Source organism: Mytilus californianus, unplaced genomic scaffold, assembly GCF_021869535.1.
Source record: "Mytilus californianus isolate M0D057914Y unplaced genomic scaffold, xbMytCali1.0.p SCAF_6, whole genome shotgun sequence".
Lineage (NCBI taxonomy): Eukaryota > Metazoa > Mollusca > Bivalvia > Mytilida > Mytilidae > Mytilus > Mytilus californianus.
The window spans coordinates 108,377,212-108,503,988 of NW_026262712.1; the positions used below are offsets into that span (position 1 = coordinate 108,377,212).

The 126,777-nt window shown below is 31.6% G+C and overlaps 3 protein-coding genes and 1 long non-coding RNA gene across 6 annotated transcripts; 3 read left to right on the top strand and 1 right to left on the bottom strand.

Annotated features, from left to right (window-relative positions):
• The first annotated feature begins 984 nt into the window (after positions 1-984).
• Positions 985-30,177, top strand: LOC127704284 (battenin-like). Of its 2 annotated transcripts, none has more exons than XM_052208293.1 (15): positions 985-1,054; positions 8,405-8,451; positions 9,701-9,780; positions 10,449-10,516; positions 10,997-11,071; positions 13,484-13,536; positions 13,901-13,935; positions 17,293-17,399; positions 17,659-17,713; positions 18,677-18,849; positions 22,299-22,378; positions 23,374-23,493; positions 24,027-24,137; positions 27,028-27,193; positions 28,679-30,177. In XM_052208293.1, exons 2-15 carry the CDS (start codon positions 8,428-8,430, stop codon positions 28,738-28,740), a joined length of 1,209 nt encoding a protein of 402 aa, XP_052064253.1. In that variant the 5' UTR covers positions 985-1,054; positions 8,405-8,427; the 3' UTR covers positions 28,741-30,177. The 2 variants fall into 2 exon arrangements, with proteins under 2 accessions (XP_052064253.1, XP_052064252.1); XM_052208292.1 differs by lacking the exon at positions 985-1,054 and adding an exon at positions 1,474-1,597.
• An 8,907-nt stretch (positions 30,178-39,084) lies between these two features.
• LOC127704302 (transcription initiation factor TFIID subunit 11-like) lies at positions 39,085-49,132 on the bottom strand. The gene is made up of 4 exons (XM_052208311.1): positions 48,655-49,132; positions 44,817-44,904; positions 42,047-42,143; positions 39,085-39,409 (listed from the first exon to the last, which is right to left on the bottom strand). Exons 1-4 carry the CDS (start codon positions 48,897-48,899, stop codon positions 39,276-39,278), a joined length of 564 nt encoding a protein of 187 aa, XP_052064271.1. The 5' UTR covers positions 48,900-49,132; the 3' UTR covers positions 39,085-39,275.
• Positions 49,133-49,297: 165 nt separating this feature from the next.
• On the top strand, positions 49,298-114,328 carry LOC127704275 (serine/threonine-protein kinase 38-like). Of its 2 annotated transcripts, none has more exons than XM_052208270.1 (13): positions 49,298-49,500; positions 64,553-64,695; positions 86,427-86,478; positions 88,260-88,382; positions 95,175-95,258; positions 98,979-99,257; positions 100,170-100,272; positions 101,065-101,126; positions 102,210-102,327; positions 104,992-105,115; positions 106,269-106,364; positions 106,997-107,085; positions 109,212-114,328. In XM_052208270.1, exons 2-13 carry the CDS (start codon positions 64,568-64,570, stop codon positions 109,355-109,357), a joined length of 1,404 nt encoding a protein of 467 aa, XP_052064230.1. In that variant the 5' UTR covers positions 49,298-49,500; positions 64,553-64,567; the 3' UTR covers positions 109,358-114,328. The 2 variants fall into 2 exon arrangements, with proteins under 2 accessions (XP_052064230.1, XP_052064229.1); XM_052208269.1 differs by lacking the exon at positions 49,298-49,500 and adding an exon at positions 59,677-59,764.
• LOC127704310 (uncharacterized) lies at positions 92,564-94,860 on the top strand. Its single transcript, XR_007983212.1, has 3 exons — positions 92,564-93,528; positions 93,572-93,614; positions 93,744-94,860. It is a non-coding gene; the product is annotated as an uncharacterized LOC127704310 (long non-coding RNA).
• Positions 114,329-126,777: the final 12,449 nt, after the last annotated feature.

Consider the following 126,777-nt stretch of genomic DNA (forward strand, 5'->3'; position numbering starts at 1 on the left):
TCCTTAAAACGCATATCTTTTTCAAATGTATATATATATATTAATGAAAGTTTATAATGTTCACTGCATTACTTTGTTACTTTGTTATTTTGTTATATTATGAATACTTATATAGTATTTGTGTTATTGTTCACATACCCCTGTTGGGGTCTTTGAGAAAATAAAAACTTGAAACTTTTAACTTTTGTTACCTTGTATTTCTAAAATTTATGAAAGAGCTATACATGATCAATTAATGGAATTTTTAAATAAACATTTCCATCCTCTACTTCCGGCATTTAGGTCAAGTTTTGGTTGCCAAACAGCACTTATTAAGATAATAGAAGACTGGAAAAAGCCCTGGACGACAACAAATTTATTGCTGCAATTCTGATGGATCTATCTAAAGCATTTGATTGTTTACCGCACGATTTACTTTTAGTAAAATTGGAAGCATGTTGTCTGTCAAAATGTTCTCTAAAATTATTACAAAGTTATTTAGAAAACAGAAAAAAAGTATCAAAATTGGAAGTTCTTACAGTGAATGGGATCGTATTTTTAAAGGTGTACCACAAGAGTCAATTCTTGGACCAGTTCTTTTCAATGTCTTCATAAATGACATATTTCATTTTGTACAAAATAGCACCATTTATAATTATGCTGATGATAACACTGTATCGTATAGTGATTATGATATAGACAAAGTTGTTATAAGTTTAGAACTTGACTGATAGTTTAAATCTAATAAGCCATTGGAAAAAAAAACCAAACACACATAATTTGACATTCAATTTAAATGGAAACAAAACGTCTTGTGAAGAAAATGTTAAACTTGGAATAACTACAGATTTGGACCTAAAGATTATATTAGTTCATACGAAAAACTGCTAGAAAAGTCAAAATTCGGTGACCTTCTTTACTGAAAAATAAGAATATAAAATATTGCAACAGAAACATTTAGAATAATTCATAGAAAAAGTCCAAGTTATCTTCATGATTTAATTGATATTAAAATTCAGAAGTATAATTTTAGATCACAGGAAACAGCAGTACTCCCGAGAGTCAGAACTACCAGGTATGGTTTGAGATCGTTTCGTCAATATAATATGCTGCACAAATCTGAAATGAGCTGCCTAACCATTGTCGAATGGAATCATCTTTTGATCAATTAAAAAAATTGGTACAAATATGGGATCCAAATATCAGCTGATCATGCCAGTGCAGTGCATGCATGTAGTGCTTTTATGCTTGCGCTTTTTAATTTTTAATTTCGTTTGACTGTTTGATTTGTTTAGCTTTTTTAGTTCCTATTATCTGCTTACTTACCATTCGACTTTGAATAAAACTTTGATTCTGTGCTTATCATTCGACTTTAAATAAAACTTGCATGCGCCGGAAAGTAATCTGCGAAAAGTCGATGGTTCTCCGTACAATTTTTAAATCACATTTCAAATACCGCGGGAAATTTAGGAACTCTTTTGCGTAAAGGAAATATTGGTGTTTGGGGCAATTTCTGGCACATGACAGCAGAAGTACACCTTTATTTCCTTCTGTAGTGCTGCAAAAGCAAATACATTTACTTTCACATAACGTCAGCATGTTTCTATATAACTTTACGGTAAAATACACACTATTGAAAATTTCGATTATTAAGAAAATTGATAATTGAGGGGCCTGATGGGTTATTTTCGTTCTTCGTGATCGGCGCATTTTAGCTATCGTGATCCGTATCCACTCTATTCAAACTCTCTCTCAAGATGCAATAAATTTATCAGCCCATGTACCAGTCAAGGCTCTTTTAACACTTCAAGCTGACAAGCAAAAACTAAAAAAATCATCAAATTTCAGCAACGAGGTACTGCATAAAACAGAATGGGAAAAATGTGTACCAACAATTTACAGTGAAGCAGTGAAAAAATCTTTAGACCAAAATAAAAATCGAAAAGTAACAACGGAAGACCAAACAACTAATCTGATAGATGCAATTAAACAAGCTGCAAGGAAAACAATTCCGACAAAAACTCTGAAAATCCGCGGCCCAAGACTAAAAGTTTCGCAACATGCAAAAAAGTTGCTAACGATTAGTAAGCAGAAACACAGGATATGGGACCTACATGGAAGAAAGAGAGGTGAAGACACTTGTTTTTTGGAACTGAAGGAAGCAAAAAGAAATGTTAGAAAAAGATTACGGCAAGAGAGAGCAGCTGAATGTAAAGAATTTTATAAAAAACTGGAAAGTGAACCCAACTCTAAAAATTTCTACAGATTAATACGCAGAAATACAAACAGCACTAAAGAACTTGCCACAACCATACTATATGATGATCATGAACTCACCGATCCAGAAGAACAAAGGGAGGCAATGGCAAAATATTTTCAAAATTTAGCAACACCTAAGGACGATCCTGACTTTGATGAAAATTTCCTAAATAACTGCCAATTCCGCTGTGAAATTATAAAAGAAATCTGTAGCTTATCTGATTTCAGTTCAGACAAATTCAACCCCGCCGAAATTTCAGAGGCAATATCAAATCTGAACAATGGAAAGGCATGCGATGAATATGGGCTTTCTGCTGAACACTTCAAATCTGCTGAAGAGGTTGTTGTTCCGTATCTTGTTTCTCTATTTAACCAAATTTTGGCTGAGAAAAAAGTACCAATCCAATTCAAAACCGGTATTCTTAATGCAGTATGCAAGAAAAATAAAGATGACAAAATACTTGATAACTACAGAGGCATCACCGTCTCGTCAATTATTGGAAAAATTTTTGAACATGTTATCCTTAATAGAATACTTCCGAAATTAGATAAACAATCAGAATTACAATTTGGCTTCAAAAGTGGCCTCTCACCGGCAATGGCAGCACTACTAGTCTCTGAATCGGAACTTATATCAAAAAATCAAAAATCTAAATTAATTTTTGGACTTCTGGACTCACAAAAGGCATTTGATGTTGTTCATCATGATATTCTTCTCGACAAGTTATTTGACCAAAATATTGATCCAGATATTTGGGAAATCATTTTTGATATGTACAACAACCTTACCTCTAAAGTTAAATGGAAAAACGGATTTAGTAACAGCTTCCCTGTACGGCAAGGAGTCCGCCAAGGAGGAATTCTATCCACCCATTTGTACAAACTGTACATTAACGACCTACTTACAGAACTTGAAGAGAATGGTATGGGCCAGTACATCGGCACAAACTTTACGGGATGTCCAACCTGTGCAGATGATATTATACTTTTGTCATCAACTGAAGAAGAAATGCAATCTATGCTAGATACATCTAAAAGATACTCAGACAAACATAGATACAAGATCCATCCAACCAAAAGCGTTATAATTAACAAATATAGTAACTCAAAAACAACGAAGAGTGAAGTTCAATTCAAACTCGATGATAAAAACATGCCATCAGCTAATCAAGGTACACATCTGGGTATCATAAGAGCAATTAAAGACCAAAATAAAACAAACATCCAGGACAGAATTAGCTTAGCCAGAAGGACAGCCTATTCTCTTATGAACGTTGGAGTACATGGTACAAACGGATTAAACCCTAAAACTTCTTATATGATATACAGAGTATACGTTCTACCAAGGCTACTTTACAGCCTGGAAGTTCTGCCACTAAATAATGGGGACATTAAGTTGCTAAGAGATTTCCACGTGAATTTTTTGAGACAAATACAAGCTCTTCCCTCACGGACAGCAATTTCAGCAGTATACTTACTCTTGGGTGCGCTCCCCATAGAGGCAGAAATTCACAAAAGAGTTCTTAGCCTGTTCCACTCCATCTTTTCATCTAATAACGAGAATCTAAAAAAGGCTCTAGAGAGGCAATATGTCCTGCAAACACATGAACTAACTTTCCTTAACAGAGTAGCAGATCTTTTATACATGTATAATCTTCCTCCATGGACTTATCTGAGAGATCAATTGCCATCAAAGTTATCATGGAAATGCAAGGCAAGAGAAGCAATAAACAACTACTGGAAAGTGAATCTTCAAAGGGACGCCAATAGCAAAACAACACTAAAATTTCTCTGTATCCCCAATTTAGACATTGGAAAACCTCATACTATCTGGAATAGTCTACCACCAAATATTGGCGAACTCAGGAAAGCAACAATAAAAGCAAGGCTATGCACAGGGACATATATATTTCAATCACAGAAAGCTCGTTTCTCAAATATTAACCTTGATGCAACTTGCCCAATTTGTCAACTGGAAGAAGAAGATATCATCCATTTTCTCACTCGCTGTCCCGTTCTGGAAGGCATACGCAGAGAATCTCTAAGTGTTATCAAAAGAATTACCATCAGCAAAATTGGGCTAGGAAACTGGAATTCCAACTTTCACGAGAGAACTTGTATTGCCCAACTAATTTTGGATTGTCAGCAACTGGCTCTAAACAATATTCTCCCTCATGATAACCTTTTTCTTAATTCAATAGAAGAATTAAGCAGGAACTTATGTTATAGACTCCATCTAAAAAGAGTGTCTTCTCTTAATGTCTAGTTGTCATAAGGTCAGTGTGGTTGTACCGCGCTATACCTTAAACAACTATCTTCAACTTCATAAAATAAAATAAGGCTTTTTTCTCCAATCTAAGGAATAATCATTTATGCTTCTTCGACAGTACAACTAGGTCAGTGTGGGTGTTCCGCGCTAAACCTAACATCAATCTTTTACACAGAATTAAATGCTACGAAAATCTAAATGTTTAAATCTTCATTTAATTTAGGTTAATATGGCTGTTCCGCGCTATACCTTTAACTCCGTAAAATTAAACAACTGAAACAACGTTTATCTTTAATCTAAAGTCATCATAAAGGTTTTTGGACAGAGCAACTAGGTCAGTGTGGGTGTTCCGCGCTAAACATATCAATCCTTTACGTAAAATTAAATGCTGAGAAAATCCATGAAATTTTAGAATAACTGGTCAGTGTGGTTGTGCCGCGCTATACCTATAGTTGGAATAAATGTACATGTTTACCGTTAGCTTTAATACCCAGTAGCTTCACATATATATATATATAACAGATAGATAATGGCTATGCATAATTAGATCGCTTAGGACATATAAGCTTATATGCATGATTTTATTGATTTTATATCGCCTAGTAATGCTCATAGACAGATGTAGTAACTCCAGCATGTAGCAGGCAGGAAGCTGAAAACTCGTTATTTTTTACCTTTAAGTAACATTGTTTAGTAAATGTAAAGATTTTTTACTATAATGCATGCCCTGTAAATAATATTCAAAACTTTTTTATTTTTAAAAATTTTATTAATAACTTTTAAACTGTGACCCATTTTTAATGTACATAGAAGTTATTATTAGTATCTTTTCAGGGATTTAACTGTACATAATGTTATTTTTAAATAGTTAGGTATTCACTTAATAATTTTTATAAGGATTAACCAACCTTAATTCAGTAAGGTTGGTGTACTCCAACTATTGGAGGAAGATATAGAGGAAAGAAGAAGATCCGTTTTTCTACAGATTTTTTTTTTATATTTTCGTGATCCGTGATGATGGAAATTTATTTTCTGTGAATCGTGATTGACAAAAAAATCAACTCGTGAATCGTGATGAGACCCCATCAGGCCCCTCATAATTAATTTTAAAAAATGACAGATTTAGGTCTACCTATATAATATGGGTTATTAGCTACATCGTATATTCTAAAAAGGGGGTACCATCAAAATGGACAAATAATTTTAGTTTCTACCATTGATGTCATATTGGTTAGGGTATATATTTACTCTGACAATATATTATGTCCCAGATTTACCTCACTAAAGGCCACCTATGGACCCTTCACTTTTTTTAAATGCACAGGTGCAAGATGATATCTGAAACCAACCTGTTACCTATTCCATGTATTCTGTACATTCCATCTTTATCAGATGAACCATTTCTTGAAGTATAGATTTCCTAACTTATTGAATGGTTAAAATCTAATCCACTTTATCATGTTTATACACATATATATATATACACACCCCGCCACCACACTTATTTACATCAAGTACAAAAGTTATTCACTTGATATGAATCTTCTCTATCTCTGTATTTTACCATTTCTTATCTTTAAAAAAATATGTGTATATACTGAATACACAAACCAAATGTCATCTTAAAAAAGAAGGGTTCTAACTTATGATTAAAATGCATCATTTCCCTAATATTTACAGTTTGATGTTGTGAAAAATGATATTTATGTTAGCAACATTATTGCCTCCCGTATAACGATTATATGCCCTTAACATTGAATTGAAATTATAAATGTGTGTATAGTAAAGTACAAATGTCATTTTATAATATCCATTTCTTCAACCAGAAATTTAAATTGCAAGTAGTTAATGCACTTGGAGTAATACTACCAAATTTTATTATTTGATATCATTCTTCCTTGAATTAAGAATTGTGAATTAATTTACAGTTTGTCTTTACTTCAAAATGAAATCATTAGGCATATCAATATATAAGGAGATATAGATGGAAGTGAGAAGGCAACCTCAAATACACAAAAAAAAAAAATAGAAAAGACATTTAGAGGTCAACATGTGTATACTATATGACAAGTATATTTTTTGAATATATCCCTGTAACATATTATCTAGTTCTATATATAAGAAAATAAGATTCCTTAGAAAAGACAACATTTTATACGAACAGTTTCTTGACAAATAATTTTACAATTTCTTTGATGTTGATGATGATGGATTTGTGATTAATTTCCTTTGGCAAATATTTTATTAAGATGAGAACATGTTAATGGAATCCTGCTTTGTACTTTAAATTCAGAAATTATTGAGTGCATTTATTATTGTGATTTTTAAAGAATGGACAAAAATGCAAGAGAAATTTATGTATTACTGAAAAATAATTACACCAGGGTTTTTCGATTTCATAAACTAGTCAAAACATTTACTAAATTTTATCATCGGTATAAGGACATCATTCGTAAAAATAACTCAACATGCAGTCATCTTATACATTCGGGTATTTCACATCCAATCTTTTATGGTAATATTCTTTACAAAGCACAAAAATGTCAGTATTCACCTCAAAAGCTAACAAAACCTTTAAACAGATTTACCGGTATTAAGAAAGGATATAGTTACGATACTGTTGTCAGGTCATTAAAGATTGCATATTTTGGCTTTAATATTGATTCACTTATAGGGTTTTTGCATCGGAATTAAACATATTCATTCTAAAACCAGTTGTTGGCATGACACGGGTTATGTTCTTCTCATATATTTTATGATGGTATAATACTAAACCCCTAACAGGAGGGATTGTGCCTGATATTCATATGATGAAGACATAATCTTTCACTCAGTTTTATTGAGGTCTGGAGCTGGCATGTCAGTAACTGCTAGTAGTCTGTTGTTATTTATGTATTATTGTCATTTTGTTTATTTTCTTTTGTTTCCTATTCTGACATCGGACTCTGACTTCTCTTAAACTGAGTTTTACTGTGCGTACTGTTGTACGTTTGTTTTTTCTACATTGGCTAGAGGTATAGGGGGAGGGTTGAGATCTCAAAAAACATATTTAACCCTGCCGCATTTTTGCGCCTGTCCCAAGTCAGGAGCCTCTAGTCTTTGTTAGTCTTGTATCATTTTTAATTTTAGTTTCTTGTGTATAATTTGGAGTTTAGTATGACGTCCATTATCACTGAACTAGTATACATATTTGTTTAGGGGCCAGCTGAAGGACGCCTCCGGGTGTGGGAGTTTCTCGCTCATTGAAGACCCATTGGTTGCATTCGGCTGTTGTCTGCTCTATGGTTGGGTTGTTGTCTCTTTGACACATTCCCCATTTCCATTCTCAATTTTAAGATTAATTATTGCAATTTCCGGAAAAGCTGCATACAGATATATGTATCAGATATCAGAATGTGAGTTCTCATTATTGCGATAATCAACTAGTCGCATTATTTCCATTAATAAAAATCTTGCAATAATATCTGAATTTACAGTATTAGACCAACATACTGAGCCAAAGAAGGTAACAAACAGTCTGCAGGAAGATATGTCACCTTAGTGACCTTACCAATGATGCTGTTTTTTTCATTTTTAAATGCCTTCATACTGTATTGATTTAAGTGGCACTGATCAGTCCAACGTAGATGAAACACACATCTGTCATACCAAATTATAAACCTGGTATCTTTGATGAGTTTTTTTTAACCCTGAAATAAATCAGTCTTTCACAAAGAAATTTTGTAATGAAATGTAGGGATTCTTCTTTGCCGAGTTATGACTGTACAGAATAGGTGTCATCAGACAAGTACTTATTTGATTCCTCTGTCATTCTAGAGATTAAGATATTTATTTTATGGCAAGGGATAAAATTGAAATCCAGTTTTGTATGATTTATCAGTTCTTTTTTTCTTACAGGTTTGACATAATGAGAAATTAAAATGGGCTCAGACTTAAGAAATTGGGTGAGTTGTCTTAAGTTATACAGTAAATTGATATTGTGTGTGAATCATAATCGGTACATTTATGTTATTGAATTAAATATAATCAAAAGACTTTGTTAGGTAATCATGATCTGGAAACAAAGGTTTGGAAAATAAACATCTGTGAATTTTTTAAAGAACAATCACTAATAATAGAAAAGGATATTGATAACAGGAATAATGATACATAATACACAGTAAATAACATGTAGTATATCAGACAATACGTGTGTTGTTTTCTATTTTACAACATCAAATTTGATGTAATGCAATATGAATCGTTTCTCGTTTTTTATATAGATTAGACTGTTGGTTTTCCTGTTTGAATTGTTTTACAATAGTCATTTTGGGGCTCTTTATAGCTTGCTGTTCCATGTGAGCCAAGGATCTGTGTTGAAGGCCGTACTTTGACCTATAATTGTTAACTTTTTATACATTGTGACTTGGATGGAGAGTTGTCTCATTGGCACTCATACCACATCTTCTTATTCACAGTGATTAGGGTTGGTCTTTAATATCCATGGTTATGGTTTACTGACAAGTTAAGGTTTGAAGCTGGCTAAGTCTACCTGAAGAAATCCAAACATGTGACAATCAAGTGAACTACACTAACAGTTCATTCAACAACAATTCCAGTCTTATGAAAAAACTGCAAAAACGATTGCTGGATTGTCAATTTCAAAAGAAAAGTATGTTTTTAATACTAAACATACTTTATGTGCCTGTCCCAATCAAGGAGCCTGTATTCCAGTGGTTGTTATATTTGTTTTTTGTTTGTTGTAGTAAAATGAGTAAAACAGACCATTGGCTTTCTCTTTTGGATTATTTCACATTTTGTAACATCAGGACCATTTTTGCTGACTATACAGTATTTGTTTTGCTCATTGTTGAAGGCTGCATGGTGACCTGTAATTGTTCAAATCTTTGTCCTTTGATCATATATGTGTATACTGTATTTGAATACACTGATAAGCAGTAAGGCACAAAGTAGATAAAGAATTTGAATTTGAATTTGATCTTTTTTACAGTTGTTTGATTGGTAATCATACCACATTTCCTTATTTTTTTCAAAGCTAGAGTTAGCGTTTTGATAGTAAAACACAAATCAAATTTTTGAATGGAATATCAAGAACTGAAGAAATTGAAATTATTTCATTACTCTTGAAAATTGAATGTTTGATACCTTTAAATATATATTGTTTTTAGGTTTAAAATTGTTGTTTATTTTCAGATTGGATTTTTCTTACTAGGATCAATTAATAATTTACCATATGTGATAGTTACATCAGCAGCCAATACTATCGCAGATAGGTAAGCTATCATTAATATTTTCCAAATCAGACTGATATTGCAGAATGATCACATTTTGAAATTTTTGTGTCGTTACAAAATAATGCAGTATTAAGGTAAATACACAAATCATCATAGATCTGTATAAATCAATCCAACAACAGGTCCTTTTGTCTTCAAGTGATAACCAATTTTTATCTGGTTTAAAGTTGGTACTTTAGCAAGTTCAGTAAGTATAGATATAAATGTTGAAAATTATATTATAATTACATTACATAAATGTTTCTTGACTTAAGGATTCCAACATTTTGATTGGCAAGTGACAATCACCTGGTGTTTTAAAGTGACAATTCATGTCCTAATAAGACACCAAAATCAAAATTTGCCTCTGTGGCAACATTACAACAATACATAGAAATATTTATGACCAAACATACGAAAATCTTGATTTGAATTTGTTATTTCCAATTTTTAGCATAAAAATGTTGTTATAAGAATTAAATGTTTTTTTGGTCTTTTTACAGGGCTGTAAAAACATTGATAATTTGCACATATTTGGTATCTTAGGCTTCCACGTCTCATACAAAATGAGCGTTATTTAATGCTTTACCCCAATAACACTACAAAGGAGCATTCAATTCTTAATCTATTTCCAAAACTCTAAAATTTTGTTATGTTTTATTTTGCAGTTTTGATCAAAGAAATAATGTTGGTGTTGTATTCTTTGCCAATGTGGCCTTGTCTGTCATAGTCAAAAGTAAGTCCTGAGTCATTAGGCCTAAATAAAATAACTACATTTAATATCAGAATTTAATTCATTAGAATATATACATACATGTGCTAGTTTCAGACTTTTTTCACTAAAAAGGAAATTCATGTTAGTTTTATATACAATGTTATATACCAATAAAATGCACACTGATTATGTATCAACGTCTTGGTGAGTTAGATATGCCTCTTGAAACTCTTAGTTGCATTTATGCAAGTTTCCCGTATTACAGAATATGTGAACATATCGGTATATATACTATTAAAAGGTGTGTGCTTAACTGTCACATACATTGATTTTTTTGTTATGGTAAAGGTTTTTTTTCAAATACAGTGAGTAATCAAAGATGAAAATTTCAGAGTAAGGTCTCTATTTGACCAGGAACTAAAAACAGCCAATATATTTATATAAACATAAAAAGTTAGCATAAAGATATTTCTTTGTGTCCACATAAATTTTGTTTTCCAGGTGTAAATGGATTTCTTCTACTGAAAGTATCCTATGGTATTAGGATTGTAGCCAATGCCATAATAATGTTGATAGGTAAGAATGAAACGGACTACACCTGCATAAAGTATGTATATCATTCAAGGTTTTCTGTGTTAAGATATAGCAAACTATAAGCCATAATAAAGCTATGTTGAACAAGCAAACAAGCTCAAATTTCTCTTATGGTTTCTTATTTTTCCATCTTTGTAAAATCTTTCAAGTGATTGTTTTATTATCATTGTTGAAGCTGTTGTTATAGTAGGGAGTTTTCTGTATTGGTTAAGTTGACATGTTTCTGGTAATATTAAGGTGAGGTCACATCTAAAAAAAAAACAGAGCTCACTGTATTTTAAAATTTTTATTTAATGTGAAAAGGAATGTAACAACAAATACAAAAAGAAATTTAAAAACTTTTTTTAAATTCCATCAGCTAATTCATTCATAATGTTAAGTGATATGACAGGGGTTCAAATAAGCGGTGGTCCGAGGTCCGCGACCTTCCACTGTTGCAATCAGACTTTTGTTTTGGTTACTAGCTATGCCCAACAGACCTTCGATTTGAAAGAAAATAAAAATTAACTTTGCCAAACTTTTTAACCATCAGTATCGTCATTTCAAAGCCATATTATTATTGAAATTGAGATAATAAAATGTTTCATCCCTGACCTTGCCGACGAGTGATAAAAGTTATTTTTAACCTTGTATTTCTTGGAAACACAAGGTTATAAATAGATGCGATAAGTCACGTGACAAATCTTTTAAACATTTTTGAACAAAGTGAATCTGTTTCAAAGAAATGAAGATCTCACAAAAGACCAAAAGACGATCGTGAAAAACAGGAACGCAAATTTAAGCCCCTTGGGAAAATCGATCGACCGTGGCTATATTTTGATGAATTGACTGGTCTAATGTAGTGTACATACTGCCAGAAGTTCCCCACCCGTTCAGAAAAAGAAAGTGCACTTGTAAGGGGAACACAAAATCTTAAAATAGACCCAATAAAAATACACAAAGTGACACCCCAGCATTTATCTTGTTTAAAGCAGTGGATCCATGAAAGTGACCCAAATTTTAAGTCTAAAGATTTATTGTCAGACACTTAACTTGGACAATGTATTCTCAGGCAGCAATGTAGGCATGATCATTTAAATAGATATAAGGTTCTCTTCAACACTGCATACAGTGTTGCAAAAAAAGGGAAACCCTTCAGTGACTATGAATTTATTCTTGAAATCCATAGAAAAATGGTGTTGATATTGGTAAGCAGTACTTCAATATTGGAGGTTGTAAACTGTTTATACACTGGATAGTCCATTATATGAGAAACGAGATGAGTTTATGAGTTATGAAGTATTTCATATAAAAGTAGGACCTGGGATTTAGGTTGTGGACCTTTCAGTTTGGAGTGTCAAAGGTCCTGGACCTTCCAGTACTTAATGTTAATTTGAACCCCTGATATGAATTTATAATTTGATAATTTGATGAAGTTGCTGATCTAATTTCTGGATAGTTTGGTTAAATTTTTTTATTTATTATACACTAACATTAGTACCTCCACCCAAATATTTTCCCTGTCAAAATTGTCTATATACTAATAAACTTTTCCCATTTTTTTTTTGGCAATTCTTTTTTACCCCCTTTTGGTCATATAGCTCTCAATGGTTCTACATATTAAATGTTATACATCAATGGTTCTACATATTAAATATTATACATCAATGGTTCTACATATTAAATATTATACATCAATGGTTCTACATATTAAATATTATACATCAATGGTTCTACATATTAAATATTATACATCAATGGTTCTACATATTAAATATTATACATCACAGATGCACAGAATTTCTAAAGTGTTATTTTTTATTTAGATTGAAAATTCTGACACTGTGTATATAATGCATATTGTGACTGTTACTGTTCCTACTAAAAACAATTGCTTGTTTAATCTACATGAAAATTTATAAAGTATTAAGATCATGAAATCCTAATGTGTATGTGATGAAGATAATTTCTGTTCTTTTCGTATAACCCATACATCACCAATTCTAGTTAGAAGTACAAAACGTACATCAGACCTGCCAACTATTCCGATTTATGGGGGATATTCCCCATGAGAGGTGTTGACCTGAATTTTAAAATTCTTTATTTTATAAACTGAACACCTCAAAACAGGCATTCAAATGAGTTAAAAGGATATTTAAGCACATACATACTCATTGACACAATATAGTAGTAGATTAAAAACACTTATGACAATAAAAGAGAAGCATAAGTTCCTCATGTACTTAAAATCTCCCATGGAGATTTTGAAAAGTTGGCAGGTATGCGTACATTATTTGTCATTACACATTCTTTTTTTTCTTTTCACATTAGATTTTGGGTAACCATAAACTGTGGTTGTATAAAGGGTACCTAAACTTGTTTTTATTGATGAATTCGGTTTTATATCTTTAACAGGATTATTTGGTGTGGCCTTTGCCTTTGATTTCTGGTTTGCAATTGTATGCATAGTAAGTATAGATACAACAAGTAAAGTGATAGAAATATAGATAAGTAATGGAATACATTTCATAGATAGTGGCAAACCATGAATTTCTGTACTCGTAGAATTCTTTTCTGTTGGGTGATCAATCACTGACAATGTTTAATTATATGTAGAAGGTAAATTGTGAAAATGTCCAGTAAATGTGAATTTCAACCCTGTTTAGAAGAATAAAGGACACACTTGTATAAAATTACAGAAAAATACAAACAATTAAAATTCAAACCATTATCTAAGTTTTTATGATAAGCCATTATGTTTTTCCTTAGCTTCAATATCAATATACATGTACATGTACTATTTTTGTACTTTGATTTTCTATACCATTGCAGGTTTTTGTTGGTGCAAGTGCTGCCTTTGGAGAAAAGTAAGTTATCTCATCAGGCCACAGACAACAATTAATTTCTCTATTTTTTCTTTATAACCTTTTGTCACTTTAAAAAAAAACATTTTGTTCAATCTTTTGTGTGTAATTTACAGTACAAGTCCAAAAATATATCCAACATTCTGAAAATTGCACTTTTACAGCTCACAAATTTGGCCAATACACATCCATACCCCTATGGACAAGTCAAGAGATGTTCCGAAAACTGTATATATCATCTTTTTGCACCTAGTCTGATCACTCTTTTCATATAAAAATCTGGAAGCACAAAAAACATTATAAATTAAGACAGGAAACTCCATGGGAATTTGAATGAAATATTAAGACTTTTTCATCATACAACCAAGGAGGTTATATGAGAAGGAGAGAGGACGAAAGACGATAATTACTCATAAAATGTTACCGCCTTTTCTGCAAGTGGGTGTTGATTAGTTGAGATCGATTTGGTCGCAGAGTGAGACTCTGTCCTAATTACACATCCGAGTAAGAACAGAAACACCCGAAGTGTTATAAACCTATTTATAAGCGATGCCCACGTGTTGGAGCTCGAAAAAGAATTTGATCTAGAAATATTCTGGATCTTCAAGACGAACGACTTGACCGACATGAATTGCTTCGTAAATGGTGTATATATATGGAATTAAAATTTAAAACAAAATATTTATAAAATGTGCAGGAAAAATGTCCGTAAATAAAAGAATAGACACTCTTTCCTGTGAGTGTCGTGGTATTTTTTTTTACAAATTGACGTATTTTCCATTTTTGTTGAGCCTGCGCAGAAAGCTCGACATAGGAATAGTGATCCAGCAGTGGCAGCGTTAGCTAACTTCTTAAAAGCTTTATATTTTAGAAGGTGGAAGATCTGGATGCTTCATACTTTATATATGGATGCCTCATGTTACGAAGTTTCCGTCAGTCACATGTCCAATGTCCTTGACCTCATTTTCATGGTTCAGTGACTACTTGAAAAAAAAGTTAAGATTTTTTGTAATGTTAAATTCTCTCTTATTATAAGTAATAGGATAACTATATTTGGTATGTGCGTACCTTGCAAGGTCCTCATGCCCGTCAGACAGATTTCACTTGACCTCGACCTCATTTCATGGATCAGTGAACAAGATTAAGTTTTGGTGGTCAAGTCCATATCTCAGATACTATAAGCAATAGGTCTAGACCGTCTAGTATATTCGGTGTATGGAAGGACTGTAAGGTGTACATGTCCAACTGGCAGGTGTCATCTGACCTTGACCTCATTTTCATGGTTCAGTGGTTAGAGTTAAGTTTTTGTGTTTTGGACTGTTTTTCTTATACTGTATACAATAGGTCTACTATTTTTGGTGTATGGAATGATTGTAAGGTGTACATGTCTAGCTGGCAGGTGTCATCTGACCTTGACCTCATTTTCATGGTTCAGTGGTCAAAATTAAGTTTTTGAGTTTTGGTCTTTTTTTCTAATACTATATGCAATTGTTCAACTATATTTGGTGTATGGAAATATTTTATGATCTATATGTCAGTCACGCAGGTTTTATTTGACCTTGACCTCATTTTCAAGGTTCATTGCTCAGTGTTAGGTTTTCGTGTTTTAGTCTGTTTTTCGTAAACTATAAGCAATAGGTCAACTATATTTGTTGTATGGAAGAATTGTTAGCTGTACATGCCTGCCTATCATATGGTTCATCTGACCTTGACCTCATTTTCATGGTTCATTGGTCAATGTTTAGTATACTTGGTTAATGTTAAGTTTATGTGACAGTTGTAATAAAGCTTGATATTTAGGACTATCAACATAATATCAATGATTAGTAAACAAGGCAAGACATTTCAGCGTGTGCACTCTTGTTTTTTATAAATATTACAACTGTGCCTGGCCTGAAAAGAGTATTGATTAAAAAGAAATCTACACATACCATGTGTATTGTCACATTTAGAGAGGTACTAATCTACATTCCAGGCAATCCTAGTATTAATGTACAAAATGCATGTGTTAATTTTCCGACATTTTACGTTTTATCAAGACAATGAAGTACTGTTTTCAACAAAATCTTAATTAAACTCAGTTTATAACAAATATTGATTTGGCGTGGTCACATTGAGAATTTTCAAAAATAAAAATTGTTATCATATTTCTTTATTTTTCCTATTATTTGTTTTTGTTCCTTTGCTTTCGGTGAGAGCCCGTCAATTTCAAGGGAACCAACATTAAAATATTGAAAAATAAGATGAACCGATGCAAAAACATATAATTTTGCACAGAAACAATTTAAAGAAAAAAAAACCTGCCATGTCAAGATGTCTACAGCATTCCACCCGGTGAAAGACTGTAACTTTTTGGTGGTTCTCGGACAGATTCCTCAGTTTCAATAAAAAAGATCGCTCCCAGAACGGTGACTTTAACAAATGTACCTCACATATTCCTATCGAGGATATAACCTACAATTTCCGATTTCTAGGAGCCAACATGGAAAGTAAAAATCTAAGTGCCTATGCCTATAGCTACAGCCTAACGCGACGAGAAACAAACTTTTTGCTGGCTCTCGATAAATTTCTCTCCGTTTCATTACAAATATTCGCTCCGGTCGCAACCGGTCACCGTAACGAAAGTATCTCACATATTCCTCTATCTTCTATGTTATTACCTACCAATTATCATGGGCAGCGTCATACAGGTGAAGCGAAAATTTTTGTTTAAAGCAAGGTGGAGTTCAATAGAAATTGTATTCTTAAATTTCTTTAAACCCACGTAACTTTGTCATTTTTTGGTCGTCTTTTGCGGTAGTTAGACGATATATTATCAAATTTTGCATCAAATGTTATTGCATAATATAAATACATTCAAACTAATTTGTTACGATAATTACACCTGTATTTTAATGACCCAGTCACCGATTACAATCATGTGACATTTGCGATTCTCCTAATCACAAGGACTTCGCGGTAACAGCCTGGTACATCAGAGGACCATATCAAGTGGGTGATAAACATGTCGGTTTCTTTATATTTTTATCATTTTCCTCTGATCGAATTGCTATCCTGGGGATGCTAATTTTATATCAAGCAGAGTGTTCACTCTCCTTCTCATATAACCTCCTTGATACAACCAAGCTCTGATTATTTAAATACTAAACAGATATACTATAGACATTTCTAATTGCCACTGGCATTAATCAATCAACAATAGAAAAATTAAAAACATTACTGGCAATTAAGATTTAAGTGAGAATATTGAAAAGGTCAAAGTCTATTTTAAAAGAAGTGTATACCAATACTAAATACTCTACTAAAAAAGAATGTTCCTTTGAATTGTTTATATTCAAATTCTGTTTGTTGTATTTTCAGTGTAGCTTTAGGATATCTGAGATTATTTCCTAGTAAATTTGTAAATGCTTGGTCTAGTGGTACTGGTATGGCAGGGGTGCTTGGATCAACTATATACATTATATTTGGTAAGTTTCTTAACGTTTTTGGACTACAACTTCATCATTTCAAAAGAGTATATATATTTTGTATTATAAACTCCTACAGATTTTTGTTCATATCCTTGAAACTTCAGAATAATTGTGCTTCTTGACAGGGTAAGCATCTCTTGCCCTGCTTCCATCACTTGTCAAACAATTCCAAAATTTGTATTGTGGTTTAAAAACAGTTCTGTGCAACCAAGCAATTGTAGTATATCCTCCATTTATTAAATTATAATTTGTACAGGTTGTGTAGTTGGTGCAGGAGGAGACAATACAGCCAAGTTAAAACATTTAACAAAGTAAGTCTCGTAAATCCTATGTATTTCTACATCATGTCAAAACAATATATTTTATATACTGTTACATATTTAAAATGTCTTTATACATTTTGTCATATCTTGGAAGAAAGATTATTGTAGTATATAAACCATTTTTTAAGACGTTCTGGCCACTAGCCTTCTTCAGTTTCTTTATTATTCTTCTTAAATACATGGAAGCCATTTACTTTCACAATCATTAAGATTATTGCCATTTTTCATATATTCTATTTTCTTAAAGTTGTCTTCTCAGGCCAATTCACACCAAATTTATTTTGAACTATATTGGCCTTCTTTAAAAATAACTTTAAAAAATCTTCCCCTTTGAAAATGTTTATTGGTCTTAATTTAACTTGATTAGAATGATCCCCTTGTTACTGAAGGTAGAAAATTTCTCTGATTGTCAGGCAAGCAAGTGAGGCTGCTAGGATCCTCTTGTTTAGCAGGAATATTTTAAGAATCAATCAGTCCCCATGGTTATAATGCATATTTAAATTCATAAAAAGAAATATTAAGCCTTTCTAGTTTGTACATTTCCACAAATTACAGGACAACACTAACAGGTAAATATGATTTCTGCTTAGTCCAACAAAGTAAAATAGCATAGTTCATAGTTCATACAGGTAAGGTTGATGTGTCATCCATTTTATGAGATATGGGAATTTATTTAATCATTAAATGACTATATATTTATTTTTAGTGTGTTTTTTTTTTAATTTAAAGTATATGAATTTCTATAATAAAAAGCAAAAGTACAAGTACTTATGTCAAGTGATAGATTCAGGATTTTCAAAAAGGTTGACTCAGAACACATATTATGTTATTTCCCCCTTAATCACATTAAAAGCAAAATGATTGAAGTCATTATTATATTGTCAAAGTAGAAGGAGAGATGATCTCTATCACCATCTGATTAAAAGATGTTTTTTTTTTGTTCTTTGACAGGTATGCCTTTTTATTGACTTCCCCTGTTGTGGTTGTATACTTGCTAGCCTATTTCTGGATAATACAGAGACCTCCAGAAAGTGAATATCTTACCAAAGACGACAGTGATATACAGAAGGAAAAACAACGGCTGTTAGATGATAGTGAAGAAGGGGAATTAGATGAAATATCAGGTACTGGTTATCTAAACATTGCTATTTTTACCTTATCTCTGCCCAATATGAGGTTTAAGGTTTTCATATGAATAAAAAGAGAGAATCGAACTGTTATCAAATAAAACGTCAATGCCATTGCAACCAAAATCAACATTTAATTCATTAATAGACAATAATGAGAGATTGCTAATGAACAGAGAGTTGCTAGTTTTTAAGAAAATTAAGGCTGAAGGTTTTAAATTTTGTCAAAAGAAATGTTTGTAGGTAAGTAAAAGCAAATTATGTCAGTATTATGATTTGACTTCAAAAGTTAAATTTAATTTTCAAAGAAAATAAGAAAGAAAAAAAAAAAACAAAAAGGGAAAAATTATTGACCACTATTGAACAGTTTTTCAAGGTAATGGTATTGCTATTTTTCTGATATTTTTGGATGAGATCGTTTTCAATGTGCATTTTTGAATAAAAACATTAAAAGTATGTAAAAACCATTATAGAAATGCTTTTAAAAATGTAGTCGCCTTCTTGTTGCTTCATATTGTTTAGGAATATGACTTAACAATATTTTTAAAATATGAATGAATTCTCCTACCAAATCACACTTTCAACGCAACGTAGACAAAAACTTAGACTAAATAATTTAATTCTGATACAATGACTTAAGAACCATTTGACTAGTGCTTTTCAAATTTTAACATGTTGTCACTGATGACAAAATGGAGATAAAATTTGATTTTGATGATTTCCACTTTTGCTGTTTTGGATGATTGATTGATTGATTGTTGGTTGCTTAACGTCCATGCTGTTTTGGAGTAAAGGTCATTGATTGGTTGCAAAATTACACTTTATTCATGCAAAAACTGCTTTTTCAAGTTCCATATTGACGATTTTAACTTTTGCCCTTCTGGAGTAATTGTCCTTGATTGGTTGTGAAATCACACTTTTTCCATGCAAAAGCTTAAGAACCATTTAAACAATGCTTTTTCAAGTTCCATATTGACTATTTTCACTTTTGCCATTCAGGAGTTATGGTCCTTGATTGGTTGGAAAACTGCGCTTTATGTAATAAACCTGAGAACTCTTGATCAAGGATCCGGAAATTTTTCCAGACAATTTCGGTCATTTTGAGATGTTTGAAAAGTTGGTGCCCCTTTTCAAATTGTCGATATCAACTTGACTATATTCATAGCATCAACGAACATGACGAACTTGTATTGCTGTTTCATCGCATTTACTAAGTAAATGTCTTACCATTACCATGAAGGACAGTTTAGGGAAGGCAACAGTCTAAAATTGAAACGATTTTAATGACTCAAAATGGTTAATTTCTCAGACATTGCTTACGTTTCTTTCGATTTGACAAAAGTTAAAAACGGAAGTTTGCGATATTTTAACGTACGAATAATTCCGGATTCATTTCCGGGATTTGTTTTGTTTATCAAATTGACAGGAAATCACCGGCTTTTTATGGCTTTTTTATTTTATTACCTTTAAAAATGTTTGAATATAACAAATAATAGTTGCACTTTTAGCATGAAATCAATTTGCATTTAAATGATTTTACGATTAAATATTAAATTTGCTGAAGACAATTTCACGCATGCGTATTACAAAGTAAATAAGGCACATGTGTTACTCATGAAAAAATACTTTTTTCTTCGTAAATTTAGATTTAATATTTAAATCAGAATTGATGACTGTCTTTGATGAAAAGTAAATAAATAATGAATACACTTGTCAGGGAACTTTAATGTTTTAAAGATATTATTCTGAGCTTGTGATCACTGTCAGGTGTGAATTCAAACCACAGGTAAAAAGTGATTACCGATCATTAGCCAATGTTTCCCGGAGGCATTGATATGGATATTAGGAGGGCCCTCAGGATTATCAAACAACTGTAGTGGCAGTTTTATTACAGGAAAGGGATTATAAACAAAAACAAGTGATCACAAGTGCAAAATGGTGATTAAGAAATCCTATTTCAAACATTGAGTCAATGAAATGACCGAAATTACTTCTGTAAAAAAATAAAATTTGTCCTAAATCCCAATTACTCGTTTAGGACAAATAGTTTCATCTTAGGACATGACTGGCAAATATGACCGTTTCCGGACCCTTGCTCTTGATCCTATTGGTGATTCATTTCAAATTCAAATTGCAATATATGTTGTTTCTCATGACAGGATGGAGGTCAATATTAGTTTTGATGATCTTTATTTTTACTGTTCAGGAGTTATGGCCCTTAATTGCTTTAAGAATGTCACTAATCTATATAAGAAAAACCAGGTTTATTATCATTTGACAACTTCTTGTAAGGTTGGAAATTTTATGGTACATTTTGATTTTCAAAACTTTTACTGTCTGTTTTGAACTGTTACTGTATAGATTGGATGCCATTACTATAACATCATATTAACACAACTTACTGGTAACAACTTTACAATGATACTTTATTATTGAACCAACAGTTAACTCTAAGAAACTTTATTGACATATTTTTGGAAACTGGTGCAACCACTAATTTGATACAGGCATATAAACAGGTGTTTGATTTAAAATGTTTAAGGAATGACTGTAATATTTTTTCTGTCTATGAAGAAATAACATCAAAAATGTGGTGCACACTGAATAACCCGCGTAGCAGGTTATTTTAAAGTGTGCACCACATTTTTTATGTTATTTCGAATGGACAGAAAAAATATTACAGTCATTTCTTATAATTTAATTCTTAATTCCATTTTGAACCGGAGTAAATCATGAAAAAACGTTGATGACGTCAAGGTCACATGACGAAATTATGTCTATGCGCTGATAAACAAAACAACGTCAGCCAATCGGAAGGCGCGTTACATCCAAAATTAAATTATTCGTTATTGTAGAACCTTGCTTCTGTTTTGATGATTAGAGATGTAACAAAAGATGCAGAGAAAAATATGCAATAAGAAAATTAGTGCAAGTTCAAGATTAATATTTTATAATCAATCAAATACACCCGTTACAGGCAGAATAATCAAATTAAAATTTGATACTTACAAGTGATTACAATGATTGCAATGATTTTTGTTACATGAATAAAATGAAGAAAGAAAAATCAGTGATTTTAAGCACTTAGCTTTATAATATCAGGATTACACTTGATAGAAAACACAGCTATATAAATAACAATATGTAACAATTTATTATTCCAGTTACTGAATACCAGCTAGAAATACTGCATCTCTTGATATTGAAACAATACCTTTTTATACAAAGATATGAAAGAGCATGCTGATATCAGCTTAACTATGAATATGTAAATACTTGGGCATTTTATGTGTTCTCTGTGTATTCACAGTTAGTAACACTTACATTATTCTGACAATACTCTAAATTGGTTTAAAAAGTGTAGGAAATATGTAAGTGTACAAGTATTAAAACAGGTTTGTAATAGCAGGAATTCATATATTCCGAGACCATTTATTCCATTTCAGAAACAGTAGAACCTGTAGAAGAATCAGCTCTAAAAAGAATATGGAGATGTTTTAAACTGGTGTCATGGGTATCTTTTAATGTGAGTCAAAGTTCCATCAGAAGACTACAAGGAATACATTTTTCAGATTTTACAGTATTTTGATTAACAGCATTGCTTTGATAAAGCAGAAACATCCACTGTCCTTCACACTTTCTTGTTTGAAGATTTTTGAAATAAAACCTGGTAGTGATGGCATTAACATGTTTTATGACTTTTATCATCAATGAAATCAAACATCACTTCTCATCTTGGCTTTGCTTGTTTTGTATTTTGAAGCCATTGACAAAATTCTGTGGTCACATTTAGAAAACTCAGTTTCCATTCATTTTGTTGAAGTCCAGATATAAATGAATCCTAGTTACATATTATGAGAAGAAATTGATTAATTTTTTAAGCTCATTTTGTATGTTGGATTTAAAGTCATATGCATTGACTGGATGCCATTTAATATAGTGCACTTATCTGTTTCTGTTGTCCACTTTTTATTATGTTTCTCTGGCATTTAAAGAAAAAATAACAGCTAGGTTATTGTAGGCATGCCATTGAAGTTTGATTATTTACTTAATCACTATTTTCTAAAACTATGCATTGATCTGTTTGTGTGATAATTTCCCATCTCAAGCTACTTGACTGAGAATGTTTTTTCTCAGTTCAATAGAGGGAATACCCTTACTTCATACCCCAACAGCATTGACGATGCCTAAGAAAATAGTGATATACAGATTATCTTTGGTCTTTCAACATGAGCATTTTCCGGGCTACATCTCATCTCAGGACTGTCTCACTTTGATGAGATTGTAGCCGAGAAATTCCCTTTGGTTCTCAAAACCATAGATAATCTATAATTCTTACTACTACTGATTTTGTCATTGGCATTTAGCACACCTACAGAGTTGGTTAGTTAGTGGTAGCATAATTATATCCAGAAAGGAGATATATGATAATCTTTATGGCTGTTACAGTATCACAGTATCATTATGTAGATTTCTGTAGGAAACATTTATAAATTGTTTAAATATTGTTTATGTTTACAGTTAGCTGCAGTTTACATGTTTGAGTATGTTGCTCAAGGAAGTGCAGCTAAAGTGAGGCCAAAGACTGAATACAATAAAGGATGCCCTGAATTATATGCTGGGCTGTCATTGTGTTATCAGGTAATGTGTAATAACTTTACTTCTATGATCAATGATAATACATTTAAGAGCAAGCATATTTTGTCAGGCACAATTAGTTAAGTTGATTCAACCATATGACAGAGAGGGCTTTAATATGATTATAAATCTATGTTAGAGTTGCATTTTTATCCAGAAAACTTGTTAATTTTCTATTTTTTGGTACTTTCTGGGTTTTTTGTTATAATTCATGAAGATTGGATTTTCACTTTCACTTTCAGCATAGAGCTTACTTTTGAATATTTATTAATCAGATGAGAGTGCATAACACAGTTTTTACTCTATTGCTGATTTACAAATTTGAATGTTACATGTATAACACTTTATCAGTCAATGAACATGCATGAAATATTTGCCACTAGACGTTAAGCAACCAACAATCAATCTTACCAATCAGTAATGTCCTGAACCAAGTTATGTTTTTAGGAAATTCTCCTTATTTTTAATTTTTATTGTTTCCCTTAGAATAGCTTATGTTATACCCTTAAATTTGACATGTTTATCTTTTATTGTAGGCAGGTGTATTCGTATCCAGATCGTCTGTACAGTTATTTAGAATCAAAAGAATAGAAATTCTGTCTGTATTACAACTTGTGAACATGATAGTATGGCTGATAGATGTCCATGTAAGTTGTGGGTTCTACTAGAGGTTATGTGACCACGTTAAGAGAAATTTGGAAAAAAAATATGTAATAATAATGCTTTTTGGTATGGATTACTTTAAAACCACACATCCCAAAGGATTTGCAGCAAATCTCTCCTCAGGTAATTTATTCCATGTGGTGATATTAAGATTTAAACTCAAATACTCTGAAAGTACTCATACTTTTAGAGTCCTTATTTTCATGGATTTGGTGGAAAAAACAAAACAACAAACTTTATTACTCAATTAAAAGGATATGCTCATTAATTTGGAATAATTGTGGGAAGCCTAAAAGCATGAATTGCAACATACATAATTGATCTATTTCTTCATCAAATTAAGAAATTTAAAATAAATGAATGAAAGTACTGTGGGAACTGTTTACCCTTGAAGAGCACTATAGTTCACCTCCAGTTTTTGGTGAGGTTGTTGTTGACCACTCTATAGTGTTTTTTGTGTTTTAGTATTTTCCATTTCTAACTAGAAAATATTGGCCAATCAGAGTACAATTCAGTTGTTGACGCATTCTTTGATGAACTTATCTATTTTAGTTATAATATCCGAGACATAAAAATTAATGATAAAATTCTAAATCTCCTTAATATCGTCAATTTTTAAAACTTTATTTTTTTAAATTTACCTGTGATATTTATTTATGAGCTTTCTCAGCGTTCAGCAGTATTCAATTTAAGGAAAGGGTTTCAATGGTTAAAAAATATACAACTGTATCGATCCGAGATTTAGCACAGGGCCCAATGTAAATTGTTTTATTCTCCCAGTGTTTTCATTGGATAGAGAGCAAATAACATTCTAAAAATAACACACCCGAATCCCTGTGATTTAAAATGGCAAGACATCTATATCTGAAGGTGTTTTTTTGGCGAAAAAACAGAAAGCTGACAATGATGAAACCAAAAAAATAAAAATGTTAAAAGAGGAATATGAGATTTATTGAATCCTGGAAATGCAATTTGATGGGAAAAGGTGATGGTGTATATTGATATTAAACTTGTATATAGATACTGTATAGGGCTGACAAATGAGTCCTAGAAAAATTAGACAACAAAAAATAAAAACAGAAAACTACAAAACTATATGTTATGACTTAAGCCATAAAAATTTTGCTTTGAGTTTTCTCTAAGATCTCTGGTGAACTTGTGTGGTTCAATAAGCTTGGTACAGCACTTTCGGTAATCCACTACATTTCATTCCTTTTTTAGTTGCATTTACTTGATTTTATGTCCATAAATGGCAGTTTAAAATTTCTAATAAAAGTACAAAATTTGGGCAAGTGGTTATCTCTTTCAGACAGGTAATATATGAGTATAGGAATGCCCTTTATGGTCGGCGTCAAATGTCTGTTTTTTCACTACTGTTAGCGTCAAATGATCCTTAATTGTTTATCGTCATTCGTCAACTCTCATTTTGTAGCTATCGTTAGCACCAAATGGAGTAAACTGTTTATCGTTAACGTTATTTTAACAAATATTTTATCGTCATTCATCATGTGGGGTACCCCATTTCTACCCTCATATATCATGCTGACTTGCCCAAAGAGCAAGCTGTTAAAAAATTTAATGTCAAACCCTGGCAAAATATTATACAATTTTTTAACAAATGACAATGATTGAAAAAAAAAAAATTAAGATTGTTAAAACAGACATTTTTATACCCCACGGAACTTTCCCCACGGAACAAAGTTTTTGACCCATCCGTCCGTCCTTTAGTCCTGTTCTTGTCATCGCAACTCCTCTTAAACCACACTACAGAATTTCATGAAACTTTGTAGATAATAAGGACATACTATGTAGATGTGCATATCAACAGGAAATTTTGTTTCAACTTGTTTTCTAGGAGTTATGCCTCTTTGAACTTAAAATTTTGACCAAAATATAATACTTCAACAGTTTGTCATCGCAATTCCTCAGAATCCGCACACCAGAATTTCATGAAACTTTGTAGTTAATTAGGACATACTATGTAAATGTGCATATCCACAGGAAATTATGATTCAATTTTTGTTTTATAGGAGTGCTTGTATGTTCAATGGTGTTAATATGTCCTTTGATTGAGTTAAGCTATTTCAGTTGATATTTTATAGTGTGTCTTTCTATGTTGTGATGTTACACTATTGTTTCAGGAAAAGGGTGAAGGTTTGGTACCATTAAAACATTTAAACCCGCTGCATTTGTTTGCACCTGTCCTAAGTCAGGAATCTGATGTTCAGTAGTTGTCGTTTGTTGATGTGGTTCATAAGTGTTTCTCGTTTCTCGTTTTTTATATAGATTAGACCGTTGGTTTTCCCGTTTGAATGGTTTTACACTAGTAATTTTTTGGGGCCCTTTATAGCTTACTGTTCGGTGTGAGCCAAGGCTCCGTGTTGAAGACCGTACTGTGACCTATAATGGTTTACTTTTATAAATTTTGACTTGGATGGAGAGTTGTCTCATTGGCACTCATACCACATCTTCTTATATCTATTAACTTATAATTTTGGCCTAAATATACTACTGCAATAGTTTATCATTGCAACACCTCTGAAACCGCACAACAGAATTTTATGAAACTTTGTAGATAATATGGAAATAAAATGTAGATGTGCACATCCACAAGACATTTTTATCAGTTGACTTTTGTAGGACTTATGAGTCTTTTAACTAGGAATCTGGTGAAATTTTGTTTGCCCAGTGGCAATGTGGGGGTGTATGGTATGTGAGCGTGCTCACAAAGGTTCCTTAATAAAAGAAAACAACTTATGACAAGTAATTATAAAAAAAAAGAAGAAAAATTGATGTCAAAATTGAAGAATACTATGCATTAAAATGTTTTCATTATCAAATTTAAACACTACTATTTTTTTTTTTAATTTTCAGACAAAGTTTATACCAGTTTACATATTACCTGCCTATATGATATATGTAGGTTTGTTAGGTGGAGCTTCCTATGTCAATATTTTCTATCTTCTACTCAATGAAGACAAATATCCAAACAATGACAGAGAGTTATGTATTAACATTGCTGCTTTATTTATAACAGTTGGTAAGTATGAATGCCAGCAAGAAATTATACTTTATGTAGTGCCACCAACATCAATATTTTGAACACTTCAAGATAATAAATTTTGTTAAGCGTTCTAGGGAAACATGTATTTCACCTGGGATTGCTGCTGTCAGTGTAAAAATGCAATAAAATAATGTAGGATCACTATGTCTTGCTTCTAATAACTTGGGGGGAAAAAAGGGTAAAGACAAAGTAAAATTTTAGCTTATTTTGTTTTTACTTGAAAAGTATAAAGATCAGAAAAATCATCCCACTTTGAGAGATAAGTTGCTGTTACTATGATAAACACCCCAAACCAATCGAGGTAAAAAGAAAATAGCCTGTTGAGGTTGTGCCTCCTTTTCATACATTTCTTTTTTTCATCGTGATATTGGTAAATACAAGGGATGCACAAGGAATTATGATTCACATTGTTGCATTTCTTACTAGTATTATAGATTGTAATAGGTCAATCACATCAGTAATTTGTTATAATAAATTGAATTATATAAGAACTGCCAACAAAGAATTCAATCTAATCCCTACATATTGAAGTCAATAGGGGAAAAGTATAAGATTTTAAATCCTATAAAACTGTGTAAAGAAGAAGTATTTGAGGCCAGACAATATACCATAAGAATCAAAGTATAAATTGCTGTTAAGACATCTTTTTTTCATATCTCTCATTATTTAAAGATATTAGTTCTTTATAAAAAAAAATGAATCCTTTTCTGTTGGCATGAAATATTTTTTAGTTCAATTTATGCAGGTAGCACAATTAGTCCTTAATTTTTTGCCTTTGAAGTATTGCTGTAATCCAATAAACTGGTATAGAGTTAAGTTTTGAGCAATTATAGGATGAAAACAAGCATATTTAGATACTAGATGTTAGTCTAAATAAACTTGCCAAAAATAAGAATTTTATGCACACTTCCAATATTACTTTGACTTGACCTGAAAGTTAACAGCTGTAAATACTAAGCTACTGATAAATACATCAAAATTAACAACAGGAAATTGGAATTACCAAACATATGAGCCAGTACCAACAACCAACTCCAACAACTGACTCCTCTGAGAAAATAGACATAAGCAACAACAAAAAACACATGATTTAGATAGCTAAACTTGGTACAGGGATGAAATGTAGTGGGGGTTAAAGAAGTTAACATGCATACAAATCTTGACCTTTGCCTATAAAGACCATATGTTGTAAAAGAAAAACACACAATAAAACACCTGCACAGTCAGCTACTAAAAGGATGACCACTAACACGAACAAGGAAATAAAAGATGTTGTGTAATTGAAAGTATGTCCATTATAATGAACTACTAGTGTTTTAAGTCTGCATTATCCAAATATGTGCATTACCTTGACATAAGAAGTCAACAGCAGACTTTGAGTGTGAACAATATACACTCAAAATATGTCAGTGTATTTTTTTTGCTTATTACAATCTATCTATTTGATATCATTTTTTACAGGAATAGTGTCAGGAACAGCTGTAGAAACCTTGTTATTCCAGACAGCATTGAAAAATGATTGATTTGAGCAGAAGTCATGAGTAAAACATTCCATTTGTGTCAAATTCAGGGTTGTCAAATACTACATTTGATTTGAACCATGAGATTAATTATTATGTACATGACAAATTATTTTTATATTTGTAATTTTTTACATTTTCTAGAAAAGTTGTGCAATATTGTTAATTTATTAAATACATGATGCAAAAAGTGAACCTTTATTCTGAGTTAACTACATGTACATATTTTTTTATTATCATTTATTTTTGTATGTGCTGGTTGGTTTGGATATGACACATTTTGAGTTTGAGTTATTTCTCTTGGCAGCTATGTGTTGATTTTCTTATTTGACTAAACAAATTTGAATAAAGTCTTATAGATCTTTACTATCTTGTAGTGATGAAAAAAACAAGGCTTAAAGAAATTAAAATTGTTCAGAAAACAACTTTTTATAAATTCTAGCTGTAAGTGTAACATATTGAATTTGACTGATTTATAAAGAAATTTGTGTATGTTGACCTCCAATATGGCAACAAAGAGACAAGAACTCTTGCTCAAATTGTGTCAATAGAAAACTTTTTATTATTTATTTACAGTATTTGTATTAGGATATTTAACTCTGTAGATTTATAAAATATTTTGATGAGGGCAGGTTAACCACAACCTTAAAAGAGAAACAGAAAAACTATATAATATAACAGAATATCATTTTATTTGCAAAGGATCAAAGTAATTATAGAACCCTTTATGTAATTTGGTCTTAGTCTAAGACAAGAGAAATTTACCACTTGTGTGACACAAGATATGCCTCTCCAAATGTTTTACTAGGAGTAAAATAGCACATTACCTTAAGCTAATAGAGCAGGACCTGCTGACCATTCCTGTGTTATCCTGTCGTTTTTGGTACTAAGTTGCTCTATCTTCAGTTCCTGTGCTATATTTCGTTATATTTGTCAACATTTTAAACCTCCCTAAAGCTTAGTACAATGTATAAAGAAAGTGACAAATATAATTCCTACCCATGTTAATTGAGCATAGTTCATGAATCCTAGAAACGCAATTTAAAGGTATCAGTGATTGTGTAGATAGATACTATATAGGGCAGACAAATCAGTCCCCAAAAAATAAAAACAGAAAACTACAAAATTATATGTTATGACTTAAATCATAAATAATTTGCTTTGAGTTTTCTCTAAGATCACTGGTGAACTTGTGTGGTTCAATAAGCTTGGTACAGCACTTTCGGTAATCCACAACATTTCATTCCTTTTTTAGTTGCATTTACCTGATTTGTTAAATGAGCATGGAGCATGACCTGAAAGAATTATTCCTTTATTTTGATACAATCTCCACTTATAAATTGCACCTGTTACATTATTGTATATGTAGTAGAGTATTTGAAAATGTTAGTTCTGGTTCTTAATTATCTAACTTTGACTCAAAAACAATGTTAAATACTATGTTTTTTATTTCTGTTTGCCTTGTTTTGTATGTAAGACAGGTTTATTTTCCATGAAAAGTTAAAATTTTGTCACTCCACTATAGCATGCTGACACGAAGCCTGCTAACAAATTTCAGGAAGCTATTATTTGTAGATTCCTAAAAATATGCAATGAAAATTTCGTACATGCTCGTTCCATTTAGAATATATAAGTATTTGGTCACCAGGAAGTTGATGAGCGATGAATCAGAAACCCTGTCACCCTGTATAGCATGCTGACATGAAGCCTGATAATAAATTTCAGGCAGCTATTGTTTAAAGTTCCTGAAAAATATGCAACAGACGGTTATACAGATCAGTAAAACAAAATACCCTGGTGCCATCAGAGTGGGGATAGAGTTGACCCTAACTTAAAAAATCATTTCTGCAAAAATACTGAAATAGGTGCACAATTAATAATTACAAAAGGTTAGGTGGAAGTTTTATTGAAATGCGTTCTGTGATTTATGAGGAGGTGCCAACTTTGTAAGTATGGAAGATATCCTTGTTTTTATATGACCGCAAAAAATTTTTGCGGTCGTATATTGGTATGACGTTGTCGTCGTCGTCTGGCGTCTTCCGCATACACATTGGTTTTCGCACTCTAACTTTAGTTTAAGTGAATGGATCTCAATGAAATTTTACCATAAGGTTCAATACCACAAAAGGAAGGTTGGGATTGATTTTGGGGGTTATGGTACCAACAGTTAAGGAATTAGGGGCCAAAAAGGGGCCAAAAATAAGCATTTTTGTAACTTCCAGACATAACTTGTGTGTTAGTGTATGGATCTCTCTGACATTGTACCACAAGGTTCTTTATCACACAGGGAATGCTGGGATTGATTTTGGGGGTAATTACCTCAAAATATTAGGAATTAGGGGCCAAAAAAGGGGCAAAAAACAAGCATTGTTCTAGTTTCATGACAATAACTTGTGTGTAAGTGTATGGATCTTTCTGAAATTGTACTACAAGGTTCCATATCACAAAGGGAAAGCTGGAATTGAGTTGTGGGGTAATTGCCCGTAACGTTTAGGAATAAGGGGCCAAAAAGGGGCCAAAAATAAGCATTTTTCTAGTTTCCAGACAATAACTTGTGTTCAAGTGTATGGATCTCTCTGAAATTGTACCACAAGGTTCCATATCACACAGGGAATGCTGGGGTTGATTTTGGGGGTAATTGCTTCAAAATATTAGGAATTAGGGGCCAAAAAAGGGGCAAAAAACAAGCATTTTTCTAGTTTCATGATAATAACTTGTGTGTAAGTGTATGGATCTTTCTGAAATTGTACTACAAGGTTCCATATCACAAAGGGAAAGCTGGAATTGAGTTTGGGGGTAATTGCCCAAAACGTTTAGGAATAAGGGGCCAAAAAGGGGCCAAAAATAAGCATTTTTCTAGTTTCCAGACAATAACTTGCATTCAAGTGTATGGATCTCTCTGAAATTGTACTGCAAGGTACCATACCACAAAGGGAAGGCTGGGATTCAGTTTGGGGGTGATGAATCATAAGGGGGTTCAAAAAATTTGGGGGGGGATTTTTTTTTTTTCCTTTTTTTTTTCTTTAAAAATTTTCCATTTTAAGTTGGTTATTTCTGTTTTATATTTGAAAGCAAATAATAATGATATGGTAGGAGATACACACCAAACAGGATGACTTTTTTTGTGTAAATTATTATATAATAAGTATTGTGCAATAGCAAGAAATTTTCAATTGCACAGTATTGCACAATAGCAAGAAATCTTCAATTGCACAGTATTGTGCAATAGCAAGAAATATCCAATAGCACAATAATGCGCAATAGCAAGAAATATTCAATTGCACAGTATTGTGCAAAAGAAGATACTTCGTATAAATTGCTTATTTCTTGACCAATTTCAATGGGGTTTTATTCTTGAATTCTTAGGGTTCTTTAATATGCTGATTCTAACCGTGTGTTGAGTTTTTGGATTTTGGGCTCCGTTTTTAAATTAGTCCACATTGAGGTCCAAAGGGTCCAAAATTAAACTTTGTTTGATTTCATCAAAAATTGAATTATTGGGGTTCTTTGATATGCCGAATCTAACCGTGTATTTAGATTCTTAATTTTTGGTTCCATTTTCAAATTGGTCTACATTAAGGTCCAAAGGGTCCAAAATTAAACTTAGTTTGATTTTAACAAAAATTGAATTCTTAGGGTTCTTTGATATGCTGAATCTAAACATGTATTTAGATTTTTGATTATGGGCCCAGTTTTCAAGTTGGTCCAAATCGGGGTCCAAAATTAAACTTTGTTTGATTTCAACAAAAATTGAATATATGGGGTTCTTTGATATGCTGAATCTAACCATGTATTTAGATTTTTGATTTTTGGGCCCCATTATCAACTTTGTCCACATTGAGGTCAAAAGGGTCCAAAATTAAACTTTGTTTGATTTCATCAAAAATTGAATTCTTGGGGTTCTTTGATATGCTGAATCTAACCATGTATTTAGATTTTGGATATTGGACCATAATAGGTGAATGTCCAATTTAAAATTTTTAAGTTCTTAGACCACATTCATTCTGTGTCAGAAACCTATGCTGTGTCAAATATTTAATCACAATCCAAATTCAGAGCTGTATCAAGCTTGAATGTTGTGTCCAGACTTATTGCCCTAAATGTTTAGGAATTTGGGGCCAAAAAGGGGCCAAAAAACAAGCATTTTTCTAGTTTCCAGACAATAACTTGTGTTCAAGTGTATGGATCTCTCTAAAATTGTACTGCAAGGTACCATACCACAAAGGGAAGGCTGGGATTGAGTTTGGGGGTGATGAATCATAAGGGGGTTCAAAATATTTGGGGTGAGGGATTTTTTTTTCCTTTTTTTTTCTTTAAAATTTTCCATTTCAAATTGGTTATTTCTGATTTATATATAAAAGCAAATAATAATGATATGGTTTGAATAGGTAAATTAAAAATTTATAAGTTCTTAGACCACATTCATTCTGTGTCAGAAACCTATGCTGTGTCAAATATTTAATCACAATCCAAAGTCAGTGTGTATCAAGCTTGAATGTTGTGTCCATACTTGCCCCAACTCTTCAGGGTTCGACCTCTGCGGTCGTATCAAGCTGCGCCCAGCGGAGCATTTTATTTCAATATGTAACCCCAAAAATCATTTGAATAAAAAAATCTAATTTGAAAATTTTATTACAGAATTAAATATTTTTATGAAACTTCGGCAGGAACTTTCTTTAGTTTCCAACTATCAAACATTGGATAAGAGCAAAAAATGATGTAAAATAACAAAGAAAGTGAATCTTGCTTAACACTTTGGCTAGTGCAGTCAAAATATTGGGTTCTCATAATATTTTTGACAAATTTATGAAATATTCACAAATTTTAGTTAAATTTTGGCCGAACTTGAATATTCATTAAGGTAAACGTTTTTTCTCTCCCTTGTGATTAAATTCACAGAATGCAAGACATAGAGATAATAATCCGGCGGTGACAGGGATGGCATAAACTATTTGTATAAAGCTTTATATTTAGGAAGGTATAGTACCTGGATGCTTCATACACCTTTTGTTATGAAGTTTTTGTCAGTCATATGTCCATTGTCCTTGACCTCATTTTCATGGTTCAGTCACTGCTTGAAAAGCTAGATGGAACCACACGAATGGCCCCGCTTGCAAAAAAATCTTGAAGCCATTTTTAGGAGTGGAAATTTTCAAAGTCTGTAATTGTAGCAAAAATCAGCAGAGCGTAACCAAAGGTAAACTCAATGATCTGTAACTCATCATAGTAGACTCGCATAAAATCAGTGGAGGAGAACCAAACTTAAACTTGATCTGTAACATGTCATTGTAGATTCACATAATAAAAATCAGCTCAATGTGAAGGCGTTTAGAAAAAAAGTCTGTATAACTTACTTTCATAACATTTTCAAGTCCAAAGCCCGTAATTTCAGCAAAAATCAGCAGAGCGGTACCAAATGTAAACTCGATCTGTAACTCATCATAGTAGACTCACATACTAAAAATCAGCTCAATATGTGAGGAGCTTTAGAAAATAAATGTGGATTGTGTCCACATGTGGACACAGATGATGCCCCCGCTTGCATATCATATAGTTATAAAGGGACATAACTGAAGAACGGTAAAAGTGAGGCTACCCAAATTTGAACTTGATCTGAGTTTTGTGGTAATAAGCATTGTGTGTAAGTCTCATAACATTTAGTTGAGGCTAACATAAGTAGAGAACAGAACCTAAAAATTCAGCAATTTTTATACGACCGCAAAATTAAAAATTTTTTGGTCGTATATTGGTATGACGTTGGCGTCGTCGTCGTTTTTACCATAAGGTTCAATACCACGAAAGGAAGGTTGGGATTGATTTTGGGGGTTATGGTACCAACAGTTAAGGAATTAGGGGCCAAAAAGGGGCCAAAAATAAGCATTTTTGTAACTTCCAGACAATAACTTGTGTGTAAGTGTATGGATCTCTCTGACATTGTACCACAAGGTTCCATATCACAAAGGGAAGGCTGTAATTTATTTTGGGGGTAATTGCCTCAAAATTTTAGGAATTAGGGGCCAAAAAAGGGGCAAAAAACAAGCATTTTTCTAGTTTCATGACAATAACTTGTGTGTAAGTGTTTGGATATTTCTGAAATTGTACTACAAGGTTCCATATCACAAAGGGAAAGCTGGAATTGAGTTTGGGGGTAATTGCCCGAAACGTTTAGGAATTGGGGGCCAAAAAGGGGCCAAAAATAAGCATTTTTCTAGTTTCCAGACAATAACTTGTGTTCAAGTGTATGGATCTCTCTGAAATTGTACTGCAAGGTACCATACCACAAAGGGAAGGCTGGTATTGAGTTTGGGGGTGATGAATCATAAGGGGGTTCAAAAAATTTGGGAGGGGGGATTTTTTGTTTTTCTTTTTTTTTGTTTTTTTCCTTTTTTTTTCTTTTAAAATTTTCCATTTTAAGTTGGTTATTTCTGATTAATATTTAAAAGCAAATAATAATATTATGGTAGGAGATACACACCAAACAGGATGTGTAAATTATTATATAATAAGTATTGTGCAATAGCAAGAAATTTTCAATTGCACAGTATTGCACAATAGCAAGAAATCTTCAATTGCACAGTATTGCGCAATAGCAAGAAATCTTCAATTGCACAGTATTGCGCAATAGCAAGAAATATCCAATAGCACAATATTGCGCAATAGCAAGAAATTGTCAATTGTACAGTATTGCGCAATAGCAAGAAATATTCAATTGCACAGTATTGTGCAAAAGAAGATACTTCGTATAAATTGCTTATTTCTTGATCAATTTCAATGGGGTTTTATTCTTGAATTCTTGGGGTTCTTTAATATGCTGAATCTAACCGTGTATTAAGTTTTTGGATTTTGGGCCCCATTTTTAAATTGGTCCACATTGAGGTCCAAAGGGTCCAAAATTTAACTTTGTTTGATTTCATCAAAAATTGAATTATTGGGGTTCTTTGATATGCCGAATCTAACCGTGTATTTAGATTCTTAATTTTTGGTTCCGTTTTCAAATTGGTCTACATTAAGGTCCAAAGGGTCCAAAATTAAACTTAGTTTGATTTTAACAAAAATTGAATTTTTAGGGTTCTTTGATATGCTGAATCTAAACATGTATTTAGATTTTTGATTATGGGCCCAGTTTTCAAGTTGGTCCAAATCGGGGTCCAAAATTAAACTTTGTTTGATTTCAACAAAAATTGAATATATGGGGTTCTTTGATATGCTGAATCTAACCATGTATTTAGATTTTTGATTTTTGGGCCCCGTTATCAACTTTGTCCACATTGAGGTCAAAAGGGTCCAAAATTAAACTTTGTTTGATTTCATCAAAAATTGAATTCTTGGGGTTCTTTGATATGCTGAATCTAACCATGTATTTAGATTTTGGATATTGGACCATAATAGGTGAATGTCAAATTTAAAATTTTTAAGTTCTTAGACCACATTCATTCTGTCTCAGAAACCTATGCTGTGTCAAATATTTAATCACAATCCAAATTCAGAGCTGTATCAAGCTTGAATGTTGTGTCCATACTTGCCCCAACTGTTCAGGGTTCGACCTCTGCGGTCGTATCAAGCTGCGCCCTGCGGAGCATTTTATTCTATTTGTAAACACGCATAACTCTAAAACGGTTGTGTATAAGTTTTAGAACATTTGGTTGAGTCAAACTAAAGTAAGGGAACCAAAACGAAAATTCAGCAATTTTTATGTTCATAAAGGGACGCCCCCCAATTTCCTACTTAATCTGTATTATGTAGTAATAAGCATTGTGTATAAGTTTCATAAAATTTGGTTGAGGCAAACTAAAGTTAGAGAACGGAAACAAAAAAATTGTACATTATCCTAGTTTTGAGGTAATGAATATTGTGTATAGGTTTCATAATGTTTGGTTGGGGCAAACTTAAGTTACAGAATGGAAACTAACAATTTTGCAATCTTTCGATATATAAAGGGGCATAACTCAATAATGGTTGAGTGACACTACCCAAATTCAACTTGATCTGTGTTTTATCAGTGGAAGGCAAAATTAAACATTGCATTGTATAAAGCATTGATTGTAGTTGATTCAACTATAATCATAGACAAAGGAAGATAATCCCATTTTAAATAATTACTAGAATAATGACATTGATATTTTTAGAAATTACATTTAGTTAAGAACAGTAAAAGTGACGGCAACAAAATTCAAACTTGATCTGTATATTGTGGTAATAAGCATTGTGTATAAGTTTCATAACATTTGGTTGAGGCAAACTTAAGTTAGAGAACAGAAACGAAAAATTTAGCAATTTTTCCATTTGTAAAGGAGCATAACTCTAGAACAGTAAAAGTGACACCACCAAAATTCAAACTTGATCTGTATTTAGTGGTTATTAGCATTGTGTATAAATTTCATAACATTTGGTTGAGGCAAACTAAAGTTAGAGAACGGAAATCAACTTTGGGACGTACGGACGGACGTACAGACGGACAAGGGTAAAACTTAATGCCCCCTCCGCTACGGCGGGGGCATAAAAAGTCTGTATAACTGTTCTTTGTGGAATGACGGATAAGGGTAAAACTATAATGGCCCTGGCCGAAGTCAGTCGGTCCATAAAAAAATAGTTTATTTGTTATGTGAATTTCTCACTTATTTTTTTATATATTTGGTATATGGGTTCCTTGCAAGATCTGCATGTCCATCAGACAGGGTTCATCTGACCTTGACCTCATTTTATGGATCAGTTATAAAGATTAAGTTTACATGGTCATGTCATTATCTCAGATACAATAAGCAACAGATCAACTATATTTGGTGTATGGAATGATTGCAACGTGTACCCGTCTGTCTGGCAGCTTTTATCTGACATTGACCTCATTTTCATGGTTCATTGTTATTTTTTCTGATTTGTTCTATTTGTTAGATACCATAAGCAATAGGTAAACTATAGTTTGTGTGTAGAATTATTGTAACATGATATGTCCATCTGGCAGGATTCATCTGACCTTGACCACATTTTCATGGTTCATTAGTCATATGTAAAGTTTTCATGGTTTTGTTTGTTATTCAAATACTGTTAGAAATAGGTCAACTACAGTTGGTGTATGCAATGATTGCATGGTGTACATGTTGTCTAGCATGGTTCAGTGTTCTATTTTATTTTTTTCTGATTTGTTCGATACCATAAGCAATAGGTAAACTAAAGTTGGTGTATAGAATGATTGTAACAGATATGTCCATCTGGCAAGATTTATCTGACCATGACCTCATTTTTATGGTTCATTAGTCATATGTAAAGTTTTCATAGTTTTGTTTGTTATTTAAATACTGTTAGCAATAGGTCAACTACAATTGGTGTATGCAATGATTGCATGGTGTATATGTTGTCTGGCAAGGTTCATTGGTCAATGTTCAATTTTTCTAATTATATTTGGTATATGGGTTCCATGCACAGTCTATATGTCTGTCAAACAGGGATCACCTGGCCTCAACCTATTTTCCTTGATCAATGTTAAGTTGACTTGATCAAGTCCATATCTCAGAGTAAATCACCTCTGATTTGCCATAACTTAGAACCATCCTTCATCAGGAAGATATTTTATAGAATTTAAGTGTACCTTTATACTACAAAGGAAGGTCGTCCTGAATATGAATGTAATATTTACCACTGGGCATCAAGCAAATAACAAACAATCTATCAACATTGTAAGAATACAAGCAAGAAAATTTCTAAACTCTGCAAATCTCAAGGATTCCCCATAAAAAAATTACAATTAGACACTAGTCCGATGCCCCAGACTAGTAAAACTTTTCTCAGACTACCGGTAGTAAGTATTGCAAATTTTGTTTAGACAAATCAGAAAAATATCTGAATATTGGTCTTCGGACTAGTATGTAGTTGGAAAAGATTTTGGTGCAGACTAAAATTAGGGCATTTAAATTCAACACAAGATCTAGAAGTCATACCAATAAGGGACACATCAAAATATGAGAACTAAGTCCTCAATAACAGTAAAAGAGAGGCGAAAGATACCAGAGGGACATTCAAACTCATAAGTTGAAAATAAACTGACAACGCCATGGCTAAAAAAAAGACAAACAGTAGAACACAAAACACAACATAGAAAACTAAAGACTGAGCAACAGTAAGAAAATCATTAAAATTTTAATAAAAACATTTATCCTTGTGAATCCAAAATCTCTTTATTTTTTTTTTACCTTTTAAAATGATAATGACTATGCCATGATTTAAAGCATACAATTTCCAGCAAATTGTATAGCTGATTATCAAAAAGTATCAAGAAAATAATATGCACTATGTGTCCTCTTTCACTGCAGGTTAAACTGGTTTTTGTAAAAAAACAAGCATCTGACAAAAAAATCATACAACACTGTTTTAATTTAAAAGAGCATTTTCATAACAACTATTCCATTCATTCTTTTGGACCTGAAATTAATTTACAGCAATGTTAATACATATACATGTACTATTTTCTGATGGTGATGGTATATCATATGCTCTTTGCCCAAAGAGCCCATTCTTTTGTCCATTCTGATACATTTTTCAATTCTTCACGTGTTGAAAAGAACTTTCTTTGTTTTAGAGTTTGGTAAATGATTTCTATGTTTCAGTCGTCTAACTGACTCTCGTAAATGTTTGGGATGAATTGGTCCTGATTCTCCCCACTGTTCCATGATATCAAGAGCTGAAATTCAAATAACAACAAAAATAAATTTTCTTGGATGTATAATGAGGTAATTATACTATATAAACAGTAAATAAGTATTTAAAACAATGCACTGAAATTTTCACGACCAGTTACCTCTACTTATACTATACGCTGCATTAAACTCCATCTCATTTGAGAAACAATGGTTTTTACATTAAAAATAAGTTTCTACCAAAGAAATATGGTAATTTAAATTAAATACTTAATAAAGTGCTCCGCTGGGGCGCAGCTTGATAGGACCGCAGAGGTTGAACCCTGAACAGTTGGGGCAAGTATGGACACAACATTCAAGCTTGATACAGCACTGAATTTGGATTGTAATTAAATATTTGACACAGCATAGGTTTCTGACACAGAATGAATGTGGTCTAAGAACTTAAATTTTTTTAATTTACCTATCCAGACCATATCATTATTATTTGCTTTTATATATAAATCAGAAATAACCAATTTAAAATGGAAAATTTTAAAGAAAAAAAAGGAAAAACAAATCCCCCCCAAATTTTTTGAACCCCCTTATGATTCATCACCCCCAAACTTAATCCCAGCTTTCCCTTTGTGGTATGGTACCTTGCAGTACAATTTCAGAGAGATCCATACACTTGAACACAAGTTATTGTCTGGAAACTAGAAAAAATGCTTCTTTTTGGCCCCAAATTCCTAAACGTTTAGGGCAATTACCCCCAAAATCAATCCTAGTATTCCCTTTATGATATGGAACCTTGTGGTACAATGTCAGAGAGATCCATACACTTACACACAAGTTATTGTCATGAAACTAGAAAAATGCTTGTTTTTTGCCCTTTTTTGGCCCCTTATTCCTAAAATTTGGAGGCAATTACCCCCAAAATCAATCCCAGCTTTCCCTTTGTGATATGGAACCTTGTGGTACAATGTCAGAGAGATCCATACACTAACACACAAGTTATGTCTGGAAGTTACAAAAATGCTTATTTTGGCCCCTAATTCCTTAACTGTTGGTACCATAACCTCCAAAATCAATCCCCACCTTCCTTTTGTGGTATTGAACCTTATGGTAAAATTTCATAGAGATCCATTTTCTTAAACTAAAGTTAGAGTGCGAAAACCAATGTGTCTTCGGATGACGACGACGACGACGCCAACATCATACCAATATACGACCGCAAAATTGTTTTGCGGTCGTATAAAAACCAATACAATTTTACTTCTATCTGTTTCAATTGTAAAATAGTAAAATATGGTAAAGTTGAAATCACTTGAATATTATTACAACTGCAATCATTACTTGGCTGCAGACCATAACAAAGAATAGTAAACTCTCTTTGTCTTACGCTCACTTGACAGGAAACTACATATGAGTTGAAATCTAGCTATGATCCAGAATTTTGCTAGATAAAAATATTAGACAATTTTGAAAATTTCAGTTGTCACCAATCCTAATGGTAATAAAAGTATTTAATTTCCAAATAATGTTTGCTTTCTCAAAATATTAAATACCTATATATAGCTGATAAAGATTGAAATCAGAAATAAGATGGTTTTAACACATAACAATCAGTCATTGACTGATGTATTGATTTATGACACTTTTCTCAGAGATTATTTTTATTAATCAATTTATGGTCACCATAATCAATTAGTAACACATTATTCTATGTCCTTTAATTAGCTTTATATTGATGAAAAATGGGGATTAAGTTAGTAACTCAAAATTATTTCATCGGCATCATAACAGAATCTTTAAAGTGTTCCCTGTCAGAAAAAGGTTGAAAAAATACAAACGCACAAAGAGAAAATTTAAAAAGTAATATACAAGATGTATATATACAATTTTACACTGCAAAATTATATCTGCTTGTACACCATTTAACTGTAAGATAAGCTGTAAAAGTTTACATCCCTATCTATTTAATCACCAGGAGAGATAGGTGCCAGAGGAAGCTTTGTCTAGCCAAATAATGCATGAATATATATCTAAAATATAAAAAACTATTTGACAACACTTATAAGTGTGTTTCAGTGACCTTTTAAGGCATTTATATACATGCAGCTCCCTTAAAAAAACATTGACTTTTAATTTCTAACAAGGATTAAAAAACAATAAAAACGTGGAGTGAAAAGAATAAAACATGACACACAAATTCTAGCAAGTGAAATATTTGTATATATATGTCAATATGACCTTTGACGAAACTTAACCTTGCAATGAAATTAAAATAAACCATTTATGTGCTACATGTGTATGTTTATGACAATACCCAATTTAGTTGTTCAAATTGCTTCATTGTAAAAACAAATAAACTGTCAAGATAAAGAACAGCAATAAAATTGTCTTTGCTTTGATATTGATTATTTATTAGTATTTGATATTAAATTTTTATCTCATAATTGTTCAACCAAAATGTTTTCTTTCATTATGTTTAATTCTCTTGCATACATATTTTTTCATTGAAGATTAATAAAACTATTAACAAAATTTGCTGCCAAAAAAAACAAACCTAATTCTCCATTGTTACATTAAAGTTTAAAAAAAATCCAACCTCATAACCGTAAAATATATCTCCAAAGGGTCTAAAAATCATTATGAATAAATTATAAAAGAAGATGATAAACCGTCAATATAAGTATTACCTTCCTCCACAACCTCACCAACAAATACCTTGGCTATACCAGACATCGCAATCACAACATTCTGTGATACACTGGATTTGGTGATGGATTGCATCAGCTACAAAATTATATGCATCATCATCATAAACAGGCAGAAAAAGAACTAATAAAAATGGTTTTACATTTGTCATTTTGGGGAGTTTTGTAGCTTGCTATGCAGTATGGAATTCCCTCATTGTTGAAGGTCGTACAGTGACGTATAGTTGCTAACTTCTCTGTCATTTGTTCTGTGGTAGAGAGTTGTCTCATGGTCATATATTTTTGTACCATGTCTAAGAAATGTTTTCTTATTTTTAAAATGACAGTTTAAACCAAAACACAATGGACTGAAATAAAACTTATCAATCACCTAAACTCATCACAGGGCTGTGCAATGTTCTCCCCAGGTCTTTTAGCAAGATTATGGCCTGGGTAATGTATTGCTATATTGCTTGAATATGATGCTATTGGAAATTATTTTCTAACAGCTATCAAGATTCTATTTTCGATGTGATTCTTTTTCTTCAAATTATCAGGAGGCCATATGACAATTTAATTGAGAACCCTGCATGTTTATGTATACAGGTACATGTTATCCAATATCCCTTACAGATATATAATTCATTTTTTAACAACTTTAAATGGTAAATAAATAAATAAATGTGGATAGTGTCCACATGTGGACCCACAGATGATGCCCCCGCTTGCATATCATATAGTTATAAAGGGACATAACTGAAGAACGGTAAAAGTGAGGCTACCCAAATTTGAACTTGATCTGAGTTTTGTGGTAATAAGCATTGTGTGTAAGTCTCATAACATTTGGTTGAGGCTAACTAAAGTAGAGAACAGAAACTAAAAATTCAGCAATTTTTCTATTTGTAAACACACATAACTCTAGAACGGTTGTGTATAAGTTTTATAACATTTGGTTGAGACAAACTAAAAAATTCAGCAATTTTTATGTTTATAAAGGGACATAACTCAAGAATGGTAAAAGTGTCGCCACCAAATTCCGTACTTACTCTGTATTATGTAGTAATAAGCATTGTGTATAAGTTTCATAACATTTGGTTGAGGCAAACTAAAGTTAGAAAACGGAAACAAAAAATTTGTACTTGATCTTAGTTTTCTGGTAATGAATATTGTGTATAGGTTTCATAATGTTTGATTGGGGCAAACTTAAGTTACAGAATCGAAACTAAAATTTTTACAATCTTTCGATTTATAAAGGGGCATAACTCAATAATGGTTAAAGTGACACTACCCAAATTCAACTTGATCTGTGTTTTATCAGTGGAAGTCAAAATTAAACATTGCATTGTATAAAGCATTGATTGTAGTTGATTCAACTATAATCATGGACAAGGGAAGATAACTCCAATTTTAAAAATAACTTGATATTTAGAAGAAAATAAAAATTTTGCAATTTTTCCATTTATAAAGAGGCATAACTCTAGAACGTTTAAAATGACGCCACCAAAATTCAAACTTGATCTGTGTTTTGTGGTAATAAGCATTGTGTATAAGTTTCATAACATTCTCATAGCAAACTCAAGTTAGAGAACAGAAACCAGTTTTGGGACGTACAGACGGACGTATGTACAGACGGACAAGGGTAAAACTTAATGCCCCCTCCGCTACGGCGGGGGCATAAAAATCGTATACCATACCTATACAAGTTTTACTCATTCATTAATTTCACTTTGATACAGAATATTTGTTATCATAGTTACTTGTACATGAAGCTATCACTTATCACTATCACTATGTATCATATGGGATAAAAGATTCAGGATATATAAAATGTGAGTGAAGTCACAATTAACAGTGCAAAGTCACTTGTATTTCGCCCGATATCAAAATCATCAAATTGGACATTTCTATTTGTGTTGTTAGCTAGGAAATTTAATGAAATCATTCTAAAAGTAAGTCTACATGTATTTTTATACTTTTTATCATGAAACAATTGGTTTTCAAATATTTTTGCTGTGACAAATCAAAATGGCTGTCTTTATACGTGTCTTATATAAGGTCTGCTTCTTGGTACAAAAGATCTGAATTTTCCTATTAGAATCAAAATAAGCCTTTCATGTCGTGTCATTTATATTGAAACTTTGATTTTATATGTCACAAAATCAAAGGTACAGTTTGAGTGATAATTTTCAGTTGATGAATTATATACACCTATGGCCATTTTTTCAAAACTAAGTACAAGTAAAATTGATCTCAACTTATACTGAATTTTAACTTTATAGTGATTTTTAATGTAAGATTTTTTGTGAAACTGTTACATTTTTTTGTATTTGACTAAAACTTGTTTCAAAGAAAATTCTTCTTTAAATGGTTCTGGCAATTTGCTGTTCTATTAAAGCCCTTTTTTAATTGTTCATGCTCGCTTCCCATGGTCAGCTGAGCATACCTGAAGTGTACCACAGAACCATACATTGTGAGCATTAAAATGAGCATCTGACACCCTACGCAAAAGTAATGCGTTTTTCACATATTTGCAACATTATTAGAGCAGGATATGCTTACCCTTTATGAGCACATGATTTCATCCTTGGTTTTTAGTTGAACTCATGTTGCTCAGTTGTTAGTTTTCTATGCAATGTTTTGTGAACTGTCGACTTTTTGTTTATAATTTGCTAATGGTGTTGGCTGGCCTAAGTGGCCTGTTTCAACATAATGTAATGTTTATGTTTAGATTGACCTATTTAAGGCAACATACATTATATATATTATATATTACCCTTTTAATTGAAGCTTTTGGAAATGCAGCTCTTCTGTACATTTCATATCTATTAAGCTGATCTTCTGTAAAGTTAGACACCAAAACCCTGAAATATGCATTTGAATTATACAATACTTTTTCTTTAAACTGCAATAAAAAGGCAAACCAAACTGGGAAAAAGAAGTTGATATAATCTTTCTTGTCAGCTAAGTCTTCCTGTCCTTTACAACTGACTAGGTCACTAGTATCATCAACACCTAGCAGACAATCAAGTTTGAATCAAAGTCAAATCCTGTTGCTGTTTTTTAAAAAATCATATCATAAAAAATGTATGCATATTTATTGTTTGAAAATTTTACAGTTATATAAAATTAGGCAGGGGCCTAAATTCCATTAATCTCCACTAAGAACACTACACTAATGCAGAAAAATAAGATTGAAAGAGAACAATGTACATGTATCTACCTTTTGCATAAGGTCCAGAGACACAGTTATTATCCTTTGGGTTTCGTTGTCCACAATAATAGTCCCTAGTGTGGACAGTATACATCGTAGATTGCAAATTTTTTCATACACCTTCCAAATTATTTTTTTTATATTTCATGCATAAAATAGAAAGTACAAGTATACGTAGGGGATGAAATTTCATTTTAAAAAAGGGTCATGAGTTTCAATGTAAAGTAAAGATTTAGTCCCATTGAAAAAAGGAAAAAAAATAGTATGCTTAAGGCTGTAATTCTGAATTATAGACCCCTCTTGGCTCTACATAAAATTGTCAGTTTTTGAGTTAGAGCTGGTGAATTTTTTTATAATTTTGATATAATTTGTCCCAAAAGTACAAATGCAGTACTCTTCACTGTAAAAATCTTTTTGAGATGGAGCAGGTGTGATTTTTTAAAATTTGTGTTTATTGTCTTAAAGAAACCACTACAAAATTACTGTGTTCTCTGGCCATAATTATGACTGCCATTTTGTCATTCAAGAGACTTGCATAAATGAGACAAAAGTTGTTTTCTAATGTAAAATAATGTGTTTTAAATTAGTATAAATGCTACATAACTCTAAACTACATTCTATGTTATCAATTTCATTTTTTTTATGCACAATGCATTTGGGTCTTAGGTCCATTACAGAGTTTGTATGGTTTTGATAGGTTTTCAGGGATTCAAAGTACATGTACATGTGGCAAGAAAACAGTGTATCCAGAAGTACATGTACATTGTACATAGGCTGTAATCATGATGAGCTAGGTATTATTTGGATTTATATAGATTCCTCGTTAGCATGATAAGAAATCATCAAAGCATAAATATTAATATTATCAGGTCTATATAAAATATTAATATTTTCATGAATAAAAATTCAAGAATTTTTTTGATAAAATATTTTTTTGTGTGATAAGTTGAAAAATTATAAATTGTTTATGATTACTGTATGTTAATTGGTATTTTAATAATTTACATTTTAGCTAATTTGAAAATCATGATTGTTATTATAACTACAATGTAGCTTTAGTGTAAAGTAAGATACATGTAGTTAGCTTGGTATGAGTAAAAACAATGAAGATTTTAAATGAAAAACATTAAAGATAATTGTTTTTTATACAGTTTGGACCCTTTGATCTTCAAACGTCTTTAAACATGGAAATAAATACTCTGTAGGAACTTAAAGCTGAAATATAAACCAAATACACGTGCATTGTGGATGTTGTGACCTTGGTTTTGTGTTATTCTTTGTTTCAGTGTCATTATGAGTTTGATATCCATTCGGTATATTCCACCTTTCTTTTGCAAGTCTTATATGAATAAACTTGGCATTAGATCATGACAATATTCATTAGTTATAATTTACAAATCACGAATGGTTTATATTTTCTGAATGTTGTTTTCTTTTAAAACAATAAAAAAAAACTTGTTATCTTTATTTTATAGCAATACACTAACTTAAACACAATTACTGTAAACAAGGAAATTTTCGCGGCAGTTTTATTTTCGCTATTTCGCCGTAAGAATTGAAACGCGAAAATAAAACGACCGCAAAAATTTCAAGGAATCTCTATTCATAAGATGAAGACCATAAATGTATGTATATGAATAGGATATGTAGAGGACCACTGTATAACACGGATTTTACAGACGACAGATTGATACCTCAAATCATAACTGTATTTCTAAATGAAATGCAATATTAGAAATCATGATTTTAACTGAAGTTAATCTCATTAACATTAAAGACATCTCAAGCAAGCGGACATTACGGATATTATTATGTAAACAACACTCGTCACAAATATGTAAATGACACCTGTCAATCAGTTATAAACGTATTACCTCGTTGAATCAGCAACACAGGTTAATAAGATCAAAAGATCGATTAATTAGCCTTAATCCTGACAGCATTTTATTTAATTCACTCTGAATTAGTTTTTTTTTATGTTATTGTGTATATGTGGTTTGATTCCGCCAGTGTACTTTATCCGGCGGAAGAAAATCCCCAGTAATTTTTATCCACCAACGAAAAAATTCACTAGGTTTTTCTATCCGGGTCCAGTGTAAAACATCCACAAGTCATTATAAGGTTCTAAAAAGGGTTTTTTGAAGGGGAAATATATATAAAATGTGGCTTTATAGTTTTTAGTGTATTTGAAACTTGCATAGTTGATTTATGTTAAAAGTGGAGAGTTTTCATCCAAGGAATGTTCACACTAGTGTTTTCAAACAAGGAATGATTACACTAGTGATTTTGTACCGGAATGATTGCACTAGTTATTCTATACCGGGATTAATTACACCAGTGCTTTGGATCCATCCATACATTGATGAAGTGATAAGTACTCATTTTCAACGCACGATATAAACACAATAATGCTTATTAAGTATAAGATTTAAATAATTTTTCTATGCAAATCTATCAAATCATATGCTTTTAAAATTATCACTAATTGTAATATTTATTTTTACTGGATTGCCGAACTATTTCTGTGTATTTGCTTTTCGGTCGACTTGGATATAAAATCATATCTTCTATGTCAATATCAAAGGATGCTTCTATAATTGAAACTTTATGTAAGAACAAATCTGCTCTTTAAATTTGGTTTGTATCATGTTCAATGTCCTGATCATAGATAAAGTATTTTGAGTTATAAAAACATCCTTCTCATTATCATCAATATTATTTACTAGATTGACTCAGATTAATTAAACTGGTTCCTTGAAAATCATTTTAATTTTAACCCATTTATTTATGTAAACAATAAACCGGTCTAATATCAACAAAACAAGGATATCAAGATTGACGCTTTCACACTATTTACATCCAATATTCTCTAGTGAAAAACAGTTACTCTGAATAAATACACGGCGGAATGAAAGTACGCTTGCATATATGTTTTTACAAGCAATCATGATTCAACTTTTAATCTCTTTTAATATTAATGAACCGAAAACAAAAGATTTCATATTAATTTTATCACTTGATTAACTATACATGTACATGTAAAGCTGTTCACTATCTATATCCTTTATGAAAATATTTATATAGGCCACAGGGTAATCGCGAATTCAAAATGGCGCGAATTAAGATTATGTTCATAAAACGCGAAATAAAGACGACAAAAAAATTTCCCGGTTTACAGTAAAAAATTCAAAACCAAAACTTTAAAAAGAATGCGAACGTGTAGCATGTCAGCGTGAAATGGAGGAAACATTATTGAGGAGGAACGAACACAGATTGAAAATTCAAAGGGGTTATCATTATTTGGATTACATTTTTTAAACAATGTAGATATCGGAGGGACAGATGAATGGAGATCACATGTACTATACAGCAATCATCCAACTAATTGTTTATTACGTACTGCATCTTTAATCGTTCTTCTTCTTGTTTTTCTTTTTTATGTTTATTAGCGTGTTCCTCCTCTGGTGTTTCAAGCCTTCTTTTCCTTTCCTGTGAAGGACTAACACTTGATGCTTTTCCATCAGATTTGGACTCCTTAAGTTGCTTCTCTGGGGTTGTTTCACTCTCTGATTCAGATTGTCCTTCCTTCTCTACATCTTTTTCCACTTTAGGAGAGATTTTCGGTGAATCACTTGGCTGGCTCATTTTATTTTAACCCGGAAGTGAAAATCTGAGTACAAATGCACTTTCAAGTTTGATGTAATTTATGTTTGTTTTAAACACATGTGTGACAGGCCTAATCTCAGATGAATTATTTTAAAAGTTGACGTTATGGCATCTTTTTTAAAAGATTAATCGATTAGTTCAATAGGAAAATACTCAAAAGGTATATGATGACTTTGAAGTTGTACACTTTTGACCAAAAGTGCACTTTTCTCTCCGCCGAAAGCGCATGAATAACAAGTGTTCAAAATGTAAACAAAGATTCAGCATTATGGTTCATGATTCCAACTTCATTTTTATTTCGTTTATTAACTCCGAGAAGACGATGATATGATACTATAGTTCATAAATAAAGATGATTTCTGAGCTGATTAATACTAATTTGGTAAAGTTTGATGAACTATTTAATGACATGATCGGCGGATGACCTCATTTCCGGTAAGAGTAAACAGTGAAATCACCTGGACATTTTATCAAGCAAGGAAAGAGAACGGGAAAAGTGCCTGACAGTCATCTTTTCCATGTGAATTTTCACTTAACCGCTGAAATTTGGAGACTTAAGAATAAACTCCTGAAGGCCCGGGTAAGTAAATTATCATCCGTCATAACTGTCGACCAGAAAACGGATCAGTCATGAGTGATTAAAGCCCCACGTTATTCTCTTGGTATTGTCTGTTCAGTATGAAGAAATAATAGTGTCATATTGTATTACTTACAACTAAGAAATCAAAGTTAAGACTTGAAGAAATTTGAGAAGTTTTAAGATCAAAATGATTGAATGTCAGTCTAACTCAGAAACTTTTGAATGCATGTCTGCACTAAATAACTGGAATAATGGACAAGACCAAACTTATAGGAAGTAAAATTGGTTACTGGAAATCTTAAATAATACATGTATGTTAAAAGTATGACATTTTTATATTTGGGTTTAAACGAGTGGGATAAAGCATCAATTTCATCAATTTATAAAATCAGTTTTCTTCCAAGTATTTTCAAAAAGCACCATGTATCATGTGTATGGGATTACCACCGTCTTCCTAAAATAAAAGCACAAAATAATGAAACATATTCATACAGATAATTAATTCAAATACATGTACGTTCCATTATGAAATCTATTCACATGATTCAGATTTAACAACATGGTGCTGTTACACAGTGATTTTGCTAGCGCTCGTCACTTCCGTCATTTACGAAACTGTTTTCAAAATAACGAAAGTATTTCAAATCAGTTTCGTCACTTGAATTTTGAAAGTGTAAAAATATTTTCGCATTGAAAAACAATTCTACCTGTCTTTATGTTTCTGACAAGTTTATGACCCTCCGCTAATTAACATTTACAACAAGTGTTATAAAGTTGTGATTACAGTTAATCCGCTTATCGCCATTGGATAGGTCACTAATCTGTTAATTATTACCAAACTTCATAATTGACCATCATAATTATTCTCCCCAGTTAAATCAGTCAGTCGGTATTTAAATTTCAATATTTCCAAAGGCCTTCGACCACAATTTGCAGTTCGTTTGTCGTAGTTTCGTCATTTGAACAAAATATTGTTTTCCCCCTGACAGTTCGCTTTTTAATTTCAATGTTTCTAAAATGATCACAATTTGCAGTTCGTTTGTCGTAGTTTCGGCAAATGATCCTATTTTCGTCATCTTTGATGTAAAACTTTCAATTTCGATTAAAAAGATAGAACTTTATTCAGAACGTTCAGAAATGTTTTCACGAGTCAAACAGGTGCTTCCTTTCCGATGTACTGCGCATGCGTGAAAGTATTCCTATGAATTTAAAGACACTAAAACGTAAAATACAAAATAAATTTAGTATCAAAATAAATGAAAGAGACAAATATAGCTCTTAATAAGCAAATTAAAATAAAAAAATGATAATTTCCTGCCTTTTTTAAACACGAACCAATCCGTAGATGAATCCGGATTCATTTTGAATTTATAATTAATCTACTTGTCACTTCCCGTTTCATTTCATTTGAAAATCGAAAGTAAACGTGATCAATTCTCGATTACAATTTGCAGTTATTAGAATCGTTCCAATAAGGATTTGTACAAATCCTTTGTTCCAACTGACAAATTGAAGCCATTTTTTGTTGGGCACATGAAACTTATTGAAGTGAAAGTTAGTCCGAGATTACTCTGACGTCCAACGGCTATATCGCCAGACAAGCTGGGGCCGTAGTGAAAGTTTGAACTAGATTTCCAGATTTTATATCCTAATCTTCATTTTTGAAGTGCCACATCAGTCAAACCATTGCAGTTACTGCCTAGTAAATTTATGCCTTAGTCCTTCAAAGTTTGACAAAGATGTATAGCTAGTTATATACACACATCCTTGGTCCCTTTGCTGTTACCCAAAATAATGTTGATTTTCATCTCGCGCAAAAGTGACTAAAGCCCTCAAAATCCTAGCTTAAACCCTGCTGTTACATGTTAGTTTGCATGTTTTACCTTTCACATGTTTTTTACACAAGTAAAATCAACTAAGCAACTGAATTGTAAAATCAAGCTTACAATCAGCACAATCAGCACAATTTGGGAAAAATAACTTTCTGTTTTCCATACACCACATACTAAAAACAGTTCATTTTTCTCCAAATTGCACCGATTGTAAGCTTGATCGTTCTGCTTTTAGTTGCTCTTATAAATAATTACCTGACCGAGTACCAGGAATTTATGTCCTACCACAGATTCTTGATTATATTTTTATATCTAATTTATTTGATAGTGTTTGCCACTTTCTGCTTACATCTGTACATGTGTGTACATGTACATCATTGAATTTCATTGCATCCAGTTTTTATTGGTGAAGGGATTCATAATCAAAATCTTCAGCAAACCACTGAAAAGCACTTTCACACACCAAGATTAATTTTCCAATCCAACAAGTTCCTTCACACACTTAAATTAATTTTCCAATCCAACAAGTTCCTTCAAACACGTGCACTAAGATTGGTTTCCTATCAGACAAGCTTCTTCACACACACACACAAAGATTGATTTCCCAATCCAACAAGCTCTTTCACACACACAAAAGAATTATCTCCTAATTCAACAAGCTCTTTCACACACACACAAAGATTGATTTCCCAATCCAATATGCATTTTCACGCCTGAAGATTGATTTCCCAATCAGACAAGCTCTTTCATACACAAAGATTAATTTCCAAATCAGACAAGCTCTATCATACACAAAGATTAATTTCCAAATCCAACAAGCTCTTTCACACACATGAAAATTGATTTCTGTACTATAGTGGTTATAGTCTGGAGTGAATTCTGTTTTCAAAGTTTTGATCAAAACATTAGAATAAGAAGATGTGGTATGATTGAAAATGAGACAACTCTCCACCAGAGACCAAATGTCATAGGAGTTAACAACTATAGGTCATCATATGGCCTTCAACAATGAGCAAAACCCACACCACATAGTCGGCTATAAAAGGCCACAAAATGACAAATGTAAAACAATTCAAACCAGAAAAGTAACGACCTGATTTATGTACAAAACAATGAAAGAAAAACAAATATGATATACAGCAACAAACAACAACCACTGAATTACAGGCACCTGACTTGGGACAGGCACATACAGAATGTGATGGGTTAAACAGGTTTGCTGTGCCAAACCCTCCCCCTAAACTGGAACATTGGTGTTACATCACAACATATGAACAAACTATAAAAATCAGTAGAAAAGGGCTTAACTCATCAGATCGATACAAAGCAGAAAAACGAGTTACAAAAACACAGACTGGATGTGGTAGGGTATTTACATCCCCACAACAAAGAAGACACAAAGTACAAATCTGAGAGAACTCACATTTACTTGACAGTTAGTTCAAAGCCAATGACAATTAATAAAAACAATCGTGGATCTAAATGTAAGACTAAAATATCAGTCAGTACACATCCAAAATCCAAAGGAATTAGTGTAAAGTCAGATTAACAGTCAGAGAAAAACATGATCTTGTGCAATGTCAAAATATAGGTATCAACAGGTTGCAGAACAGTAAATGTGCATATGTATTTTATATAACAATAATATTAGTTTGGTTTTAATTTACTATTAACAAAATTAATATTTATACCAATAAAAACAATATTCAAAGATCAAAGACAGTGTTGAATTGGTAACCTTTTAGAATAAGTTTTTTTAAAGGATCGATAAGTTTACCCAGATGGTATTTAAATTTCTGGACTCTGTAAACAACAACTCTGTAAAAATTAGGATGTGCTATTCTGTTTGATATAAGTTTTCTACAGGTAAAGCCAAACTTCCAAACCAAATCTTTGTATCAATGGAAGAATTTAGTAGGGGTTTAAAGTGATTAGTGGTAACAAAATCCCTGACTTTATAAACACTGTAATTGTGCAAAGGAACATCACCATCCAAAAAATTTAAGTGGAAGAAAAAAAAACCACAGATGAAAAATTCTTTAAGAGCAGAGAATACATCATATGCAATGCTTATTGATAAAATAAATTTTTTGTCCCATGGTCCAAGTCAGTAATAGTAGAATGCTGTGATTATTATACATTTGTAATAAGGTATGGCATTTATTCTACATTGACACCTGTTAATTTTGCAAATAAATGCTATAATTTACTTAACGTAATTAGTATACATTCCTGAATCTGCATAAACTTTGTGTTAGCTTTATGTCAACAAGAATATGTTCAGTTGTTTATATAATTCATTGGTAGAATTAATTACATGTACATAATTGTATGGATGTACAATATTAAACAAGAGGAGAACAATACAGATGTTTGATGAAGACCATGTATTACATAATACTTAAGACTGAAGAATGTAGTTGGATAAATGTTCGTAGTAGTCATTTTGATATTGATTTCATACAGCCGTTGATCTGTCTTATGGATTTTATTGAATAAATTTCATTAAATGTTAATATGACTGCGGGTAAAATTTTCAATTGTTTGAATAAAAGAGATGTGGGGTAAATGTCAATCATTGTCAATGAAACAGCAACTCAACACATAACTAAGTCTTTAATTGCGAGATGGTTCACAGTACATTTTCCCTTCTTAACAAGTAATTGCTACCCCCTAAATTAAGGAAATGCCCGTACATGTATAATAATTATAAGGTATTCAAAGAATACTTAAAAAGACCCTTTCAAAAATCTGAAAGTATTTGTCTACATAAAAGACAATGGCATCCCTACATCAGAAGGTCACCTTATAGCCTTCAACATTCTGAATGACAGACATGAAATTGTTCAGTGTTTAAAGAACTTGTTTATTCACTCAATTTAGAAAACTAAATATCTGACATCAGCAACATTGTATTCTGGAATCCGGACCCTCTTTCTTCCTTTTAGATCAGTTTGGGGAAAATGAAAATATAAACTTAAAAAGAACTCCAAAAACAATCGATTCAATTAAATAAAATAGTCTTGCACAATACCAAAACAGTGTTACATTAGTATACATTTTGTAATATAAAAAAAATGATTTAGATACTGACTGGAATTCAAAGTATTCAATAATGTGTGGATTATTGAATACTGTATTACATGTACATTACATATATGTACATGTACCTTCTTACATTCAAAATTAACTATTGCACTTTGATATAACAATATGTCTGATGGAAATTTTGTACAGCTCTCGAACGGAAAACAATCATAACATGTACATGTCAGCTCACAGAAGTTATTTTCTTTTTGTCTCGCCAGCGACAAAAGTCAAGGAAAGCGAGACATAAGGATTGCTTTCCAGTAACGGCTTCAACACTTGTTAAGTTTTCTGCTGAAGTTAGATTAATAGGAGCTACTGGTGATAGATCAATGATTTATGTGTGAAGTTGCATTGCTATCCATTCATATCAGTTTGACGACTATTTTGAGGCCCTGCACCCTAGGCCATGGTTCAGTGACTTTCAATTAATTAGCAATTTTTAATGATAAGTTTCTGCTTAAGTTAGTTTGATATGAACTATTTGTGATAAATCAATGATATTTTCTATAAAGTTGCATTGCATATCAATTTAACGACTATTTCAAGTCCCTGCCCCTAGGTCATGGTCCAATGACTTTCAATTAGTTAACAATTTTCAATGTTAAGTTTTCTGATTAAGTTAGTTTAATAGGAATGCTTACAATATACAATAGTTTCTATAAAGTTACATTGCTGTCTGTACATCTCAGTTTGTCAACCATTTCGAGGTCCTACCCATTAATTGGTCCAGTGACTTTGAATTAATTAGCAATGTTGCTATCCAGCAGATTGTCTTTTTCTGAATTTTATGCCGATAGTCAAGACAAATCTCTGTGTCAACAGTTTATTTAATACAATTTCTAGGTTTCAAATTCAAAAAGATTTACAAAAATAGGAATAAATGCATTGAACGTGTTGAACATGTACCTTTAAAAAGATATATACTGTTTACATTGTACAATACTGAACAGTAGATTTACCAGATCAGTTCAGGGATATATGCGTCTTTTAATAACTGAGGTACACCACACTGTAAAGGTTGCACTTTGTAAATACAGCTGTTTCTCAAACCACGCCTCTTTTGGGGAGATATAGAATATTCATAGATAATTAGGGCCCCACCGAATGGCAGCCGCCCTATAGTGATCAGTCTGTACGTCCGTCCATCCGTCCGTAACAAATCATGTCCGCTCTATATCTAGAGAACCGTTATGATTTCAAAGTTTATACTTGATATGTATATTAACCAACACCAGAGGGTGTGTCATAATGTATGTACAACTTCCTAGGTCAAAGGTCAAGGTCAAAAACTTTGGTTTTAGTTGACAACCGCATGTCCTATGGTAAAGATCGTGTCCGCTCTATATCTTGAGAACCGTTATGATTTCAAAGTTTATACTTGATATGTATATAAACCAACACCAGAGGGTGTGTCATAATTTATGTACAACTTCCTAGGTCAAAGGTCAAGGTCAAAAACTTTGGTTTCATTTGACAACCCCATGTCCAATGATAAAGAAACAAATTTTTTACCACACATTATTCACAGCGGGGCCCACAGAGATGGCTCCCATCTCAATGATATTGAGTTAATTTTTGTTTACATACTGGTTCCCAGTTATGATCTCTATGTTGCATCTCATAGAGACATAACTTGGGAATGTTACCAGTAAATATACATGTGTATATTGTTTATATTGAAATCTGTAGTAACCCTAGAGTCGAGGTAGGGGCAGTTAAGAAATTTAGTGTTAGTTTAAACTCTTAGTTCAGAGCATATAAACGTTGAAAATATGCCGCACAGCCCTATATTTTGACCTTTGAAAAAAATAGTAGTGCATATGAACTTTCCATTCTAGGATATGATTTTTTTCAAAACTTCCTAGTAAAAGTGGTACAGTTATAGCCGTAAAGGGAGTTCCTATGGGAAAATGCATTGTCAATATTTACAGAAATGCAACCTATAATGGTTTACAAGTTTCAACTTTGTAACATTAAATATTTTGATATGCATAAAAAGTAAAAATTAACTCATTGTTGTGATAAAACCTAAGGAACTGAACTTCATATGAAATAATACCATCTTACACTTGTTCAATGTTGTACACTCAAAATCAGCTATTGTATTTGCAAATTACTTTCATTTAACGATATATCTGATGCTAATATTAATCGATGGCATTCGTAATTTCTGACCCTCATTTATAGGAATAAAAGGACATGTTTGATATAAGGCAATCAAACAGCAACCCATCATAAAAATACTATTATACGTCTTGATCTAGAGGTCAGAATATATTGTGCATGTATCAAATCTTAAAACTACCCACAAAAGTTATATTGATAGTACTTAACCTATACATGTACTAACAAAACCACCTTGCCACCCAATATATTATAATTGCTGTATTATATGAGTTTTATTAAGTGTGAAAGCAATGACTGGGTGAGCTTTAGGTTTTGTTATATTAGTATTATTACCTCTAAGTTATTGTTGTGGTTTGTGGTCTATAATTAAATGGTGATCAAACCCCAGTAATATATGGTGTATATTTAAACATAGGTAATGTTTTGTCACACTATACCTATATTTTTGTTGGGAATGATAATATTTTTATTTCATTAAGAATTCAATACACTACAGGGGTATATAGGTATATAGGTATACAGGGGTATATAGGTATATAGGTATACAGGGGTATATAGGTATATAGGTATATATATAGGTATATGATGATATTAAACAAATGTAAATAAAAACTGTTGTGGTTTACAGACTCAGGTTAAATAGAAGTGTTGCCAAAAAATTAGCAATAAGGATGATTGATTTTGTAACTATTTATCATGTAATGGTCAATAGATTCAGGTTAAACTTTCTGTAAGATACAGTGAAAATTAGATAAAGTTTATTTGGTATTGAACAGTCAGATATATTTTGTCAATTTTTATGTCGTACAAACAAAAGAAATCATATTTTCAAAACATTTTGATTTTGATCATTTAAATTAGATATATTTTATTCTCCAGATTTTTTACTCTCTTGCAGTTCAGTTTCATTTATTTCATAGCTCAACTGGTCTTGGAATTGGCAACATGTACAAAGTTTAACTTTTTCAATTCCACCTCAGATACCATTTGACATTTTTATACGACTGCAAAAAAATTTTGGGGATCGTATAATGGTATGATGTTGTTGTCGTCTGCATCGTCGTCCGAAGACACATTGGTTTCCGGACAATAACTTTAATTTAAGTGAATGGATCTCTATGAAATTTTTTAAGAAGGTTCAATTAGGAATTAGGGGCCCAAAACAAGCATTTTTCTAGTTTCAGGATAATAACTTGTGTATAAGTATTTCGATTGCTCTGAAATTGTACCACAATATTTAAAACCACAAGTAGAAGGTTGGGATTCATTTTAGGGGTTATGGGGGCCAACAGTTTAGGAATTAAGGGCCAAAAAGAGGCCAAAAACAAACATTTTTCTAGTTTCCAGACAATAACTTGTGTGTAAGTGTATGGATCTCTCTGACATTGTACCACAAGGTTCCATATAACAAAGGGAAGACTGGGATTGAGTTTGGGGTTAATTGCCCCAAACATGTAGGAATTAGGGGCCAAAAAAGGGCCAAAAACAAGCATTTTTGTCGAGCCTTCGACTTTAGTCGAAAAAGCGAGACATAGCGATCCTACATTCCGTTGTCGGCGGCGGCGTCGGCGTCAACAAATATTCACTCTGTGGTTAAAGTTTTTGAAATTTTAATAACTTTCTTAAACTATCCTGGATTTCTACCAAACTTGGACAGAAGCTTGTTTATGATCAAAAGCTAGTATCCAGAAGTAAATTTTGTAAAAATGAAAATCCATTTTTTTCCTTATTTTACTTTTAAATGGACTTAGATTTTCTGCCAGGAAACAACACATTCACTCTGTGGTTAAAGTTTTTAAAATTTTAATAACTTTCTTATACTATTTTGGATTTGTACCAAACTTGGACAGAAGCTTGTTTATGATCAAAAGCTAGTATCTAGAAGGAAATTTTGTAAAAAAATAAATCCATTTTTTCCGTAATTTACTTTTAAATGGACTTAGATTTTCTGCCAGGAAACAACACATTCGCTCTGTGGTTAAAGTTTTTAAAATTTTAATAACTTTCTTATTCTATTTTGGATTTGTACCAAACTTGGACAGAAGCTTGTTTATGATCAAATGCTAGTATCTAGAAGCAAATTTTGTGTTCTTCCAGTTAACATTACATTCAGTCTGCAGTTTAAGTTTTTAAACATTTATTAGATTCATAAACTATCCTGGATTTTTACCAAACTTGGACAGAAGCTTCTTACAATCAAAAGATAGTATCAAGAGGAATATTTTTATTGATTTACTTCCTCATTTTTGTTGAGCCTGCGATTAACAGAAAAAGTAGGCGAGACACTGGGTTCCGCGGAACCCTTACGAATTTTTCTAGTTTCCAGACAATAACTTGTGTGTAAGTGTATGGATCTCTCTGAAATTGTACTACAAGGTTCCATACTACAAAGGAAAGGCTGGGATTGAGTTTTGGGGTAATTGCTCCAAGGGGGGTTTCAAAAAGTTGGGGGGGGGGATATTTTTCCCAATTTTTTTAAGGGATTCATATTTTTTTTTCAAAATTTTTAAAATTTCGAATTTTTGAAAAGTTTCAAGAAGAAATCTTCAATTGCACAGTATTTGGCAATGGATTTATAAGATCTTTGACCACATTTATTTTGTGTCAGAAACCTATATTATGTCAAAAATTTGATCACAATCCAAATTCAGACAGTATCAAGCTTGAATATTGTGTCCAAATTTGCCCCAACTGTTCAGGGTTCAACCTCTGCGGTCGTATCAAGCTGCACTCAGCGAAGCATTTTATTCTGGTATTCAGAGGATTAATATATATAAATATATATAGGTTTAGGCTCTTTACAATAAATTTGTGTCTACATCTTTAAAATTCAGTAAAAGTCATAATCTGCTGCTGGTTGTAAATTTTTGTGTGGGGACATTTGTTTTACCTTCCAATAAAGAAATAAATGTATTAATTAGGTGGACTGTGATGTAGGTTTGGTCAGAGACAGGTGTCTGTATAGATGTAACTTGTCAAGGAAGTCAGTGTCAGACATTCTATTACAAATGTCATCATAAAAACTGGACAGGTACAACATGCTAATTACAACAAAAAAATACCTGGACACACATGTATTAATTGTCAGTATTAACCAAAAGATTAAAAGTCTTATCACATTTAAATGAGAGGATGGTTGACTTTGCGTATATATGGATTTTACATCGTTTTTCTCTTTAAACTATTAAATGAAGAGAGTGGCATGTTTTTTAAAGGTATGTATGTCGAATACAAAAAAAAAATCAATGTACTTGTTCATGTATTCCAGATAGTTAAATTCATGAACATTTTCGTTTTGAACAATTTAAATTTGAGCCTAAACAAGTCTGGTGTAATGTATATATTTGTAATGGAGACAGAGAGTGTACCTGGACTCAATGTTTCCTACAAGATATTGTACATTTGATAGAGGAGATCACATTAAATTCAAACTAAACTACATAATACAAAAGATTACAGATATGTGAGACAATTTATTATTTTGAATTGTGTTTTAAAATAGAAATTCACTTCTTCATTTATGCTGAAACAAATTGGAAGATTTACTGCATTTGTACATTTGTATAAAAAAATTGTTCAGGTACTATTGAAAGTGGTGATTTATTTACCAAATATATTGCTTTGCTACTGGTTTTCAGAGTTGTTTGTTTCAAGAATGGTGGTTGTCTCTTTCACACATTCCCCATTTCCATTCTCAATTCTATTTGTTTATTCAATATATGTACTAAATCATGTACTAAATCTACTACAAAAAATGACAACTCTCCATGATTTTTGGATAAACATATTATGAACTTATGGAGCTGTTTATTAGTCAATTCTTTACAATGATGCAGTTTACCAGCAAGGTGTTGATATTTTCTTGGCTTTTTGTTGTGAAAGATCTTATCACTAGGGATCATGTGGTTAGACCTTGACCTTTTGTTTGTATTCTTAATTTGTTTCCTTCAACTTAAAAGTTATCAAAACTTTCAAGGGACAGGCAGTTTCTTATATACATGTACCAAGTTATCAGTATAACAGACTGGAAAATTTGGGTTGAATTTAATTACAAAAAACACAGTGCAGTCATCTTTGAGCAGTTAACCCCTGCTTCACATCTTATTGTGAAGCTAGACTGACAAAGCAAAATATAACTTTATTTCCTAATCTGTTAATTTTACTAATTAAACTGTCTGAAGGGCCAACAATCACTAATTTAAAAAAAAATGCAAAAGTTTTGTAAATTATAAAAAAAGCTTGCTGACATGGACAGTCAAAAACAAAATCTTATTCTCAGACCTTCCCCTGCCGGTGATATGAAATTTTATTTCTTGACCTTATTACATTTTTTAATGTGGATCAATTAGTTAATATGATTAACCTAGAAATGACTAGATATTAATAAAAGTTATAAAAAATCTTCAGGATATATCGGAGAAGACAATGGAGAAAGTTTAAAAAGAATATCAAATGGCCATATGCCAGAGACAAGTTTAATCTTTTAAGAAGATTTTTGTCGTGTGCATAGAAATGTGTATATAAGGTAATTTACTCGATGGTATTATTTTTGTCATTTACTTAAACATAAAATCCCATTTGTCATTAAGTACCTACTGCTTATTCCTCATGTGCATGTAAATGTCAAGTTTTACAATTCAAACAGAAATGCATTTCCATTTGTAAAATGGATTTAGATCGAATATCAAATTAGTATTTGAATATGGATAAACCATTTCTTTTGGATCTGGTCTCAAAGTTATTTACTAAAGAGCAGGTATGGAGCATTCGATTTGTTTTATCTTTAATTTTGTTCAAATAAAAAAGATTTGGAGTGTTTGTAAGTTGTTATAAGTTCAGATTTATTGCTTTGTTTGTTGGGTGTTAGACATTACATGGTACTACACCCATAAACATACACCATCTCAGAAGGACCAGAGTTCAGAGACACAAGTACATAATTGGCCTTGTGTATAAAATGATTAAATCTTGACTTATTTCTTTTCTTGCTGAAACTCAACAATGTCATTATTATGGCTTATTTCTAACAAAGGTTCTTGTAGTCTTTTAATTTTGTAAAACCAGAAGCTGTGGAGTGGGGAGGGGGAGAATTTTTGTTGTTGTGTAAAAAAGTAAGTGTAGCGAACAAATAGTTAAAATAGAAAATAAAAAACCTAAACACACACACATACAGGTACCGTACACAATTGTTGAAATTGTCCTGCTGTAAGAATATATCTTTAAGGCCTTGAGTAAAGTATCTTAAGATTTTTAACTACCTTTCATATACATGTAATAAAATTAATTTGAAAATTGGAAGAGACCAAATGTTGTTTTGTCCCTTCTTTTCTATGTAAGTGGGGAGTTCCTTTTTATCCCCTGTTTTGTGCCCAATATCAAAAAGGCCATATTTAAAGATTCGTAGTCCAAATCATAAGTTGGAAAATTTCAGTCATTTAAAGATGAAAATGCCAAATAATTTTGGTTAGATGTGAGTGAGATGCAAGGATTTCTGTTCCATGCTGCTTTTACTTTTAGGGATTTGTCCTTCAGAATATAGATGATATTGAAAATCAACAGTTTAAGCTTTCTCACATGTAACACTTACAGTTTTTCATTGGAGTTAATAAAATTTATGTCCTTTATGTTAATTTCAGCAATATCTCTGACAAATTTGCAAATTGATTATTTTTAGGGGATTAAAGCTCCTTTGATATAAGTGATTTGTTTTTGGATCTCATCATATTTGTAGCCTTCAGTATTTGCAGTTAACCGATGAGGACAATTGAACTTTTTTTTTGTTGCTAAATTTTTATTGCATGCTATGTAAGTGAGATTTAACTTCGTATAACAGGTTGTTTTATATGTCAAATTCGACTGTTTTTATGTTATGTATATGTTTTTATGTTCGGTCAAAAGCTCCTTAGAGCTTGTGTTGTGTCTTTTAACTTATGCCGAATCAAAATAAAGTTTTCTTATCTTATTCTTATCTTATAACTCCCAAAATCTTAGAGTTACCATTGAAGTTAGCCAGTGAATTTTCCTAACAAAACCAGTAATTTTATAAAGAAGATTTGCCTTATTGTTTATGAGGTTAAAATTTATGATTTTCTTAAAACATGTGATTTGAAGTATGGAATTCAGCTTTGGTATTATTCTTACATTGTGTAGATGTTGAACTTTGAAATAGTCCAGTTTAACCTTTCATCGACCTTGTGATTCATACAATATACAAGTTCCAGCTTCAATTGTTTAACTGAAATAGTATCTGTAATTGACAGATAAATGTTGACCAACTGACACATGTGGATATTCTTTATATTTTGCTGTCAAAATTATGGTCACTCAAAGACATTTTGTAGCTTTGTTCTTAGATGTAAAAAGGACCATATTTATAGAAAGACACACATATAATTTGTATTTTAATATTTGTCAGTGAAAGGAAATGTGAACTGTTTATGTAGACATGCATGAAGATAAGAAATTTATTGGGGCAAAAAATGACAGTCAGTGTTCTTCCTAGTACTTTCATATAGCACCATTGGTCTTGATATAGCACTGTTTCCCTAAAACTATTGCAAGCACTTTTATAATATTGTTACATTTTATTAGTAAAATCTATTCAGATAGCAACATGTTATGGAGATATAAAACCCTGGGGAGAATACTTACAGTACATCTTGTAATTAGTGTCTCCTCCACAAAGATGTATATTCATAGAATTGTTATAAAAAATAACAATTTGAATTGAATTATGTGTAGACTTTAAAAAACATGTTTGTTCATGTCAGGATATGCAGTGACTTGAGATATGGACATGTTTCCATAAATATATATATATATATAAATATACTCCCAATTTCTGATCCAAATCTGCACTAATTTGTCCTTACTGTCCTATTTCCAAAACATATACTTGTAGCTATTAAAATTTATAAATAATCTAGATTAAATCTAATCCTAATTGAGGCTAATACAACCTTTCACAAATCTATTCATTCTTATTTAAATTTTAAAATCAACACTTTGACGAAACATTTATGCTTTCTATAACCCACTGTTGTTGTTGGTAATTGTCTTGTATCATAATAAACCATTCAATTACTGCTGCAATGGATGTGTATTTATGGATTAACCATCAGAGCCAAAAGTCCGGACATCCATATATAGTTTTATATTTTATTCCTTGATTTGAAACTATGATCCATTCCTAAATTATAATCCAATTTGAATAGGAGGTATTAAACTTTCATCTAAAAACCCTCATCAGGAAAACCAAAAGGTAAACTTTCTTTACAGATCACACCATGCTATAATGTATAGGGAAACTTATTAACAGATAGAGTTTTCCTTTACAGTTTTCTTCAGGTACTTTGAAACTGTGCAATTATGCAAATTGTACACCCTGTAAACAAATTTCCAAGGTATAAAAGTAATGCTATTTACAGTATCACTGAAACTGTTTGAATTTTTGTTTGGTAACTGCATGTAGTAACAAGATGTAAAATATGAACTCATATTAGTCAGTTCTGTTTGTAACATATCATAGCAATATGTCCATGCATCACTTGAATTATTCTTGTATTATTGCTGGTTGTCAAAGATTAATTTCTTTAAATACACCATGGGCTTGTTCAATAAAGAGTTAATGCCTATGAAAAAGAGGTGGGTATTAAAGTAAAACAGTTATTTTTACAGTATCACTAAATCATATAATGTGTTTAATATAAGTGCATTTTCGGTTAAACCTGTTGTATTTCAGACTTGTACAGTTAATTTGGCCCTTTATGAAAATTTTTTATCAAGTCAATAGTCCTGTAAATTAAAGAATGACCTATCAACAATTCCACTGTATAGGCCAGATAGATCCTGTACTAGTATCAGTATCTATCTTCAAAATTTTGTTGTTCTTTTATTCACTACATGTAGGTTATGTGAAACATTGCACTAACAAAGCAGTAACATAATATTTCACAAAATGGTCTTTGCTGTTCACAAAATTTAATGAATTATTATTTTTCCAGAGTCGCCGCTCCAAGATGGCCACAGTAGGAGAACAATCACAGGTGGTCAGTAACCATACAAGGGATAAAGCAACCAAGGCAAAGGTCACTCTTGAAAACTACTACTCAAACCTTATAGAATCTTACCAAGATCGAGAAAAAAGGTAAGCTGTAGCATATTAATATAAAGGTCACAAAAGATTACTCATACCTTTTAGAATCTTACACAAAAAAGTACAGTAACGCTTGTGAGAATACTTTTCAAAATTGATTTAATTATACCTAGAACATGTAGAATGGGAAAAAAAGTTTGATAATGGCAGTACAAAATAATTGCCAATAAATGAATGTTTGTACGTTTATTTAAGTTGGGTACATTAAATAATATGTACAACAATTCTCATAGAGTATTTTTAGCATTTGTTTGCTCTCGTAACTTATACTTATAACAGACTCGGTGCTATTTTAGATGTTAAGTATCACTTTTGGGCATGATCATACATTTAACTTTAAATGAAGTTAAAGAAGATGTGATATGAGCTGCAGTTTACTTTGCCTTTTCAAGCTTCCAAGAACAACAGAAATTTTTATTATTTTATGAATTACCCTATATTATAAGGCAATATAACAGCAAAATATGGATGGTATTTTTAGGTCTGAAATAAGTCTATAAAATCAACATAAAGATACCAAAATGGAAATCCAATCTATAAATGTACTTTGATAACAATAAAGAAACTTTAGATATCGGTTATTCAGAGAATGATTTTCTGTATTCTATATATAGTTATTATATACTATAATTTTACCTGATTAATCAGTGACTAGGATGGCCAGGTGTATTTTATTAGACATCAATAACCACAAGTACTTATTTTCATTGTTCAAAAAGAGGCCATGATTGTGGTTATAAGATACGATGCACAATCAATGTATGTACCTATATTGAAATATATTTTGTGATTGAAATTTCATACATTGCAAGTAAGCTGGTGCTCTAGCACTTCAGTAAAATTGTAGACTGCAGTAGCACTTATGGGATAAAAATCATTTAAGTATATCTTTTAGCTACTATATGAGATTTATCCTGGGAGCGAAAGGCCATGAATAAGGTAGATGCACTCAGTCATATCACAATAAGCTTTATGCCAGAAGCCAAAACCATATGCACCTTTAAGACTCTTGAATATACTCTTACGAGGATTGAAATTTGAGAATAGAAAAAGAAACTATATAAAGTATTTTTAGAAACCTCAGCTATTGAGCTTGTGGTTAACTGTGAAGACTGTAATATTAAATACACATCCATGCAATTCTGTGTTATTGTACAGGATATTTTGAAAAGGTATCATGTTGCTCAAATTAACAGCATAATGATATACAAAATCTTTTAAAAAAACTAGATAGAAATCCATTTCTTATAAAGTGACGGTCAAATGTTATAGCATGTTTTACTGGGGACATTGATATAGTCATGATTAGTCAGGGAAGTTGACAGAATGTTAGTGGAAGGTGTATGCCAAGGCTTTTCTGGTAACTTTTTTTACATTCCAAAACTTGACATGTGAAACCATGTGCATTATTATTTGTAGTACTTTAAACAACTAGTCACCAAACACCACTTAACAAGATTTTACTGTAGATAAATATAGCTTAGTTGGTTTTACATTTTAATCTTGATTGCTTTTATTAGAATTATAATTTAAGTTAAAGGTAACAAGGAACTCCTGAGGGTTTTCTGTTTACGTAAAATTAATCATGAATTTGTTTCTCTTAATCTTAAGTTGCATTATTAGTCCAAGGGCATTCTGTACTTCTTGTTTAGCATATGTTAAATGTCATATCTGCAATATAATGTTCTTAAAGGAGCCAGGATTTATGATTCATACGTATTAAATTTCTATTTAATTTGTCTTAAAAGTACATCTAAAGTTGTCTTTGCTTTCATGTTTTATACAATTTTTGAAACGGCTATCTATTTGTTGAAAAGATGTGCCAAGCTAGTGTTATGATTAAGTTAAGGTTATTTTGAAATGAAATGGAATTGCTTTTCTTCAATTTTAAAAGTTAAAATGAATATTATGTTTTGACTTTTAGCCTGACAATAGTTTTAACACAGAAAGATTAGTATAAGTGATGTTGATGTGATTTCTTCATACAAAGCTATTTTATTTTTTATGCAAGACTTGATGATATAACAGTAGGTCCATGTCTGTACAATTATATTTTACACATATTTAAGATCCTTTAAAAAAAAGGAATTAGCTGAATGATTTTATACATGTACCACTACATGAGAACTGACATGGACCTCTTGTTGTATTATCAAGTCTTGCATAAAAAGTAAAATAGCTTTGTATGAAGAATCAAATAAAGCCAATTATACTAGTCTTTTCATGTAAAATTTACATAAATCTTTATAAAGACAGGATATTAAAACAAGTTTTAATAACCCTGTAAATAAAACTTTAAATTTGATGTTGGTATTTTTGTGACAAATTAGTCTGTGTGCCATAATACATGTTAAACAGATCTGGTCTGTCATCAAACCTCCACTCTTAACTTTGTATTACCTAATGAATGACAGAGTCCACTTTACTACACATTTGTATTGTAATTTGTCTCCATGACATGTGTTTTATGTCAAAATTCAAAGGGAACAGTTACAAGTATCCTCAGTTTGAGTAATATTAAGTTTAATTTTATTGTCTTGCTTTAAAACTATACAAAACATGTTTAGATTGTTGAACAGATAAAAAATTAATATATATTTGTTATTTCCTTGTGTTTTTATATATGTTATTCTGTTAATGTGCTGTTGTTCACGATATGAAATAAAGATATGAAGTTTACGACTTATAAAGTAACCCTTCAACACAATAGAGGGCAATAGAATTTTCGAACTCGTAATTTGAGAATTTGACACTTGCAAAATGTTATAGTTTTAGATATTTTGTTGGTGCAATTTCAGTAAATATACTGTTCATGTTATCATGTTATCATTTGAATAATTTTGTCTCAATCACTGGCTCAAATCTCAAGATTTCTGTGACTATTTTCTTTAAAAATATTACAAGAAAAAACTTGTTGGTCCTGGACATTTCAGCATAACTTAAGATCATTTTTAATCATAAGATCGTTTATGAAAAGAGCCCCGGTACCTTAAATTTAAGTATTTTTACTAAATATTAAGATAAAAGAAGATGTTGGATATACGTTCCTGAAACAGCAACCCATCAACACAAATAACCTAAAGACATCTAGAGGTTAACATGATAAGCTATAGTATTGAACAAAAGACTAAGTTCTATACAATATATCAAGCTCTATGCTCTAAATTGCCTGGAGTCTAGTACAAATTTACATAGACTATCTAAAAAATCTGCCTTGTAATACATGGTTTTTAACAAAATTAACCCATATTGGCTTAATGTTGTAAACACATAAATGTAGTTTTAGATAAACCACATGAATTTTTAATGATCTAATTTTAGCATAACATAGAGAAATTTAATTTAATTCTGATAGCAGTAATTGCTTTGTATTTCATCTGTTGTTTAGTAATTTTATTATTTTTATTGTATGCACATGTTGATTTTTGAATTTACAGTAACTGCAGTTCATACAATTTGCTATTTTGATGAAAGTGGATATAAAATTTTTAAAATCCAATTTTACAACGTAGAAAGCAAATTTTCTTTTGGTTTCATTTCTGAAGTATTAAATGCTGACAAAGCTATTCTATGAGTTTACTCATTCATATGATACAGTTGTTTTTGTAACAAGAGTCCCTATGTTCCTACTTTTAAACCTTTAAACAGCAGTAGTGATCCTGTGTAGATAATATGTGATGTAACAGATGGACCATTGAATGGTCCCATTGCCAAGGTGACATTCAGTTACATATTTGATTGTATGAGATTTGGGAACTCTTGTTAGAAATGTATGATTAAGCATGTTTTTTAAGTTTTTTATTCCCCCGCCTATAGGCGAAGGGGGCATTAACTGTTACCCTTGTCTGTCCGTACATTTTTTTCGTTCTCTAACTTTAGTTTGCCTCAACCAAATGTTATGGAACTTATACACAATGCTTATTACTACAAAACACAGATCAAGTTCGAATTTGGGTGGCATCAGTTTTACCATTCTGAAGTTATGCCCCTTTATAATGTTATATGCATAGTCTGTGTCCCATGGACACATTATTCATTTATTTTATTATTATTTTTAAGTTCAATTACAAACATAGATTTGAAATACACATATATGTCCAAATGGAGACTGTTGCTTTTGCAATACATCTCTATAATGACAAATTTTATTGCAGGTGAAAATGTATAAAACCATGAAAACAGGTACCATTCAACTGATTTGTATGATCCTGTGATTAAGTAAACTTCATCTTTTATTCTGAAAAATTTGTAACTTTTACTGGCAATTAGGAAGTGATGTATATTTCCATTATAGCCCATTTAGTATACAAAGAAAAAGATCAAAAGGAATGGCCATCAATCATGTGTGTAGTTATATGTACTATGTAATTGTTTTTACAATATATACATGCTGTGGTGGGGAATAAATCTTCCTCTAATCTCAGATCCTATAGTATATAAAAGTACCTGGATGGCTTTCATAGAAATTGATATGATACTTATCTGATCTTGTCAATAATCAACAATCTGATGTTTTTACTGGTAGCTCATATTTTCTGTGCATGAATGACAGAATGATTTAGCGAACTTCTATATGGCATCTGCTATAACTATTATGATATCAGAAAATATGTATGATACTGTAAAGATCACTTGTCTGTTTGCTGTATAGTGGACAGTAGATGTGTCCTTTTGCATCAAATCTTTTGGTCTTTTTTTCAAGATGTTCTACTTAGAATTTCATCAAAAAGTACTAGCATTAATCAGTAAAATCTCTTTATGTTTAAAAGCAATATAAAGTTATTGAGATTTTATTTGTCTCTTGCTGATCTAATGTTGGTAATGCCTGTGAGATCTTATCAAGTGATCATTATACATTTCTTTCCCTCTTGTGATGTTAAAGGAGATTTAGATGAAGTAAATGGGATCAGAGATGATGCTGTTAGTTAGCAATGAAATCCTGTGGCTTTATTAAAGTTAGCCTTGAACTGTATTAGTAGTAGTCCATGTAATATTTGCTGTTCTTTGTCCATGGTCTGAGACTGTAAGACGGTCTATACTTGTCTGTTTCACTTTACTTGTTGGATTGCTTTCTTTGTCAGATGACTAATTAATATTGATAATTATTTCTATTTAAATGTGGTTTTAGTCAAGAGAAAAAAACTTTCTTACAGTCCTTCTTATTCTTACTTTTTAAGTTAAAACTTTTTTATTATTGATAAGTCAAGGTGGGAGTTGGAAAGCTTCAATGTCTTTTCAGCACATTTTGAAGATCAAATAATTAATCAGATTGATATTCATGAATAAAAGTAGATATGGGTTATATGTCTATATACAGCAACCAGAGAAAAAAATTACAGAAATCATAGAGGGCAATTACATACTGTCTTCAACAATAGACAAAGTGTTTATACAATATTTTAACTTTATATGCAATCACTGAAAGTCTAGAAAGATTGTTAATAATTATAATTAAAATATTAAAAATTCATAATATTAAAATTAAACAAAAATCCACAGAGAAATAATTATTATGGCGATGATAATCTACTACATGTACATTGTACTACAGGGCATCTAATGAGGGTCTTACACAATCAGTTAAACAATGTACAGTTCAAGTGAACTATGCTACTTGCCAATCTGATGAGTAAAACCATTTCTTACTTATTTTTACAGTTTGCTTATATTGTGCTGTTACACCACTGTCCCAGGTTAAGGAAGCGTTGAACACTTACAAGTCACAAACATTTTTAAGCCCAACACATTCTTTATGTACCTGTTCCAACTCAGAACCCTGTAATTCATTGGTTTTGTTTTGTTGCTGTATGTTATTTTTGTTTTTATGCCCCCGCCGTAGCGGTGGGGGCATTAAGTTTTATCCTTGTCCGTCTGAACGTACGTAAGTACGTCCCAAAATTGGTTTCCGTTCCCTAACTTGAGTTTGCCTCAACCAAATGTTATGAAACTTATACACAATGCTTATTACCACAAAACACAGATCAAGTTTGAATTTTGGTGGCATCACTTTAACCGTTCTAGAGTAAAAATTTCCCTTCCCTAGATTTTCCATCAAACATGATGGAATTTTGTGATGGAAAAAATGCCATCACATTCCATCATGTTGATGGAGTATTGGAACAACTTTCCATCAACTTTCCATCAATGCTGGAAAATGGTTGATGGAAAAGGTTTGATGGAATTTGTGTTCATGATGATGGAAAATTGATGGCATAATTTCCATCTGATGGTATTTTTGCCATCTGATGGATAATTGATGGTATTTTTGCCATCTGATGGAAAACTGATGGTAATTTTGCTATCAGATGGAAAACCAATGGAATATTTCCATTACATGTAAAATGCATGGAAACTTGATGGAGAATTGACCATCAGATGGAATTTGATGGATGAGTAAGGAGAATGTCTTTAGAAAATCTTTCCATTTATGGCATTTTCTGTGATTTAATAAAACAATATTTGTTCTCTGTCGTCTATAGGTAGTCCTGTTACATGTGTGTATCTTTTCGTTCAGTGTCCCATTGAACTCGCTGTCCTTAAAGTTGAATTAGTTGATGGCAAATTCTGCAAAATAAAAGTAAAAGAATCTAGCATATAAAAGAATAAGTTAACATTGTACAGATATAAAGTTAGTTAGTTACATTTGTTGTCAATTCTGAAATTATCAAATGAAAATAACACTTTTTGAAAAGATTTGTATTAATGTGTCACTTGCAGGGTCAATTTCTAAGAGTGTCAAATCCTTCTAGAAATTTAATATTCAGAGGTGGATTTAGGAAAGTGGGCCCCCCCTTTCTGAGCTTTAGAGCTACATAACTTATTAAATAGAAGTTTTATAAGTCTTACTCCTAATGTTGACTTAATTGCCACCACCACCACCCTGGTTCAGCAGCTGATATATAACTGTACAATACATTAAACCTCATGTCAGTACTAAATTATCATCATTATAATAAGTGACTGTTCCTAGAAATAAAGAGGTTGTCCTTTCTTTTTTGTTTAATATTTGTTTTTCTTAATCATTGTACTATAACATAATGGGTCTTGCCCATGTTTTATATCATACTTTTGGTGGGTAGTGTATATACTATACATGTATATATAAAGATATATTATTTTACCATTTGTGGATATATAAATGTCATATTGTCAGTCACACCACATATCTCTAATTTTATAGCAAAATTACTTTTTCAGAAGTACTATTTTATAAAACAAATAATGTTTTAAAATGATACAAAATATGACTCATGTCCTACACAATTTTATGATATGTATATGCATATTTTTTGTGTCATTTGGTCTCTTGTGGAGAGTTGTCTCATTGGCAAGCATACCACATCTTCTTTATTAATACTTTTTATAAATCTATGACCTTCTTTTTTTCTTGACTCTTAAAAGTTAATAAAACACTTTAAATGTCACTACTTTGAACTAAAAGAGCATGCACATATATTCAAAATTGTGGAAATTCTAATACATTGTACTTACCAAAAGATATAATCCAAAATATGTTTACACCCGAGACGTCCCAAAAATATATATAGACGGTGCTCCTATCATTGGCGATAGCACTACACAGTTTTGTACATACACATGGCGACACGAAACACAATCGGAAATCCATTTTACGATATCAAATGTTTCATAATGGAGTGGAAAATATCGTGTGCCACGTGGGCGCTTACATTTGTCACTCTATGCACCATTTCTGGTCGAAAAAGGGCAATTGGTGCAAGGGGGACGTCCTTCCCGATAACTGTGTTTGATAATTTATTTAAATGGCTGTCAAGTTCCCATTAAAAAAAATTGACATGTATTTATTTTAATGTCAGATCCTTAAACTCCCATCAAAATTAGATACTAGTACTTACTACTTGCAAACTTGTTGGCCATTTTTAATGGCTGCTTAGATTGTTAAATTACCAAAATTATCAAAATGGTTCCCAACCCCATCCCCTCCTCCTCATGTTCACTAATACCCTTAAGCATTTCATTGTCTTAATTCAATAATTGTATTTAGATACACATTGTTCACCATGGCTTAACGATGCTCGCTGTTCAGTTTCAAATATTATATTAGGCCTAAAATAAAATATTGTCTGTTTCCCCAATCCCTACCGACCCTGCAAAAACGGGTCCGACTCATAAAATTTTATTGTCAAAACTAAGTCAAATATTATTTTATTCAGTTCCAATTTTCAGGCTTGCCAGATCGACCAATATTGTTCCAGCTTTTTGGAAAAAAATAAAATTATTTCCCTACCTACCTATATACCCACACCTGGCTTGGCGGTGTCGGATTGGGGAAACAAACAATATATTAATTTAGGCTTAATAAAAATCAGATATAAAGGATACATGTTAAGTTCTTCTCCATTCTGTAATTAAATTTGCTGTCTCTGTACTTCCAACTAGTATTGCTGAGTAAAGGTAACTGGAATCTGCATGCAATCTGTTTACTATATCAAAATTGGCAGCTCCATTTTAAAATCATTAAATCCCCTAAAAGTAAAAAAAAAAATCCACAAAGAACCAATTGTTCAAGACGTTTTGAAGCAATAAATTCAATAGAAATATTATTGCATGTTTATACAGTACATTGGAAGCCATTTGGAAACAAATTAATTACCCTCCCCCTTTTTTATCCCCTGAAGATTAAAAACCGGCGACTTATTATTTTCACCAAATAACCATTCACACAACTCAATATTTTTTTACATGTCTACCAGTTATGCCTGTTATGTGACAACAAGATTATTCATTGTCAAAAACTCGTGTTAAAAATAAATATAATTTTCAGTTTATGATTTCAGACTTTCTGATGTTGATTTGCTCAAATAAAAACAATAAAAAAATCATAGTTCTTCAATGAATTATAATTTATAATCATAATATACACATGTTGAATTAAATTTCTAATGCACTTATCTGAAAACATCTGCATCGGATTTTCCAGCATCGGATTTTCAAGTTTGATCTCCATATCAGCGTAATCACATTTTGATGACGTGTTTCTCAAGTGCGCTAACGTCGAAGTGACAATCTCGCCCCATATTATATCGACCAGAAGTTGATCCGTTCCCGTACCGGTATTATGAAAATAGATCAAGGGTGTCGCATAAAAATATTACAACTGGCCAGTTTTAAATAAAAGAAAAAAACAACGTTAATTTAATCGGCACAGGGTGCATGCGGATGAACTATTGGCCGCATTATCTAGAACGGTATTTTCTAGGGTCGAACTGTTCAGTACAATTACAAAAAACACGTGGTCATGATTTGTTTACATTTTACACAAGTTGAGAAACCAATGTGAACTTAGGAGAAAATCAGAAACGCCCCAGCTTGTCTGGCAAAACAGCCGTTGGCATTTCTCGAGTTCCCTGTCGTTTATATCGCGAAAATCTCGGCATTTTTCTTACTTTGAAATACGGTCAAACTGAAATTCGTAATTCTTCCATGAACAGGAAGTTCAACTAGCTATGTAAACTGTAAAATTAAGTGACCCATTAAGTGCATGGCTTCACCTGACAGCTTTGGTGTCAAACACATTGTTAATTAAACACCAATTATCTTTGCTTTATGTCAAAAACAATTTGTCTATTTCAAAAATGGTTGCCAAAAAAAATGAGTTACTTCCCCTTTTTTTATCACCTTTTCACAATATATTCCGTTTATTTATGTTTTTTTTCGTAATTAAATAAATATAAAACAAATTGAATGCAAATGCATATTAGAATATTTCTTTTAATTATTTTTAACCTGAAAACACTTAGAATATAAATATTTTGAAAATTGTTTTTTTCATCTTTACCTCCATTCATTGCTCTATCAAGTGCATTAAAATAATAATTCAAATTGCTGTACAGTAAGTTTGCATAAGATCCTAAAGATGAGGTTAATAAAGATAAAAAAAAAGTAACTAACAGGTTAACTTATATGAAACTCAAAAGCCACTAAATAAATAAATTCAGCTGCAGTGTGAATGTGTTATTAGTCACTATTAATGACCCGAGATTTTTAAAGCTAAACATAAAAAATTGTGCCAAAAGTATAGAATTTTATTACTCCCCTTCAACTGAAACTTGATTTTACCTTAGTGCCTGAGTTTTATTTTAGTTTAATTGCCCTTTTTTCAATGACATTTTACAAATAAAATTGTCATTTTTCTGACTAGAGCACCCTGCCCTTTTTAAATCCTAGCTAGAACACTGTATCTTCATGTGAATGTGAATATATATATATTTAACAAACAATAGTTAATTTCAGTCCCAAAGATTTTCTTTTTTATTTGGTTGAATTTGTAATACAAATTATATTTTTTCTTAAGTCCCAATACCAGGAATCATCCAGGCCTTTTTTTTTCCATTCAGATAGAATTTGTAAATGTCCTGAAAGTTGGATGAATGATGATTGCAAAGTCCTGATATATTCTGGTTTATATAATATGATTTTTGAAAATCTTGAGATATCCTGAGAATTCCCCCAGTTTTAAGCTGCTTGATTTGAAAGTCCTGACATTTTCTGGAATTCTCCCATTAAGTTTTTTCCTACAAAAAGGACTTATAGCCTAACAGGATATTTTCAGGATATCCAGGATAATCTTGAGATATCCTTATTATAAAAGTTGTCAGGATTTATTTCTGCAAGGGGTGTATGCATCATTTGATGGAAAATGTAAAAATAAAAATATTGGTTACAGAACAGTCATTATTATTATAAATAGTGACAAAAAGTAATTTTAACAAAAAATAATATGTCACATTTAATAAGTTTACACTGGTTGAAATAAAAACCAAAGTATTCTTGAAATCCTTTCCTGTTACAAGATATATACAAGGTATTGCACAGTTTAGGAAATTGTTTGTTGCAACTTTCTAGCAAACAAACTCTTTCTTGCAACATTGCAGAAAAATACTGCAACTTTCTCACGAACAAATATTATTTCAGTAACATTGAGAGATTATGTTACAGGTTACAGCTGCAACAACATGTAACTTTCTTGCTAGTACTTCTTGTAAACAAATATGTTTGCTCCAATATAATAGAAAACTTTTTACCTCAGTAAGGGATGTTAAATTTTCAGACACAATTATGCTGAAATTTTCTAAGTTTTTTTCCATCAAGCAAAATGACAGAGTTTAAATACCATCACACTTTCCATCAACAAAATATTCTAAGTCCAAATTCCATCTCACTTTCCATCAAAGAAAATGTTTAAGTCCAATTTCCATCAAACTTCCTTCATTTCCATCCTATTTTCCATCAGGTGGAATAAATGCCATCATATTTTCCATCAGAGGGTAAAAATGCCATCCAATTTTCCATCAGGGGTTAAAGATGCCATCAAATTTTCCATCAAAAGAATGCGGATGGAAATAAAATTCCTAATTTCCATCATCCTTTGATGGATTTTTTTGGTTTAGGATGGAATTCCATCAAGTACCATCAACTTTCCATCAGTTGTCCAAGTGTTGATGGAAAATGAAGAAATTGATGGAAGATCTAGGGAAGGGTTATGCCCCTTTATAAATGGAAAAATTGCAAAATTTTTAGTTTCCATTCTATAACTTAAGTTTGACTCAACCAAATGTTATGAACTTATACACAATGCTTATTACTACAAAACACAGATCAAGTTTGAATTTTGCTGGCATCACTCTAACCGTTCTAGAGTTATGCCCCTTAACAATGGAAAAATTGCAAAATTTATAGTTCTGTTCTCTAACTTAAGTTTGCCTTATCCAATTGTTATGAAACTTATACACACTGCTTATTACCATAAAACACAGATCAAGTTTGAATTTTGGTGGCGTCACTTTAACCATTCTAGAGTTATGCCCTTTATAAATGGAAAAATTGCAAAATTTTTAGTTTCCGTTCTCTAACTTAAGTTTGCCTCAACCAAATGTTATGAAACTTATACCCTTATGTCCCTTTATACACATAAAAATTGCTGAATTTTTCGTTTCTGTTCACTAACTTTAGTTTGTCTCAACCAAATGTATTAAAACTTATACACAACCGTTTTAGAGTTATGCGTGTTTACAAATAGAAAAATTGCTGAATTTTTAGTTTCTGTTCTCTACTTAAGTTAGCCTCAACCAATTGTTATGAGACTTGCACACAATGCTTATTACCACAAAACTCAGATCAAGTTCAAATTTGGGTAGCGCCACTTTTACCGTTCTTCAGTTATGTCCCTTTATAACTGTATGATATGCAAGCAGGGGCATCATCTGTGTCCACATGTGGACACTATCCACATTTTTTGTTTATTGTTTTGTCATAAATCAGGTTGTTGGTTTCCATCTTTTGAACTGTTTCACATTTTGCCATATTTGGGCCTTTTATAGCTGACTCTTCAATATTGGTTTTAAATCATTAGCCAGTCAACACTGAGGTTGTGAGTTTGAACCCCGCTCGTGCGGGTGCACTCGACTCCAATCTTAATTGACTAGGATTGTCAGTTTTCCTATCGAAGGTTGGTGGTTTTCTCTGGGCACTCCGGCTTCCTCCACCAATAAAAACTGGCTGCCACGAAATAGCCCAAAAACAGTGCTTAAAAGTGGCGTTAAAACACCAAATATCAAATTAAATCAATATGGGTTTTATGGCATTGTTTAAGCCAGTATGGTGTACTTTATTTGGCCTATTTTTACTTTTTTGATTCAATGACTGTTCTGACATGTCTGATGAGTCTTTTGTAGACGAAACACATGTCTGGCATACAAAATTTTGATCCTGGTATCTATGATGAGTTTATTGATTAAGCCAAATGTCAAAGAAATGCAACATAAAGTAAATCTCCAGTGGTAAATAAGCCAAATGTTAAAGAAATGCAGGTAAATAAGCCAAATGTTAAAGAAATGCAGGTAAATAAGCCAAATGTTAAAGAAATGCAATATAAAGTAAATCTCCAGTAGTAAATAAGTCAAATGTCAAAGAAATGCAGCATAAAGTAAATCTCCAGTGGTAAATAAGCCAAATGTTAAAGAAATGCAGCATAAAGTAAATCTCCAGTGGTAAATAAGCCAGATGTTAAAGAAATGCAGGTAAATAAGCCAAATGTTAAAGAAATGCAGGTAAATAAGCCAAATGTTAAAGAATAAAGTAAATTTTCAATGGTAAAGTGCTCAGTTTCTGTTGCAGGTGTATTCTAACCACATTACAAGTGTTGTAAACATTGACTTGTTGGTTGTTGTTGCTTTCACCATTGTTTGAACATTATTGTCTCATTGCAGAAGGTAAAGTGTGGAGTACTTGTCAATGAGACAGCAACTCAGCAACACAATAGTGTCACATAGGTCAGCATTTGACCTTCAGTAATTAGCAAGCTAAACGCCTACTATTAAATTGATATAAGAAGATGTGGTATGAGTGCCAATGAGACAACTCTCCATCCAAGTCACAATTTGTAAGCCATGATTTTAGAGGGATTAAACTTTTACACACATTGTTTTTGTTTTTTGTTTATTTTAATCACAAAAATTTTGTCCCCAAAATATCATGTGTAGATGTGGTCTTCCAATTTTATATTTTAATTAGATTGAATTATGGGTTTTCCATATCAAACATGGACTTTGTCATCTGAAAAGGTGGAGTTTTTCCTTGCAAAAAATTGTTATTGAAAGAAAAAGATTATATTTTTGTTACTAGGTATTTTAGAAGTGCAGAGCAAGAAATGGGACAATATTAGTCAAGAAATAGGACAGTTTTAAATTATTTCCTGGTGTCTTTGTGGTGTTATATTTCAAGTTAAATTATTGGTTATGCACAGACAAATTAGAAATTGACAATTTATTTTGAATAGAGTTTTTAGAAAATGCTTTATAAGGTTTTTTATAAATGTTTTTTATACTACGCACAAGTTACGAATACTAGTAATAAATAGATTCAGATCTTTTTAGTATGCATCACTACTCCCAAATAAATATTCATGAATTTGAACTATAATGGACTTGTTTCGTGATTTTTTTTACAAGGATATTAGATAAAGTGGAAACACGAAGTCATCAGATTTGTTTATAAAAAGAACTAATGACATGTTTACCTATATATATATATATATATTTAATTGTTTTGAAATGTTAAATCTTGAGGAATTTGAAATGAACATTGAATGATTTTTATTCATCAGTATACTCAATGTTCACACTTTATATGGATTTATATTAATATCCATGTTAAAAGTCATGTGAATATCAAGAAAAAAATTAGGTTTATTGGGTTACACTTCAGATTCAAGTAGTTTTAAAAAGATTTTTTTGCAAGTCATAATACATGTAATTTATAAGGTAGTTAAGAGTATTAAAAGCATACCTTTCAAAATGTGAAGTACATATTGATTTTCTAAATGTTAAACCAACAGTAACCAAATGTGCATTTAGGTTAATTCCTGTATGTTACTACATACTTTATTACTGTTGTTACTTCTTGTCAGATATACCTAGACTTGAGCATATGGGTTATATAGTTTCAATGCAAGATTTAAAAAAAAATACCATATGGAATAAGCAAGAGTCATCAAATTTTGTGTGCATTAAGGGAAGCAATAACCTTTTTGCAAAAGAATTCCTCTCAAGCTAGTGCTAGTGGCCCTTTAACTTTCACTTCACTGTGAGGTGAGAGTTTTTTGCTCCGTGTTGAAGGCCTCTTTGTGACTTTGAGATGGAGAACAGTAATAAAAGTGCTGATCCTTTGCTTTTTGTGTTTTTTTTTGCTGTGCATTTACTGATTTTGTGTCATGGATGGATACCCATATCCTTTGTTTTACTATTGTATTGATTATCAGTCAAAAGAGGTCATTCTGCATTTGAGTATATCAATCACTATTTCCTGTTTAAATGTTGCATCTGTTTAATTCCATGTATCATTTGCCATCCTTAAGGATTATCTAAGCATTAGTCTCTATAGAACTTATAACTTAGAAAAGCCCCTGGTTAGCCCTTATTTTCCAACAATCACTGTCTGTGTCCCTTATCAAAGTGAACCTCTTGTCCAAATCAACCTTGATCAGTTTATGAATATCCTGTAAAGAGTACCCGGCAAAGCCTTAGTGCCTTTTAAGGATTTCCTCCACCAATGAATACCCACAAGGGAGAAGTTTGTGGCCCAACTCCAGGGCACCATGCCTCAATATGTTAGCAAGAGTTTTTAACAAATAGTGGTCCAATCCGCCTGAAGGAGTTGTCTTTTCGTCAGAATTTGAGGATTAGCTAATACCCACAAAATCTATGGAAAATAGTATCTCACAAATAAAAAGAATCCACTGTAATTATTGTTTAATTTAAATTTAAGAACAGAGACTAGAACTTGTTACCAACATTGAAATTAACAAACAGTGAATTAATAATATGTTCCTAAGCTCTAAGTACCCTGATTGAGGAACTCTGGGCCATTCCTGGTGAATCTTATTTTAGTGTAGAATACTATTAGCATGATATGTATACATGCAAAGGACAATACTGATAATGTTTTAACTGAACTTTTAGAGCATAAAGGTATGGTTACCCAATACTGTCTGGAACATTTTGTTGACATGTTACCGGTAATGTGTATACATAAGATTAAACTCACTTATGTCAATAATATACCCTGTTATAGTTGAATTTCCTTGCATGGTTTTCTATAGATCTTAAATTAAATAAGGGTAATTGATCAAAGTTTTATTAGAAAATGGTTTGATTGCATAATTTTATAGTTCATTGTATATATTTTGTTTATACTCAGAAATATATTTATCAATATCTCTTTCAATAAACAACTTTATTGCAATTATATTTCCATGAAGAATCAACTTTTATGGCTTTGAATTAATATTTTAACAACATATAACTGAAATTGTCTTTCCATGCAAATTAATGTTGCCTTGAACCGTGATTAAATTTGATCTGTGATGTAAAACATCACTAAGGTGTTGGTTCTTTTGAAACAGAATGAAGATTTTTATGTTTGTTTACTGTTTACATGAGATTTTAACTGTTTTGTAATTTTTATTAATAATGATATAGAGCTGAGACAATTTGGCTACTAACAAGGCCAGAAATTATTTCAAGGACAAAAAAATTGCAGCTAGACTGTGTCTGATATGTTATTCAATAGCAGTTACAAAAATTCATCCCAACTATTTTTCTAGGGTTGTACATTAGCAATTGCAAAAAAATCAACCTATTTATTTCATATGTTCAATCATAGACGTAAACAAAAATTGATTGTTTTATATGATCTTCTATCTGATAAAATGATATTAAGTTGTGATGTATTTCAAGACTATATTTATAAAGTTGAAAGGCAATTGATAATGCCATCATGATGAAGTAACATTGTATTACAACTGTGTAAAGGTGGTCAGATGTTGTATTGTTTACATTAAATGGTTGATATGAGGATGTTCTGTACATTAACCTGATGAAGCCTTTATTAGATTATAGGTAAAGATAAATAGGAACAGGTGTGTGTAATATCTTTGTTGATTGTTCTCAGTGACCCTAGGTTAATTAATAGAGCAGTGATATAAAAGTTTGATAATCAGAACATGGAATAGAAAGAACAAATAAAAAAAATTATTTTGCTGGCAGGTGTGGATCCAGGATTTTGAAATAAGGCGATGGGTTGGCCTTGTAAAAAGTCTGCACTTATATATGAAGCTCCATTAGGGTCCCCTATTATTGAATATTGCCCTTTGTATAAATGAAAGATTCTGTTTAACCCAAATGATTCAGTCGTTATATTCCGCTGACCTACGATGACTTCATTAACACCTGAATGCATTGACAATGAAAACCTTCAATCATTTATTTTGAATTACCTCAGGATTAACTTATCTCGATAAAATTGAGCTGATTGCTGATTGGTCACCTCTTCTAGAGGGCACCAATCAAAATCCAGGATTTGTGAAGAGGTTTTATCATGTTAGGAATTCAGGCCCGTAGCGGTGGGGGCATTAAGTTTTACCCTTGTCCGTCTGTATGTACGTCCCAAAATTGGTTTCCGTTCTCTAACTTGAGTTTGCCTCAACCAAATGTTATGAAACTTATACACAATGCTTATTACCACAAAACACATATCAAGTTTGAATTTTGGTGGCATCACTTTAACCGTTCTAGAGTTATGCCCCTTTATAAATGGAAAAATTGCAAAATTTTTAGTTTCTTATCTAACTTAAGTTTGCCTCAACCAAATGTTATTAAACTTATACACAATGCTTATTACCACAAAACACAGATCAAGTTTGAATTTTGGTGGCGTCACTTTAACTGTTCTAGACTTATGCCCCTTAATAAATGGAAAACGCAAATTTTTTATTTTCTTCTAAATATCAAGTAATTTTTAAAATTGAAGTTATCTTCTTTTGTCCATGATTATAGTTGAATCAACTACAATCAATGCTTTATACAATGCAATATTTAAATTTGACTTCCACTGATAAAACACAGATCAAGTTGAATTTGGGTAGTGTCACTTTAACCATTATTGAGTTATGCACCTTTATAAATCAAAAGATTGCAAAATTTTTAGTTTCGAACTTTCCATTCTGTAACTTAAGTTTGCCCCAACCAAACATTATGAAACCTATACACAATATTCATTACCACAAAACTAAGATCAAGAACAAATTTTTTGTTTCCGTTTTCTAACTTTAGTTTGCCTCAACCAAATGTTATGAAACTTATACACAATGCTTATTACTACATAATACAGATTAAGTATGAAATTTGGTGGCGACACTTTTACCATTCTTGAGTTATGTCCCTTTATAAACATAAAAATTGCTAAATTTTTCGTTTCCGTTCTCTAACTTTAGTTTGTCTCAACCAAATGTTATTAAACTTATACACAAGCGTTCTAGAGTTATGTGTGTTTACAAATAGAAAAATTGCTGAATTTTTAGTTTCTGTTCTCTACTTAAGTTAGCCTCAACCAAATGTTGTGAGACTTACACACAATGCTGATTACCACAAAACTCAGATCAAGTTCAAATTTTGGTAGCTTCACTTTTACCTTTCTTCAGTTATGTCCCTTTATAACTATATGATATGCAAGCGGGGGCATCATCTGTGTCCACATGTGGACACTTTCCACATTTATTTGACAAAACTTTATTTGATTAACAGTCTAAATATGAGAAAAAAATATGTGACCAACAAATCCTGATAGCTGACTTCCTGTTCAATTAGTGCCACTTTTATTGTTGTTTATGAGGTCAAGTAAAAATGTGGTGATAGATGCATTTGGTAGGCTAAATTGTGTCTCACCTTGACAAAATGGAGGGAGCATTAAGTGTTAGTTACCCTTGTCTGTCAGTCAGTCTGTACAAACTTCTCAGAATTGGTTTCCATTCTCTAACTTTAGTTTGCCTTGAGTAACCAAATGTTATGAAACCTATACACAATGCTTATTACCACAAAACACAGATTGAGTTCGAATTTGGGTGGCCGCCAGGCGTCACTTTTACTGTTCTCGAGTTATGCCCTTTCATTATGTTATATGCAAGCGGGGTCATCATCTGTGTCCCATGGACACTTTCTCCATTTATTTTAGGTCAGTATGAGGAAAAAGCACCTGTAATGCTAAGTGTATGATATTTGGTATGCAATTGTATTAGCTTTGGCACAAAAATTGCCAACGGAACATTAAGCAACAACAATCAATCAATCTCATTTTCATGGAAATTAACCCCCAAGGGTGACTGTTGAATAGAAGTATGGTCACCATTGGTCTTCCTCCGACCGGCGGTAAAACCCTCGTCAAAGTGGGGCATCCGTTTGGCTGTGCGGGATGTACAAATTTTCAGCCACGTCTGGTCAGAATGGGGACGTTAAATCCGATGTCTCGTGTAAAGAGAGTGCCACGCTCTTTGCACGTTAAGAACCTTTGCAACAACTCTTTGAGGGGTCCGTAGGTGATCTGTTGCAAAGCTAAATTTCTGTCCCTATCCAATATACCCTCATTTCCCGTGGCAGTCTAAATTTCCCCGACCTCTACCCCAGATGCCTCTATTACAGAACCTTCCTATTGTATTTATTGTTAATTTGTTCTCGTCCTGAATATGCATGAAATATTTGCCACTGGACGTTAAGCAACCAACAATCAATCAACCATGGAAATTATTTGGCTTGTCTTCTCAGTCATGGTCTATCAACCTTGAAACTTTAATAAGGTCACCACTCACGTTAAGTCGATGATGTTTGTAGTTGTATTACCATTGAAATGGCTCATTATCATGGGGATAATTTGTCGTATTGACCTCAGTTATGGTTCATTAACATAGTTTACATGTAAAAGGGTAACCATATTGATTTTACCACCAAAGCTGCATACATGCAAGACATATCTCTGTGTCAGCAGTTTATTTTATTGCTTTGTTAAAAAATCATGGTAATTTTGTACGGGAAAATGTTGTGTACATCTTTTTACAAGGGTTTTACAGTGTATGATTAAGATATTCTTGTTTACATCTCTGTCTTTATGAAGTTATCTATTATTACACAATGTTTGACTTGTAAACATGACAGAATGTTATATCTGTTGTGAGAATTGCCAGTAAATTCTCAATTGTTGAACTTGCTTTGATGGCTGTATAGATTTTTACAACACAACAGAGACATTTTTGTGGCTTACCAGTTGTTATTTTCTGTCCTAATTAAAGTAATCAAATTATCATTAGGGTGTATGTTTTAAATAACTAATTGAAGGTCAGAAAGAATAATATGATTGCATTGTAAATAGTTATACTGATCAAACAATATTAGTTGTTGTCATGCAGTATTGTTCAACAATTTAATTGGACATCTACATTTTGAGAGGACAGATTTTTATTCTGACAAAGATTTAGTCTGAGATTACTCTGATGTCCAACGGCTGTTTTGCCAGACAAGCTGGGGCCGTGGGACAAAACAGCCGTTGGACCTCAGAGTAATCTCGGACTAACAAAGATTCAGAAAATATGTACCATATTATGTTTACTAGTCAAAATATGATTGCTGCTATTCGAAATATTTTCTTGGGAATTTTTCAAATTCTAAGGATTTTCTTCCCAAGGAATAGATAACCTTTGCTGTATTTAGTCAAACCTTTCGGAAATTTGGGTCTGCTAGGTATTTAACTTTGTACTTTATTTGGACTTTTTAACTTTTCTTATTTGAGCGTCACTGAAGAGTCCTGTAGACTAAATGTGCGTCTGGCGTACAAAATTTTAAAAATACCAGGTGGCATATTTAAATTTAAGTTTTTGAACCCCATGGAAAATTGACCCCAGGTTCATTTTCAGCCATGGAATATCCCCTCATGAAGAATTGTCCTTCCCTGTATGGAAAATTGACCCCAGGTTTGATTTTCAGCAATGGAATATCCCTTCATGAAGAATTGTCCTCCCCTGTATAGAAAAATTTTCCCCAGGTTTGGTTTTCAGCCATGGAATATCCCCTCAAGAAGAAATGATCTCCCCTGATGAAAAATTGATTCAAGTGATGGAGAATTTCAAATAAAATCACAAGATAAATTAATTATGAGAATTTTTAAATGATAAGGTTCTCAAGGAATATAAATAGATATGACATCTTCAATATAATGATGTGATGATATCACATATGTATATGATTCATAAATGTTTATGTATTTTAAAAGTGTAGTAAAATGTAAGTTAAGTCTGTTTATCAGTAGCCACTCAGATCAAGGAAAGTCTTTCTTGAGTATTTACAAAGGATGTACTGATTAACCACTTGCCTGTCACATGACACTCACCGTTTCAGAATCTACAGGACTAGGGATCATTTTATTGTTTGTACCCAAAAATAACGTCACGTCATTGGTTGAATTTAAATTGTTTAGGACATTTTTAACCAATCAGGACGCTTTGGTGTACACTTTAAAAAATATTACCCAGAATGCATTAGATTCTGAAACATCGAATTATAGTCACATTTTTCTGTGGAACAACAGTCAGAATTTCAAATAATTAGATATCAACTCCTTGTTTACCAAATACTATATATTCTTTCACATAATGGCCATGTATGAAATCTTTCTCAGGAACCATAAATCAGGGCTTTCTCAAATTTGAAATCGAGCAACATATGAGCATATTATATATTATGTGATTGCATCAGCATCTGTACATTATTTGCTCATCAACTTCCTGTTAACTGTATACTTATAGCAGAGGTATCATTTGTGAGCATTAACTCACAGTTCAACTTGTTTTATTTTCATTCTATCTGTTTATATAATTATGCTCTACACATTTTCAACCTTAAAAAAAATGGGTTAAACCCTGGTCCCAGTTTGGAAATTTTTTTATAACTTATGAATAAAATGAGTTTAATAAAATACTTGTTTTGGATTGATTCTTGCACTAAGAAGAGAAGAAACTTTTGTTAGATAATTTTGCTTTGACTGCAATTACATTATGTTGTGCTCGAAAATTTTCTGGATCATTGTATAGTAAGTAATAAAGCTATGTGATTTAGACCTTAGAATAAAAAGATGATTGCCAATGACACAGCTATCCACCTGAGACCTGTTTTGAATGTAGAACAATGGATCTAAATGATCTTTTTGGTTGTTCTAATTGTAGGAAACAACAAACAATAGTTCACTTTAAAGCATTATCTCTGATATCTGTGTCTCTTTTATTAAAGATAGACAAAAACAAAAATACAGAAAAAATCATTCTTAAAAATAGAAAAAATAAAAAATTCTTTTTTTTTTCTTTATAGATACAGAATTTTAGAACATTCCATGGACAAAGATGGCCTGACAGAAGAACAGGTAAATATATGCATAGTGGATATTGTAAATGCTAATTTGTTTTCATCATTGTCAGGAAAAGAAGATGATATTTTAACATCATATTTTGATAATGTAAGATTCAAACAAGATTCATGATAGTGGTCACAGATGTTTAAGAAATAGTTTGTATTTGTTTATAATAGTAAAATTCATGACATACTTGTGTTTGAATTAATGTGACATCCTCAGAAGTAAAGGTCATTATATAAAAACAAGCAGTAATGAAAAGTTTTATGTATATGCTTTTAAGTCATAATTACATTTATGTAAATGCATGTTAATTAATACTGTTAAACAAAGGAAGTTGATGTTCATGATAAAGATTTGTCAGAGATGTCGAGGACATTTACATTTTAATTAATTAACCTTCTTTCGTGAAAATGATTTTAAGTTGTCACCTTCCCCAGATACAATTTATATCAATATTACCAATTTAAGCAATGTGAGAAAAAGTTGCTTCTCAAATAAACTTGAGCAATCACAAACATGTTTAACCCTCCATATAAAAATAAGAAGATGTGGTATAATTGTGAATGAGACAACTCTAAACCAGAGACCAAATGACATAGACGTTAACAACTATAGGTCACCATAAGGCCTTCAACATTGAGCAAAACCCATACCACATAGTCAGCTATAAAATGCCCTGAAATGACAATTCAAATGAAAAAACTAACGGCCTGATTTATGAAAAAACAATGAACGAAATACAAATATGATATACAGTGCCTGTCCCAATTTAGGAACCTTTAGCTGCTTACATCCACATCTAAATCTAACTATAAAAATTAACTGCACTTCGTGCTGTACCCTTAGGGAAATAACCTTTACGGGTTGACAATTTTGGATATGCACCTTTTCTATGGGCCATAATTGTATGAAGGCATCTTTCTGATGGAATAACTTAAACCTACCTTGTGGCATGAATTTCCACTTTCATTTATTGCAAGATCCCTTTATAAATTAGAATAAATTTAGACTGTTATCAAAACCTTGATGAATTCAAAAATTGTGCAATAGCATAAAGCACTTTCATGGCCATACATGTACATGACCAGTGACATATTAAACTACATTAGACTCAGAGTATTCTCAACAGTAGCAAGATTAGCTGATTTTAGATTATCATTGAATTACTTGGTAGTAACTAGTAACACTTAACATTTTGATAACTTTGCAATTACAAATAGTCTTACTGCCGATTATCAATGTTCCAAACCTATTGATGACTTTTAGATTTTAAAAATTAAGGGTAAAATGCTTGGGAATCTTAAAAATGATGGTATGGCAGAAATTCAAATTGTTCCCAATTACAAAACATACCTGATCATATGTTGCGGTGTGTTTTAGCCATGTGAAATGAGTGCCATGTAAAACAAATCATGAATAAAGCATGTTAAGGTGTGTCTAGTTGGCAGCCGTGGTTTTGACATAAGGATTGAGAGTGTTTCATTGATTAGTTGATTGTTATATAATATTAAATGACAAATATTGCACGAACATGTAAAATACTTCGATATCTAAACCTTTGCTGCTGAAATTAAGGCTCATTAATACATGCTGTTTTACAAAATTCTGGAGTGCAGTTTCAACATTTTGCCTAAAAGGACTTCACATGACATGTACCTTGAAATTGTCATACTTAAGAGGGAAAATAGAAAATCATGTAATTGAGTAAGTCATTTGGCTTGAAGTAATTTATGCTCATTTTCAGAAAAAGAAGTTGTATAAATATATACATTATGTCAACATCTTTACAGAAACAAGACTTAAGACAACAGCATGCAGTAAAAGAAACAGAATTTTTACGTCTTAAAAGATCTCGGCTTGGAGTAGATGACTTTGAACCTCTTAAAGTTATAGGTCGGGGTGCTTTTGGTGAGGTAGGTTAGGTTGTTACATAATTAGCATTACAATACTGGTACTGAAAATTAGAACGAACAATACCAGCCATGTCCATGAAGTACATCAGAAATATTGGGAAATAATAGAGTTATGATTATAGACTTTATATATTGGTATAAAAATATATTTGACACCCATTTCTTCATAATTCTCATGAAATTCAGACTTGTTCTCATTGTTTAAGGCAGTACTGTTGCCTACATCCACTTCATTTGCAATCATACCACATCTCCTTATTTTTATATTGTTAACTCAGAACTGCTGAATTTTTTGAAAATGCCTTGTAGTTTTCAGAATTTTTATGTTAAAATGGAATTTTTGTTTCCTGTATACATATTATTATAACTTTATTAATTAGATTTCATTGCAAAGAATGATTTTTCAAAATTAAGCATAAAATGTTTTTCATTTGTAAAAAACTATTCAATGGACAGACAATCAGTGAAAATTTGCCAAAATGAGACAAAAATGAATTAACAATACTTTGAAAAGAAATAAAAGTATTGTACATGATAGCGGTATATGTTCAGAAATTATGTTTCAAGTTGCTACTGAATTTATTTTTCAATGATATTTTAGTACTGTAAATTCAGAAATTGGTGTGTGCATTTAGTATTCTGTTGTTAAACAATATATACAAAATGTGAGATTATGTTTTACAATTTCAGGGAATACTGCATACAAAAAAGCCATAAAAATTTAAAATGTCAGCTTTCATTTTTCCAAAACAATATTTAAAGCATCACAAAAGTCTGAATTTACAGTATTAGTATAAACAAATATAAATGTTTGAACTTTTGAACTTGGTGTTCTTAATAAAATAATTGTATTAAAAAAAGATAGCAGGAATGGAGGAAATATGCTTTAGAAGTTTGCAGGCAGCATTGCTAAATTACAAGACAATTCTTTGAGTCAATTAAAGATAAGGAAGAGCTCTTTAAATATATATTAAATATGACCATTAACTTGTCCATCAGAAGATGTATTTGTAACAATATGAAATATGTGAAATAAACATTATCCACTGTCAGAAGAAGGTTCATCTGTATTAAGTGACATTGTGTAAGATTAACAATAAATACATTTCTCTAATTAATACACAATTTATCCCTTTCCTGACCTGTTGATTATTTTAATTTAATCACCGTGTGATTTGTTTGATCTCAGTTCTTCATTGGTCAAAATTCGATTATGACGTCAAATTTTCTTGCTTTCCTCTGAAATTCCTATTGTGACGTTATGAAAAAAGGCTACCATGCCTGATGACGTCACGTAGAAAGAACACATCATTTTGCAGATTGTTCGAAAAGAAGAATTAAGATTGTCTGCATATTGCCTAAAAATCATTAGAGAAACAGATTCCACCACCAAATCTCATGCAATAGGATATTTATCCTCTCTCGACAGTTAAATTTTGAACATTTAACTGTCTCGAGTGGATAAATATCGTAGCACACTTGATGCAGTGGTAGAATCTATATGTACCAGGAGGTTTATAAAATCTGTTGCTTTCTATAAAAACACAATGATTCAGCATGAATTTGACCCCATCATGGAGTATAATATTGCATCAATAATACATGAACCCTACACAGATGTCTATGGATAGCATATTTCATTACCTGTATTCATTAATATCTACTATGACCAGGATTCTGTAAACATTTTCAATCATTTAATGATTTTAATTTGCATGATAAAAAGTTATTCAAATCTTAGTCAATACACTTTCAAGCTGTGTCTTATTGGAGTTGAATGACACAAATATCAAAATTAGCCTGATCCAAAAAATGTTTGATAAAATTGTAAGTCCTTGGTTTAAGTCCAAGGATGTTTGAATAATGTCGTCAATTTAATTGGTGTAAGGAGATTGACTTTTTTCATTGATATAGTGACTTAAGATTTCAGTTGTACTATTATAGTAAATATCCTTGTGTTTTATGGTTACACATGTAATACTGTTTTATAATGCCCAACCATGTCTTCCAAAAAAGGTATCAAGTTGATTAAAGCATACGTTATTGGGATTTTCAGTTTTTCATAGTTAATGAAATATAAATAAAGTTAGTCATCTTTGTAAAAATATACATTTAAAAGATTTGCCAAATAAGACTAATTTCAAAACTATTTTATTGTTTCATTAACCAAAAGTTTCGTTATCTCTTCATTTTTTTTTACATTTAAATTCAGTAGAAATGAATGGCAGAAAAAGGAAGATTATATAAAATAAAGTAAAACAATTAGAAACAGTAGGAGGAAATAGTTGAAGGAAATTACACACTATTTTAGACTATTTAAGTACTATTTTGTAGTGATCCTGTTCATGACATCCCACTAACTCCTTCCTGTCTGTTTAAAAGTATAAATATCTTTTTATACAAATTTTGAAAAATGCAATTATTTCCTTACTCATATTTATTTTCATCCAGAATATATAGATTTCTTATTCCCAAAATTTTAATTGCGTCACGATTTTTATTAGAATGACACACCCTGAATGAAGTTATAGACCCTTTCATGCTAATTAAAGTTTTGATTTCACATAGATTAAGTGCCCTATATAATGATTGAAGTATGAAAAATCAATTTAATCCATGCATATTTTACCATTTTGGAAATTTAACGTGTCTCAAACAAACATGTAGGCATAAAGTTGAGGTTTTATTTTTGACACTAGTAATGTCTGTTCTGAACAATACTTGAATGTCTACTGAAAATATATCCATTGTAACTTACTGTACTGTAGAATTATTGTAAGGGCAAAACAGATGTGACTTTGATCTTTTATGTAAGATTTAGGTAAAATAATTATTTAGATATAGAAATGACAGTTAGTTTCATGTTTTAGATAAAAAAAAAATCTTCAAAGTTTGCATTAAGTGTTTTGAAGAACCATGTTTAATCTGTAACATTTCTCATAATTAGTCCTATGTGTTCTTGCTTTAACCCAATTTAAGTTCAGTTTTTTAAACCAAGTGAGTGAAGATTTGTAGGTTACACTTTAAATATTGTAAATTATTTATGGAAAACTAGCGTGGAAACACTTTGCGTAAAATTGAAAGCAAACAAAAATAAGGGTTGATATTATTTATTGTGTTTAAAACTTTAAGTGTTCAAATATTTAATTTGTAATCCACTTCCTGTTAAACGTAAACTTAACATAAAAGTGAGGTTATTGATTGAAGATTGTACATATTATCTGTGCACCCTCCCAATAGATCAATACCATAAAATGTCAAATACAACTTATAATCAGTTGTGTCCCATAAATGTTGCCAGATTTTGAAATAGAACTTAAATTTAGTGCTTTCATAATAATGTCTCAGTTTAATAATCTGGATTCCTCTTCAGAACATTTGTACCTTTTATTTCGACAACCTAATTTATAATTCCTATCTTAAGGGGATTTGTCATTCAATTTGGTTTACTGCCAAAATATGACTGCTTCCTTACATAACACCATCTTACAAGGGAATTAGTTGTGATATAGATAAGTCAATAGGCTATCAAGTCTTAAGCTTCCAGTAACTCACCATCAGTAAGCTACAAGCATGTTTTTGAGTTGTCAGTAACTCACCATCATTAAGCTACACGCATGTGTTTGAGTTGTCAGTACCTCACCATCAGTTTTCTACAAGCATTTTTGTCTTGCCTTGACGGAGTCAAAAAGCGAGACATCGGTATGCTGTTTCCGGCGTTGGCGGCGGCATCAACAATGTATTAGTTTGTGATTAGGTCTAGTTTATGGTGAACCACTAGTGGTAGGTCAATGATATTTGGTATGCAGTTGTATTAGCATTGGCACATCTCATTACCATGGAGATTATTTGGCCCTGCCCCCTCAGTCATGGTCTATTGACTTTAAAACTTTGCTTAGTTTACATGTATCAGTTTGTGATTAGGTCAGTTAATGGGGAACCACTACTGGTAGGTCAATGATATTTGGTATGCAGTTGTATAAGCATTGGCATACCTCATTTCCATGGAGATTATTTGGCCCTGTCCCCTCAGTCATGTTCTATTGACTTTAAAACTTTTGCTTAGTTTTCATGTATTAGTTTGTGATTAGGTCAGTTTAAGGGGAACCATTACTGGTAGGTCAATGATAATTGGTATGCAGTTGTATAAGCATTAGCACGTCTCATTTATATTGAGAATATTTGGTCCTTACCCCTCAGTCATGGTCTATTGACTTTGAAACTTTTGCTTAATTTTCATGTATTAGTTTGTGATTAGGTCAGTTTAAGATGAACCACTAATGTTAAGTCAATGATATTTGGTATGCAAATGTATTGGCATTTGCAAGTTTTATTTCCATGGAGATTATATAACCCCACCACCCTCATTATGGTTCATTGACTTTGAAACTTTAGCATAGTTTACAAGTTAATGTTTGTGTTTAGGTTTGTTTAAAGGGAACAACTTATGATAAGTCAATGGTATTTGGTATGCTGTTGTATAAGCATTTGCACATCTCATTTCCATGGAGATTGTTTAGCCCTGTACCTTCAGTCATGGTTCATTGACTTTGAATATTTGCATAACTTACATGTTAAAGTATTGCTATTTCAATTTCAACATTTGCATTATCAAAATCACAAATAGGCGAGACATATCGCTGTGTTAACAGTTTATTTTAGTTGTCAGTTACTCACCATCAGTTGGCTACAAGCATGTGTTTGAGTTGTCAGTTACTCACCATATGATTGCTACCATTTCAGTTACTCACGATATGATTGCTATCATTTCAGTTACTCACCATAGGTTGGCTACCAGCATGTGATTGAGTTGTCAGTTACTCACCAAATGTTGTCTACCAGCCTCTGGTCGAGTAGTCAGATATTCACCATAGATTTTAGCTTTACACAGAACACTTTAGTTTCCTCAAATGTAACTGAAAGCCATGAAATTTTAGAAATATTACTCAAGCATTCCCCAGAAATCTTTTGATAGATAAGGTGTTGACTAAAAAGATTGTGGTCATGAATTTTGAAGGATTAGGGGTTAACTGAAAGGATGATGGTCATGAATTTTGAAGGATTAGGGGTTAACTGAAAGGATGATGGTGATGAATTTTGAAGGTTTAGGGGTTGACTTAAAGGATGATGGTCATGAATTTTGAAGGTTTAGGGGTTGACTTAAAGGATGATGGTCATGAATTTGGAAGGTTTAGGGGTTGACTGAAAAGATTGTGGTCATGAATTTTAAAGGTTTAGGGTTTGACTGAAAGGATGCTGGTCATGAATTTTGAAGATTTAGGTTTTGACTGAAAGGATGGTGGTCATGAATTTTGAAGGTTTAGGGGTTGACTGAAAAGATTGTGGTCACGAATTTTAAAGGTTTAGGGGTTAACTGAAAGGATGATGGTGATGAGTTTTGAAGGTTTAGGGGTTGACTGAAAAGATTGTGGTCATGAATTTTAAAGGATTAGGGGTTGACTGAAAGGATGGTGGTCATGAATTTTGAAGGTTTTGGGGTTGACTGAAAGGATGGTGGTCATGAATTTTGAAGGTTTAGGGGTTGACCGAAAGGATGATGGTCATGAATTTTGAAGGTTTAGGGGTTGACTGAAAGGATGATGGTCATGAATTGTGAAGGATAAGGGTTGACTGAAAGGATTGTGGTCATGAATTTTGAAGGATTAGGTATTGACTGAAAGGATGGAGGTCATGAATTTTGAAGGAATAGGGGTTACTGAAAGGATGATGGTCATGCATTTTGAAGATTTAGAGTTTGACTGAAAGGATGGTGGTCATGAATTTTGAAGGTTTAGGGGTTGACTGAAAGGATGATGGTCATGAATTTTGAAGGTTTAGGGGTTGACTGAAAGGATTGTGGTCATAAATTTTGAAGGAATCTAGGTATTGACTGAAAGATTGGTGGTCATGAATTTTGAAGGTTTAGGGGTTGACTGAAAGTATTGTGGTCATGAATTTTGAAGGATTAGGTATTGACTGAAAGGATGGAGGTCATGAATTTTGAAGGATTAGGTATTGACTGAAGGAATGGTAGTCATGAATTTTGAAAAGATGGGGTTTATATCTAGTAATAAGGCATTTTAATTGTTAAACATGGTGTTAAAACCACAGCCCACAGACAGACCATCATGGATAGAATAAGTTTACTATTGTTCAGCTTACTAAAAGTGTACAAACACCAGAAGTATGTATGTATTTACATGCATGGTATCAAAATAACAACCCATTCAAGTTAGATGTTTACATTATGTCAGGATTAATTTAGGTAAATTGCTCCCTTTAAACAGTGATTATTTTACAATTGGTTAATAGACGGATATATTATGCTTGCATGAGAGTTTATTTAGTACAATTTACTACATTAAATAGGTGATAGGTATAGAACAAATTGACCTAAATCATCACAAATTTCCTGGAATATGACCTGCAAGTTGTTGACAAAAAGATTATGATTATATTTATTTTTTTAATTTTTAATGTGCGGATTGTGAAAAATATTCATAAAAAAATTAAAAAAACAAAAACTTTTAATTTGTTTTTTGGAATATTTGGATATTGTGATGTTTAAAATACTTATCTTCATGAGAAGAAGTTGTGACTATTTATGACCATAAAGGTGATATTTATACCACAAATTGCCATTAATCATGTATCATTAGAATTGTGTTATTAACTTCTGTGTATTATATTTAATTAAAATCAAAAATAAGATAATTAAACGATGACCATTGTTTATGTACACTTATTTTTGACAGTTTGTTTAAACTAATTTTTGTGTCATTGTAATTTTAGGTACGATTAGTACAGAAGAAAGATACAGGTCATGTATATGCAATGAAAATTTTAAGAAAAGCTGACATGGTGGAAAAAGATCAGGTACGACTATAACTCTGGATCTTTTAAAGTATATTAGAGTTTGTTCAAGTTATTGGAATACTATTAATAATTTCTGATCCCAGATTAAGCCAGAACATGCCCATTTAACCTTTTTGATCCTTATATCTGTACACTTTGTCCAGATTTTCCACAATGATATTTCTGTGATATTTTTCAGTAAAATCAACTTAATGACATGATATTGATTAAGAACTGATTGAACCGTAAGTGAGCATGGGCCTAATCTGCCATCTTGGATCGCCAATGATCAGTATAGGTGTAACACCACCAATTCGGGCCTGGTCAGAAAGCACATACCAGAAAGTAGTACATATTTAACACAAAATAGTTCCTACGCATGGGTGTAACTTTCAAAATATGTAGAATATTTTGGTAATTTTGGTATCAAATGAAAGCTGAATGACTGGTGATCATTGTAGATAACTTTTTGACTTATAATTTTGAATAATAAAAAAATTGCAAGTAATTTAAAAAGGAGGGTACATTTTGCCAGGTTGTCAGATCTGAAGTACCTGTTTTGGTACATCCGGGGTTCAGGGAACCAGTTCTCTCTTACATGCAATTAAAGGTATGTTGATTTTTTCAGTACAATACACCATAAGGTGTTGCGTTGACATGCAATGATCGTCACTTTATTTGAACTTAAGACAAAAGAGCTGTGCCTGAAATTGAGGAATTTAACATAGAAAGCAATATTAATGGGGCCTTGAATTAGTGGTGTACTTCCTATATAGATAACTGAAATTAGAAAATTATGATACAGTAATGCAATTTGTTTTGTGAGACTTTCCCTTTATTTAAAGAAGACATCTATATTGATAATCATATGGTGATAACTCGTTTGACCAATACACTGAAGATGATTTATTCGAAAGTCTCTAGAATTAGGTTTTTAATGATAATAGTATTGTATAAAAGAATGGAATGTTGATTTATCTGTTTTTATGTCTGGTCGACAATAGTTGAAGGGCAATATGTTTTCTGGTCTGTGTGTCCATGCTATATTCTGTCAGTTATTCTGTTTGTCTGTCCCGTATCAGGTCAAAATTTTTGGGCAAGGTAGTTCACAAGAAAGTTCAGGTCACATCAACGTGAAACTAATAATCGCATTTTCATTATGAAATGAATTTTTATGCCCCCGCCGTATCAGAGGGGGCATTAAGTTTTACCCTTGTACGTCCGTACGTATGTACGTCCCATAGTTGGTTTCCGTTCTCTAACTTTAGTTTGCCTCAACGAAATGTTATGAAACTTATACACAATGCTTATTATGAAAAAATACAGATCAAGTTTGAATTTTGGTGGCATCACTTTAAACATTCTAGAGTTATGCCCCTTTACAAATGGAAAAATTGCTGAATTTTTCCTTTCCGTTCTCTAACTTAGGTTTGCCTCAACCAAATGTTATGAAACTTATACACAATGCTTATTACCACAAAATACAGATCAAGTTTGAATTTTGGTGGTGTCACTTTAACCGTTCTAGAGTTATGCTCCTTTACAAATTAAAAAAATTGCTGAATTTTTCGTTTCCGTTCTCTAACTTTAGTTTGCCTCAAACAAATGTAATGAAACTTATACACAATGCTTATTACCACAAAATACAGATCAAGTTTGAATTTTGGTGGTTTAACCGTTCTAGAGTTATGCCCCTTTACAAATGAATTTCACGAAACCTTTTTAGATAATAAGGACATACTATGTAGTTGTGCATATCGACAGGAAATTACGATTCAATTTTTTTTCTAGGAGTTTCGCCCCTTTGAACTTATTTACTTTAATGTACTACTGCAACCTTTTGTCATCGCAACTCCTGTCAAACCACACAACAGAATTTCATGAAACCTTTTCAGATAATAAGGACATACTACGTAGATGTGCATATTGACAGGAAATTACGATTCAATTTTTTTTCCAGGAGTTACACCCCTTTGAACTTATTTACCCAATATACTACTGCAACCTTTTGTCATCGCAACTCCTCTCAAACCACACGACAGAATTTCATGAAACCTTTTCAGATAATAAGGACTTACTACGTAGATGTGCATATCGACAGGAAATTATGATTCAATTTTATTTTCTGATACAATTTTTTTTTCTTACACTTATTTTATGTCTCCAATGACAATGTGGGGACGTGGGGTATGTGAGCGCGCTCACTAAGGTTCTTTAATTACTACAAAACTCAGATCAAGTACAAATTTTGGTAGCGTCACTTTTACTGTTCTTCAGTTATGTCCCTTTATAACTTAATATGATATGCAAGCAGGGGCATCATCTGTGTCCCATGGACACATTCCTCATTTATTTATATTATACACAAGATTAGGTTTTGACCACAAATTCCCAGTTTGCTAATCATAGGAATGTTACAGTGTGAAACCAGTATAGTCTCAGGTTTATGTTTTTGGTTAAGGTAGATTAATATGAAGTTGTGGTCGCACTTAGTACAAATGTTCATTGTGAAGTGAGCTATTTAAATTTAATGCTAAAATTACGTTTTTTTCCTCAATTTCACAGTCACTAAACATGGGAATATGATAGTATGAGTGTGGAATTGTGTCCAATGGACACATGTTCATGATTCTAACTTAGACGAGTCAATGAGTTTTGGATTTATGAAAATTTGTCTAGACATCATTTTCCAAAGTCCAAAGATGCATCAAGGTTATACAATGTAGTATTAGCTGTTATCATTTTATAGCAAAAGTTTAAAATTAATCTAAATTTGATGCAATTTCCTTGCATTTTTTTTCTGATGGAGACATGAATAATAAATTATAGCAATGACATTTTCGCTTACTGCCTGTTTTACAATACTATGAATTAAGAGTTGGGTATGCTTATTACAACAACCTGTGCATTATTGTTTTATATGACACTCCACTTTAAATAACAATACATTTCTTAACTATGTGTTATCTTTGACCTACATTTTCATTTTTAATGTGGCCTTTTCTAGGTATACCATAAAGTTTATTACTCAGAAATGTTTTAAAGTTATAAATATATAAGAAAAAAAGTCCTTTGTAGAGTAATAAATATTTGAAATTCAAAACTTGAATAGCACAAATAATCCCATAGTTAGTATATAACTGTTTTACAACTAGAATTGTTATTCCCTTAATCTATTAGTAGGGACTAGATTGCATTCATCTTTTCCTTCTGTTCGACAAATATTTTTTGTCACACTTTTTCTCAGGTATTGTTGAACAGAACTTCATGCCATCTAGATTTTTTTTCACCTAAATGATGTTTTGTGTGCACCTTTTATGTAATATACTAGTCATTGAGCTTTGTCTGTCGTTACACTCTTTCAAATGACCCTTAAAAAACTTGCTTTCACACTTTCAGTTAAATGTCTGTAGTCTGTTTCACAAAAAAACTTACTACTAAGATTGATCGTAAGTCATGAACAATTCAGTATACTTACGATCAATCAAAGTCGTAAGTTTTTTTGTGAAACCGACTCCTGATTTACATGAAAGTTTATTACTACAAATTTTACATGTAAACACTTGAACTCTATAATATACTGCATCAAGATAAAACAAAAGAAACTAAATGCTCAGATATAAGAACAATGGAAAAAATCAATACAAAAACTATCTGTTATTACATTTAATTTTCAATTTTTTCATTCCCAGCAATATAATTTTTTGGTAAATATATACTTATCAATTTGTTTTATTTCAGATCGCTCATGTACGAGCAGAACGTGATATTTTAGTAGAAGCTGATCATACCTGGGTTGTGAAAATGTTTTATTCTTTCCAAGACCAACAAAATTTATACCTCATAATGGAATTTTTACCTGGTGGTGACATGATGACATTGTTGATGAAGAAAGACACTTTAACGGATGAGCAAACACAATTTTATGTGGCAGAGACAATTGTGGCTATAGATTCCATTCATAAACTAGGCTTTATACATAGGGATATTAAACCTGATAATTTATTGTTAGATGCTAGAGTAAGTACTTGGTGTTAAAAAACAAACAGTTAGGGGTTGGTGTTTTTACAATGGAAAACATAGAAATCAAGAAATGAAAAATTTCGAAATAAAAAAAAATTGCGGCAAGCAGTCTTAAAATATTCGATAAAAGAGAGGCGAAAGATACCAAAGGGATATTCATACTCATAAGTTGAAAATAAGCTGACAATGCCATGCCGAAAAATGAAAAAATGACCAAAAGACCAACAACTTTACACAAAACACAACATAGAAAACTAAAGACAGGTATGAAGTTTGTGTATTCCAATGATATAATTGATATTTTAATATGACGCTCTTCAAACGCTTTGAGTGTACAAACCATGGTAAAATACAAATATATTGTATGCCACCTCATCAGCAATGTCATGGTTTGAATGGGCCGTTCCAATCATACTCCCATGTCATAAGCTTTTTATGAATAAGTTACACCTGTTGATCCGGGGAAAGTGGCATAAATGACATCATTTAAAATTGACTCTTACTGTGACATAACATAAGCATGGTGACATTGGAAATGTGCGGGGAAATGCACAAATGCGAAAGTGGTTTAAAAATTGAAACACTAAATGATGATTCAAATTTGTTAGGCCATTTTCTTAAATAAAGAGTCAGATTTATTTAACTTGTTCAGTAATTAAGTCAGTAATTATACAAATGAAATTGATATAGGTCTAGAATATTTATTTGTGGTCTGCTTACACAAATACTTGTTGGAAGCATCTCACATCCAACGTTCTTCATAGAAAGTGTGAAATAAAAAAATCCTGTAAATAAACGGTCTAAATCTTTTTCTTTTTTTTTTTTTAAAGACGAATATGAATCAGTATGTGTTTGTTTTGTGAAAAGTTTAGTAAAGTTCAGAACTTTTAATGATTTTGTATTTTTCAGGGACATATCAAATTATCTGACTTTGGTTTATGTACAGGCTTGAAAAAATCCCATAGAACAGAATATTATAAGGATCTCTCAAATGCCAAATCTAGTGATTTCTGTAAGTTTGTATCCTTGCTTGTACAGCATCTAGCTCTTATATAGATTTTATCAACGAGCCAACAACACAAGTACACCACAAATAGATATCCAGATATGATTTAAAAAAGGTGTGGGTCATATATCACTGAAACAGGACATTAGAATTTAAAAAAAAAAGATCATCATAGTATTTTGAACCAGTTGTATTAATAAAACTCAAGCCAATTAATTTTCTGAAATGATAATCCATATTTTGATTCAGATTAAGCTAAAAACAGATACAAAAGTTATGATAATTAACGGTATCTTGCTGCATAGAAAGCACTTTTAAATTAACCTCAATGAAGTATTCCTAAATTCAAAAATTTGAAATGCCATACAAGTTTGAAAGCCAAAAAATATGGCACAAATAAATACAGCGAAGGACACCTTTGCTTCAGGGTATAAAATATCAAACCCAAATTTTCAAATTAATTAAATTCATGGATTTGAAATTTTCATTTGATGTCTTTGAAAAAGTTGTCATGCTGATCTAATCCTCTGGTTATATGAGAATCAAATTAATTTAGAGGAATTTATGCTGGGAAATATTTTGGACCCTTATTTGGCGCTTGGGAGGTACATTAAGAGTGTACAAGGAATATACAGTGGTTCTTAGACTTTTTGTTAGATATCCTATATCTATAGTTTGGTTAAAATTTTGTAGGCAGATAAACCAACTAGAAGAATTTACATACAATTATTATTTTAAAGGTAATGGCAGAGATATTATTTTTTGTTTATAATTTTTAATAATTTTTTCTAATTTCAGCTGGGAACCCCATGGATTCTAAGAGGAGGGCAGAAAGCTGGAAAAGGAATAGAAGAGCTCTAGTATGTAATATTGAAATGTAAAAACATTCATTGTGTCTGTTGGAAATGTTAGCAAACTACCAATTTAATGATTACAAGTGGAAATCACTGCTAAATATCCAATTCTATTTACTCTCAATTATATATAAGCAACCAGTAGCAATAGGTGCACTAGTGTTTAGTCTCATTGGTAAAATTTACTTTCTACACATGAAATAACTAGAGTATACTTTGACAATTTTTGAATGAAATTTGTACAGAATTTTAGATTTGGTAGAAATTAGATTTGTTTGTTCAATCAACTTATTCAATTCTCTTTCTCTAAAGCTTTTTATTTAAAAAAAAACAACATCTTTTTCGATTGCATATAAATAACTGTTCTCCATAAATTAAATAAGTATTCTAAAATTGACTCAAGTAAGCTCCCTTTTTTTTAATTAAATTTCAACTAGTTATAGGACTTCCTTTGGAAAAGAAATATTATCCTTTGTAATATCATAACTTATTTGTTTAAGCCTGTTCTTTTTTCACACACAAGATAATCATGAAAAAAGCAGAAATCTCAGAATTGTGTTTATTTTCAGTTACTTCATTTTTAACTAAATGCCAATGAATAATTTGTTATGCCCCACCGTAGTCAATGTTGGACGTGGGCATTAAGTGTTACCTATGAGATCGTCCTTCTTTCCGTCTGTCAAATTTTCATTTCCGCAACCTATCAAGTTTGCCTCATGCAAATTTTAAGAAACTCATACACAATGCTAAGAACCAAAATTTGCAGACAAGGGTTTGAATTTGGGTAGTGAATCACTTCCCGTTCTAGAGTTATGCCCCATTATAACTTGGAAAATTGCAATCTTTTTCGTTTTTGCACTCCAACTTAAGTTTGCCTCCCCCAAATTTTACGACACTCATACTAAATGCTAAAAGCCACAACACACAGACAGAGTTTGAATTTGGGTAGTGAGTCATTTACTGTTTAGAGTTATGCCCCTTTTTAACTTGGAAAATTGCAAAGCTTGAGCTGGGGCATTCGTGTCCTCAAACACATTCTTTTTTTATTTTGTTTTAATTAACAGCATGTTATTGTCTTTTTTTTTACAGGCCTACTCCACAGTTGGAACTCCGGATTATATAGCCCCAGAAGTATTTATGCAAACCGGTTATAATACAAGCTGTGATTGGTGGTCACTTGGTGTTATTATGTATGAAATGATGATAGGTAAGGACATTATACGGTCAGTAAATGATTCTGTGTTAAATTTTTTATTTTTCTGTCACTTGTTTCATATAAAGACTTACAACAATTGTATTATGTAAGAAAGAAACATATTGAAGAAGAAAGAAAAGCTTGATTTTTAACCATTCATACAAATTTTAGAATTTGATACCAATTGAAAAAAAAAAAGTCCTGTAACTTTTTATACGCCCGTTTACGGGACGTATTATGGTTTACCTGTGTCCGTCCGTCCGTCTGTCCGTCCGTCTGTCCGTCCGTCTGTCCGTCGTCAACATGTTGGACATTAACTCAAAAATGCTTTCACCAATTTGTATAAAACTTTGGTGAATTGTTTATATCTATTGACGTGAGCTCCCTTTCGTTTTTTATAAAATTTAGATTATAAGTTTCCGAGTTATGGGATTTTATTCATAAAAAAAAGGGTGATTTTCCAGTTTTCGGACAATAAGTCAAGAATGCTTTCACCAACTTGCAAGAAACTTTGGTGAATTGTTTATATCTATTGACATGAGCTCCCTTTCGATTTTTATAAATTTTAGATTTTACGTTTCCGAGTTACAGGGTTTTATTCATAAAAAAAGGGGGGATTTTTTCCAGTTTTCGGACAAAAACTCTAAAAAGCTTTCAGCAATTCTTATGAAACTTTGTTGAATTGTTTGTATGTATTGATGTAAGCTCTCTTTAAAATTTTATAAATTTTACATTTTACATTTCTAAGTTATGGGGTTTTATTCATTAAAAAAAGGGGTGATTTTCCAGTTTTCGGACAATAACTCAAAAATGCTGTCACCAATTCTCATGAAACTTTGGTGAATTGTTTATATCTATTGATGTAAGCTCCCTTTTTATTTTCATAAATTTCTAATATGACATTGAAAATTTATTGAACTTTATTTGTTTATAGGCTGACAACAGATATACTAAGTATTGCACAACAGCAAGAAATCTTTAATTGAATATAAATTCAATTCATATAACCAATTTCAAGTTCTTTGACTACATTTATTCAGAAACCTATAATACCGTATGTCAAATATTTAATTACAATCCAAATTCAGACCTGAATCAAGCTTGAATATTGTGTCCATTTTTGCCCCAACTGTTCAGGGTTGGACCTCTGCGGGCGTATCTAGCTGCGCTCAGCGAAGCAGTTTATTTTAAGTATATTGGAAGATTACATTTAGTTTCATGCATTAGATAAGATGTGAGAAATATATCAATTAGACTTCAATCCAACAACACCCCCCCCCCCCCCCCCCCCCCCCCCCAAGGGTAACTGGCATATAGAAATGTGGTCATCTTGGTCTTCTTCCAACTGGCAGTAAAACCCTTGCCAAAGTGGGGCGTCTGTTTGGTTGTTCATGATGTACAAGTAAGCAGCCATGTCCGGTCAGAATGAGAACGTTAAATCCAATGCCTTGTGTAGATAGAGTGCCACCCTATTTGCACATTAAGAACCCTTGCAACAACTCTTTGATGGGTAGGTGCCTGTTGCAAGGCAAAAATTCTGTCCCTATCCAATATACCCTCATTTTCCGGTGGCCAAAAGTGTTCCAAATTTCCACAACCTTCATCCCGGACAGCCTCTATTACAGGACCTACCTATTGTATTTATTGTTTATTTGTTCTCATCCTGAACATGCATGAAATATTTGTCACTGGACATTAAGCAACCAACAATCAATCAATCCAACAACACAAAGAAATACAGAAAATATAACTTAACAATACAGTCGAACCTCGTTGTGTTGAACTCAGTTGTGTCGAAAATTCGGATGAGTGGAAGTAATTTCTTGGTCCCGGTAAAATTCCTGTTTGATCAATGCATATTTACCTCTGATGAGTTGAACTCGGTTGTTTTGAATTCTAGGTTAAGTCGAGTAAAGTCTATGTAAAATTAATGTAAATTGAACCAGATGTCTCGAATTTTGAAAGTAAAAGATTTCGAAAGATGCAGACTTAAAGATAAAAATTCAAATCTGATGTTTTTGTTATGTAACCTATCATTTTTTATAAGAGATTAAAGCTGTATAAACATACTTGTTAGTTTAACAGTTAAAATGACATGTTTATAGTGACCGGTAATTAACACTTTTGTTGATCGTCCAAGCGGAAATTTAGTGTGTTGAACATATTTCACCCGATATAAAAAAGAAACGAATTTAAAAGATTTAAGCCGAGATTAAATGAATCAGAATTAAAATTCATTAATTACAATAAATAAAATGATTAGGACAATTATGATAAATTTGCAATAATTGTTTGCAAAGCAGACACCCTCATCACAGATGTTTCAGAACTTGTTTCCTTCCGCGATTGATTCCATAATTTATAGTGACTGACCTTTGTAAATATTTGTGTATTGATTTTATTTGTGAATGTTTTGTACCTGTACTTGTGTATTTAATTCTTATGATGGACCAAACATATGGAGATTGAATACACAATCATCTATTGTCATATCGTAGAAAGAAAAACTGTTCAAACTATCTAGTTTACACCAATTTTATACCGTATTTCATGCATTCCAAATTTATGACAACCTCTGATGAGTCGAACCTTGGATAAGTCGAATACTTTTGTTCGGTCCCTTTGACTTAACGAGGTTCAACTGTAATACTTTTTAACTAAACATATTTCTTGTAGGTTACCCACCATTTTGTTCAGAAAATCCACAAGAAACATACAGGAAGGTGATGAACTGGAGAGAAACATTAATTTTCCCTCCAGAAATGCCTATATCTAATGAAGCTAGGGAACTCATTCAAAGGTAATTTTCAAGGATACGTAAGAGAAGGTATAAGTGGGGTCCTTAAATTGGAGGACACTGTGCTCTTTGTTAATTTAGCTAGAATGTTCATGAGAATGACCTATTTTAGTTCAAATTTGGCAATACTTTATCATATCACTTGAATAATATCACAATCAAATTTCAAACAAAATTTATTGAAAACATGGCAATTAAGAAACCCTATCGCAATGAAATGACCAAATTATTTCTGTAAAAAAATTAAATCTTGCCTAAATCCCAATCTACCATTTCGGTCAATGACCTTTCAGTTTAGGTCATGTCTGGCAAAAATGACCAATTCACGACCCTTGCTCTGTAGACATGGTCACATGAGGACTTTTCTATGTTCCATGAATAAATGTTTAATTAAATAAAGTGACTAGTTTGACATCACAGTTGTAACTAAAGTAAACCCCAGCAATTAATTTTTAATCACAATTGCAACTAGATGACAGAATAGCAAATTTATTCTGCACTTATTTCTTCTGTGAAATTAGAAATTAAATGAAAGTTTAGGAGTGTAATTTTTTCATTTTACTGTTTTATACTTGGAATAAAAGGCTATTTCTCACATTCCTGTCAAGTATCTTTGATATTTTATGTGGATGTGAGAATACCTATTATTGTATACCGATATTGTATGAGGGTTGATATATATCTGCAAGTTATTTTTTTGTATTAGAATCCACACATTCAATATCTCAAGCTTTGCAATACATACACATAGAAGGATATGTTTGGTATTTGTCGGTGAGACAGCAACCAAGATATGAGCAATTCTCTTAAAAATCAGTTTAAAGTATTAAGATTTCATATATCATACATCATTTGCTTGAGTTAAACTTACTCTTTATTTATGATGACCATTGTAACACTTATTATTTAATTTATTTCCTCTGTAGTAACCCCTCATTGTACATATATATTGATGTCTGTAGTAACTCCTCATTGTACATATATATTGATGTCTGTAGTAACTCCTCGTTGTACATATATATTGATGTCTGTAGTAACTCCTCATTGTACATATATATTGATGTCTGTAGTAACTCCTCATTGTACATTTATATTGATATATAAATTATCTTGGGTATTCATGAAAAGTCTTTATAATGTACAAAATTGTTTTCAGATATTGCTGTGATCCAGAACATAGAATAGGTGCTAATAGTATAGATGAAATTAAATCACATGTATTTTTTAAAGGAGTTGATTGGGAACATATCAGGTGTGTATTGTTTTATTGACTTCACTTGTTTAAAAAGAAATAATGTAAAGTGTATTTTAAAATTAACAATTACAATTTTTCTGAGCTCCTACATTTGAAGGACTCACACACAATCAATTTGACAACACTTTTTTTTATATTCCCTCACCTTCCAAATGGGTTGAATAATGATTGATAAGGAAAACAGATTAGCTTTTAGTTTTTACCCCATTTTAACCGACTATAAAGGAAAACAATGTAAACAGTTTGGGGTTATTACTAACTGCTAAGTATTTTGTTTTCTTATGATGAAATCAGTGAAACTATTTTTTGTCAAAGCTAAGAAAAACTAACAAAGTTTTAACAGACTGAAGCTGCAGTAGTAAAAAGAAACAAAAAATAATACAATGGTATGTTAAGATAAAATAATCTACTTTTTTAAATGTTATTGAAAAAAAACCCTAAAAGCATGATATATCTTGAAAAGTTACAGTTAACGTTGAAATTAAATGGGAAGTTGAGAATGTTTTTATCTGCAACAGAGTTTTATTGTTAAAGAGTTGTTCATCATCATAACATTTGTTTTCGTTTATTCCATTTCACAATGAAGTCTCTCCATATGATTTGTGAATTTATTTGTATATATTATACAGGGAGAGACCAGCAGCCATTCCAGTAGATGTTAAAAGTATAGACGATACATCAAACTTCGACGATTTTCCAGAAATTGATCTCAAGTGGCGTAAGTAAACTATTCAATAATTATATAATAGAAAGTTGAATATTTTGATTTTTATAGAACACATAATACATTGCAGAAAAAGGAATTATCAATGTTTGGCCATCAGTTGTATGTTTCCATAATTAAATTTGAAGAGTACCGTTCCTACTCGCTTATTAGTCGGAAAATTGGGAGTAAAATTCATAATCCAGAGAGGGGGACCGACTAATAGACGAGATCTAGCGACCAGAGGAAAAATCCAAGCTTGAGAAAAGTGGTCAGGAGTGAATTTCCTGGTCAAAACTACGTTTTTGATTGCCAAACCTACATAAATCAATAAATAAAAAGTTTTTGTTGAAAATAAATAACTACAATACTGTCTTTGTGTTTTATTTGTTCTTTGGTAAACATTTTCTGCAAATTCGTGTTGAAATTCTACTGTTTCCGGTTTGTGTATTGATTTTCATGGTCACATGGTTTTCCTATAAACCCAAAAGAAGAGCCAAGAACCAAAAATGAAAAGGAGATAATAATGTACCAAATATGTGAAAGGATGTTTTCAGCGGAGTTATTGTGTCATTATTGTGATATCATGATATCAATTCAATGCTTATAAATCATATAATAATCAAAAAATAATTTTAAGATTCATTCCCAAAATCAAAATATTATTCATTAAAGTGTCTCAGTAAACAAATTACAAAATTGATTGACAAGCCAATATAATCCATTGCTAACCCCAATTAAGAGACAAAGAGTTGTATTTACTAAAGGTGTGAAAACTATCAGTGATAGGTAAACAGATGACACTAATGAGTTGGAGTTAGTTATTTTAATATATTGATTAGCTTCACTTAATTTTTTTAATCCTTTAATCATCACAATATAATAAGAATTATGAAGTGTACATGCTCATTTAACACCGAGTTATGTATGCTGTGAAAAATATTTTCATCAAGTGTTGATTGACTTTAAATTTTTCAGGTTCATATTGGTTTATATTCGCTTTTCTCAAACAATAGGTTGTTAGTCATACCCTACAAAATCATTGATGCATTACGTAAACAACACATGGCTAATCTAACATTTGAACAGTGAACAAAACAAGAGAAATGAATACATCTTTATTATTAACAGCAATATAAATTATCATGATGAGCATCAACTAAATTCAAACCAAACAAACATTAATGCAGAAATGAATATTATTCCTGGATTTGCATTGGTTTTACCGGCGTTCAGTTACTGTCAGCTGAAAAAAAAATGCCCAAATTTTGTCCGACTTATACGAGGGTCAAGACTAAATCCCTTAGAATTTGGAGCTGAAAAGGGCCCCCGACTTATAGTAGGATCGACTATTAGGCGAGTATCTACGGTAATCTTTCTGGTTATTTCATTTATTCTGATGAGAATTTAACTAAATATAGTTCATACTAACAGGACACCTTTTTTTTTTATCATTTACCTATGTTTTGATATTATGTTACTGTGATGTCATTGACAATCGAGATGTTGCAGATGTCTCAGAGTAAGTTGACAATACTTGTTTCACTGAATATTTGGATATTTCACTACTAACATTGTAATAAATAGATTGATTGATAGCTGCTTAATGTCCAGCAGTATATATTACATGAATATTCAGGGCGATAACATGTTAATGAGATATGAATAAACCCTCCTTTTTACTAGACCATTATGCTGAATCAGATTTTTAAAGTGCTAGCTCACAGGAAGACGTTTCACACTACTCATACTTTTTTTAGTTTGAGCCAACCAGTCTTGGTGTATTCTTGTAAATGCTGCCTGTTTGGTAGAGAAGCAGCAAATACTATTTATAAAGTCTTTGGTTTGACCAGGTCACATTATCAATGATGCATGAATTTATATATTTGGGAAAAAAATTTGAAATAGTAATCTGAAAACTTTATCATGATTGTGTTGCACACTATTGTAATTTTATTGTTGTTTTGTTTATAGCTACGAACATTATGATGATGTAGCTGTTTTATTCATAGCTAAAAGCAGTCATAATATTTTCATTGTTTTACGTCATCAAAATGTTTTCATTGTTCTATTTATAGTCACATGTTGTGGTTGTTCTATTTATAGCTAGAATCATAATGTTGTCTTTGTTCTATTTATAGCTACAAACCAGAATAATCAGCAGCAGACATTAATAGAGAGTGACAAAGATAGCAAATATAAAGACTGGGTGTTTATAAACTATACGTACAAACGATTTGAAGGATTGACACAAAGAGGCAAACAACCGTTCCCAAAGACATCATAAAGCATATACAGCAAATCTTATAAGTGTGCCATTTACTTCATAAAGACAGCTGGTCTGAATTTTACATTGATGCTTTTAATAGTGTTGGAAAAAAGAGCAGATTTGTTAGCTTTTGTGTTAGTTTTTGAATTATTTTTCAGAGGGAAAATTCTTCAAAAGGAATTAATCCGGGGTTAAATACATACCAGAGGGGAAAAAACGGAAATACTTGTTATCAAAATGGGAGTTTATAGTTTCATAGATTTTTTAAATTTATTTAAAGGTATAATTCTCAACATTGGTAGATAGGATAATATTTTCAATAGTTGGTGTATAAGTTGAAATTTATTTTTCTATTCATAAATATTTACAGTATTACAAAATTAAGATACTGTCTACATTAACAATAAACTATTTAATTTGCCTACGAAAATTCAAACTATATTTAATACCATATAAATCTGTACATTTATCAATGTATTATCTTTACGCTAGAAATTAGATTAATAGCATTCGGTGAAACTACATAAAAAGTAAATTTTTAATACCTTTCTGTATATTTTTTTTATTTAAATCAAACAAGATTTTGAAGAATGTAGGCAAGAATCGAATGTGCACTTACTCCGAATGTATTGCTGCAGTTGACTTGCCTCAGGGAAAAATTAAGGGAGAATTTGAAAGTGTTATTTGTGTTTTAAATGGGCATAAGGAAATGATAACACTTTAATGTTTGCTAATGATATATTAACTGCTGTCAATTGTCTGAAGAATTCCATTTGATTATTTCTCAGAGGTTTTTAATATCATTTACTATTCATTTTTATTATGTACATTTATATAACTGATAGAGAAGCTGGTTTTATATAATGCTTTTAAAATCCATATTTACTTACAGTTACATACAAATTAGTTAATATTTTCGGAAGCTGAAATTTTGTTGTTGTTGCAAAATGGAATTGTATTACAATGTGAAAAGAGAGAAGTCAAAATGATTTTTAAATTTAAAAATAATCAAATCAAATTTTATGTAGTCGAATTGCTAAGAAGAACCTTATTGGGCTGTTCCAAGAAAAAAATATTGAAATTGTATTTTAAAATATCAAAAGCAACTGATTTCATTGGTTCATGTTAACAAAATACTCATCCATTAAATAAATAAATCATCCTTGTTTTATGCTTTGGTTTCATTGTGCTATCATGATTTTATAAAAAATAGAATTTTGGAGGCTTGTGTTTCTACAAGTCAGTGTAAACCAAATACTCATACATTTGTATTTGGCGGGAATTTTTTAAAAGATAATGGAACAATCTGAATGATCGATCTGTTAAGAAATGCATGGCACTTATGTTAAGACACATACATCCCTTTCCCCAGATCAATTTTTAAACTATGTTAGTGAAGTAAAACAATTGCTCTGTTTGAAGGGTTTATCCATATACAAATGTCTTTCTTAAGTACCTTGTATGTTTTAATGGAAGAACCAAAAAATTAAGATTAGGTGATTGGCAATTAAAAAAAAAAAAGAATTTAAGGTTTCAATTATTTTTTTTGAAAATTCAGTATTTTAGCAAAGACAAATAAAGCTTATGAATGTCTATAGCCAAAACATGTCATTGATTTATGATTTAAAGATAGTTTTTTGGTGTTTATGTCTTGTTTTTTTTCCATTGGCAATCTAGTTAGCTAGACTAGACAAACCCAAGTTAATTGGTTGCTATAGAAATATTTTCTGTAAAACTTAATTAGTTATATGAATGTTAACATTATCTACAAATATTAACATAAAATTATGTACATTTGACTCTATGAGTATGGTGGCATTTCCACACAGCAGGGCTTTATGAATGACATTATCTTAAGTTTGTGTACCTAGTGTTGATTTCAGTGTTTCATATACAGACATTTTAAGAACCATTTATAATTAACAACAATTATCTTTTTATTTCATTTTGTTCAAAACTTTCTTCAGTGCCTAATCATTTTGTTGTTTCAGTTCTAATACTTAAACAGCTATTTTACCATTACCAAAAAGAAGTGCTGACTTTAGACCATTCTTGAAATATGGATTTGAAAAAAAATATAGAGAACAATAACTTCATGTATATAACATTGATATCAGCAAAGACCAAATAAATCTTAATTTTTTTCAGCAATAGATGTATTTTATCTTACCACAGTTAGTATTATAAATGTGATATCCAAAGTGACATGTCTTTGTATTTCTAATAATGGTGTGACATGTCTTGTATTCCTCATGATGGCATGACATGTCTGTATTTCTCATGAAGGTGTGACATGTCTTTGTATTTTTCATGATGTCATGACATGTCTTGTATTTCTCATGATGGCACAACATGTCTTGTATTCCTCATGATGGCGTGACATGTCTTGTATTCCTCATGATGATTGTACCACATTCCATTTTCACTGTGTTGTTTTATTTACCATTTCCATTTTTGAAAACGTTTTTATGACATTGATCAGCTAGGTCAAATGAATGCTTAGACACATTCTGCTTCAAAATTTATGTTGTATTTCCATGCAAGAAAAGATAGCTACAGTATGTATTCAATTGATCTTCCCTTTTCAAAAGAAACGATTGTAAATAGCTATTTGATATGATAAGATGCTTTTGGTATTTTACGATTGTCATTAACCATTGTAATATTTGAGTAAGAACTATGGTATCTGGTAGACATTTACCATCATGTATCATTTAAGCTCTTACCCCTGTTAAGACGTAAAAATAACAGTGTGCCATTAAACTAACAGTATGTGATAGAAAGTGTCCGTTTCTTTTTGGTCTATACCATGGTTTCCTTCAATATGGCTGACTTCTATGAAAATATACAAATGATTAATTAGAACGAGACCACAAACAATCTTATTATTGTAGGAATTCTTTCTAATTGTTATTTTATAAAAAAAAAAGTGCTTATATCTATCTGTGACTACTGACTCATTAACATGAAAAATGATGAAAATTTTGACAAAATTGATACAATTAAGTGTGGATGCTTTTCGGCAAAACCTTTCAGAATTTTGGGTCCTAAATGCTCTTCAACTTCGTACTGTATTTTAGCCTTTATAACTTTTTTTATTCGAGCATCACTTATGAGTCTTTTGATACGAAATGTGTGTCTGACTTAAAAAAGAAATAAGCCTGGTATCTATGATGAGTTTATTTCATGATGACCTGTTGATATTGCAGAGAAACTTTTTACATGTGTTCATTAAAAATCCATAAAAAATGCTGAGAAAATAACTTTTCTTCGAAGCAATAAAATGTTGTCTTGTTTTAGATGGTTCCGTCATATTCACAGTTTTTGTTTTCCATTTTATTTATTATTCATCTGTTTTTTATTATTTATTAGTTATTTTGTGTAGTTCACCCATGAATCATGAAAATAAACAGCAAAGATTGAATAAATTTAGATACACAATAATTTTTTTGTTTTTGTTTTTTCAAACTCTATTTAATATATCATACACTTGGGAAACACCTTTGAGCTCATCTTGTTGTTGATTTACTCAAGGAAAATACTATTGAGATCATTTTGTTGTTGGTTTACTGACCCTAATTTTACCTAATGGTAAGAAGCAAAGGCCAGTTATTGGCTAATGTTATTTACATGGATTTTCAACAGTTAACATGGCATAATTTGTGTCCACTTTTTCTTGAAATAAAAATGAAATTCACTCATCTTGATGGAAAAAATATAATGTTTCTTTGCTAGTTAAGATTTTGAATGTAAAAATGGATGTAAATTATCCTTCATTTGATATTTTTTAATACTGTGAATTCATTTTTGTGGGTACCAATTTTTGTGATTTGAGGAGTAATTGTATTTCCATGGATATTTAATTTAGTAGCTATGACAAATTCTAGTTTATAGGGAAGTTGTATTTTGTTGTACATTTGAATTTGTGGATCACTTTTACCTGTAAACTCCACAGAATTTGTGGATCACTTTTACCTGTAAACTCCACAGAAAATAGTATCCCACAATTAATTTTGAATCCACAGTACATGGATATGGGAAAATTATATAGATAGCAAAACAATTTTATTTTGAGGGGAAAGTAAATTAAAACTGACAAGTGTAGGTGTTACCATTCTATTAAATGTATTTTTAAGTGATGCTTTCCACTACACAAATGACAGGGGTAGTTTTGCATGTCATTTTTCCATTATTTCACATATATCAAGTTCCAGTTTATATTACAGTTTTTATTTATGATTTTATATTGTTTTTTGAATTTGAGGTTCATTATGAGAAATAGAAGTGTACTATGTATTCCACATTGTTGAATCCTACCAAAGTGGAAGTGGATCAAATTGATCTTTTTTATCATGTGTAACTTAACATTTCATTTGGTCTCACAAAAGACCTATTTATGGTCAGGTTTGACACTGTTAATGTTAGACTTGTGTATGCATTTTTTTTGGCTAATATTCTTAAATTGCTTTAAAGTATCAATAAAGCAAAGTCCCTTACATTTTGAAACCATTCTTGACAGCCCATATTTATGTGTCAGATATTGAAAATAATATTTTGGCATAAATTACCCAAGGGTCTCATTGATACTGTATTTTGCAAGATAATTTTAAAGATAAAAATAAAGTAATACTATTGGATTATATATTTGATAATGGCTGTTGGTTAGATACACATTACACTTATTTGCAAAGGAAGATATTGTGTAAATCTGAATTTGGATAAGATAATTTTCTCTGTTTTATTGAAAAAAATGTCTCAGATAGTTCTTTTGAATGATTTTAAAACATTAGATGACTTGCCTTTGAATTACCAACGATTGACAATTATGTCTTTATGAAGAGATATAAAGGCATGAGGTTATGGTGGGTTATACATGATAATTATGTTTGACTGCTAGTGATTTTTGTTTATAATTCTGTGATATGTAGATATATGATTGTTTCTTTGTCCTCTGGGTGGATGTACACAAATAAACAAATAAATCACAAATCTTGTCATATTGTTCTTTATATTTAAAAGATTGCATTTTATTAATCTTGTCTAATTCAAGTAATATCCGGCATACTGTTTTTTTTTACCAAATATGTTAATGTAGATGTGCATTTAAACATTCTTTTAATTTTTAATCCCTTCACATTAGAGAGACTAGTATTCCTGCTTTTTCATTTATTGTCTAGCCTGCGACTTTTGTCGCAAAAGCGAGACATAGCAATCCTACATTCTGTCGTCGGCCTTTGGCGTTCACAAATATTCACTCTGTGGTTAAAGTTTTTTAAGTTTTAATAACTTTCTTAAACTATCCTGGATTTTTAACAAACTTGGACAGAATCTTGTTTATGATCATAAGATAGTATCCAGAAGTAGATTTTGTAAAAAGAAAATCCTGTTTCCATATATTACTTATAAATGGACTTAGTTTTTCTACCAGTTACTATTACATTCACTCTGTGGTTAAAGTTTTTAAAATTTTAATAACTTTCTTAAACTATCCTGGATTTTTACTAAACTTGGACAGAAGTTTGTTTATGATCTAAAGATAGTATCCAGAAGAAAATTTTGTAAAATATTTATTTCTGTTTTTCTGTATTTTACTTATAAATGGACTTAGGGGAATAGTTTAACTGTAAATCTATTATGTGCATTCCCCTATCACACTGAAAACATAGACAACAGCAAAAGTAGGCGAGACACTGGGTTCCGCGGAATCCTTACGAATTTTACATATATCTATTCCTGGAAACCAGCATTCTGATTTTGATAGAACCCTATCTAACCAAGAAACTGTACGGCTTGGCCAAGATCAGGTGTCCATCTTTGTTGCAGATTGATGAAAAAATAAAGTTCAATAAATTAAATTACAAGTATGTCCTGTGTTACATTACATCCTTTGTGCAGATAATCTGAAAATTTTGTCCATTTCTGTCAAGCGGTTAAAAAGTTTATACTCTTAAAATAATAGCTTCCAGAGATTTCCACAGTGGGCTACAGACTATACATACACAAGCATAACATATAAATTTAACATATATTAATGAACAAGGAATGCATAACTCAAATACAAATTCTTCAAACAATATTGTAGGAACAAAAAAAACACAACAAATAATGCATAAAAACTAATTTCCATTACAATGATTCAGTCTCCAAAGGCCATGGGTAAATTTGTTAAACTGTGAGAATATTTTACTTAAAATATTTGAGTATTTGAAGTGCAAATATCTTAAAGTATTTGCATTTTTCCAAAGATAATACATATGAGAATAAAAGAAATCAAAATTTGGTGGCATTAGGAGGAAAATTGGGACAGATTTGTTTTGGGCAAAAAATCTTGGCTACGGACTATACATATTGACATGTTTCTTTTTAAGAGAGATCAGGGAAAAACCATAGCTTGTACCACTACATGATTGTAAAAGTCATAATCCTTGAGTCAGTTTGTGTTCAATAAACTATTACATTTGCATATACTATCATTTTTATACAATTTCTCAAGAAATTCAACAAAATAAAACATAAAAAGTATTATTAATTAATAAAAATGTTTTAAATTGAACATTTTCAAATATAGGCTTGTTTATCTGTACTGTTATGTTTTTAGTTACTTTATACTTGTAAATATATACAATAACATTTTTCTTTTTGTGATACATTATATCAGTCCATTTAGAATTGTTTTACTTACAGATTTCATTATTTCAGGTCCTCACTGAAATAGAAGGCAAATGTGAAGGTCTGTAAATTGCTAACTTTTTATGTATTGTCTGTAGCCCTTTTGTTTTATGTATAATCTGTAGCCCTTTTGTTATTAAGATTTGTAAGGAAAATTATTCCATAATTTATGTTCCAATGCTAATAATTCTAAATGGACTGATATAATGTATCACAAAAAGAAAAATGTTATTGTATATAATTACAAATATAAAGTAACTACAAATATAAAGTAACTACAAATATAAAGTAACTACAAATATAAAGTAACTACAAACATAACGGTACAGAAAAACAAGCCTATATTTGAAAATGTTCAACTTAAAACATTTTATATTCAATTACAAAGGTCTGTAAAAACATTGCATTTGTTCAAACAAACATTTAGTTGTGTTATAATCATTCTATCAATAATTTATATGATTCATTTGGAAGTTATTATATTGGGGCTACAGACACCAATCTTTCATGTTAAACTTCTTTTGGTGTTACTGCAGAAGCTATTCATTACTACTGTTTACTTTACTGGTAACACTGAAAATATAAAACAAGAGCATGATCAATTCTGCATTCTTTTGTTTACCACAGACTATACTGAAATACAGGGCTACAGACTATACAGAAAATGGACCAGTTTGGAAAAACATTACAAAAAAGTGCACCTTTCATACCACAAATCCACTATATTTTTGACATAGTGTATTATTTCTTATGTAAAATAACCATTTTTAATACAATATATTTGCTCTTTTTGCTAGAAATGATGTCATAAATTCCAATATTGATATATCCTAAATTTTATAACAAAGGTACAAGTAGCACAAATTTATGCATAATTTCAACAATTGTTATCATATTTTTTTCCTGTAAAAAATACTCTTAAGCTAAATGTTTTCTTTATATTGTAGTATATCTATTTTGGAATGCATCATTACAAATAATCTAAATAAACTGTGTTTTAAAATGTAAAAACAACAGGTGCAACAGCATAACGCTTCAAAAATGGTATTTTTTGGACCATTATTCTGGTGTTTTTTCATAGATTCAGCTACTTATATATGATATAATATACCTCTGGAAAACTCTTGCTCTGATCTCTTCAATGCAAACAAAGGCATTTTTATATTAGATGAAACTGTAAAGATTTACATTTATATAACATCATTCAAGTTGCAACAGTCACCTGATCTTGGCCAAGCTGTGTAAGCAGTAGGCACTGTTTCTCCAAAAATAGAAATGTGTAGGGTAAAGCCTAGATTCTCAAGATAATTTACTACATGTTGGAGGATTTCAAAAAAAAGAGGAACAAGACACCTAAGGACATGCCTGTATATATGACAGTTGTATTCCATTCGTTTGATGGGGTTGAGCTTTTGATTTTGCCATTTGATAAGGGACTTTCCGATTTGAATTTTCATTGGAGTTCGGTATTTTTTTTTTTCCAAAATTGAAATTTTAAAAGAATTAGTCACAAAAATGAAAAAGCTTCAATCTTTCGACAATAGAATAAAAACTTTATACATGTTAGTTATGGAAATGAAAATTCACGTATGCCACCCTACAACTATTCACCTTCAGTGTCATATAATTGTTTTCAAAATCAATAACCAATCCTAAGAGGAGAAACATGGTATATCTTAGTATGTTTCAAGTTGCAAAATGCCACCAAAACAACCTTTTCAGATTAATTTTGAGAGACAAAGGTCTAAGTTTCAAGTCTCTCTATCTACATGTATTGATCCCATGAACTACAGGGATAATTGATAAACTTTATTAGAAGAATCTTTATTTGGTAATTTCCTCAATTTCAAAAGATGAAAATGTAAATCATGAAACAGGGATCATTATTTGATTAACATATGCAATTACTATTCAAACTAAATTGTTATATAAATTAATGGACCTACTACCATTTACTTACGTTAAGCTCTTTGAAAAAAGTGCTTATCTTTCTAAAGAACTGCAGTAAATACAACAGTCTGCAATAGTGCTATATCAACTTTTTTTTGTCATGACCATACTTAAATATAATTGGAAAATTTTCAAACTACTCTCCAAATCTTTCCATTAGTGATTTCGATCACATTGATTTTTTCAGCCAAATGGCTGCAGAAATCAATATTTTCGGAAGTTCGGTTTCAAGATTTGATGTAGAACTTGATTCAAGCGGATCTATGGATTTTATTCTTGAAATTTGATACCAGTTTTACATGATGGCAATACCATTTGGCTTGGATGTTTGCGAATTCCGGAGTTTCTGTCCATGTTCATGTTATTATATCTCACGGAACTTTGTTCCGTGGGGTGTAATGTTTTTGATCCGTCCGTCAGTCCGTCAGTCTGTTCGTCAGTTCTGTTCTTGTCATCGCAACTCCTCTGAAACCACACAACAGAATTTCATGAAACTTTGTAGATAATTAGGACATACTATGTAGAAATGCATATCGTTGCTAGTCAAGTTATATGATCTCGAGAACACGGTAGAAGGATCAATTCGGATCTATTCCACTATGGCACTGAAAAGTTTGGTTAACATATTGATGACTTTTCTAACATATTTTAGTTAGTTACGTTCCATATATAGCGTACACATAACAATTACTTAATGACAAAAGAGATGATTTCAGCTTTCCAATTGTGAACTTTCCATTTCTATGTAGCAACAGTCCAGCAGCGACTGCATACGGATAAAATATCTCCCAGTTGATACGATATTTATCTTGTATTTCCTATAATGATTTATTTGACAGAAGATAGCTTCTCACAAGGAAGTTATTAAACCAAGAGTTCCAAGTGGTGAAGTTGAAATCATCCCTTCGTCAATTTTACGGACTAACTTGGTTAACCGTTATGGAATATCTGTTTCACATATGACGAAGTATAGTTCCAATTGTCGATAATACAATCCCGTCCCCATTTCCCCGAATGTGAGCTACCGAATATACTTATCACCGGGTTTGTACATACATGAACAACACGACGGGTGCCACATGTAAAGCAGGATCTGCTTACCCTTCCGGAGCACCTGAGATCATCCCCAGTTTTTGGTGGGGTTCGTGTTGCTCAGTCTTTAGTTTTCTATGTTGTGTTTTGTGTACTGTTGTTTGTCTAGAGGTAGAGGGAAGGAAACCACTGAACCACGGATTTATGAATATCTCTTTCGGGACTTTTAGTTAACAGGATGACTATGAACTGTTATGCAAGATCGACGAAACCTCTTGCAAAATTATTATCATTTCTATATCAGCAATTAAAACCGGAGTTTAAAGTAACTGTATAACTACCTACTCTAGGGAGGGTGTAAACAGACGTGGATACTTAAATATTCAAAAAATTTGTTACAGTACTTTCAATCCAAGTATCTCTACTCGTATAATAGTATTCCTTATTGTAAACTTAAAGACAGAATAAAGATAGAAATAACTTATTAACTTTGTTTCAGATAAAAGGATGACCAATGCAGAAACAGATATCTTGTTTTAGGATGGGGAAAATCCTATCTTGTAAAACCACTCTGTTCCTATAGGAATCAACTATGGTCTCTTTTCGCTGACTTGTCCAGTTATTCTTATAAGGCAGACTTCATACAAGGGATTCTCAAGAAAATGAAAATAGACTGACGTTATCTTTTAACTTCACGGTCCGCTATATAGATGAGGTTTGTTCAATGAATAATACAAAGCTTAATGAAAAGGTGGATCGCAGCAATGCGATGAACATGAATTATAGGATTTGCTTCATATCTTGACTTATATTTAGAAATTGACAAATATGGTCAGTTAATAACTAAAGTTTACGACAAAAGAATGATTTAAATATACCATATTGACCATTATGGAATATCTATCTTACAAATAGCCACGTATGTGTTCCATTTGTCACATCCACAATCTCATCTTTGTCTTCGATTTTGAAATCACTAAATGCAACTTTATCACTTCCTATCTACATGGGTACCACAAGAGGAGAAGGGACTACATACCCTTCCGGAGAACCTAGTTTTGTTCACAAGGGATTCGTGTTGATCTTCCTTTTGTTTTCAGTGTTGCATTTTGTGCTATTTTATCACTATATACGAAATATTTTATCCTGTTGTTCAGATACCGTATATCGGGGTTTTTTCGCGTCGGCTTTTTTTCGCGATTTGATGACAAAATGGGCAGGTTAAATTTTCACTGTGTTTAATTTTCGCTGTTTGGGAAAATACACTCCAAAAAATAACTGTATCGTATTTTTAAAAATGTAAACAACATAAACTTGATTGACTGAGAGGTAATCGATTGCAAATAAATATAAGTACTATGAACGAAAATACACATAATTTGAACTTTCTCAGAAACATAATATATGTACAGACATTGTGTCAAGCTAAAAATTGAAGGTTTTGATCATTACAGATAAACAAATATCCGTGTAAATGCGATTTCTTTTGATTTAAACATCGGATGTGACCTTGAGAGGTCATACCGGTGTTATGTTGCCGCAGAAATTTCCTTGCCGTTTGACTGATAACCGAACGTATTTCGTTTAATAAGGTTAGAAACCGATTACATGGATAATTAGCAATGAAGTTAATTTTATTTTGAGTATAAAATGATTTTATCATTCCGCATTTTTCATGTGACACAAATTAATTTCAATTCTCAAGCAGTGAGGACTACGCCAGAAGAAGTTGAACTGGACACTTTGTCAGAATGTGTTAAAGCAATCAGGTCAATAGTAGGTTGAAGAAACACAATTAGAAAAAAATGCAAAAATGTTTGCAGAAAATAAAACACGGGATTTGTGCTTTTGTGGGGAATTTTGGGAGCTAAACTTTGATATTTCAATATGTAATTTAACTGCCAGCCTGCTAAAAACTCTTTTGTCTTTTTTGGTTATTTTGTTTGTAATTTCGTGATTATCCTTCAAAGTAATAAAGTACTTTATATATATAAATATCAAGCTAGCCCCCAAAAAATAAATACATAAATAGATACTAGTAATTACATAATAGATAGGTTGATTAATGAAAAGTTGAATTTCAAATATTTCTCTACTTATCAAATTAGAATTTGGTTTTCTTGGTTGCTTCAACAGCATCGTGCATTGACAAAAGAAGTGAAAACTATTATATTCTAGACACTGAAAATGTCCTTTGTGTCAGTCCAAAGTAGGAAACCTTATCCAAATACGTAATTTTCTTGTACACAATTGACATGTTGCAGTTACATGTAGTTGCATGTTGTATTTGGCAAAACGTTTCGGAATTTTGGGTCCTCAATGCTCTTCAGCTTCGTACTTCATTTGGCCGTTTTAACATTTTTGATTCGAGCGTCACTATTGCATCTTTTGTAGCCAAAACGTGCGTCTGGCGTACAAAATTTCAGTCTGGTATCTATGATGATTTATTTTACAACCATTGGGTCGATGCCACTGCTGGTGGAGGGTATCACCAGCTCAGTAGTCATCACTTTTGCGTTGACATGAATTGTCACTGATATGGTCATAATTATAAATCAACCGTTTGCAAAACAATGCATTTTTCGAAATACTACAGATTTTCTAACCCCAGGAATAGATTACCATAGCTGTATTTGACAAAACCTCTCGGAATTTGGGGCCCTCAATGCTCCCAAACTTCGTGCTTTATTTGGCCTTTTTACAGTTTTTTATTCTACATTAACAAGTGAGTCTTTTGTAGACGAAACGCGCGTCTGGCGTAAAACACTTTAAGCCTGGTATCTATGAGGAGTTTATTTACATCAACTTACAGTCTATATCTTTTTAATTGAACATTCTAGCAATTCGCAACAATTATTATAGTTATAATCAGACTTTCTAAATAGTAAAATTTTTACATGTAGAATAAAAAGCTATAACGAAATAAATTACTGTGTAGGTATTACACCAACATTTTAACCAATCATCACCAAGAACGTTTTGTAAAAGTAGGTAACCTCTGACAAAACATACCACTTTTCAAATTGCTGCGTTAAGCCCTCTGTTGTTGACCTGGAAGCGATTGTTTGGTGATTTTCATACTTTATTTTCATACCAGAGAAGAACGAGGTTAATTCTTTTCGCGTTATTTTTCTTGTCACAAAAGTCAGGTAAATAAATTGGTTGCCAAAATTAATTGGTTTGAAGTATTGTCTTTTTCAAAACTACATTATAAAAAAACCCTAAAACTTTATCCAAACAATAACATGAATAAGTAACATCTTTTTCTATTTTTCACATTTCAATGTTTTGCAGGCTATAATCTGTTCGCTTGGTTTTCTAATGTGCGAAGATCTCATAACTGCAATAAGTGTCTGATATAAGTTGATATAAAACCCATACAACATGGTATGTTTAAATGTGAGGAAAACAAGCGTTAACATGATATAACTTAAAAGCAGGTTTGTTATGGTGAATTCTAATTGCTTGCTATTTAACTCTATTTGAATGTGTTTATCATGAATAAAATCTCTTCATGTACAATCTCCATATGTGCACTTCAAAACTTCGAACTTCACTAAAATGTATACTATAAATAGATATAAGAATATATATGAGTGCCAATGAGACAACTCTCCATCCAAGTCACAATTTGTAAAAGTAAACCATTATAGGTCAAAGTACGGCCTTCAACACGGAGCCTTGGCTCACACTGAACAGCAAGCTATAAAGGGCCCCAACATGACTAGTGTAAAACCAACGGTCTAATCTATATAAAAAACGAGAAACGAGAAACACTTATGAAACACATCAACAAACGACAACCACTGAACATCAGGTTCCTGACTTAGGACAGGTGCAAACAAATGCAGCGGGTTAAAATGTTTTAATAGGCGCCAACCTTCACCCTACCTGAAACAATAGTGTAACATCATAACATAGAAAGACACACTATAAAATATCAATTAAAATGGCTTAACTCAATCAAAAGACATATCATCAAAAACAAGTGAACATACACTGAACGAATAAATTTGATCTATGACACAATGAAAATACAAAATTAATAAAACAAGGGTGTTAGATGTTTAACAATATAAGAAAGACAACCATAACCTTGGACAGAATGCCTTCAAATAAAATAACGTACACAGGTAAATAAAAATAATTTTGTTGTAAGGTATACATGGAGTACGGAAATAATTTTTACAAAATAAATAATTTTGTTGTTCCTAGTACGAGAACAAAAGTGAAAATTTATCGTCATACTAAACACTTATCAAAGGTGGTATATATTTAAAATAGTGAGACTAGATATAACACTGAATAAGTAAACATTAAATAACAAAAATACATTACAAATTGTATCAACAGGTCAAATTAACACGAAAGTACGATTTGAGAGTACTCGCAGTTACTGAAAGCTAGTTAAAGGCCAAAACAATTATTAATAAAAAAAATCATGCATCAGAGACTAAAATCAACTAAAACACATCCCAGGGATTTAGTGTTTTAACGTCATGGACAGTCAAAGAAGACATGACTTAAGCAATGCCAAAACAAATTATCGACAGGCAGTAGGATAGTTAGGTTAGTAATCTCTATATAGAAAATGAACGTGGATGTGTATTTATACATCCCAAAAAACCGTTTGAAAAGAATACAAATTTAGTTATGTTTTAATCTGCTGATTACAAAATCGACATTTGTGCCAATGTAAACTATATTCAAAGATCTAATTACAACATTGGTAAGATAACCTTAACTAATAAGTTTGTTTAAAGGTTCGATGAGTTTACACGGATCACATAGTAATTTCCGCGCTTTTAGAACAATATTACCGTAAAATTTAGGATGTGAAATACTAAAAAACCAGGTTTAATCCACCATTTTCTACATAAGGAAATGCCTGTACCAAGTCAGGAATATGACGGTTATTTTCATTCGTTTGATTTGTTTGAGCTTTTGATTTTGCCATTTAATAAGGGACTTTCCGTTTTTGAATTTTGCTTGGAGTTCGCTATTTTTGTTATTTTACTTTTTACCAAGCGGAGGAGTATTGCTCATTACAAATTTTTTTTTAATACTAATGGATGTATATATGAATTGAAAGAACAAAAACAAATGGGCGTAGGGACAAGATGATTCCTACATTTCCGATAAGCAAACATATAACAACATAACCAAAACGATAAAAGTAGGACGAACAAAAGTCCTCAAAACACTACATCGAAATGTACGAACACTACCTTAAACCGGTGGTGATTGAAGTTGTTCAGGAAGGGTAATCAATCTTCCATAATATCAATTTTGTCATTTTTTATAAAACAACTTTTATAGTATGTAATAATGTGATAACACAAAAAATATCCGAATTTGTGATAGTAAAGCGCGTTGCAAACAGTAGATATTCGAATATTCAACGAGAATAAACTTCTTAATATGTTTTCCACTTTGGAAATCGAAAAAAACATATTTTTACTGAATAAACCTTGTATATTCCATAAGCACTTTTATCACCATTTTTTGAAAATATTTTTCTCCTGATTTTGACAACAATCGATGTTTTATCTAAACAATGAAAAGCAAAATGATTCCTATTTGCAGATGGTGGTATTTAGGGCAACTGCAAAAGCTTCCTTAGGAGGCTGATTCCTGACCAATATGATATTGATTGCATTTTAAAATGACCAAAAAAATCCCTTCGCCTATAAACGATAAATTTGTTTTATTTTTGACATACAAATAATGATACATGAAGAAATATTTTGCTTTTAGCGCAATTTTATCATTTTTAAAGTATTTTTTAAGAATTACATTTTTCTGAAAATACTGCGCAATTAATATTTTAATGTGCATTTAATTTGGAATTATCGTATTCTGTTCTATTATGTCCATATGAGTTTCAGAAAAAAAAAATATCATACAAGAACCAGCAAAGAGCATTTTGCTTAATTCTTGTGAAATTTGGGAAAGTGAAAAACAATTGCACCGTACGAATTATTGACGACGGGCAAAAAAGAAAGTACAGACAATAAGCTTTCAAATGATATATAATATAGCCGTATGTTAGGTGGGTGTATTAAATTCGTTAACTAGGCGTCTTTTTGAAAAATGTCACTCGCCTAATATCATTTGACAAGGATGATATTTTAGCGAATCATAAGTCCTTCATGGCTTCAATAAACATTACATTGAACAGCAAATCTGAGGACTTACCTTGTTTGTATTGGATACCTAAGCGTCATAAAAATCTGTACAAACAACGGTACATTACCGGCTCATCTGCATGTTCTCTAAAGGAATTGTCCATTTGATTGACAAGAATTCTGTCGGCAGTGAAAGAAGGTCTTCAAAAATACTATGAAACTGTTTACTCAGGTAGTGGCATTAACCATATGTGGATTCTAAAAAACTCTAAAGAACTTCTGGAAAATTTTAAATCTCGATCTTTCACTGAAATCAACACCTTTGATTTTCAACCCTTTATACCACCATTCCCCATGTGAAATAAAAAAATCGCATAAAAGAAATAATCCACAATGCTTTTCAATATAAAATTGGTAGTATACGTCATAAATTTATTGCTTAGGGATACCATACGGCATTTTTGTTAATAGTGAACAAAAAGGTAAACATGCTACACCGAGGAACAAGTGATCAGTACGCTGGAGTTTCTTATTGACAACATATTTGTTGAATTTGGAGGTAGCATTTTTCAACAAATTGTCATCATTCCTATGGGAACGAACTGTGCGCCTCTCCTTCTTGATCTCTTCATATTTACATACGATTCAGAGTTCCTTCAGACACTTGTCAAAAACAAGAAGATCAAAGAATCCATATCAATTAATTTCACTTTCAGATATATTGATGATGTTCTTTTCATTAAAAATCCAGACTTTTCTGATTGAATTTCATTAATATATCCTCCAAAACTAGAAATAAAACAGACACGGCTTCCTCCTCCTTATTTTAGACTTATACTTCGAATTTGACACAAGCGGTCATCTCAGTACCAGAATCTATGACAAACAAGATGATTTTAATTTGAAATTATAATTTTCCCCCACCTTAGCAGCTAAATACCTACTTCACCTGCAAATGCGATATACATTTCCCAACTCATTCGGCATTGAAGAGCTTGCAGTTGCTACTTAGACTTTATTAAACGTCACCAGTATCTGAATAGAAAGTTAATGAAACAGGGTTACTAGTATGTCAAAGAACGTCTCGTCATTTTTTTGAGAAAAGTTCACCGGAAGATACGTATATCATGATCATGTTGATAAATATTCCGTATCAACTTCACAAATAACACATGATGGTCTTGAAGTATACATTATAGGTATTGACGTTGTTTATCATATTAATTACGTGTTATAGTGTTATTTTTATTTGACTTTGTATATTTTTAACCTTTACTGTTAAATCCATTTTTGGTAATATACTTTTGGCGTTGCAAGGTATTTATACATCCCGCCATTGTGCTATTGTGCTATGGTCATTTTTTTGTATACTTGACTTTCATTTTTGCTTATGTGCTTTGTCTATAGAGTGTCTATATGCCATTTTGTATTCTTTGTTGACATAGTTGTTTGTATTTATAGTGATTAAGATTATAACACAATGTAGACTGCTGTACCCAATTTTTTGTCATTTTTACCTGTTATGTCTGTTTGTTTTGCTCACACATTGTTGTCAATAAAATGGAATTCTATGCGACTTTCATAAAAGTGAGAGGTTAAGCTAGCTGTAAAGCCAGATTTAATCCACCATTTTCTACATAAGGAAATGCCTGTACCAAG

Bases quoted from the DNA above. Each gene is read 5' to 3' on its own strand.
- LOC127704275 (XM_052208269.1), top strand. From the start codon at position 59,738: ATGAAGAGAGTGGCATGTTTTTTAAAG. The intron at 95,259-98,978 runs GTACGACTATAA...GTTTTATTTCAG, and splicing joins ACATGGTGGAAAAAGATCAG to ATCGCTCATGTACGAGCAGA. The intron at 106,365-106,996 runs GTGTGTATTGTT...TATATTATACAG, and splicing joins GTTGATTGGGAACATATCAG to GGAGAGACCAGCAGCCATTC.
- LOC127704284 (XM_052208293.1), top strand. From the start codon at position 8,428: ATGGGCTCAGACTTAAGAAATTGG. The intron at 17,400-17,658 runs GTAAGTTTCTTA...TAATTTGTACAG, and splicing joins AACTATATACATTATATTTG to GTTGTGTAGTTGGTGCAGGA. The intron at 18,850-22,298 runs GTACTGGTTATC...ATTCCATTTCAG, and splicing joins GGAATTAGATGAAATATCAG to AAACAGTAGAACCTGTAGAA.
- LOC127704302 (XM_052208311.1), bottom strand. From the start codon at position 48,899: ATGAGCCAGCCAAGTGATTCACCGAAAATCTCTCCTAAAGTGGAAAAA. The intron at 44,905-48,654 runs GTACGTAATAAA...TGCATATTTCAG, and splicing joins GAAGAACGATTAAAGATGCA to GGTTTTGGTGTCTAACTTTA. The intron at 39,410-42,046 runs GTAATACTTATA...TTTGAATTTCAG, and splicing joins TGGTGAGGTTGTGGAGGAAG to CTCTTGATATCATGGAACAG.